The sequence below is a fragment of the Monodelphis domestica genome, chromosome 7 (genome assembly GCF_027887165.1).
Source record: "Monodelphis domestica isolate mMonDom1 chromosome 7, mMonDom1.pri, whole genome shotgun sequence".
Taxonomy (NCBI): domain Eukaryota; kingdom Metazoa; phylum Chordata; class Mammalia; order Didelphimorphia; family Didelphidae; genus Monodelphis; species Monodelphis domestica.
The window spans coordinates 148,290,839-148,408,034 of NC_077233.1; the positions used below are offsets into that span (position 1 = coordinate 148,290,839).

A 117,196-nucleotide genomic window follows, 5' to 3' on the forward strand; every position below is an offset into this window, starting at 1 on the left:
GACAGACTAAAACCATCTGTCATACTGAAATAAAATTTTTCTATTAATTAATCCATTATCTACTGTCATGTCAGGTCAATCTGATAGAAATAAAGAGGAAAAGTTGTGATTTTTTTCAAGTTGAATGTAATCCAGTGCTTAGCACAATGCTTGGCATATAGCACTTAATAAATGTTTATTGACTGACTAATTTCCTCCAAGAGCTGTATGGATTGGTAAAGGCTACTGCTAACTGCAAGTCTTTTTTCTCATCTTCATCCTAGGATAGGCTCTATATGGAGAATGCTAAGGAGTGGGAATAAACTGAAGCAGTTGCCTCCTTTAGTACCCTAATGAGAGCCTATCCTACCATTAAATTACTTACATAGGGTAGCACTGAGTTTAAGTGAAGAGAAGCAGCCATAGTGAAAACAAAGCCCATGAAAGGGATATGTATAACTAAATGTCCCACCATGCAAGCTCCTGCCATTACTGACCTTTGGTGGGGTTGGAAAATGAGTCAGATTTAGAGTATTCACATTGTTGCCAATCAAGTAGATCCACAACTAGAAATTCTAGTACCTGGGGCATATTATGTTAAGCAGGAGCCTGACCACTCTGGTGCACAGTTGAAATAGCCTGAAGACAGAGGTCATTGGAGTTGAGAAATAAGGAACTGGTAATGTACATTGTGTAAGAGAACAGAGGCTGGGGTGGAGAAGCCTGTAAATGAGATATTGAACTTATTGGGGAAAAGGGGATAATATGGAGGTGCACTGATGACAGCATCAAGGAGATAGACAGAATAGAGTGAACCTTAAAGAAAAAGAGGTGGTCATTGGTTGATGTTGACTGAAGAAAGGTCTGAGCGTAGCAATAGGGAACAAGGAATATGCCAGCTCCTTGTATTTCAGGGAGTATGTAAGAACAGTCAGTCTGGGAAAGTATATGAAAGGATAGGGTATTTTCAGGAGAAAGCTAGAAGGCTGAAGGAATAGGAGAGCAAGTAATTTAGGATGCATAAGAGATTGTTAACTACATAAGTTTCTGGAGCACATAGATTGAGCACAGCGGATTGGGAAGGCAGAGGATAGGAACTGAAAAAAGTTAGAGCTGAGTTGGCTAGGGATGAGAGTGAAAAGAGAGTCAGCAGAGGAAAAGAATTCTCACCTTTGGCAGAATCACTGGAATTTGAGGAGCAGGAATTAGGAAGTTTCTTCCCATAGTGCATGGAGAGTGCCAGCTTTAGGCTAAATTAGCTCCAGGGTTCTAATTAGAATGGTAAAAGAAATGTAAATACTTCTGCAGGTACTGACTTTAAAATGGCATTCCCCGAGTTGGTCATGGCAGCAAGGGAAAGGAAGGGAAAGAGTAGATGATTTGTTTGATGGGAAATATACTAACTATTACAATCTTTGACAAATATTCCCTGGGTATTTATGCATAACATTTTACTTAGTTCTGGGGAACCAAAAGGAGAGGTATGAAACACAGCCTCCACTCTCCAGAGCTTACTGTTGGGGCTAAGACAGGCAACACTAGCTAGCTCCACCTTCCTATATCTTACCTACCTTGTACATTGAATGTCTTTCTACTATCTTTGGGAAGACCCTGTGGAAAGGAAAACTGAATCAAGCTCTGGACTTTCTGCCACTGAGGTGGAGCAAACAGCAGTTGGAAAGTTACAGTGAAATTGATGAACATCAATGACAGTTGGGGGGAGGGACGACTTAGAGAGTAACAGTTGCTCTCGAAGGTCTCTCTCTTTCCTGGCCCTCAGACTGGAAGGAGTGCCCTCTCCCTGTCTCTGGATAGAAGCACCTCTATTCCTGGATTTTCCCAACTGTGTTCTCTACCTGGATTCCTGTGATTGTGTTATGGAACAAAAGGATATAAGGGGAGCAATTTGAACTGTAAGACTGGTCTTTAAGGGTGTCAGCCCGAAGAGACAGGTCCAACCAGCTCTAAATGTCAGAACTTTTTCTTCCTCTTGATGACTACAGCTAAAGACTTTGAACATAAGAAAACTAGCATAGATTAGCATAGACAGGAATAAAAGAAACCCTCCACCAGCCTGTGAGGCCTAGCCTCAGCTTAAAAGCTGAGAGAGACTCAAACCCAATCTGGGGAAAAGTATAGGGAACCCCTCTTCCCTCTACCCTGATATCTTCCGGATCCAAACTTGTTATTAAATTCATCTTGAGTTAAATAACCTGCAGTCAGATAAGAAGATTGTAATTTCAGGGGAATATAGAGGGAGCTGAACCTAAGGATAGCCATTCAACCATAAACAGTCCTTATCCGACCCCTGCTGGGTGACCTTGGTCAGAAGGAGGCCCCTGCTTACCTGCCCTGGGGTAGCTTAACATTAATCAATAGAGACAACATCCCCTCAGGCTATCATAGTTGGCCCATCTCTTGGGAACTCCATTTTTCAAAGACAGCCTCTCAGCAGAGATTATCTCTCTCCTTTTATCTCACCAGCATCCATATTCCCTCTATCCCTGCAACTCCTCTCTTCCCTATTACAAAACCTTCCTTATCCCCTGTCCCTCTTCAATCCTCTACAATCCCTTTAACTATTACAACCTTATACACAATTAAAAACTAAGCCAATTTCTTGAGGTGTTCTGATAGGGGAATGTTACAAATCTAAGAGTACAAGAAAAGGAATCTAGTTCTCCTTCTAAGCTTCTAAGATCGGGCCATCCCAGAACTGAAACCAATCCAGACATATGCTTAGTCTAGGATAGAGGGGCTCCTTTGTGGAGAAGGAATTAGTGAAGTATCCTAGGATTCTTGGACCAAAAGGCAGTTTAATTCTTAAATAAGACTAATAATCAAGTGCTAAATTATATAATATAGTCCCTAAACGGTATACCTGTGGTTATTTGAGGATCACTACAGCCTAGAATAGTTAAGGAAAGATTCACAGAAAAAGGTGGGACTTGATCTAGGAACATGATGGATGGATACAATCCATATAGGTAGAGGGGAGTGGGCAAAGGGAGTTTTGGGGTTTTTTTTTTTAAACCCTTGCCTTCCGTCTTAGAATCAATACTGTACATTGGTTCCAAGGCAGAATAGCAGTAAGGGCTAGGCAAGGGGGATTAAGTGACTTGTTCAGGGTTACACAGATAGGAAGTGTCTGAGGTCAAATTTGAACCTAGGACCTCCTATTGCTAGGCCTGGCACTCTATCCACTGAGCCACTTAGCTGCTCCAAAGGCAGTTGTAGTTAGGGATGCCAAGAATAAAGGTTTAGAAGCAGTCATCATTATGTTTGGTGGAAAATGACAGATTTTGACTTTATTCCAGCAGAGGGTCTATCTGTGGCCAAAGTATCTCCAACACTCTACAGGGGAGTATTGGCCAAACAAAGTAAGAAAATCTTTCCCCTCATAGCCCAGTTATTTACACACCTAGAACTCATCACTTTTCTAGGACTATCTGTGGTTCTGAGCCCCTATTCATAAGGTGAAGAATAAAGGACAATACCAAGAGTAATTCAAGATACATGAGTATATAAAAGAATCTTAAACCACTGACCTTACAAATATTTAATCCCCAATGTCCTCCATTATCTGCCGCCACTTCCATCTTCTGCACATATTTTTTTTAATCCTTACCTTATGTATTAGAGTCAATTTTGTGTATTGGTTCCAAGGCAAAAGAGAAGTAAAGGTTAGGCAATGGGGGTTAAATGATTTGCCCAAGGTCATATAGCTAGGAAGTGGCTAAATACAGATTTGAACCCAGCACCTCCTGTCTCTATGCCTGGCTGTCAATCCACTGAGCCATTTAGCTGACCCCTACAGGTAATTTTTTGAAATCTAAATTTGGTGAGTTCTAAACTCAGCCACACCATTGTTTTTATATATCTCCCCTTCCCCCAACTACTTTCATATCATGGAAATTGTTTTACATTATATCTTCAGAATTTCATTCTTGAGAACTTCCTGTTTTCCTTTGGCTGACTTTCTCTACAGAATTTTAAATCAGGTATATTTGTTGTGTTTAAAATTCCATAAGTAAAAGTAATTTTGATATTAAATGGATCAAACTAGGCAACTAGAAGAGAAAAAAGTTTTTAAAAAACACAGTTTTATTCCAATAGTTCATTAATGGTAGCTCATTCTAAATGTACTACCATAAAAGACAAGATGACTTTTGTTTGGATTTTTCCCATGAGATAGTCATCTTTTATCCATCATCAAAATGTACTTTACTGAAACAAAAGGTTTGCCTCTTCTTGGTCTTATACTATGCACTGATATAACCTTGACCAAGTTGCTTTGACCTTTCTGAACTTCAGTTATCTCTGCAAAAAGGGGGGAAAATGAGCTCTTATTTGCCTATAGGTGATGTTCCTTCTAGTTCTAAGGTCTATAATTCTGGGGGCAGCTGGGTAGCTCAGTGGATTGAGAGCCAGGCCTAGAGACGGGAGGTCCTAGGTTCAAATCTGGCCTCAGACACTTCCTAGCTGTGTGACCCTGGGCAAGTCACTTGACCCCCATTGCCTAGCCCTTACCACTCTTCTGCCTTGGAACCAATACACAGTATTGACTCCAAGACAGAAGGTAAGGGTTTATTAAAAAAAAAAATCTATAATTCTAAGAGTCTTTAAATAAAAGGTTGGAAATATAAATGGCCTAAGACTTTCAAATGTTCTGTTTTATTTGAGGAGTGTAAATCAAGTCAATAAGCATTTATTAAGTGCTTGCTATGCCTAGGCACAGTACTAAAATCTCTCAGCACTAAGAGTTTTAAGAAAGAACAAAAGAAATAACATCAATAACCAAAAATGGGAAATGGAAAAAAACCCAAACAACAACAAAACCAGGCCCTATTCTAAAGAGCTCACAGTCTAATAGATGTACCTTTATAGTCTAGTTTTTTCTTACCTTGATTCTTGGTCTCACCTTGTTTGGGAAGGAAAATATAAATAAACTTTTTAGAATTCTTTCACTGATCCCTCATAGTGAGAGCATTAAGAAGGCTCTGTTAGATTAAAATTAATATTTCCAAATTCTTATTTTCCATAAAGTTTATTAACAAGAAAGCAGATAAGCATAGATTTAAAGTCTCTTTCTTACTCTAAGTCTTACCACATGTAGCTCATCTTCAGGATTCTCCATCCGTCTCACTTGCCTGCTCAGGGAAGTTTAAAGTTCAGTGGGCTCCACGCACCCTTTTATTTACGTTCATGGACACAGCTCTGGCATGGAAAAAATGGGATGAACCAGGTAGGCAATCCAGGAGGGAGAAGGAATGAAATTCCCTCTACACAGCTCAAAGAAACAGGCTAGTAGGATCTTAGATTTATAGATCAGTGAATAAGAACCTGAGAGATTAATTAAACTTGCCTATTGTCACACAGGTAAAGTGGCAGAACTGGAATTTGAACATAAGGAGAAATGAAAGAAATTTTTAGAAATGATTTTGAACATTTATGAACCAACAAAATTGACCATTGAAATTAAATGGATGAATATTTATATGAACAATTAATAAATGAACTCCCCCAACCCTAAGTCAAAATGAATTTACAAATGTATTTTGTTAAATATTTAAATAACAATTATCTCTAATATTACATAAGCTATTTGCAAAAATAGAAGAGATCCTACCATAGTCATTCTATGATACTAGTTTTGTCATGATACCTATACCAGGGAGACCCAAAACAGAGAAAGAAATCTGTAAATGAATATCTCTAATGAATATTGATAAAAGAAATTTAAATAAAATAGAAAAAATATTCCAGCAGCACATTGAAAAGATTATATACTATTAACAGGTATTTCCAGGGATTGAAGGTTGGTTTATTAGGAAAACTATAAATATAACAAACCCTGTTAATAACAAAAACAATAAAAATCACATGAGCATTATCACTAGATATAGAAAAGGTTTTTTGAATAATAATGTAAAATACCTAGTTATGGGAGTTTTATCTTTATTTATTTATTTGTTTATTTTAAAGCACAGACATTTCTTTGATATAGTAAAGAAGAATAATTCTATCAAGGGTTTGAATTACATGAACTATAAACTAGAGCTGTTTCCATTAAGATCAGGGCTAAAACAAGGATCTCTTGCCACCATTATAATTTGATATCATGCTAGAAATTTTATACCAAAAAAAAATAAGAAAAAAGAAATTGAAGGAATAAGTATTGGCAAAGGGGAAATGAAATTTGTTTGCAGATTATATCTTGGTTTACTTAGAGAAGTATAGAAAGTCAACAAAAATTAATTGAAATAACATCAACAACAAGTTGCCATATATCAAATAAACCACACAATTCAGCATTCTTTCCATGTGTTGTCAAAAAGATCAAGCAGGAAAAGAGAGAAAAAATTCTAATAAAAATAACTTAAGAACCCAAAAAATTTTTGATGCCACTACAAATTTATAGAAATATAGATGTGAAAAAATGAAAAGATATTAATTGCTTGCTGTTGAGTTGGGCTAATAGAATAAAAATAGCAATACTACTTAAATTAATTTACTTATTCAGTGCTATACCAATCAAACTACCAAAATATTACTTTAGAACTAAAAAAACTAACAAAATCTATCTAGAGGAATAAAAAGTCAAGAATTTCGAGAGAACTAATGGAAGGGGATAGAGGAGAAAGTAAAGGGGTTAGGGACAGCCAGGTAGAGTAGATAGACAGCCAGGCCTAGATAAAGGAGGACTTGGGTTTAAATTTGACTTTAGACACTTCCTAGCTGTGTGACACTGAGCAAGTCACTTAACCCTGTTTGCCAAGCTCTTGCTGCCTTTCTGTCTTAGAATTGATACTGATAAGGGGGCAGCTTGGTAGCTCAGTGGATTGAGAGCCAAGCCTAGAGATAGGAGGTCCTAGGTTCAAATCCAGCCTCAGACACTTCCCAGCTGTGTGACCCTGGGCAAGTCACTTGACCCCCATTGCCTAGCCCTTACCACTCTTCAGCCTTGGAGCCAATACACAGTATTGACTCCAAGATGGAAGGTAAAGGTTTAAAAAAAATAATAATTGATACTGATAGAAGATAAGAGTTAAAAAAAAAGAGGGGGCTTAGCAGTACCAGATATAAAACTCCAATGAAACCAAAATCATCCAAATTGTTTGGTATTGATTAAAAAATAGAAAAGTTGGTGAGTGATATGTTTGGTGCAGAACAAATAGAAATAAATGAACTTAGTAGTATAATGTTCATTAAAACCCCAATCACTGGAATAAGGACTCACAACTCAACAAAAAGTGCTAAGAAAACTGGAAATAGTCTGGCAGAAATTGAGTTTGCACAAATATTTTATACTGTGTACCCCAATCAGCTCCAAATGAATAAATGACCTACCCATAAAAGATCATATCATAAAGAAATTAGAGGAGCAAAGAAGAAAATGTGTTTTGCAACTACAGTTAAGGGAAAAAAATCATAACCAGACAAGTGAAAGAGGATCCCAATAGGTAAAATGAGCAGTTCATATAAAAAGTCAATTTAATTAAAATTAAGACAGAAATAGTTAAATAGGAAAATAATCTACTTTGTGAGTTCTCTGATAAAAGGTTTGCTATATATGATACATGAGGACATGATTCAAAAATATAAAAATTATTTCTATTACTCCATAGGTAAATGCTCAAAGAATATGAAGAGATAATTCTCAGGGGAAAAAATATAAGCCATTAACAATCAGTCATTTGGAAAAGGTGCTCCAAAGAAGTCATAATGAAAGATAATAGAAATTAAATTCTGAAGTTATACCTCAAACCTTGGCATAAATGACCAAAAGAAAAATGATATTATTGGTAGGGTGCAACAATAAGTAAACAAATGCTTTGTTAGTGAAGTTGTAAATTCATCTAGGCTTTTTGTAAGGCAATTTAGAATTATGCCCATAAAATCATTAAAATATGTATACTCTTTGACCCTGCAATATGACTAAGCCTATACTTCAAAGAAATTAAAGCAAGAGGACAATTATATATACACAAAATATTTTTAATTTTTAAAATTATTTATTTATTTAGAATATTTTCTCATAGTTTCATGATTCACACATATACACACAGCTCCACTGGGTTACACATGTTCAAAACCTATTTCCATATTATTCATATTTGCAATAGAGTGATCATTTAGCACCAAAATCCCATTCATATCCTCATTGAACCATATGATCAATCATGTGTTTTTCTTCTATGTTTCTGCTCCCACAGTTCTTTCTCTGGATGTAGATAGTGTTCTTTCTTTCTTTCTTTCTTTCTTTCTTTCTTTCTTTCTTTCTTTCTTTCTTTCTTTCTTTCTTTCTTTCTTTCTTTTTTTCTTTCTTTCTTTCTTTCTTTCTTTTTTTACAGTTTAAATATTATTTTATTTGGTCATTTTCAAACATTATTCTTTGGAAACAAAGATCATTTTCTTTTCCTCCCCCCCCCACACCCCTCCCATAGCCGACGCGTGATTCCACTGGGTATCACATGTGTCCTTGATTCGAACCCATTTCCATGTTGTTGGTATTTATATTAGGGTGTTCATTTAGAGTCTCTCCTCAATCATGTCCCCTCAACCCCTGTAGTCAAACAGTTGCTTTTCTTCGGTGTTTTTACTCCCACAATTTGTCCTTTGCTTGTGGATAGTGTTTTTTCTCCTAGATCCCTGCAGAATGTTCAGGGACATTGTATTGACACTAATGGAGAAGTCCATTACATTCGATTATACCACAGTGTTTCAGTCTCTGTGTACAAATGTTTTCCTGGTTCTGCTCCTTTCGCTCTGCATCACTTCCTGGAAGTTGTTCCATTCTCCATGGAATTCCTCCACTTTATTATTCCTTTTAGCACAATAGTATTCCATCACCAACATATACCACAATTTGTTCAGCCATTCCCCAATTGAAGGGCATCCCCTCATTTTCCAACTTTTGGCCACCACAAAGAGCGCAGCTATGAATATTCTTGTTCATGTCTTTTTCCTTATTATCTCTTTGGGGTAGAAGCCCAGCAGTGCTATGGCTGGATCAAAGGGCAGACAGTCTTTTAGCACCCTTTGGGCATAATTCCAAATTGCCCTCCAGAATGGTTGGATCAATTCACAACTCCCCCAGCAATGAATTAATATCCCGACTTTGCCGCATCCCCTCCAGCATTCATTACTTTCCATAGCTGTCAAGTTAGCCAATCTGCTAGGTGTGAGGTGATACCTCAGAGTTGTTTTGATTTGTATCTCTCTGATTATAAGAGATGTAGAGCACTTTTTCATGTGCTTATTAAGAGTTTTTATTTCTTTGGCTGAGAACTGCCTTTTCATGTCCCTTGCCCATTTATCAATTGGAGAATGGCTTGATTTTTTGTACAATTGATTTAGCTCTTTATAAATTTTAGTAATTAGACCTTTGTCAGAGGTTTTTGTTATGAAAATTGTTTCCCAATTTGCTGCTTCTCTTCTCATTTTGGTTACATTGGTTTTGTTTGTACAAAAACTTTTTAATTTGATGTAATCAAAATTGTTTATTTTACATTTTGTGACTCTTTCTATGTCTTGCTTGGTTTTAAAGTCTTTCCCTTCCCACAGGTCTGACATGTATACTATTCTGTGTTCACCTAATTTACTTGTAGTTTCCTTCTTTATGTTCAAGTCATTCACCCATTCTGAGTTTATCTTGGTGTAGGGTGTGAGGTGTTGATCCAAACCTAATCTCTCCCACACTGTCTTCCAGTTTTCCCAGCAGTTTTTGTCAAATAGTGGGTTTTTGTCCCAGAAGCTGAGGTCTTTGGGTTTGTCATATACTGTCCTCCTGAGGTCACTTACCCCAAGACTATTCCACTGATCCTCCTTTCTGTCTCTTAGCCAGTACCAAATTGTTTTGATGACTACTGCTTTATAGTATACTTTGAGATCTGGGACTGCAAGGCCACCTTCCTTTGTATTTTTTTTTCATTATTTCCCTGGATATCCTTGATCCTTTGTTCTTCCAAATGAACTTTGTTATGGTTTTTTCTAATCCAGTAAAAAAAAAAGTTTGGAAGTTCAATGAGTATAGCACTAAATAGATAAATAAGTTTGGGTAGGATGGTCATTTTTATTATATTGGCTCATCCTACCCATGAGCAGTTAATGTTTTTCCAATTGCTCAAGTCTAGTTTTAGTTGTGTGGAGAGTGTTTTGTAGTTGTGTTCATATAGTTCCTGTGTTTGTCTTGGGAGATAGATTCCTAAGTATTTTATTTTGTCTAAGGTGATTTTGAATGGGATTTCTCTTTCTAATTCTTGCTGCTGAGCTGTGTTGGAAATGATAGTGTTCTTTCTTATAAGTTCCTCAGAATTGTCCTGGATTATTGCGTTGATGCTAGTAGAAAAATCTATTACATTCGATTGTGCCATGATGTATCAGTCTCTGTATACACAAAAATATTTAAAGCAGTTCTTTTGTTGTAGTAAAGAGCCAGAAACAAAAGTAATATCCAAAAATTGAGGGATGACTAAACAAATTATGTCGTCAATATAATGGGGTATTACTGTGCTATAAAAGGGATAATTTCAGAGAAATATGGGAAGACTTGAATAAATCAATGAGGAGTGGTCAGAAAAACAAAGGAACAATAAATAAATAGTATATAAATATAATAACAACATTGAAAAGGAAAATGACTTTGTAAGACTTAAAACCTGTGAGAGATGCAATGATAAACCATGAGTCCAAAAGACTGAAAGTGGGGCATGTCATTCACCTCCTGCCAGAGAAGTGATGAACTTAAAATTCAGAGAGAAACCTATATATTTAGGCACTGCCAGTGTCGGAATTCATTTTGTGGTACTGTGCATGTTTCTTATGAAGGTTTCTTTTTGTTATTGTTGTTCAGTGGGGAGGGATAGATTATAAAGTCATGTAAAATTAATTTTTAAATACATGTCTCATTAATGTTTTTTAAAAGACCTCTAATCATTAAAAAAAAAATACCTGTAATCCAAATGCCATGACTAATCACATTCCAGAAAACCAGTGATGAAACATGTTACCCATCTGCTGACAGTGATATAGTGAAATCCCTTTTAAAGATTGATATAATATTAATTTATGGTCATCAAGGAATTTACTTATGAAATTCCTAAAATGAGATACTCAAGTCAGAATGGAGTTTATGGTGGTTTAATTACAACAGGAGTAAGAAAGAAGGAGAGGGAGAGAAGGAAAGAGGGGGAAAAGGAAAAAGGTTAACTCAACCTTCTGGCAGAGCCAGAGGGAGTTTAGGCCCGAAGGCCAAGGTAGAGAAGAGAATCAGTCCTTGACTCACGTAACCGATCTGAAGGAAAGCTGTCTGTGGGCCTCCTCTCTGCTCAAGTTCCTAGCATCAACTCCCGCCTGGCTCTATCCCCAGGAAGTGCGTGAACTCCAGAGGCTGCTCTCTACCTCACTTCCTGTGCCTCACAAGTGCCAATAGTGGCTCAAGCTTGGCTTAGGACAGCCCAGGCGGGCAGTTAGTTATTTCTGATTTGTCATTGACTAGCACATGCCCGTGTAATGTGGGTGTGCACAATTTTGGGTGCTAGACCAAGCAAGATGGAGATTTAAAATTCACAATAGAGAAGTGATGAATCCAAGGTACATAGTGAGACATAAGTTTTTTGGCCTGACTAGTACGTGGAGTTATTTTGCTTGATTACATATTTTCTACAAAGGTTTTCTTTTGTTTTCAAATGAAGAATAGGATAGGAGGGTGGAGCTACTGATAGGTTGCCAAAATAAAAAGGTCATCGAAACATTTTTTTTTAATGGTACTGACAGGGGCAGTTGGTAGCTCAGTTGATAGAGAGCCAGGCCTGGAGACAGGAGATCCTGGGTTCAAATCTGTCCTCAGACTTTCTAGCGGTGTGACTCTGGACAAGATGCCTAGCTCTTACCACTCTTCGGCCTTTGAACTGATTCTAAGTCAGCAGGTAAGGATTTAAAAAAAAATAAAATAGCCCTGACCTCCAACTCTTTCCAGGGTCCCTTGTTAGACTTGGGGTGGCTTATTTATTCCACCTGCAGCCAGTCTGAAAGATCAGGATTCTTCCCCAAAGGGGCAGCCATGCTTCTGCCACCTGTTCCACAGGGGTAACCCTGTTTGGAGAAAATATTCTCCTACTCACTACTATAGTTCCTGAGCTCCCATCAGGGTAATCATTGTTTAAACAAGTTGGCCAAAATGACAACACTATTAATTATGAATATCTATTGATTATAATATTAAAACAGTAATAATCATAATAAAACATGTCCATCCATACACGTGGGTCACATTCTCCCACTAATGCTCATTTGCAGTGTCTGCAGATAAGAGTGGGCACAAACAGGTAGAAACCTAGCAGTGAGGCCTCTAAGAAGGGAAACTCTTGTACCTGGGGCAACTCACAACCTTGGACTGCCACTCACTCTCCACGTCTTGGACCTCTTTAGGGAACAGTCTGCACCACACATCCGCTAAGCATTACTTCTCTTCTGGGCATCTTCATTCTCCTTCTGGAGCTGTTTCACGGCTACTCTTGGGCCTCTAAAGGAGGGTGAAGGTTTTGTTTGGTTTTGTTTTTGCTTTTTTTAAAGCCAACATCAGGCTAGAATCTGGGATCTCCAGAGCTTTCCAGTTCTGCTTTCTCTCTTGGATGTTGAGGCAGCATTTGCACTCTGTCATGACGAGCATTTCCTTTGAGCCTAGAATCTGCAAGAACTAGTTGTGTTTGTTCTCTGGGACTGAATTCTTTCTCCCTTTTGAATCAAAGACATATAAAAGGCAACATGGGCAAAGTTTTGAAATGTTCCTGTCTCTCAAGTTGTAGAAGGTGCCCAAGAGCAAAGAAGAGAAGCCCAGTAAGCCTACTCACAGGACTCAGTCTTTCCTTCCTTTAGTTAATGCTTCCAAATAGCAGTGCTTTTCCTCCAATCAGACCTCCTTTCTAGAATCAGATGCACTCTGTCCATCTCTAGTCATCAGGTCTCAGAACAAAGCAGCGGCCATTATTGCCTTCTTTCCCTACTTCTATTTTTTCCACTCTCTCAATGCCTGCTTTTTGTTGTTTTAATCATTTGCTTTTATTGCCTTTCCCCTGGCTTCTACTTAGATTCAGAACCTCCTTCTGTAATAACCTAGCTCTAACTTAAGTTGAGAAATCCTAAATCCACAAATATAATCAAATAGTCCCAAGAAGTTGTTTTGGTTTTTTTTTTTTAAGTTTCCCAGAAATAAACTTCAGCCTTCTAAAAGAAACCCACTTGTATGTAAGTTAGCTTCTGGGAAATGAGACACTCTAGCCATCTTTACCATCAGTCAGTTCTTTTGCCTATTCTTGACTGCTTTCATTTAGGACCTCTCTGACTCTGTCTCTCAAGCACTTTTAACTAAAGGGTTACTTTTTTCTTAGATCCTCACAAAACTCTGTATGTTTCCCCTCAAGCTGCTTTTCCCTGTATTTCTTGAACAACTGTTCTTTTCTGACCCTTTCAGTAAATAAAATGTCCATATTAGAAAGGGATGGTATCTCACATTTAATATGAGTATGGCAACAAAAGATGACCAACTATCTTATAAAATGCTATTTCTTGTTGACTTTGAATACAAGATTAAAAACAAATTCTGCTGCCTCTTTTATTTGCCCTTCCAATGATAACCTGCTATTGAGCACCTTCTACATACCAAAGACTGAGAAAAAGAAGTCAGGGGCAGAGTCTAATGGGAAGGAGGTACTGCATATAATCAGAATATCAAGCAGAAGTTTGTAGGTTTAAAGCTGGAAATTTTCTTAGAGATCATTAAGTCTAGCCCTCAGTATACAGATGAGGAAAGAGAGACTGAGAAGGGTTGAATGACTTTCCATGGATCACATAGGTAATAAATGTCTGATGCAGGATTTGAACTTGGGTCTCCTTGACTCCAAGTCTACCACAATATCGAACAGATCAGCAATATCTACAAGTGAGTTGTAGGGGGTGGTGGGGTGGTGGTGGCTGGATTTGGAGTCAGAGAATATGGGTTCAAATTTTAGATCTACTTCATTCTACTTTTGACTAGGTCCTATTTCTTCCCTGGATCTCAGTTTCCTCATCTATAAAATGGGAGCATTGGACTACATGACTTCCAAGATTGCTTCTAGCTCTAAATCATATAATCCTATGAACATTAGTTAACAACAATATTAATAACAGCTGTCACTTGTATACTGCTATGAGATAGGAACAAGAAACAATTGGATTTCCTGGAATTCCCCATTTTGTTTTGGATATTTATTACTAAGAAGCTTAAGTAATTTCAGCATTCAAACAAAGAAACAAACCTAACCAAACCACATCCATTATTATACATGTGGACACTTGTTCCTTCCTACAAGAGTATATTTACACAGACACAGCTCACAAAAGGACATCCTAACCCAGTGGTGTCCCAGAAAAGCAGATTCTCAGAGCACTCAGAAACTTCTTTTTTTTTAATTAATTATTTTTGTTTAAAAATATTTTTCCATGTTTCCATGATTCATTTTTCCCCTCCCCTCTTCCCTTCCCCCTCCCAGAGCTGACAAACAACTCCACTAGGTTGTACAAATGTTATCATTTGGTACTTATTTCCACATTATTCATTTTTGTTATAGAGTGATTTTTTAAAGTCTAAACCCCCAATCACATACCCATATATATATATATATGTGATAAGTGAAGTCATATGTTTTGCTTTGGCATTTCTACTCCCATAGTTCTTTCTCTCAATGTGGATAACATTCTTTCCCATAAGTCCTTCAGGAGCGTCCTGGCTTATTGCATTGCTACAAGTAGCAAAGTCCATTATATTGTATTTTTCCACAATGTTTTACTTTCTGTGTACAATGTTCTTCTGGTTCTACTCATTTCACTCTGCATCTGTTCATTGAGGTCCTCCCAGTTCATATGGAAAGCCTCCAAATCACCAATCCTTACAGCACAATAGTATTCCATCACCATCATATACTATAATTTGTTCAGCCATTCCCCAATCGAGGGACACCCCCTCATTTTCCATTTTTTTTTGCTACCACAAAGAACACGCCTATGAATATTTTTGTATATGTTTTTTTCCCTTATGTCTTTGGTGTACAAACCCAGCTTTTGGTATGCATTCTTTTAAAGTCCTTTGTACATAATTCCAAATTGCTTTCCAGAATGGCAGGATTAATTCACAACTCCACCAGCAATGCATTAGTGTTGTTAAGATTAAAATTAGTTTTTAGTAATAAAAGTATTATATTTTATGAGGTTTATTAGAGATTAAGAAATAAAGAAAATACAAATATAGAAAGCACGTGCAACCTACATTTTGCCAGCTAGGTAGAGAGCCGCCTATCCCTAGAAGTGGAAGAACAAGCTCAAGTAGGCGGAGCGTCCCTTTAAATAATAATTTTTGATCTCGCACTCAGGAAGATTAGAGACAATTCTGGGAGCTAGTAAGGACTTCTGAGGATTGAAGTCTGGGGTTCAAATCTCCATTTTTACAGTGTCCCAATTTTACCACAACCCCTCTATTATTTTCCTTTACTGTCATATTGGCCAATCTGCAAGGTGTAAGGTAGTACCTCAGAGTTGTTTTGATTTGCATTTCTCTAATTATGAGATGGCATGTGCTTATTGATAGTTTTGATTTCTTTATCTGAAAATGCCTAGTCATGTCCCTTGATCATTTGTCAATTGGGGAATGGCTTGATTTTTTGTACAATTGACTTAGCTCCTTATAAATTTGAGAAATGAGACCTTTGTCAGAGGTTTTTGTTATAAAGATTTTCCCCCAATTTGTCGCTTCCCTTTTAATTTTGGTTGCATTGGTTTTGTTTGTACAAAACCTTTTTAATTTAATATAATAAAAATTATTCATTTTATATTTTGTAGTGTTTTCTATCTCCTGCTTGGTCTTAAATTACTTCCTTTCCCATAGATCTGACAGGTATATTATTCTATGTTCACCTAATTTGTTTATGATTTCCCTCTTTATATTTAAGTCATTTACCCACTCTGACTTAATATTGGCATAGGATGTAAGATGTTGATCTAAGCCTAACTTCTCCCATACTATTTTCCAATTCTCCTAGCAGTTTTTGTCAAATAGTGAGTTCTTGTCCCAAAAGCTGGGATCTTTAGATTTATCAAACACTACCTTGCTATTGTCATTTACCCCAAGTCTATTCCATTACTCAGAAGCTTCTACTGGGGAGGTCAATGGATTCTCATCTGGATCCTTTTGTACAAGCAATCCCAATTATATGTTGCTCAGATCTAACAAACTCTAATCCTCAGTTTAAAGTTTCTATCTCCTGGGTCAAGCCTCGGTCTCATGCTTGATGGGAGTTATCTTTGGCTGTTGTAGGGGTTTGTTCTCAGGCTGAATGGGATCTGTGGCTCCTTCTAGGTCGTGTTCTTTTATGTAATCTCCACTCTTTGTCCACTTCCCAACAAATCAGTAACTTGGTGATTTTCACAAATACCTTTCATGCACGTTCTTACTGAAGAACTGGATCAGCCATTCTAAATCTTAAAGCTTTCCCTCCAAATTTGTCACCAATTTGTCCTCTATAGCTTGCTTGAATATCATTGTTTTCATGCTTTCTCCCACTAGACTTGAGCTCTTTGAGGGGAGATACTTTTTTGTTTAAACCCTTACCTTCTGTGTTGGAATTGATACTAAATATTGATTTCAAGACAAAGGGTTAGACAATTGGGGTTAAGTAACTTGCCCAGGGTCCCATAGTTGGAAGTGTCAGAGGTCGGATCTGAACCCAGGACATCCCATCTGTAGGCCTGGCTCTATCTCCACTGAGCCACCTTGGTCCCCCAAGGACCTGCTTTTTGCTGTTTTTTGCTTTGTTTTTTTTTGTATCCCTAGTACCTAGTGTACTGCCTGGTACCTAGTATTACTTAATAAATCCTTGAAGAATAACTTTAATTAATACAACAATTCATAGTGGATTCATTGTGTAGGATTGATTTTAATTTAGTTCAGTAGTTTTAAAGTTAATTGCCTAGCTCAAGTAGCTTCCTGCCATGGTGATCAGAGTTCTTAGCCCTGTTAATAATTTTTTTTTTTGTTTTAGCCTGGGCCTATGATTTCATTGGTGCAGGGAAAGTCAAATGGGGAAATTACCTTTACCAATGAAGATCCACACCTGACACTTATAGTCTGTGGAGTTTCCTGAGTAACTTATCCAGAGTCATGCAGCCAGTATGTGTGGGAGTAAAGCCTCCAATCTTTGCTCTCTATCCACTATAACCCGCCTGAACCCTCTCCTCATCCAACCAAAATGCATGAAATTCTCTTTTGAAATCTTCTGACTTTTACGAGAAATACCTTCTTGAGATTTCCTGATCCTCTTCTCCCCAGGGAACCATCCACATGGCAGAGAACCAGAAAGTCCCTGTTAATATTTTTTCTGTAACTTCCTTAAATGAGAGACTGCATGTAATAGTAGTTAGGAAGCTCATCTTGAAGTCAGGAAAACCTGGGTTCAAGTCCTCCCTTTGACATCTTCTGTCTGTTTAAGCTGGTCAGCTGCTTTACCTTTGACTATAGCACAGAGAAGGGATCAGTCTGCATTGATAGTTTCCTCCTCCAGGTGTTCTGTATACTAATAAAATCACAAATTTATTCCCTATTCCAATCCTAACTTCTTCAGTATTTAAAAGGAACCTTGATACCACTCTGCAAGCCAAAACCTTTTCATGCTTTAGTAGATGATTTCATTCATTGGGTTATGCCTCTCTTTCCTCAGCCCTCACATCATCTAGTCTAATCTCTATCCAAATTTTCTAGCTAAGCTGTTCTGTGTGGGACAAACATAATGGTTCATTCCTTTAAGCCTTTCCAATTTGGCAGGACCAATAAGATGTGCCTCCTGCTGGTACCCTGCATTCTCTTGGCATCACCTTTGAGATCTCAGGGCTACTTCTTTGCCCTGATGAGGTCCAAGTTTCAATCCTTACAGTGAAGAGGGAACTCATCTAAATCTGTAGAGAAGCCTTGGGTTTTTAAAAATTGGTGTCTTTTGTTTTTACATTTCCCATTATATTCCTTTTCCCACCCCCTCCCACAGGCTAAGGACATCTAACAGGGATTGGACCTGTCATTTCTTGGGTATGAGGAACTCCTAGATAAGGAAATTCTCTCTACTAATTCAAGCTGGTCTCTCTCTGCAACTTCTCTCTTACAAAACTGCCTCGAGCACTGATAAATAAAGTGACTTACCCAGATTTATCCTGACAAAAGTGTTAGAGGAAGGAGTCTTTCAGGTTTTGAGGCTGACTATCTACTCTGCCATGGTGCTTCTCCCCTGATAATCTTGATTTTGTTTTTAAAAGAAAAAACATTCTGTAAAACTAACCAACCGATTGAAAAAGCCTGCAGTGTTCCATGCATGCAGTTCTATGCCCAGAGTCCCTCACCTCTTCACAGTGATATGAGAAGGTATCTTCTATCTCTTCTTTGGAGCCAACACTGGTCATATAACATTGGACAGGAAGCCTTATGAGTCTTTATACAGAGACTTGTTTTCCCAACACAGATAGTATTTTTATCATTGTTGCTGATAAACTCTGTTAGTTCTGTGATGGCAAAGGGCTGTTTCCATATTGGATCTTCCATCTTCCATCTCTGTAGCTTGGTACAGTCTGTCCCCCATTCCTGGAATGTTCTCCCTCTCCCCCTCCATCTCTTAGATTCTCTAATTCCTTTTAAATCTCAACTCCATTGCCCCCTCCTACAAAGGACCTTTCCCAATATTCCCATTTATTTTCTCTCTCCATCCTCCCCTCCCAATTACTCTGATTTCATATTTATTTGAGTACATGTTGGGGTTTTTTCCATTAGAATATGAACTTCTTTTTTTAATCAAAAATTTTTATTTAATTAATTTAGAATATTTTTCCATGGCTACATGATTCATGTTCTTCCCCCCACCCATAGCCAACAAGCAAGAATATAAACTTCTTGAGGACAGAGACTGTCTTTGTTTTCTGTGCCTAACCTAGAGATATTGTAGAACTGAAATTAGTTGGGTTATTGGCCAGTACATTTATTCAGTCTCATATAATCCTCTGGACAAGTAGCCGTTCCAAGGAAGTAGCATTAGATGTGAATGAATCCGCCATCCCTCTCTAGGAAAGCAGAGTCATTTCCAAAATTGGTTTTAGATGCTTTGAAGTTTAGAGTTGAGCTGAGATCACTTAAGTGAATAAAGGGAATTGTAACTGGTTATCAGTAGAAGGAATTTCTGTGTGTTCTTCATCTTGTGTTTGTTCAGTTCTTTGGGGCCCTGCAGCAGTTTTATGTTCAGGACACTCTGATTCTGAATCAAGATACGAACCTTTTCTAATACAAAGGACTCAAACACAAACTATTTACCTTGGATTGTCAGAAGGAAATTGGGGTTGTTTCTATCTCGTTCTGCTTTTAGTGATATTGACAGAATATTCTGTTTCTGGAAATTTTCAGTGCTCCCTGCCATGTAGTCAGCTATGTGGCCACCGATCCACTTGCAGACAAACTATATATTTTAGAGGCTCACTCTGAACACTGTAGGGTCAGGTAGGATGATTCTAGTGTGTGCCCACAACCGATAATGATCACAGAGGTCAGATACAATAGGAGACCTTGTTCAAGTGCCAGTTTACGCTCCAGGCCAGTGAGCTACATTATGTCAAGTCCCTTCCTCTCCAGCCCACAGACTTCAGAAATATACTTGACGAGGTAGATGCTGGGAGGTTGAGGCCTCTCAGCAAAGTAGATTCTGATTTGTTCTCAAAATATATGCTTGTATTTTCCCTCATGAAACTGATTTAACATTAAACTATTGCTGAACCCAGAGCGGCTGGAGTATGGCACCACATTCCTTTTCCCACGAATGTGTCCCTCTACTGTAGACTGAGGCATGTGCCTTCAACGAGGTTCACTTTTCGGGAGCTTGGCCTCTCGGGAGAAGGGAATGAGGTTTCCTTCTTCCATGCTCAGTAAATCAGTGATTAAGTGGCTGTACTCATAGTTTAAGTTGTAGTTCATGACTAGCATTTCCCCAAAAAGGACACTATAAGAGAACACTGATATTCAGTTGAGTACAATGATACCCCATGAACAGAGATAGGAAATGGAGTGACGTGAAAATGAAACAGGTAGAAGAATGGTTTGGCTGAATCAAAGTGCAAGAGAGGGTAGTCATGTCTAATAAAGCTAGAAAGCTATTAATGATATTTTAATATACTCTTCCAATTTAGTAACTAGCCTTTAGTGATATTAATCTAATGTTAGATGATCTTACAGGATCTCAGTGTGATGTTTTACAAGACTGGCATGATAGAAGGTATAGACAGACTTGAGGGGCACAGGTAGTGTTTTTATCACTGTTGCTGAATGAAGTTAGGGGCTTTGTTCTTTAAATTTAATTTTATTATTATTTTCAATGAACAAACATTTATATTCTCTCTCATGACAATCACAAGGAATCACACACAATTAAGCTGAACAAATTCCTTTGCTAGCCATGTACAAAAATGTCTTATTAAACATTGAGTCCATTACCTCTGTCAGGAGATGGGTAGAATCTTCTTCATTTTCAAACCACTAGAATTTGCCATTACATTGTTCAGATTTCTAAAGGTTTTCAAAGTTGTTTTTCTTTAAAATGTTATTATATGTTAGAGATTTTTTTCATATTTATTTTATTTTACCAATTACATGTAAAAACAAATGTCCACATAACATTTTCCAAAGAAATATGATCCAAATTGTAAAATATGGATTTCAATAGTGATCAATGTAAAGTCCTACATTTAGGTCCAAAAAATAATCTCCATAGTACAAAATGGAGTGATCTCTAGAGAGCTATATTTCTGAAAAAGATCTTCATGTTTCAATGGATGACTACAATTTCAGGATGAGTCACTAGTAGGATGTAGCAGCTAATAAAGCTAATGTGTTGTTAGGCTGAAGTAAAGGAACAAATAGTGCTTTTCTATTCTGTCCTGGGAGGGCTACATGTGAAATACTATGTTCCATTCCTGGCAGTACATTTTAGGAGGCCATTGATGAGTTGGAACAGGTCAATGGAAAGATGACCAGAATGGTAAAGGAACTTAAGATTATACCATATTGACATATGATAGAGATTTTTGAACTATATGCTTTTGAGAAGCAGTTTTCAGGGGGGAAGGACTGATCAAGAGTGGAAGATGTGAGGAAGAAGAAGAGAAAGAACCAGACCAAAAAATAGTGAAGAACAGCATAAAGAAGAAAGAGAAGAGAGACAGAGAGAGAGAGAGAGAGAGAGAGAGAGAGAGAGAGAGAGAGAGAGAGAGAGAGAGAGAGAGAGAGAGAGAGAGAGAGAGAGGCCCTACCAAGAAAAAGAAAGTCAGGCAAGAGAAATAGAAGAGCTGAGCATCAAACATTCAGAAAGGGGTCGAAGAGAGGGAGCATGTAGTTCAAGGTCTGAAGCACAGTGTGGAGGAAGGCTGATGGGGGCAGGGGAAGACCCAGAGAGGACTTCTTGCTCTGAAGGATCCGGGGTCAAAGCCCTGGCAAGAGAAGGGAGGAGAGAAGAAGTGGCTAAGACACTGAACAACTTCACACAGCACAATAACAGGGATTGATGTCAGTGAGAATCAGGTATCTGGCCAGGCAGGTGGCTGAGGGTGGTGCCAAACCTACATAATGAGAAAAGAGAGGAAAGAGAGTTGCCCGATAAGGGGCCAAGAATAAATGGATGGAAAAACTGCAAGGGTACTGTAGGGCAAAACTCAACAAATTACTCATGGGTCAATGAACTGGGATGAAAAAAAAATGGTTCTAGGATTATAGGAGGGCCAAACTGTTAGAGACATGCAGACACCTCTTGATGATTGGTGACAAAGTTTAATAACTTGGGGTACATGCTTTATAGGGGAAATGACATATGCTAAGAGATTAGGTAAGCCTTTGGCAGGGAACAATAGTAATGATTTATAAGATAGAGACAATGGATGTAGATTTACCTAGATGGCTCTGAACAGAGTTTTCTATGGGTGGTAATTTAACAAGTCAATTCAACATTGTCAATGTATGACCCAGCTTTGTATAGAATACTGTATGTTCCTCTCACAGAACTCCTATGTCAGTAATTTTCTTGGAAGAACATACAATGTTTGCTTTTCTCATACTAGGGAGCAGGCTACATGTCTGGCAATTCCTAAACTATGGTTTCCCAGAGACCTTGCAAACTGGGGTACACTGGACATTCCACAGCCTTGCTAGAATGGAAACCCCTAATCTTATGCTGTTCCCACAGGGTCCAACTGGCCAGAGGACAGTAATGAAGAATGATAATTTTAAAAAATTTTATTGGGAGGAGAGGGAGGAGGACGGGACAGCAGCTTGAACAAGTTTTCAACATATTGTAATTCAATAGAAATAAGAATATCCTCGATTTTAAGTTTTGATATCAACAGTTTATTGAGTGTCAAGTTGTTTTAGCTCATAGGTTTACAAGGCTTACAAAGTTCCTTACAACTTTGTGAGGTAGGTATTATCCTCCTCTTATAGATAAGGAAACTGAGGCTCAAAGCTAACTTGCTTAGATCAATGGATCTAAGTTGTTAAGTTCAGTTAAGTGTCAAGAGCTACCTATCCCTATAACCAGGTCCTTCTGGATCTTCTGTCCAAGGATTTCTTCCAAAATGAAAAATCATTTTATCTGTTGATATCTTTTTACAAAATCTAAAGTATTACACTTCAATGCTCAGAAAAATGAGAACGGCATCAATTTGATTACTACTGACAATGCTTAAAAAAAATAAAATTCAACAGTTTAACTATGGGATCAGACCAAAGAATGCACACAGTCATGCTAGCAATTAAAGAAATGCAAAATAAAAATGTTTTATATTTTCATACATATTACACCAACAGTAATAAATAGATTAAACTTCATAAAGTTCCTACTGCTAGCTTCAGAGGTTGTGTGTATGTTCCAATGAATGGGAGAGAGTCTTTAAGGGAAGGTTCTAAAACTAAAATTCCCATTGAAAGAGACACAGCTCTGAACCATAAAATTATGCAATTTTCTTTCTAGGATTGTCAAGAGAAGGAGGAGAAAATACCATTACTCATTTTTGGTGACAAGACATTGATACTATGTATAAACAGATAAACTTTGTGACAGTGGTCACACATGCTTAAAAGTTCAGTGTTGTTTTTCAGGGAAATGTGACATGGGTGTGGCTAATCCATAAAATGAAGAGTTCAAGTCAGATGAGCAACTCAACACTTCCTCTTGGAATGTCAGTTTTAAAAACCCATCTCTGATATTTATTATATTATATTTATGGTGTGATTAAGATAAAGTGGAGATAAAGATTAATGTAGTCACAATAGAAATTGCCCAGGATTTTTCTCCTTGACCAGCAGTGAGTTAGCCCTCAGCTGATCTCCAGGAATTTTCACTGGCTCTCCCTTGAGCCTCTAATACTTGTCCTCCTCATCTCTACTTCCTGACTTCCTTTACCTCCCGACTGAGATGCCACCTTGTATGAGAAGTCTTATCTGATTGACTTTTATGCTAGTGCCTTCCTCTTTATTGTCTCCAGTTAAAGATGTGCCTTTCTATGAAACTTCAGTGCTTTATGAAGTGCCTGGCACATAGTATATACTTAATAAATGCTTATCAACTGACTGACATGGTCAGGCTGTCATTAATAAGGTATCCTTTTCTAGTCTTAAAGGAGGAAGAAATCAGTTGGAGCTATAAAAAAGAGCTGGCACACTCCTAGCAGCTGTACTGGGAACCAAAGGAAGTAAGAAGGACCACCACAACCACCATGATCAACATCTCTCTCATTGGAGAATGTGCCATCCTTGAGACACTCATCTCTGGGATACAGGATAGTCGATGCATAGAATAGATGCTAAATTTGCTTAAACTGCTTGGACTTCTGAGAACAGAATTAAAGAAATCTCTTCTTCCTCCTCCTGGGGAGCATGTCTGTTCCCTGAATCTGTTTCTTAAGAGTTTATTTGTTTTGTTTCCCTTCTGTTTTAAAAACTGGTTTTCTAAGATAAATGTGGTTAATCATTGAATTACTGATCTGAGTGTCCCTGTTAAAAGAAAAGGGCAATATTGAAATTCCCATGATAGAAAAAAAAATCAATAGAGATAGAATGCCTAAGAGAAAAGCTGTTCTTTTTTTGAATTGCAATATATATTGATCAGAGCTATTTTTCTCTGGCTGGAGGCTCAGAACTATAGCCAATATAATCATTCCTTTAAAAACAAAAACAAAAACAAAACCCTTACCTTCTATCTTAGAAACTGATACTAAGTATCAGTTCTGTCTCTAGGCCTGTCTGAGATAACTAGCTGCTCCAGATACAGATTTTTATCATGTATTTTCTAATTTCCCTTTCTCATGGACATATTTTATGCTTCTTTTCTTCCTTCTCCCTCCTCTTCTTCTTCTTTCTCCTCCTCCTTCTCCACTTCCTCTTTTTCTTTGCCTCTGGATCTTGACAAAGCTTAGTGAATCAATACTTTCGTGACTCTGGCCACAGGGAAAAAAAAAAGTATAAGATCTGAGATGATAGGGAAAAATAGCTTCTGTAGATGGGCTCTTTTTATTGTGCTTATTCATTTGACTCTAAGTGATTGATTGCCAGGCTGTGATTTCCCTTCCTTGTATCTATTGCATCACATAAGGAAGAATCTCTTACAAGGGCAGAGACCATCCACATTCTTATTCTTTTTGTTTGTTTTTTGTTTTTGCAGCCCTTTTTTTATAGACATCAGTCATCGGTAACAATTTCCCATCTGAAGCAACACTGGAAAAATCCGAAGCTCAGGCTTGCCTGCTCATTCCTCTTTGCCTCTATCTACCTGACAAATACAGGTGGCTGTTGGAATGCAGACCTGGGCAGTGTTCTTTTTCCCATCAGCTGCTTCCTTTCCTTTAAGTCACCTGACTTCTACAGCACTTTTATCTGATAAAATGCCCTTTTGGCCTCAGCCACCCTCATACGCCTTATAAGTGCTCAAGTCATCGCACCCTGGCACTGATCAATAAGGCCCGAATGGCAAGGAAGATGCTTGCTTGAGTCAGAACCAAGAATCCTTTAACAGGAATAAGAGCTGTCACTCCTGAAACTCTTGACAAGACGACTTTATATGACAAAGATTATAAAAAAAAAACAGTTATGAGGGAACTAGTATTGCTTGTTAATAATTTTGGGTTTTATATTACTTTAATTTCTCAATCTATTCTTCCATTTCTCTCTCCCAGGGAGCCATCTTTATAACAAAGAAGAAAAAGAGAAAAAATAGTTCCACAAACTAAGCAACAGATTGACTATGTCCAGTCATGTCAGGGTTCCATACCTGTAGTTCCCCAACTCTGCAAAGGGAAAGAAGAGGCAAAGGTACTTTCTCAAGTCTCTTTTCTGGAACCAAACTTGGTTATTATAATTTCACAGCATTCAATGTGTTTTGTTGTTCCTTCCATTTACATTATTGTAGCTGTGTAAACTGTTTTCCTGATTCTGCTCTCTTCACTTTACATCAGTTCTTATAAATCTTCCTGTCCTTCTCTGTATTCTTAATACTCTTTTTTTTCCCCCAGTGCTGGAATATTCCATTACATCCAGATAGCCTAATTCTGCAATTGCAAAGGGATTTCTTTTAGGCAAAACAGGTTGATCTGAGTTAGATGTGCCAGCTGGATGGGTCTGTCAGCCTACTGTCGTTACTTAAAAGGAGAGGAAGGAGGGGAAATAAGAGGGAGAACACAGCAGTGCCGAAGGTACCTCTAAAGGTTAAATAAATTTTCTAATTTGTCTCCTTTATATTTTTAGTCCTAATTGGATCAACCTGTTACTTCATGCCTAGCTGGCAGAGATTCATATAATTATTGCTCTGACTTTGAGGCCACTCTGAACTGAAAAAGCAAACAGTATTAGCAACATGTTGTAAGAAATCCAACTCACATTTATATAATACTTTAAGGTTGACAAAAGCACCTTCTCCAAAGCATCCACTTGCCCTTCCTTAGTTGTAATACTTCACACTGACATAGTGCTTTATGCCCTGTGGCACAGGTGGTACAAAAGTCATTCTTCCCATTTCTTTATACCCTGGAGTGTGATCTGTTTTTGCAAGTGTCCCAAAAACATTTAAATAAAAAGTAGATTGTCTAAGAAAAATAGAAAGTATTATAGCTAGGATACTAATGATAATCATTATAGCTAACATTTATATAGGGGCAGGTAGGTGTTACAGTGAATAAGTGCCAAGACCTGGAGTCAGGAAGACCTGAGTTCAAATCTACCCTCAGACACTTATTAGCTGTGTGACCCTAGGAAAAGCATTTGACCCTGTTTGCTTCAGTTTCCTCATCTGTAAAATGAATTGGAGAAGGAAAGGGCAAACTACAACAGTATCAGTGCCAAGAAAACCCCATATGGGGTCATGAAGACTGAATGGGGATGAAATGGAGACATGACTGAACAACAGCAACCAAAGCATTTAGATATATAGCTAAGTGTTGCAAGACATTTTACACATTGGATCCTTACAACGACCTTATGATATGGATGCTATTATTGTCCCATTGTTACACATGAGAAAACTGAGGCAGAGAGGTGAAATGATTTGCCGATTCTCACACAGCTAGTTATACCTGAATCAGGATTCAATCTCAGGTCTTTTTGCCTCCCTGTCCCCCTCTCCTGTACTACCTTGCTGCCAGGATTGCAACCTAGGTCCTTCCTGACTCAAGGCCCAGCAGCATCCTTTTTAGTAGATAGTCTCATGGGCCATGCATGGGCCAAAGTTGAAGCCAGCCACTCAGGGCATGGTTGTTGCTGACAGTACAGGGGTTCCATAAATTCCTCGTAGGCCAGGTTTGTCTCTAGCCTTCCCAGGTACCCCTCACAATGCCTCCCCCAATCTCCCTGAAGCGACACTAGAAGGCTCATTGCCAGCATCCCCTAGCCTCGTCCAGCTTCCTCTGGCCTCCATCAAATGAAACCAAACACTGAGAGCACTGCTCTTCTCTGGGGTTATTATCAAACCACTACTGACTGCTGGGTCCGATTCATGCCCCTCTGCACCTGCCAACAGTTTAAGCTACCCAAAACATGAGAGTCTCCTAGAAACAGGTAAAGTGGGAATAAGGGAAAGTGAGGCCCTAGAGAATGGAAGGAGCCAAGAGGGGAAAACAAATATGGATGGGGGCACAAGGGGTGCCAAGGTCCAAACTACTCAGGTAAGAAATGAAGAAGTCATAGGCTTTACAGGTGGGAGGGATTTCATAGATCATCTAGGCCAGTGGGCTGGCACCCTGCCAGCCTCCACTCACCCAAGTGTGGCTCTAACCAAGTTAAAATTTAATTGGGAAATATTTAACAAAATAAATAAAAATGCAATGAATAGCAAGATATTTTAAAACTAAGTCAATATGCAGACTGCAAGGATTCTTGTGTACATATTAGTGAGCCTAAGTTTCTGTTTGAATTTGATACCACCAATCTAGCCCTTCCCCTTCCTTTTACAGATAGAGAAACTGAGGTCTTAAGAGGCAAAGCAACTTACTCAAGGCTGCTCATGAGGGAATTCTCTCCATCCCTGGCTCAGTTTGGGGATGCTAGTTTAGAAAAATGGGGAAAATTTGTAGAAAAGATTACTCTTTAAGGAACTATCAATCTTACAGCTGGACTAAATCCTAAAGTATTTTAAAGTTTTTAAAGTAACACTTCCAGTCTCTCCTCAGCAATTATTACTTTTGTACCTGCCATTTGCAATAACCGTAAAAGAACTGGGTTCATTATTCTGATCCCTTTTGTGGCCTCTGTCAAAGATATTAGAGGCAGGGTGCTGCAGTAGACAGAGAGAGATGGCTTTAAGAGCTGGGTGTCAGGCCCTACTTCAGACACTTGCAGGCTGTACTGGTCATGGGTGTGTCGTTTTTAACTCTCAGGGATCTCGTGCCACTCTTTAAGGATTTTACCTGCAGAGGAGATGTTGATTTGAATCAGCAGAAGGAGTTTCTTCAATGGGAGTTCCCAACCATTGAAATAACAGATTCATTTTAAAATAGCATCAGCTTGGGGTCTTTGGTTTAGGCTGACCCACGTCCATTCTGCTGTTTTCCTCAGCATTTCTTCTTACTCCCACCACTCCCTACAAATACAACAGAGTTTCACAGATTTTTTTCTCATGCCAACCTTATAATTTGGCTATTTCTCCTAATTTCTTACAATAGACAGATTAGGGAAATAGTAGTCATGTGAGTAGAAGAAAAAATAGGTGAATTAAAAAAAAAAACATTTTTAGGTCCACACAGCAAAAGGTTCAGATTTTTTTCTCTTAAATTTCTCTTTTGGGGGCAGCTGGGTAGCTCAGTGGAGTGAGAGCTAGGCCTAGAGATGGGAGGTCCTAGGTTCAAATCTGGCCTCAGACACTTCCCAGCTGTGTGACCCTGGGCAAGTCACTTAACCCCCATTGCCTAGCCCTTACCACTCTTCTGCCTTGGAGCCAATACACAGTATTGACTCCAAGATGGAAGGTAAGGGTTTAAAAAAAAAATTTCTCTTTTACAAAGAGTATAGGCTGACCCTTATTTCTGCATCTTCACCTAATAAAATGAAAACCTCTCTTTTTTTTCAGTAAATGCTTGCCTCCAGGATATGTTATTATATTCCACCTATGTACAATGAATCCTTTTTATTTTCTAAGAAAAGCTCCATCCTAGTAGAACGAGGATGAACGGGGTAGAATTCATTTCAGCAAAAGACTAATGAAATATGGTCTCTTCTTGTAAGGAATTTAAAACTCTACTAGAGTACATTAGGCACACACAAATGTATACAAAGCCAAATGGAGTGCTATGATGTCAATACAAGCAAAAAAAAAACAAAACCAAAAAACAAAACTATGGGAATCTAGAAGAAGGAGAGATTAAGATCATAGAATGAGGAGCTAGACAAGATTTTACTGATAATTTGGTCTATTATTACTTCTAGCTGGAAGGATTCAGGGAGGAGGTGGCATTTGAGCTGAGCCTTGAAGGTTGGTTAAGATTTCAACAGGCAGATGTGGAAAAGAAGGATATCTGAGGTGGAAGGAATAGGGTGAAATACATCCCATAAGTGGAAAGAACAGATTTAAGCTCAATCTAAAAAACTTTCTAGGAAACAATAGAACTGTCTGATTTTGGAATGGGCACTTCGATTTAATTTTTGATGGCATTAGATTCATAACGTCCTAAGGTCGATTTGGGATTGTCGGGCCCAAGACTATGCATTCCAAACTCCTCATGTGAAGAGAGGTCCAGGGAACAAGAGAGACAAAATAAAAATATGATTCTACTTTGATTTTTTTCTGGATGAATATCTGGTTTAGATCCCTTGTCGAGATTCAAATATTGGTCATGTAAGTGTCTTTGGGGCTAGTCTTAGAAATTAAAAAAAAAAAGCATAAACATGATTATCTAACATGATACAAAATGCTATTTTTCTAGTGGTTAAAAACCTGTCTGGGCCTGAGAATAAACACACCACAGCAGCAGGCTACCCTACTCTAAAACCAACACAGTGTCATTGTTCTTCATCCTTAGATGACGCAATGTACAAATACACCCTAAAAAAGGTCATGGCTACTTAAATGTTTAAAACCCCTGAGCAGAAGGAGAATTCTCACAATTGCAAATGAGGAGCCAGGCTCAGGTATCTTTGAATCACGTCTTCTCCAGATTTTGTTTTTTTGTAAAAGATTTTTCCAAGAGCTGCACAATAAGACGATTGACATTAAGGAGAGGAAAAAGACCCCCCACCCCCACCAATCCTTGAGATTATCTATGCCAGTGCTTGTGGAAGACTTATCACAGGTGAGATCTTTTTTTGTTTTAAGTTCTGATCTGTAATCCATGGAACTAACTCACAGGGTCAGTTGGGATAATTAGGAGAAATGTTAGCATCCAGAAGGGACATTAAATGTCATCTTCTAGAGCAATCTCCGGGTTTTACAGAGGAGGAATTCTGTAGTTCTTTTCAGAGGCAGTAATATCTATTTGGACAACAGGAACATTCCTCCTCAACACCACACAGCTCAGGAAGACCAAAGAGCATTGATCCCTGAATTTCCTTAAGTGGCTTCACTTAAGGAAATTCAGGGATCAATGCTCTGTAAAATGACAATTCTTCTCAAGTAAAATGAATAATTTCCTCTTCATTTATCTGTTTAGGGAACCTAAACTTTCTCATATTTGTGTTGAAGGCTGATAAGCTGCCTTTAAGAGACCTGCTCTTCCCACCCCTTGCCCAGCCTTTTGCAGAGGCCTTTATGTGTCACATAGTCAGCAGAAAGTACCTCTTTCCAGGGTGCTTTCCATAGGCTTCTGGGGACTCATTCCTCTAAATATGCTTTTAAACTGTAGTTTTCTGCTTTCTACTAAAACTTGAGACAAGTGTTATTGGTAGGTTGCAAGCTCCTAGGGATAAACTGGAATTAGGTACCTTAAACAGGAATAAATCCCTGCTTGCTTAGGCTACTTTCAGCCCTGGATCCGTCTCTGGAAAGGAGGCTGCCTGAATCCTCCAGACTTTATTGGCGTTACAGCTACCAGGCCATAGTGTAGGGTTTTTGGAAAGAAAAGGGAGGAATCTGCAAGTATTCTTCCCTCTTGGCTTCCTCGTTGGTGGCATGATTTCTAAGGGATGGTGTGCAACGTGTGAGCAGGAGCGATGCTGTCATTCTAGGTGAAGAACAGGCACAAACTGTATCCTGACCTGGAAGCTACTTCACTGTGCTCCACTGGTCAAGAACCCTGGCAAATGGGTAGAGATCTAATTAAGGTATTAGAGAGGGTTAAGAGGAGAGTAGCCCTGAGTGTCCAGGGGAGGATCAGGAGGCTGGAGGTTGGGCAGGAAGGGATAGGAAGGAAATGTGTGTATGAACCATTGTCTCTTGTGGACAGGCCAAAAGCAATGGTCCTTGATGGCCACCTTCCCAGAAGCCCCTTCCTAGGCAAGATCCAGGGCACAATCTCCCCACTCAGTTGGAGAAGACTGGGTAAACCCAGAGGATCACATAGTAAATGACCTTCCTAACCTAGTTTCAGAGGTGGGGTTTGAACCCAGGATTCTACTAACTCCATTTCCAGCACCATTTTGAGTAAGCCACATAGCTCTTAGAGAGGAGCCGGTGGTCCTTTAGCCAGTATAGAGTTGTTGACTTAGACAAAAGAGATCTTAAACATCTGGTCCAATCACCTCATTTTTCAGAGAAGGAAACGGAGGCCTGGGAAGCTGGAGAGACTTGGCCAAGAGGACACGGGGAGCAAGTAGCAGAGCTGGGATTCACACCCAAGCGTTCTGACTTCCTTTCCACTATATTACATTCTATCAAAAGCCTTTTTTCTGTTTTTTCTTTTCTATCTAGAAGTAAAAGAGACCACTCATTCTTTTCTAGGTATTTGATGAGACCAGCTCGACAAGTTACTTGTGGGTCATGGGGCGCTATAAGAGGAATGAGGTTGGGATCGGGAGGGTCCCAGACAGACTTACAGACAGGCTCAGAGGCCTCTTGCTGATGGGTGACGTTTGTTGATTTCAGGTGGATACTTATAGAGAAGGTGACGTAGGCTAAGGGATTAGGTAAGCTTTTTACCAGGACAGTGGTTAGTAGCGATTTACAATCTTAGTAGAATGACTTCGTTTACTTCACGGAAGCTTATACAGAATTCTCTATAGAACAATAAATCACAGGAAAATACATAACCATCTAGCCAAGCTTCTCACAGAATTCCTGTCTTGGAAGAACTACAAAGTACCGCAGGGAAGGGTGGAAGGGAGCGGTTTGGGGGGCCCTGTGTGAGGAGTGACTCTGGCCAGATCATGGTTCTCACTACTGGGGGCTACAGGTATGGATTATCCTCATAATAAGTTCCTAGGAATGTGGCTTGAAATTATATAGAGGAAGGATCATTAGTTAGGAATGAAAGAGATTCCCTCTGGCTTCAGGAAAGGACAAAAAAGCAAGCAGGAAAGTCTCCTTCAGTGTCAGACTCTTAGAGAAGTAGCACATAGGCTGAATTCCCATCTGAAGAGGAGGTTTTGAGACTCTGGTAGGTTCAAAGCTTTCAACTTTGAAAAACGTAAGAATTCTGATCCGCGAAATGACGCGCATGACTTCATTGGTCCGATGAGGCAGTTTGCTATCCCCCTTCTGACAGAGAAGTGATGGACTCAGTGTGCAGAAAGAGACATATTTTTTGGACATGGCCAAGGAGGGAATTTACCTAGCTTGACTAAGCCTGTGCTCCAAGGAGTCTCTTTTTCCTTTTCTCCATGGGGTAGAAGGTGAGGGAAGGTGGGAGGTAGAGAAAATAGTTTTCTGTTAATTCTTGAAAATTTAATTTTTAAAAAGTTCAAAGCCCATTCTTGAACCTGCCAACTAGGATCAACAGCTTCTCTCTTTATAGAATTAGCCAGAGGTCTAAAAGTTCCCGTAGCAGTGCTCTAGAGAGGAGTCACTTAGTGTTCATTGAATGAATAACGTTAACTCATTTGTTTCTCACAACTGCCCTGAGGTTCGTGCTATTATTAACCCAATTCTACAGATGAGGAAACTGGCCCACAGAAAGGTGCCTGGTGGGGGGCCGCCCAGCTGGTAAATGTTTAAAACGGCATCAAACGCCAATCTTCAGAAGGGATTTTATTGGCTACCATGGCACTGGGGGCCCAGAGTGCCCTGTGCATTTATTTGGCTGAGCCCTGGTGGTAAAAAGAAGGGTCGTAGTCACGTCTCTTCCCCTGTCTCTTTCGGGCTGAAGTTGGTATCTGGGAGACGACATCGCTCGTCATTGACTCCTATTTCCACGTGCCTTTCCTGTTGCAGAATGAGAGCCATGAGGCTGGCAGCATCTCTCCTGTGCCTGGCGTGTCTGCTGCACGGGGCTCGGTGCCTGAGAATCGCCGCTTTCAACATCAGGAGTTTTGGGGAGAACAAGATGTCCAACGATACCATCTCTGACTATATTGTGAGGGTGAGTCACGGGGAGCCCAAGGGAGCCTGTGATCTCCATCGAAAGGAAGACTTGAGGAGGGGTCGGGGTGCGCTAGAGCCAGCTCGGAGCCAATTGCGAATTTTTCACTGGGAACATTGATACCTCGGAAAGAGTCAAACTCCACAAATCAAGGGTTGATTTATTATTTTATTGATTGTCTAGATGTAAGAAAAGTGATGGAGGGGGCAGCTGGGTGGCTCAGTGGATGGAGAGCCAGGCCTAGAGAGGGGAGGTCCCAGGTCCAAATTTGGCTTCACACACTTCCCGGCTATGTGAGCCTGGGCAAGTCACTTAACTCCCATTGCCTAGCCCTTACCATGTGTCTGCCTTGGAACCAATAGGCAGTATTGATTCTATAACAGAAGGTAAAAGGCTTTTTTTTTAAGTGATGGCGATAGTGTCAATAATGCCTCTTAAACTTGAAAATGTGTCTTATAGACCCTTTTCTCTTGGGAACAGGTTGTTAAACATTTACCAGCACACCCCTGTAGTGTACTTTGAAAGTAATTGTGAGACAAGGCAGCTAAGAAGCCCAATGGATAGCCAGGCCTGGAGTCAGGAGGACCTGGGTCCAAACGTCAGACACTGCCTAACTCTGTGACCCTGGGCAAGTCACTTAACCCCAACTGCCCCAAGTGATACTTAGCATCGATTCAAAGACAGAAGGAAAGGGTTAAAAAAAGAAAAAGAAAGTAATCCTGACACTTCCAACCAAGATGGCTGTCTAAAAGAGGGGGTAAAGGAAGGGAGAAGTATTGGCAGACCATCCAGGTTTCTTAGATGTACTCCAGAAAAATCCTGATGTTTGCATCAGATCAAACAATTAGAAAGAAATCCAGGGAGAAACTACAGTGACTTATTCTGTCCAAAAGCTTTGCCAGAAGCCAGGCAAATGAAGGGGTACTATCCAAGTCCAGGAGGGGAGCTTCCCAGGGCCACCAGAGCGGTCTAAGACGGCGTCCACCAGGTCTCCGGAGGACCTCTGAGGAAGAACATTCGCCATCTCCCGACAGACTGGGGATGAGCACAGGGCAGAAAGAGGCCTCCATTCCTAGACGCGACCACAGTGTTTACTTTGCTTGACTACGCTTATCTGTTACAAAGAGTTCTCCCCGTCCCTTCTTCCCCATTATCTGAGAGGGAGTTTTTCAGGGAGGAGGGTCAGTCGTCATAGTGATGCCACAAAAAAGAAGGTCATGGAAACATGTTTAGGATTGCAAAGAAGAGAGAGACAGGCACAACGAGCCCCGTTGGAAGATCTGCCTGGCTGGTTTGCTACACCCAATAGGGAGCAATGGGAGGATGCTATTAGAAGAGCACGGACACGAGGCCCCGCAGAGTGGAGATACGGCTTGCTTTAGCCACACGGTTTCCCTGTCTGAGCCTCTGCTCCAGAGTCCTACATAGAGATGTACGCTGACTCTCCCCACTGAGCTGGGAGGAGGCTGGCTATGCCCTGGGTTTTTGAAGGAGTACTTTCTAAGCACTTTTCTCACTAGGACATTTCAACAAATGTCTTTGCTTGGAGCTAATTGTTTCTTCTGCCTGATGGCTTTTAAATGGAAGTGCACTGGGGGAAAAAATAAAATAAAGATTGCAAAGAGAGCAGAAGGAAGGTTAGAAGGAAGCACAAACAAGTTTTAAAAAGTAATATGTAGGACTGGTTTTATATTTTTTAAAAAGCAAGTGGCATGAAATAGAAATTCTCTGTTCAGAATAGCGATCATTCCGGCAGATGGAAGTCTAAGGATCGGAGTACAGATAGAGAAGCAGCCTGACTGAGGGTTTCACGCTGGGTGTGCAGTGTTCACTACTGAGAGGACCTTAGAGAGCGCTGCGCCCAGCCTTACAAAGTCAGGATCTGCTTCGGTCTTGTCATCGCGGGGAGTCTGGGAAGGCGGGGGGAGAACACGAGGACACGGACGGAGGGGAAAAGGTCGGGACAGTGAGACTTTGGGAGGCCGCTGGCGCGCACCAGCTTCTCCTTACTCCGTTATGAACCTTTCCCCACTTGCAGATCCTGAATCAGTACGATATTGCCCTTGTCCAGGAGGTGAGAGATAAATATCTGGTGGCTGTGGGGAAACTCCTGGATAAGCTCAATAGGTAGGTCATTGGGCTAGGCTGTCATTCACAGAAAGGAGAGAGGCGGAAAAGGAGAGCTCCCGGGGAGAGGCCCTGGGTTTGAGAACATGTAAACCTTCAGGATCAACCCAGGGTTAGAATAAGCTCTTTCGTTACTAGGCCCAGAGAGAGCAGCAGATAAACATCCTGGAGGGAAGGAGGTATAGTTGAGTGAGACGGGCATCATTGGCCCCATTTTCTTTTAGGCCCCTCCAGTTACGGGAATAACGTTTTTAATTTTTCATTTCTTTTCAGAGAAACATCCAATTCCTATCATTTTGTGGCCAGCGAGCCTCTAGGGAGGAACTCTTATAAAGAACGCTACCTCTTTGTATTCAGGTAATGCCTCCAAAATTGCAGAGGGAGCGAACAAAGGTGGCTTTCTCTTGGAAGGAAAAATAAAGACTTTTGAGATCTTTAATCATCACTTAATCACTTTTACTCCTTGGAAGGGCACTAGATATCAGCTGTGTCGAGTGGAATTCTACCTCTAAGCAGAGGAACTGAAGGAAAGGGACCCCGCGACCCTCTCCCCACACCCCATCCAAGGTTCTATTGATCTGTCAGGATCTAAGTAGGATTCATCATCACTGTCAGGCAACAGGAGCTGGGAGAAGCTGATGGACCAGTTTCACATGAAGACAGAAACCAGAACAATCAAGAATCAGATCGAGGAGCTGCCAGAGTCAGAAATAGATGCTACACAGTTAAAGTGTCTCACATCGTCAGCAGGGCCAGACTCAGAATCCAGAGAGCAGGAGGTGCAGGGTTACTGAGAGCTGAACCTAAAAGCCAAAGCCAGGAGGAGAAGGCAAGCAGGGTAAGCTGCAGACGAGATTCAGGCCCAACCTTCCAAAGCCACGATCAAACCAGTACAAGTTTGCCGGCTTCTGGCTCTTCCTATGAGCATCTCTGACCGATACTCTTAGTTCCGTGGGAGGGACACTAGAAAACAGGAATTAGAACTCAAAGCTTATATCCTATTTTTTAAGTCAAAAGTAAGAGATCGAGCAAAAACTGAGGGATTCAGCTATTGACTCATTTTCTCCTTTCCTTCCTTTTACTCAACATCCTCCTCTCTCTGTGGCAGCTAAGGAAGAGAAGCTCCCCAAAGCTCAGTCTCTAACCGAATTCTCCCCCCGCAGACCTGACAAGGTGTCTGTCCTAGACAGCTATTACTACGACGATGGCTGTACGCCCTGTGGAAATGACACCTTCAGCCGGGAGCCTGTCGTGGTCAAATTCTCCTCCCCAACTACAGGCAAGCAGCGTTCAAGGGGAAAAGACTTCTCTGGCATCCCCAAAGCTTCCAGGCTATTCCTGGGTTTCTCCGTTCCCCCCCTTTACCTCTTACTTGCATGCTGGGCTGGAAAAGGGCCACGGGTGACGGGCTGGTGGGGAAAGGGAGGTGGAAGGCCCGGAAACCCTCAGGGCTGGACACCAGAACTGACCGCACATGTTGCTGCTGCTGCTGCTTCCTCAGTGGTGAAGGAGTTTGTCATCGTCCCTCTGCACGCAGCCCCGAAAGATGCTGTCAGCGAGATCGACGCTCTCTACGACGTCTACTTAGATGTCCGCCTAAGATGGAACATGGAGGTATAAGCCAAAGGGCGGTTGTGGCGAGCAGGCCTCGCGAACCATCCCTTTCCCTAGGCCAGGCGGGGAGGTGGGGGCTGCTTTGCCCTTGAGTTAGGGAATTGGAAAGGTGAATAAGGGGTGGTGTTTCCTCTCATTGTTTGGACCATCCCATTTGACAGGATTTGAACCTAGATCGCTATCCACCATGCCCCCTAGTGCACTCAGCAACTCTGTACACTAAGTCTGCATGGGCGGAGGGAGTTTTGTCCTGTCTCTCTCCCTCTCCCACTTCACGGCTCATTTTTGATTCTGTCTTATCTTGAACCCCGGATGCCTGCATCTCTACCCTCTGAGGTGGGACATCAGTGGCTCTAGATAAATGAATTCACAGCTGTTCACACTAGCTGAGCCTGTGTTTGAGGTAGACCAGCCCCTCAGCTCAGAGCCTCATGTAGGGAAAGAAGGGATCTGAACCACTGATCCCCAACTCCCGGGCGAAGCAACCTCACCTACACAGCTGGAGCAGGGCTCCATTTGCCCAACCTTAATGGCTTTTCTAAAACTTAAAAAAAAAAAAAAGCCTAACGCCTAAAGGCATCAAAACTAGGTTTGATCACTGACTGCACCAGAGAAAGTGTTTCTTTGGGACATGAGGAAAGAAGCTCCCCATAGATCGTCCCTTCCATCCCCTGCTTTGCCCAACCAAGGAAAGGCTCCAAGTCCAGGCTGACAGCTCTAAAAAGCATGGGATTTCCTGCTTGGTCCCCCGCATGGAAGCTACTCAAGCAGAGCAGAGAGGCCTATAAGCCCATCGTATCACTGCCTCCATGTGGCATCTGTGTCTGTGTGGATGGGACATAGCGGCTCCCTCCTCTTAGCTTCCTCAGTGGCCCTAAGGATGTCCTGGACATACCAGTGTCCACTCATAGAAGTCTGATTGCCTCCCTGGAATAGCAGAAAGAAAAGAAGAAGTTCAGGTCTCACCCTCAGGGTTCTCCATGGAGAAACAGAGCCCTCCTGGCTGTGGGCTAACCCTGAGACTGTGCTTACCAGGACATCATGTTCATGGGAGACTTCAATGCCGATTGCTCCTATGTCACCCCGTCCCAATGGCCGTCTATCCGTCTGCGCACCAGCTCTACCTTCCAGTGGCTAATCCCTGACACTGCAGACACCACTGTGACGCCTACTGACTGTGCGTATGACAGGTAGGGGAAGCCCCTGGGCTGCTCACGGGGTCGAGATCCCCTCGGATGCTACAGGGCAGGTGGGCATCCAGTTATCCGGTTGTTTCATTCCAATACAGGAATGTACGGGTAACAAGCACGGGCCAAAAAAGGCTCATGATAAAGAAACGCATCTGCTTCCAGACAAAGAACTGCCGGAATCTGATTCCAGACCAAAGCAACCTTTTCTTTCTTTCTTAATTTTCTTTTTCTTTGAGTTTCCTTCCACAAAAGGATGAGTGTGGAAAAATGTTTTACATGATTGCACATGTAAAATCTGTATAGGATAACTCACCATCTCAGAGGGGAAGGAAGGCTGGAGAATTGGAACTTCAACATTCTTTTTTACATGTCAGAAACTTTTGTTTGCTTGCTTGTTTGTTTGTTTTTATCCTTGCCTTCCATCTTGGAATCAATACTGTGTATATTGGTTCCAAGGCTGAAGAGTGGTAAGGGCTAGGCAATGGGGGTTAAGGGACTTGCCCAGGGTCACACAGCTGGGAAGTGTCTGAGGCCAGCTTTGAACCTAGGACCTCTCCTCTCTAGGCCTGACTCTTAATCCACTGAGCTACCCAGCTGCCTCTGGAAACTTGTTTTTACATGTAATTGGGGACAAAATAAAATTAAAATAATAATATGAGGAAACTGAGGCCAACTGAGAGGTTAAGTGACTCACCCGGGCACAGCTAGTAAACAAAGTTAAAAAACCAAAAGCAAGCACTGGCTGAGTGACAGATTCTACATGCCTGCCACTCACCTAGGTTTTAGCCCCGATTTTACCACAAACATACTGTGTAATCCTCAGCAAATGAGTTTCCATCTCGTGGCCCATTTCCCTCATTTGTCAAATGGACCAGTTGGATTACATGATCTCTGAGGTCCTGACCAGCTCAGATGTGATAAGCTCCAAGTTCCCAGACTACAGTTGGCATTACAGTGTCACAAATCTGGAAATAAAGGCAGGCTGCATTATCTGGGAGAGAGAGCACTAGTTGCAGATTGACAAATCATGGACTGGGAGACATGGATAAGCCACAGCCATTGTACTTTAACTTCCTGCTTCTCAAATAAATCCCACATTTTCAGAACATGCACAATAAAGTCTACAAAAAGCATATGGCACATAAGAAGGGGTATGATGGGGGATAAAAGACATGCAAGTACATTTTTCAGATGGAGCCAAATGATGACTGAGCCTCTCCTAGTCAATATAAAATCTTAAGTGTTGAACAAGGCAATCTCTGAGGTCTCTTCTGGTTCTAACATTTATGACGGAGGCTCTAAAAACAAACAAAAAGCCTGATTAATCAGAATGAGTCGCCTCTCCATTTTTCACTCTTGGGTCACGCCATTTGACCACTGCCCTCTGAGGCAGTTGAACAGCTTCCTTTCCTTCCTCAGATCTAGTATTGTAAATACAGAAAGCTTTATTTACCACTACACCAAACGTCAGGAGGTCAGGGTGTGACAGGCCTGGCTTCCTCTTAAGAATTTCTTTACAGAAGGTTTTCTGAGGGAAAATGTCTTTGATTGAATTCTCCTTTCTTCCCTGACAAGCTACCGTCATCCCAAGAATTGAATCTCAAAATGGTGCCAAACTCAAACCAACCCTAGCCAGAGGGGTGAAGGAAAAGCAGAACCAAGGACAGCTGCCAGGTTCCTGGTCCCCCCTCTAGAGAAGCAGGAGCAATTCATGGATTCTGCTATAAAGACACTGACCTCACTGGGCAGGGTTAACACTTTGCCTCTGGTTGACTTTCCAGGCACCACACTTTATCCCTTATTTTCAGTACATCGAGGGTTCCGGTAGCCTAAAAGTTGTTTCCTTAGCCTCCACTTCAAGTGGCACTATCTGTCATACACACTATTTTGATACTAACTCCCATTGGAGTCCCTTCCAACATCTTCCCCTGAAGTTATGGCCTTGGTCCCAAGGCCAGCACTCCAGCCTTGCAGACCCATTCATTTCCTCTCTGGACTGGGGCGTGGAATGTGGCATGGTTGGCAATGGCGGCTCCAGGTAAGTGTGTTGATCCTGAAATTCCCAGGGAAGTTTGACCCTCGTACGTTGGCATTGTTACAGGATTGTGGTCTCTGGAAGAAAGCTGCAAAGTGCCATCGTACCTGGATCAGCCACCATCTTTGATTTCCAGGCAGCATATAATTTGAGTAGTGGAATTGTAAGTTTTTCTCATTTGCTTTTATCCCGTCTTGAAGTTTAAATGAGAATGAGCCTGTCCTGTGATGTTAAGTGTTCATTTTTAGTAAGTTTGAACACGGTTTTGCATTATCTGGTTTGAGATAAAATATTTCCCTATTTTATGGGTCCATACAAAAGCCCTTCCTCAAAGACTGGCAGTAATGAAAAGTGAAACAGGCCTCTCAGCTGATGATTAACCAGCACTATGGCCAGGTCCAACTCCTGCTTTTGCAGCTTCTTCCTTCCATGCTGGAACTGGAGACATTCTCTAGTGCTTATGGAGTTCACATCCCAGCTTCTTAGGCTCAATTTAGCATCATGTTCTTAAAGGACCTAGTAGCTAAGTGGAGATAGAGGCTTTCCTTTCATCACTGTTCCTTCTTCTCCAGCCCCTCAGCCCCAAAATAGGCAGGTGTACCCTATGGTCAGGCCCTTTTTTTCTACAATCTCTTCCAAGAAAACCTGATCTGTTCTTCTCCCCCCAGTCACCTAGGCTTGAAATAAGCAAGTTGGTATGGGAGACTGGATGTGGAATCAGAAGCTTAGGCTGAAGTAGCAGCTCCATTACTCATATACCCTTGGGCTAATTAATGTGTCAAATGGGAAGGTTGTACTTGGTGATCTACAAGGTCCCTTGTAGGTCTAGAATCCTTGGATTGTCATCTTTGTAATCCTTTTATAATCAATTTCCTATCAATACTTCTAAATGTTCTCCATATGTTCCTTTCTTTAATTTTCCTATTGTCACCATCCCAATCACAGCCACCACCTTCTCACACACAAATTAATCATCTCTTCTCTTCCTGCCAAAGAATTCTTTCACATGATGCCATTGTAATTTTCCCCAAATAAGGCTTTAATGTTACTTTGCTCTCAACTTCAATAGCAACCCCCTGCCTTCTGGTCCTGGAATTTCATTGTCTCCCACATTCTATACCACTGGCCCCGTGTATACTTTCTACTCAGGGCCCCAAACTACACTTTTCCACTTTTGATTCTGTTGAATCATACCTGGAATATTCTTCCTTCTGTGCAGACAAGTATTCCAGCTCATCTGGTCCTTATCACATTCATATTATATGAATAATATATCCTTAGTTATCTTTCTCCAGGCTTAAGCCTCACTTCCCCAAGTTTCTTGAGGATGACTCATCGCTAACATCTCCCTCCTGCTCCTCCCCTGAGCACATAGCTTTGAAAAGTGGTGCTCCACATTTATGCTATGTTCCTACCAGTGTTGCATGGGCCTAATTACTAGCTGGGTTTTCCTTTGTTTAGGCTCTAGCCATCAGTGATCATTATCCTGTGGAGGTGACTCTGAAATAAGCCTGATTCTCCAGGATGGCCACATCCATCTGACTTCCTGACTTCATCTACTTCCCGAACTTCCTCTCTACTAAGGCCCACCTGTAACAAAGATCACGGCCAGTCACCAGAACCGAAAAGGGTGGCTGATGCCTTACTTTTTGCCTTTGTTCCCTTCAGGTGGGCTCCTCAATGTCAACTTGTAAATTATTATAACATTTAGATGTGGACAAGCTGGTCAGGGGATTTGCTTAACTGAAGACATAAGGCAGCAGTATCCTCCCTGATCTAATCAAAAAACAATCGCTACTACTTTCAATGGGCCTGAAAGAAACAACTAAGTTGATTAGGTTTTAAAACTGAAAACACCAATTTCTGAACTGTTACAGAATCAAAACACAAGTAATTAAGAGGAATTTAGGAAAGCCTCTGAAGACATCAGAGGAATAATGCTATATGGTCACATCAACATCAAAGAGCCTGGTCCTGGGCACGTCCTTCTAAGTGGATGACTCCCCTTATTAGAATGTAAGCTCTGTAAGGGCAGAGACTGTCTTTGCATGCGTCCTTAGCAGAGTGCTTGACATATGATAAGTGCTTAAGTATTTTTTCATTCACTTGTTATTTATAACTCATTAGCACATATTGAAGTGGTGTAGACCACATACCCAGTGGATTCTTGTTGATGTTCCAAGTGTTCACCATCATGTACCCACTCTATTTTCATCTCTATAAATGACTGTCATGGTCCTCATCTTATTACATTTTGATCATCTGTCAGCTCACATGCACTTGTGTATAAATCTCAATGTAATATAGTTTAAATGATTATTCAATCATATAATAAAACTGTTCGCTCAGAAAATAGCCCTTTAATTGCTACCTTTTTGCAGCTTTTAACAAGGGAGTTTTCTAGTCTCTCTTCCCTTCTTTTTCCTTGTTTGGATGAAGCTCATGTAGGGTTAGTTTTAACAGCACAGGATCATTAGGGTTCTGTCCTAGCCTCGTGTAGGTGAAGACGTGGCGCACATGACCTGGCGGCATGGAGGGAGCGGCTTATTCCTCCTCTCCACAGCGCCCAAGGACATTTTTGAATGCTCCACCTCTCATTCTAGCCACCCAATGGGAGCACTTCCTCCCTCTACTGTCTGGGATATCACAGGGGCTCACAGGCAGCTTGAAGGTGCCATTTGGTAACGCAATCTTGAAAAGGTTCACCAATACTGTCCTAGCACCATTAGAGGATGGGTTTGGGGAAGGACTTCCTTCTGAGGGCACATATTTTCTCCCTTCAACTCTCAATGTTTTGTCTTAAAGCCTTCCATCTCTCTGTGGGGTTGTAGGCCAGACTCTTTTGGGGTATGAGCTGCCTCTTCTATCCCACAGCCAATTCAAATGAACTTGTTCTTCATTGTACCTCTGGCTGTGATCAGGCAAGGCTGACTCTGCTGAAGAGAGGTGTTAATGGAGGGATTAAACCAATGAAGAAGCAACAGGACTAAGCCTTGTCAGATCCTGAGAAAACTGGTTTCTCACTGTGGCCAGCTTCGTGAAGACTCTAGAGCTGTGTATATTTGTCACCTATAACAGTGCTAGCTTTTTGTTTCCCAGAGACAGACCCAGGAGGTCTCACAAACTCACTTGATGATGTACTGGAGTAAGGTAAGATAAAAGGAGTCTTTCAGATTGGCAAAACTGTATCTCCACAGTTCCGTTTGTATCTCTACGTGCACACAAATGGGGCACACGTAAACATGTGCACATATATCACAAGTCTGTTAATATCTGTGCAATTTGTCTCATCATATTCCATAACTATAGACTACACATCCTTAATCCTAGAAAGATACCTTGCTAGTGAGAACTGCATAGGAATACCCCAGGGTAAATTCCATTCTCATTTCTGGGAAAATTCAAAGCATTTTCTTTCTTTTTTTGGAGGGGAGGGAGAGAACATTTCCCCCATTCCGAGAGGCTCACCATATTGGTACCAGACACCCAATTGGTTTTAGCCTCCAATAAAGAAGAACCTCTGAACTTGAGTGATTTATCGACCTCAGCCTTCCCAGCAGCAAGGACTACAGGTGTGTTCCATCACATCCTGCATAATATTATTTTTTCCTGCTGTCAGATCACAAATACCGCATTACTATTGTTGTAATATCCTTATGTAAAAATACACTTATTGGTAAAGTTGCATACCAAACAAGTGTTAGCAAATGCATGTATTAAAGGTAATTTAGGGTAAAGCAAAAGAATATCATTTCAGTCTTATCTTTCTGGAAGAACAAGAACAGATATTTTAAAAAAGACTTTAATTTCCTTGAGTATATCCCCTTTGTGTAAGCCAGTACTTCACAGTTCAAATTTGTTTTTGTGTAAAGGAGAGACTTCTTGTTACTTGTTTTACTACAGAAGGTCAGAGGGTCTTTGAATTATACATATTTCCTTTCTTCACCCCATCTACAATAAGAGCACATCTTCTGATGCTCCATCAATTCAAAATTACTTCCGGCTCTTAAGGGACTTAATAGAATTTGCCAGAAAGAGATGTCTGTCCTTTGAATACACCTGTAGTCAGTCAGTATTTTTCAAGAACTTTGGTGAGAAGTTCATTCAAACGGCCCACCATTGGCCTAGGGTCATCATTCAGTCCTGCTGCTATCATAGCATTCTCATATATCTGCAAAGCAAAGGGAAAGAGAAGAACATATGTTAATGTATAGGAGAAAAAAGAGCTAAAACAACACTATTCTGAGCTGGAAATCCACAGGGCTCTGGTTTAGATGTCAACAAAAGAGGGCTGGGCTTTTCTGAATCAGTAGGGCCACAAAGGAATGTCTTGATTCTAATGTATGACACTAAATACAAAGACACTAAGATTTTCTTCTTGACTGATAAAATCTAAAAATGGAATTTATAGGGAAAATGCAAATATTTCAACAGAAGCCATAACTCCTTGAACAGAATCAGCTTTCCTCTTAGGTATTTTCTACAATGAGCTAGAAAAGATCCAGAACCACCATAAAAAGAGGAGTAAAATGGGGTTTCCTTCTTGAAGGCAGGAGCCCTGGGGGCGAGAGTTCTTCCCCAGAAAGGCATTCTCATTCTCACCTGATCAATTAGCAGCTGGGCCAGGTCAGGCTGAGTCTCCCTCAACTGATTCAGCTTCTTGATCAGAGGATGCCTGCAATGTAGGTAACTATGATCAGAATGTTTCCAAGGCCAGCTATTAATGTGATAGTACTTGGATTATATTCTAGAACCCTGTTGGTGAACCTATGGCACACATTGCAGAAGGGGCTGCTCCCCTCCCTCTCTCTACCGTGCCTGAGGATGTTTCTCACCTGTCCCACTTCTGTGTCCAGCAGCCCAAAGGGAGTACTTCCTCTATCCCCTGTCTGGAGTAAGGGGGCAGCTCACTGCTGTGGAAGAGTTGTAGTTTGGGCACTTGGTCTCTAAAAGTTTCACCATCACTGCTCTAGAACATACTGCCTGACACTGGTGACTCTTACCAACTAGTTGCTGGGGATGGAAATGATGGGAATAATGGAGAGGGTGGGGCAGGAGCAGCTGTGACAGAGGAAAGTTGAGCATAATCTTGATATGCACTTCAGACTTTGAGAGAACAGATTTCAAAAGGTCACAGAATCATAGACTTCAAGCTAAAAGGCACCCTAGTTATCATCATAGACCAAAGGAAGTCCAAGCTCATCTAATATAACTCCTCTCTTTTTTTACAGATGTGTAGGCCCAATTGGTGCCAAGGGCAGGATGAATGGAGTGAGTTTTAAGGTGAGGTCTTCTGACAACTAATCCAAAGAGAAGACTCTCTATCTCACTGCCTCCTTGTGTGATAGGAGAGAGGACAGCCAAGCATAGTAATATTTACCTTAGATTTAGGAGAGCAGATCTGATAGGGAAAATCAATTCAGAAGGGATGGGAAATTCTCAAAGATGAAAATCAGAAGACATATAGGTAAACAATTCTGAAGAGGACCAATAATGGGAGTCATCTGAGAGTCAATGTGAATGTAAAGAGATTTCACCAACCAATTTAGACTTTTAAAAAAGTTTTAGAGTAAGGATATTAACACTGTATATAAGAATAGTGTCGGGCAGGTTTGTAACACTTGAAGCCCTACATTTCTAAGAGTATATTTCTTGCTCAGTTGTTTCAGGCAAGCCCAAGACTTTGTAACTTTTAAAGGGCCCAAGATTTTTTTTCAATAACAAACCAGCTTCTTATTCCTGCAGTTACAGATGTAATTTCCTTTTTGTTGTCAAACATAAGGTACCAAATATGATGCAATAAAATGTTTTGAAAAACAAAACAAAACAAAACAAAAAGAATAGTGTCAGGAAAATTAAGACTCAGAATGAAAAACTGAAATAACCAAAATGTTTGAGATTTATTTTAGCTGTATTAGGATGAAAGGAGTCAAATATTGCCTGATGTTCAAAGTGAATGAGATGACTGATGAAAGGAGATTTTAGCCACTATTTGATAGGATACATAAATAGAAAGTTTTAATTGGAACATTTCCTTTAAACTATTAAGGAATATATGAAAATATGCTTCCACAGTTCTCTTTTTAAAGAAGTTGTCATCTTAAGCACTGCCATAACTAATGAGCTATTATCTATGGTCAATGCATCTATTTATCTAACTGCAATATAGTATTAAAAACTATTATCAAAATTATCATCTATAATTTCCTTAATTTTGCTAACAAGCACAGCAAATAATTTATCATTATACTTTTAAGGGGACTTTTCAAGAAGGGTCATTAAGTTGTCCCTTTATAATTAGGAAGGGCTGCACCCAAAATCAATTCATATGACCCAAGAGAAAGATTTAACTTGGTATAGAACTAACTCCCAATGTCTCACAAAGCCTACTGTCTACTTTCTATCTTAATTTCTGCTTATGTTTAGAAATAACAACAAAAAAACTATCCAAGAGCAACATTTCAAGAAAGTTATTGCAAATATATTAATTTGGTGATTTCTCCTAAAGTTGCTATGAACAATTTGAGATCCATCTTACCAATTATGAAAAAAATACTTAAAATCATCAAGGAGAATTATGAAGAAAATAACTGTATTACCCATAGGTTATAAAGTTCTAATAGACAGCTATAAAATTTCATTGAGAATACCTTCAATTTCTTCCAAGGATTTCCACAGGTTCTTTGTATAATAATTAGTTTCTATTTCTTCTAATGTATTCTGATACTAGGGGAAAGAAATTTTGCTTTGCATCCTTGCATAAGATACTTTTATGACAAGAACCTAATGTTCTATCTCGTCACTGTGACAGATTGATATTTCTTCTTATTATAAACATTAATTTCTATTACAAAATCTATTCCACTTCCAACTCCTTGATTATTCAGAGAATGTAATTTTCAAAAAAATTTTCTATACTACTCCCCATCCTCTGTCCCAGGGTCTGGAGTAGTGTTAGCTATATATGCACACCAAGAAATATTTCTTATGCCTGGAGGATTACAAAAGTCATGTTTTAAAATTCTGTAATCTGGCCAGTAGGCCAAGAAAGAGGCAATGGGTCAAACACAAGACTAATGTCACCATTGCTGCTGTGGTATACCCTGGCCTGGGCCACTCTGTTGGATCCACACCCCTAATTTCTTCTCCCAATGACCTCAGATCCTGATTACTCCAGACACAGTGCTTTATCCTTCCTCTTCCATCTTCTTAACAAATGCATGAGACTTTCTTGCAACACAATGGTACAAAAGGAGTTGAGTTCTTAACTAAGAATTAGCCTGGGTAGATAGTTTACTCATTAATTTATTACAGGGAAAACTGACTAATGAATCCCTAGGCAGAGTTGGCTGTACCTGGTATTGATCTCAAGGGTAGGCTGTAGAATCTGGGCACGTTCCTCATTGGTTTTGGCCAACTGTTGCATGCGCAGGAAATGCCTGGCAGCTCCCATCTCTAGCACAGTGATCATGGCAGGATGAGTGTCCAGACGAAGAGTCACCTAAAGACCAAGTGTGATGAGAAAGCATAGAAAGGCACACCAGAGTTTCAATGAGGTGAATGTTCAACTCCCAATTAGATGACAAGACAAGGTTAAGCTTTAAACCATTCTTCTGAGAATATAGTTTTACAAAACTCAGTTGGCAGTACTTTTCTAGTTAAGGTTTCCCTCTCAACTCATTGTGTGGGCAACACTTGAGGACCTGAGCAGTTATCCTTATGAGAAGGCACGGGTTTAGAAAGTTTCATGTGTTCGATGAGGCAGAAATTGTTGCAAAATCCTGACTGGGAATTATTACCCCTCCCCCTTATCCACAGTTCAGCCACTCTTCTAATTTTCCCAAGTTCAAAATTAGCCTTTCTAAACTGTCTTTTGGCAAATGCTCGTATCTCCCATTCCTCAACACATAAAGCCAAGTCATTTCTTCACCTTTTCTACAGTTCCTCAGTCTCAGTCTAGGTAGCTATTACCTTGCATTAGTGACTGCATCAGTCTCTTATTTGATTTCTTTGTCTTAAATTCTCCTTTCTCACCATCCCATGCTTAACATCTGCTGGAATAATCTTATGCAACTGCTAAAATAAACAAGCCCCATTTTCATGATATTCTTTCCCTGCTCAAGAATGCTTAATGTACTACTATGGCCACCATTACATAAAATCTAAAATCAGTCTGGTATTCAAGGTGCTTCAACAAACTCTGATGGTCTTACTCTTTGCCTAATCTATAAATATCACTTGTCCTTAGTTGCCTTAGGAGACATAGCTTGAGACAAGCTAATTTAATTGTCTTTTCCTATAAGACTGATGTTTTCATTTGCATGCCTTTAATTCTATCCTTCCCTCTGCCAAGAATGCCCCTATACTTATTGAGCAATCCATGTTCCTTATCATTCTATAAAACCTGGCTCAGAGGTTAGACTTCATTTGGACTGTATTTGTTTTAGTACATGAACTAAGAGGAAAGCCTGCTTTACCTTTTCCTGAATAGTAACAGGGCATAGTGCCGTGAATACACATACACACATTCACTTAGTCTGTGTTTGAGGACTATTCAGCACATTTTTTTAAATCTCCAGCATGAAACACCAAGGACCGCCTCACCTTGACATTAGTGACCCGAGTACCCAGTGCATTTCTCATCCAGGCTGTTAGATCTTCTGCCTCCTTCTCTGAAAGATGTTCAGTAGCTAGAATAGAAAGAAGACTAGGAACTAAATTCTCTCCTTAATTGAAATTTCCTACCAATCCCTAGAGGTTTGGGGTATAGCCACATATTCCTTCCCAGTGGAAGTCAAAATAACAAATTTTGCTGCAAAACACAATGGACCTGAGACTTGAACTGATTATAACCATAAGAGAGCAAACACACTGGCTAATGAAAAATTTCTTCATGTAAAATTCAGACAAACATAAAAGATATATTTTCTTATCACCTAGGATCTCAAAAAGGGTCCATGCCATAAGCCAAAGTATTATAGTTATAGTGGTAGTCACTCGGTGACCAAGAATGACTATTGTCTTTGTGCATTATCATCTATTGATGTACCCTCATGTGGCTTTGGAGTCCAAAGGCTGAGGCGCAGAGTTTGTGGCACTTGGGGCATGGGACGCCAGTTGTTACAGGAGATGCGGTTGTGGCCTGGTGTCGGCGTTCACGCGCAGTGGCAAGATGTCGACGTCGCTCATCTTCAAAGGTGGTGGCGGCATGGTGAATGTGGGTTCGCCAGCTGCTTCTGACAGAGGCAGCAAGTTCTAGTTGCTTTGGTGTAATGCCAGCCCACTTCAAGTTGGACTTTAGCTGATCCTTGAATCTTTTCTTTGGTTGACCTTGTTTCCTGAGTCCAGTTGACAGTTCACCATAGAATACCTGTCTTGGTATTCGCTGTGGGTCCATGCGGATGACGTGTCCAGACCATCGTAGCTGGGTTTTGAGGACCATGACTTCAATGCTGGTGGAGTTGGCTCTGTCAAGGACTTCCTGGTTGGTGATTCGGTCCTGCCATCAGATCCTCATGATTAACCGGAGAGAGTGTTGGTGGAATTGCTCCAACTGCTTCATGTGCTTCCGGTACAGTGTCCATGTCTCACAACCGTACAGGAGGGAGCTGAGAACCACTGCGTTATACACTTTGAGCTTCGTCGCAGTGCTTACACCGCTGTGTTGGAGGACTTTGGAGCGCAGCCGCCCGAGTGCCTGGCTGGCCTTTTGGATCCTGGAATTAATCTCGTGGTCTAGGGACCCGTCGTTGGCGACGGTGCTGCCCAGGTACTTGAAAGTGTTGATGTTAGAAAGCTGCATGCCGTCGATTGTAATGCATGGCTGGTTCGTTGGCCTCCCTGGTGCAGGTTGGAACAGCACCTCTGTTTTGCTGAGGCTGATAGTCAGGCCAAACAGTTTTGTTGTGGTGGAGAACCTGTCCACAATGGTTTGGAGATGATTTTCTTGGTGGGCCATGAGAGCACAGTCATCTGCGAAGAAGGCTTCCAGGATGAGTCTCTCTGTTGTCTTTGTTTTTGCAGTCAGGCGGTGAAGGTCAAATAGTGAGCCATCTAGTCGGTATTTGATGTAGACGCCCAGGTCTGGATCCATCACAGCATGTCGTAATACTTGGGTGAAAAATAGGTTGAATAGTACTGGAGCGAGGACGCAGCCTTGTTTCACGCCATTGGAGATGTTGAAGCAATTGGAAGTCTCTCAATCAGATAGGACTTCCCCTGTCATGTCGACATGAAAGAGCTGGATCAGTTTGACAAATTTTGCTGGGCAACCGAGCTTGCTGAGGATCACCCACAATGCGTCCCTGTTCACTGTGTCGAATGCCTTTGTTAGGTCTATGAAGACAATGTAGAGACTCAGGTTCTGCTCAAGGCATTTTTCCTGCATTTGCCTCACCGTGAAGACCATGTTGATGGTGCTGCGATCTGGTTGGAAGCCACATTGTGATTCAGGCAGGTTCTGCTCTGAAACAGATGACAGGAGTCTGTTGAGTATAACACGGGCGAGGATCTTTCCAGCAGTGGAGAGTAGTGAGATGCCTCTGTAGTTGTCACAGGCTGCTCGTGAGCCTTTGTTCTTGTATAGGACTACGATGGAGGCATCTCTGAGTTCTGGGGGCATGTCTTCCTCTTCCCATATGCTGGTCAGCACTATGTGGAATGCCTGGAGCACCTTTCCATTTAAGGCCTTGTACACCTCGGTTGGGATCCTGTCTTTACCGGGTGCCTTGCCTGCACTCATATGTTGAATGGCTTTTTGGACTTCTTCTATTGAAGGAGGGACATCAAGTTGTTCAATGGTGCGGTTTTGGGGGATCTGGTCAAGGGCGCTTTGGTAGACTGAAGAGGGTCGGTTGAGAAGCTGACTGAAGTGTTCTTTCCACCTGTTGCTGATGTCAACAGACCAGGAAGTTTGATCAATTTCAAGGAGCCAATCTAGTATTATCTGAAAAATCTCCAGGTTCCCAATGATTAATAATTTGCCATTAACTACTGTGAAAATTATAAAAGAAAAATATGATAAATTCACTAAGGTGGAGGACAGGAAGGAAACCTAAGTAAGTAATTGCATAATGTAGCCAGTCTGAGGCCCTCTTTATCTCCACAATGGTTTGTTGTAACAACTAACCTTCACCCCTACCCCATTTAAACTAGCAATAAGTAATTAGGGAACACAGGTTGCCATGGCACAATGTACCACAATGTTACTACTTACAAGTGGGAGAACTGGGACCTGGAAAAATCTAAGAAGCCCACCTTGAGAACCTTCCTCAAATTTCTCCTCTTTGTAGTGATCAACAACGATATCAGTTTCCACAGAAATCAGCTTCTTCTTGTCAAACTCTCGAAGATGCAGTAAGGTCAATTCATCAAACTGTTCATAGCAAAAGAGCACCTGTAAAGAGGCAGATAACATTTACATAGATCCAAAGTTACTCGAAGCCACTCATTGGAGTAGAATGACAATGAGTGTAGTCAGAATAAAAAATGCTTATTTCATTCTTATTAAAAATTATAAAAAATTCTTCTTTCATTGTATTTCCCAAATTTTTAAATGTCTTAATCTCACCTAACTCTACACACTAGGTATCTGGGAGAAAATGCAAGGGGACACAGACAGGTAACCAGATAACTGAGGTAGCTGAAGAGTAACCAAAAGCAATGGGAAGAACAAAGACAATGAATAACTAACATTGGACTATGAAGAAGCAGCATGATACAGTGGAAAAGTACTGGAGTACTGAACCTGGAATAAAAAAAGGTTCAAATCCCACCTGTCATTTATTAGTTGTTAAGGCTCTGGATTAGTCACATAATCATTTTAAACTTCATTTTCCTCATCTGTAAAATGAGAGTTACACTCAATTGCCTCTAAAGTACCTCACAGCTCCAATCTCAAATCCATGGTAGTAACAACTATAGTAAATGAATGATTTTGCTTCACTTTCTAGACCACATATATAGGATATATGCTGGCAATTTTAAATAGGGCTAATTGCAGACTTCTCTTCATTGTTATTCAATTAAGCCCACATGGATTTGAAAGCTCACCTACCTCCATGTTCTTCTGCTTCATGGCCTCATAGTATGGTGAGTGTTCAGCCAGGTGTCGGTTGGGGGCACACAGGTAGTAGATGTTCCTTGTACCAGCTTGCATCCGACTGGAATATTCCACAAGGTTGGTCAACTGGCCAGCAGGCAAAGCTGACGATTCATAACGCAAGAGCTTTGCAATATCCTCCTGGCAATGGGCACACACAATGGGTATATTTCAGTGATCAGCTCCAAGATAAACTGGCCTTAATTTCTCAGGGGACAAGGGAGTGGTCCTCACAAGCTACTAGTTAAAGATATTTTTGCTCTAGTCTGCTGTGTCCTATACAGCATATATCTAAACATGGCACTTTCCAACCTCTCACCCTGACCTCCAGCCTTAAAATATTTCTCCACAGTGTAAAGAGTATTTCCTGGTAGGCAGGAAATCTGGGTTTTACCTTAGCCTCAATCACTGAATTCTGAGTAAATTATTTAACTGTATGGTCTGTTTCCCCATATAAGAGAGGGTATTAAACAAAATACTGCTAGGATTGTTCCTGCTCAAAGACTAAGACAAATATCTACTGAAATTTGAGAATACAAAAGAAAGGGTAGTTTTAGCCATGTAATATTCTGGTTTAGGCCTGAGCTTTCTTATTAATGGGAATAATAGGATGGCAGGGCAACTAGTTGCTAGGATATTTCTATGACATCCTTGAGTCTATCCTTTCTGATAAGTTGGGAGTCTTTTCATTAACGTTATGTAGGACATGGAGGGGAAGTCAGATTTATAAATATTGAGGTAAATTTAAAAGGAAAAATCATTGCCTTGCAATATAGCCTGGAGCACTTGATTCCTACCACTGATTCTTTTGGATTCCTTCCCATGCCTATTCTGCCTCAATGCTGCCTCATGATTTAAGGTAGCCTCTAAAGTAGGACCCAAAACAAAGTTCTCACCTTGACTTCCTGATCAGCAATAGTGACAATCCCCTCCCTCATAAACAATCCATAATCTTCAAAGAACTTGGCATACTTCTCAGGGTCTCTTTTACTCTGGTCAATAAAAAATTTTATCAGCTTCTGTTGTAAAACATCTCTCAGTTTTCTGTAAAATGAAATTTTTAAAAAATCATTATAACAGAGTATTAATTTTGGACATTTCCCTATTGAAGGGCCCAACTCCTTGAGAGCAGAGGTTGGATCATTTCTCATTCTGTATCTTCAACCTCTAGCACACTCTTCTGAAAACAAGAGTAAACATTTAATAATGACCAATTTCTAAGATTAAATTATGAAAATAACTAATAATCAGAAAAATGCAAATAAACACAAATCCTGAGATGATTTACCTGATATCTATCAACTAGTAAACATGCTAAAAAAATGGAAAAGTCATTGTTGGCAATGCTATGATTTTTACTGGAAGAATCTGCTGTACCAAAGCAATATGGATTAATAAATTTAACAACAAAAAAGAAAAAAATGAACTGATGAAGCACAAGATCTCCCCCATAACTGAGCTCTCTGTAACAACATCAGTCTTTTCCACATTTTTCCCCTTTATTATTTTACTGTTAGTACAAGCTGCTGGAATCAGAAGACTAAAAGGCACAGACTTCTACCCTGATGCCCCACAGCAGTTTTCAAGGCCGTCAATGTATAAGAAGTTTTCCATTTTTAACATCTCATTGCCTTCATAAGGAAATCATACTGAACCAAAAATGGCACCATTAACCAAATACATCACATCTTCTTGAGCCTTCATAGACCCCTGGCGTTTCAGACCTAAGATCTTTCCTGGTGGAGGAGTTAATGAAGTGAAAAAATTCAGTATTCAGTATTAATCCTCAGTTGAGGGTGGAAGAATTTATCTGACATTTTTCTTCAAAGGACCAGACCAACTTGATAAGAGTTACAGAATTTTGGATGAAAAGGTGACACTGGTAGATATGAATCTTGTGATTTACTTGAGAATGTGACATCTAAACTCATGTATTTCTGGAGCTCTTATTTTCTCAACTGGCATCTTGAAACTTGATAACAAGACAAAAACACTGGCTTGATGTTCTCATTTTTAAATGCAATGCTTCATCCTCTAGTACACGTGCTTACCGGATGAGTGCACTTTCTTGAAGAAGCTCCCGGCTGAGATTCAGGGGAATATCCTCACTGTCCACAACACCTTATTTTTAAAAAACAACAACAAAGTCAACTCTCTGAAATCTGCTTGTGACCCACAAGTCCTCTGTTCACATACTTCACCCACCAAATTATTCCTCCTGCTGACCACACAGTCCCTCTGTAAGTAGCAAAATTTGTCACTTTAACTGTCCTTTTAAATAATATCATCCTCCCTATTTTCCCAGATAATAATAAAAGTGAGCTCAGCTAGAAGTAGTAGGGAAGTGAAAGATAAGAAAAGATTCTGCAAGACAGTCTTTCGGAGTGTTCTCACATTTTGTGTTTTTATGAGATTAAAACCTAAAACCAAGAACAAAAAAGGTTTGGCATACTAGGGAAGGTAGAGATCTTTTTGAAGCTAGAGTCTGTAGTCACTTATCCAGATTGATTTTACTTTTAAAATGATCTCAGGGGGCAGCTGGGTGGCTCAGTGGATTGAGAGTCAGGACTAGAGATGGGAGGCTCTAGGTTCAAATCTGGCCTCAGATACTTCCCAGCTGTGTGACCCTGGGCAAGTCACTTAACCCCCATTGCCTAGCCCTTACCACTCTTCTGCCCTGGAACCAATACAGAGTATTGACTCTAAGATGGAAGGTAAGAGTTTAAAAAAAAAATGGTCTCAGATACAGACTGAAGAATTATTTTTTTTTAAAGAAATTTTCTGAGAGTAATTCTAACATAGACCTTTGAAAGCATTAGGTATCATTCACATATATGAGCAAGTTTCCCCATTTCTGAGGAAGCTAGCAAGCTGTCACACCTCGCAGGAAGCGCAGCCACTTGGGCAGGATGTCAGAAGATTTGGTCTGGATCAGAACTTTTCGACTATAGAGTGCAACACTGGAGCCCAGTTCTCGGCTGACATCAAACATGGAAGGCTTCTATAGAATAGGGACAGAGAATATTAAAAGCTAGCGGGAATATTGCATCAATGTAAATAGAAAAGACCTACGAAACAGTTAAAGATGAATCTTGTGAAATTATTTAAAAATAGTTTGCTGCCCCCCCCAAAGGAACAACACGAGAAGGTGCTTCATCAGTGGGAAAGGGGGTGGGGATGGGGTGGCAGGTATGAATCATCAAACAGAAACTTTTTCCAATATAATGAACAATTTTGTTAATTGCTTAAAATAAAACCTAAGTGTTCAAGGTCAGGCCTGAACAAAACTATGAAGGAAGGTATTTTTTCCTCCCGCTTCCTCTTTTCTCCCTTCCTGCCAAGGCCTTATCCCACCCAATACACTATCTCTTTCAGTTGGCTATGAAATATCCCCTGCGAAATGTGAACTAGAATTAATTAGGAACTCCTCAGAGGTTTTCATTTTAAGTGAACCTCACAATGAAAGTATTTGGTGATATTTAGCTGATGGAGCTGATATTTTTGGAATGAGAGCTGCCTAGTCATTTTATACTCCATGCAGACCTAACTTCTCTCTCTTTATTATTTATCTACTCTGCTATCAGGAGATCAAAATCTTCAAAAGAGAGCCTACATAGTGGCCCTTAGAAGAAAGAGTAACAAGTAACTCATAGATGGAAGTTGCTATTGTCCACATGGTGTACCTATGAGTCACATTATTAGCTTCAAATAGGTTTAGCCTTGGAGCCATGTATGGTTAGGCCTTCCTCAATCTCTCCTCAAACATCATTTCAAAAGTATCAAAATGCCTCTGACCCATCTGTGGGAGTTTATATGTATTCAATCTGTATTCACAATCCATCCACAAACATAATTATTTCTTTGAGATGTAACTTTTAAGCTTTGTGGATATGGAATTATCTGTTATAATTTTTATTTCATTTTTTTCCCCTTATGAACTCATGTTTCATTTTAAATTTAATTTAAAAATTTTTTCCATGGTTACATAATTCACGTTGTCTCCCTCCTCTCTTCCCTCCCCATTCTCGGTGTTGACAAGCAATTCCACTGGGTTAAATATATATTATCACTCAAAACCTATTTCCATATTATTCATTTTTGTAATAGAGTAATTTTTTAAAACAAAATGTTATAATTTAATGAAAGAGATACGGTTCTGCCATTGCTAGGAAAACTTTTAACTTCTTTTGTCCTTGTTAGTCTAACTAGTCACAGATAGGTAACTCCTCTATGAAAAGTAACCATGGTAAATTTATTCCTTAGGTAAAGGAATGCACTATGTATTGCTTTCCATTCTGTAGGCTCATCACATTCCCTAAGACCAGAAATCAGAATATAAGTATCTCACTGTTTCTGGCACATAGAAGATACTTCGTATGTTAAGTGGTGCATCAGTCTTGTAGTGGAGAGTATAGCGGGGTTTATCATAAGCTTGGGCAACATAGCGATAGAATTCCTCGTGTTGCCATTCACTAATGTCTTTAGAGTCCATCATCCAAAGTGCCTGCAAAAAGAAATAAATTGGGAAAGCAATCCATTTAAAATACTTCTTTTCATCAAGTAAATGAAGATAAGCATGTCTAACTTAATTTTTCAGTGAACCAACATCTATAATGTTAGTTCTAGTCAAGAAAATGGTACTTGGGCCTGGATAGCTTATAGTATCAGGCTTTGCAAATCAGAGGAAAATGGATTCTTTCTCCAAGGCCCTATAGAAGTGGCAGAATAGAATGGAAAAAACTCAGAAGCAACTATCCTCATCCTCTGGCCTAACTATGCACTACTTTTGTAAGTAATACAAAAATATTTCTGAAAGATACAGGAATGGAAAGAAAAGGAAGAAGAAAATACCTGGCCTTGGAAGCAAGGATCTTGCCTTAGAACCCTTTGTCAGGCTAATGAAGGCAATAAGAGAAAGCCAACAATGTTAAAAATCCAGCAAAAACGTGGCCAGAGGGACAGGTTCACAATAAACCACCATTTAAGAAATATTTAGGAAAACTTTCTTTACTTCAATAAAAATGAAGGACCCCAAGCAGTCATTGATGTGCCAATGTTAACTTGTAGGAAGATCTGTTGGATAAAATCCCAGGGATCTGTCTTTCTCCCTATGCCAACTTTTTTTTTTTTTAAACCAAGACAAATTGAAGGCATATAATCAATCAGTGTAGTACCATGGAAAGAACTCTGTAGTCCCAAGGCCTAGCTTGAAATCCTGCCTCATGCATACTACCTGTGTGAGTTTGTGTAAAACACTTAATGTCTCAGGCATGGGTTTCATCATTTCCAAAATGAGGCAGTGGGATTGTGTGACCTCTAAAGTTCCTTCCAGGCCCAGATCTATGATCCCATGAAGGGCCTTCTGCCACCACTGAGTATGCAAAGAAGAGGGTGCTTATCAAATCTACAGACAAAGTTAGTAGGGATGGCTAACTGATGGCACAGATCTTAAAAGGTAAGAACCTAGAATAGTGGGCCAAACCTAAAAAATCAATGCACTTAGCACCATGCATGGCACATATTAAGCACTAAATAAATATCTGTTGATGAACTGGGGGGAGGATAGGGGGGAAACTTCTTTGCAGATTAAGGTTGGACTAGTCATTGGACTCAGTCTTTGACGTTAGCAATTTTCATTGTTCCTTTCTTCTGGCATTTTGTTCCCAAGACCACATAGAGAATATTCTTTCTGGATCCTTGACTAAGTCTTACCTGTAAAGTATTGATGCGTTTTCCATTTAGGTAAAGCGGAAAGCTAACAAAGTTGCTGTATTTTTTCACTACCTCTGAAAAAAATATTAATAATTAAAACAGAGAGTACAAAAACAGGTTTTGGACCCTGCAGAATGAATTAGCCAGTTAAAGGGAAAGAGATTCATCACCAGAATGTGGTCCACAGACACTCGGGGATTGTAATCTCAAACTGTGGGGGAAATGAAACCATGGATGCTATGAAGGATTCAATTAAGTGGATTTAGATGGCATGTAGCTGACTGTGTTATCTGAGTTGGGCAAGATGAGAAAGAAACAAGGCTGGACAGGGAAGATTTCAAATGGAATATTTTAAAACACTAAGAGGTACTAAAGACAGAAAGTTATAAAGGGAATAGGATCAAGTAAAATTCCTTTACTTTTAAGCAGTCTTTCTCTTTTTTACACAGTCTAAGTGAAAACTTTGACCAAATAACAACCTTACAACTAGCCAGACAACTGTACTTGACACACAAGGGAGTATAGTAGAAAGGGTGATGATGGACTTGTTTAGAAGACCTGTTTGAATCCTTGCTCCACCATCTTATTACTAGCCTTGCAATCATGGACACTGAATCTACCTACTTCCCATTGCTATGAAGAGGAAAATGCTTTTAAAAATTGCAAAATATTACTATAAACTTTTACTATTATGATTATTATAATACCAACCCACTCATATGATTTTCCTCTTTATATAGACATGTACTGTTAATGATCCCTACCTATATCTTTCCCCCATATGCTACCCTTCAAAAGGGTAGCTGTGACTTTCATCACCAATTCCACTTGGGAGCTACCACTAGTCCTCCCCCACACAAGTAAATATGTGCCTGTGGAACTACAGAAGACAGTGGAGATCATGGGAAAGGAAGCTGTCTGTTGCTCACAGACCAGGTCTAGGTGACAGAGACAAAGATTTGTCAGTGAGCAAAGGGTCCTTCCTTCTCTGCTTACCCTGTACTCGGTCTTCATTGGCAAACTCTTTGCAATCTGATTTGAGGTGGATGATTATTTTGGTTCCAGTTCTAACACCAGAAGCTTCTGCAAGTTCAAATACTCCAGAGCTAAGAGGAAAAGAGGGAGAAAATGAATGTTATATCAGTAACGGTCAATCTTATAAGAGATTACCTTAGGACATTTTCAAAGGCTCCTCAATGGGCCACTCAGAGTAAGGAATAAGGATAGCTATACGCTTGACTGGACTGTCTCTCCTATATTGACAATGGCAATCCAAATGACAGCTCCTACTCCATGAACACCACAGTGCACCAGTGAGCACGCTGTCCTGGAAAGAGCACTCATCTCGCCTGGTGCTTAGTCCTGGCTCTACTTCCTAACAGCTAGAGGTGTGTATGTGAAGCCCAGCGTTGCCCTTCTCCTAGCCTTGGTTTCCTCTTCTGTAAAATGAGAACAACAATGCTGGCATTTATAGAAATGGTCACGATTACTATTTATTGGCAGCTGGTAGCACGGGGACAGTGTTGGGCCTAGAGTCAGAAAGACCTGAAGTCAAATCCAGCCTCAGCCATTTAGTAGTTGTGAAACCCTGAACAAGTCACTTCTTTCCTCATCTGTAAAATAGGAATAATATTAGTACTTCTCTCTTAATGTTGCTATGAGGATCAAATGAGATATTATTTGTAAAGCACTCAGCACAGTGTCTGGTACATAGAAAGTATTTAATGTTCATTCCTTCCTCCTTCTCCTCATGATCATTGAGTGATTTAGAGCTCCCACAACTGCTGCTGTAATCTAGAGAAGACTAGTTATAGCTTGTTTTTAACAAGCACAAACTAACTGCTTTCCTGAGGCTTACTCAGGGGTGAGCTGGTAAATGTTTAAGAACTGGCTATCCAGGGAGTAGCTAGGTGGTTCAGTGGATTGAGAGCCAGGCCCACAGATGGGAGGTACTGGGTTCAAATCTGATTTCAGGTACTTCCTAGCTCAGTGACCCTGGGCAAGATACTTAACCTCCACTGCCTAACCCTTACTGCTCTTCTATCTTAGAACAAATACACAGTATTGACTCTAAGAAGGAAGGTACAGGTTAAAAAAAATGTTATCTAGAAAAAAGAAATATATTCAACATACTTTTAACTTTAATTCCATATTATTAATATTTTTTCTATCACCTTCTTAAGTCTAGACCAGTGGTGTCACACTCTAATAGATATGAGGCTACTAAACATTAGGTAAGAATTACCCTGGACAGCAAGTATAATGACCTGGAAAAGCACATATTAACATTATCTATATTCAAATGTATTTTTGTTTATTTTCTTATATACTTCCCAATTGCATTTTAATCTAGCTCAAGCTGCAACTCTTTCACTCACACCTCTTGTCTATACAATCAATAGAACAATAAATCAAGCTCTGATCTGTAGCATTTACCAATTTCAAAGGTATAAATGCTAGCACTAAAAATTTAACATTTGGCTTCCTTGGTATAAGTCTTAGGCACATTCCTAGCCCTATCTAGTGTTTTTCATGCTCTTTCTTCCAGGCTTCATATCTCTAGTAAACAAGAGAAAACCAAAGGGAAAAATATTCTACAAAAACATAAGAATAATACAGAGAACCAGAAAAGGGAAACTTGATAGCATATTGCCTAAGTATTAATTTGACTTTATTTTCATAAGATGAACATTGGAAATTTGCATCAATAGTTTTCAGAATTATAAAAAACTGAAAATATTTATTTAGTATTTCCTTTAAACTGCAGAGTTGCTGGTATTAGTGTCAGATATGATATAAGGAAATAAAGCTATGACAATATGCATTAGAAAATCAAAAGTAATGTGAAATTTTTTAAAGCTGCAGAAGGTTAATTACTGAAACCAAGCCATCTATAGTAGGTTATCCTTAAAATCAAAAGGCATGTTTTGAAAATATCTAAACTACATGTGAAAAACTCCACCTACCTATGACTGATTTGAGGGTCAGGAAAGAGCAACAAAAACCACTCCTTTATTAGAGCACATCTTTGGGATCATATGAAGAAAATAACAAAACTGTCTATACTCTTGATCACAAAATCCACTACACATATACATTTTGGGAATAAAATGGCTGAAAAAAAGGCTCTGTATATGACAAAAAATTTACAGCAGTACTTTTTGTAGTAGCTAAGAACTGAAAACAAAGTAGATGTCCATATACTTCAGAATTGCTAAAGTAATTGTTGGGACACGAATGTGATTATACAGTTATTAGAAATAATGAATACAGAGAAGCATGGGGAGACTTAAGTGAAACAATGCAATCAAGGTAAAACAATAGAAAAAATATAAATTTCTTTACTAAGGCCAATATCACAAGGAGAAGACGATGTGGAAAGCTAATGAAAATGCTGCAGACTTGTTCTCCACAAAACTTTAAGAAAATATAAAGACAGTTATAATCTATGACAAGAGTGAAAGAAGGAAACCAGGGAGTCTAATAGAATGCTAATAGAAATGGAAATCAGCTTGGGAAGAATAAAATGAATATTTTTGGGAAGAAGGAAATTGGAGCTGAGGTTTAAGCTGTAATGGTTTAACTTCTCTTTTTACTATCAAGAAACCTTGCGAAGCAAAGACTAATCTAAGATGTTAGTGAAAAACTAAAGACTATAATGAGAAAAAAAGTGACTAAAAAAGAAAGAAAACCCTATTTAAAAATTTAAAATAAGCAATGTATAATGCTGGTACATAAAAAAATAATTTTGCAAAGCAACTTAAAACAAAAGAAATGGAAAAGGAAACCACACAAGAATCTCAAGAGACATCTTCGACCTAAATAAATGACATACAAAGAGATTAGGCAAGATTTTATATTTGTTGATGTTAAAAAAAAATCAAGAAATCAACTTAAAATTAAAAGATGCTTGAGATCTGCAGGAGCAGTTAGGTGGCTTAGTGGACAGAGTACCAGGCCTGGAGTCAGGAGAATCTGGGTTCAAATGTAGCTTTCAGACACTTTCTAACTGTGTGCTTCTGGATAAGTCAACCCCAACCGCCTAGCTCTTACTGCTCTTCTGCCTTGGAACTGATACTTTTATCAATTTTAAGACAGAATTAAGGGTTTTATTTAAAAGCGGGCAGGGAGGAGCGAGGGAGGAAAGATTAAATAATGAAGAACTGCACATAATATAGAGCAATTGGTAATTGAGGGTCAAAAAGAGAATTATCCAAATTATTCAAAAACTCATAGGACTTGAGCAACAGATCTGGAAATGACAACATAAAAATCTCAGGATAACTGACATCCCAGAAATTGTATGTAATACAACCAAGGGAGCTCCCCTTCTCCTCATCTCATATCATACAGTCAACTCTCTTCCTTCACTCTCAGATGAAAATATGGACTTACCCCTTAACAAGTCTAACTCCTCTACTTACTCAAATCCCATTCCATTCTATCTCTTCCCACAGACTGTTCCCTCTTATCTCTAATTTGTCACTTAATTTTAATCTGTCCTTGTCTCTATGGCTCTATCCCTTCTGCCACCAAACATATCCATGTACATCCTGCTATCTCCTATATATCTCTTCTGCCCTTTATGGCTAAGTTTCCAGAAAAGGCAATCTACAATAGGTGGCTTCACTTTCTCTCATCTCTCTTCTTTTAAAAAAATTAATTTATTTAATTGATTAAATTAGAATATTTTTCCATAGTTGCATAATTCATGTCCTTTCCTTCCCTTCCTCCCTCCCCACTCCCACAGTCAATGAGCAATTCTACTGAGTTTTACATGTATCATTGATCAAGACCTATTTCCATATTATTATTTGCAATAGAGTGATCATTTAGAGCAGTGGTTCTCAACCTTTCTAATGCCGTGACCCCGCAATACAGTTCCTCATGTTGCAGTGACCCCAAACCAAAAAATTATTTTGGTGGCTACTTCAAAACTGTAATTTTGCTACAGTTATGATTAGGAATGTAAATACCTGATATGCACTATGTATTCTCATTGCTACAAATTGACAGGTTGAGAACCACTGATTTAGAGTCTAAATCCCCAATCATATCCCCATAGAACCATGTGATCAAGCAAATCTCATCTCTCCTAACTCCCTGCAATTACTCTTCCAATCTTATCCCGAAAGATAACAACTTTGTAACTCACCTTCTCTGATTACCTCCCACACCCATATATACTCTTTTTTTTTAATTTTTAAAGTTTATTTATAATTAATTTAGAATATTTTCCCATGGTTACATGATTCATGTTCTTCCTCTCCCCTCATATCCCACTCCCCCTCTCATAACCAATGGGTTTTATTCCACATATACTCTTCAACTTCTTTTTATGTTATATCACATATACACCCCATTCAATTGTAAACTCCTAGAGGGCACACTGCCTTAGGCCTTATTTTGCATTCTTATCAATTAGTACAGTAGCTGCCTCTCAGTAGATGTTTAATAAATGTTTACTGGTGTAAAGATTAAAATTAGGGAATATGGGGAGACTGAGGCAGGTTGAAATTAGTTTCTCTCTGCAAGGAGTATTATATTTTTTAGAGGTTTATTAAAGGTTAAAGATTAAAGAATATACAAGTAAGAAACATGTGCCTAGGCCAGAGGCCTAGACAAAATAACCTCACATCACGGAAGAGACGCCTCTGCTCCAAAACGGAAGTCCAAAAAGAGAGCTAAAAGCTTTTGCAATCAGGTTAAATACCTTCTCAATCTCGGCCCAGGTGAAATTACAAAGCATTCTGGGGAAGTGGAGCAAGGAATTGTGGGGATTGAAGTCCAGAGTTCAAGTCCAATTTTACACTGGCTAAATGATTTAGCCAGACAATATCACACAGAGAGTAAATAACAGGGTGAGATTTGAATACAGGATTTCCTGATTCTAAGTCAATCACTCTACTTCATACTGTCACTACAGTACATATTTATAATTTATTATAGAACTATAACATACTAACAATAGAATGCCATAACTTGTTCAGCTATTCTCCAGATGTTTTCTAATCTTTTTCTTATTACAAATAAAATAGCTGTGAATTTTCTTTTTATACATGCATTCTTTCCCCCTCTTTCAGTGACTTTGAGATAAGATTCCTAGCAAAGAAATAATAACGGTGATAGTGTTGAAGAGAATTCTGTACTCTGTATTTTATACACAGGCCTTTCAGACCAATTTTTATTCATTTATATTATTCTAAGAAAGAAATGTTTAAATTTTAAAATATACTTATACTTTAGGATACCTAACTTCATTTTGATATCCCAAAGTAAATTTCAGTAGAGCAAGCAATTCAGTTAACAATTTGCTTCATCAAACAGAATAAGTCACTTACTTTCAGCTTAATAGTGAAGTATTTTTTAGCTGGTCAAAAAATAATTTAAGAAATACTTCTTTTTTTTAAAGTTTATTTATTTAGTTAATTTAGAATATTTTTCCACGGTTACAAAGAAATACTTCTATAAACTTAAAAAATCAAAGAGGTTTCTTCCTTCTCTTAGGTGGATCATTAACCCTATCCCCCTTTAGAGCAGGGCAGAAAAATGTCTCCTTCCAGATTGATAAATCAAGAGCTCCCAGACTTAGTCAGATGACAGCTCTAATTAGTTTAGGGAGAAGTCCTCCACAAAGAGGAGGGTAGGACATCCTTTTGGAATTGAAAGTTAAAAGACTGATAAGAATGTCTCTCTGAGATTAGTCCAAAGGCCTCAGACTAGGTTAATTTTTAAATTCTTTCTTAAAATTTCTAAATAAAGAAGAGAGACTTAATCTGCTTTCACAAAAGGTATGATCAGTTCTGGGAATTTTATTGCATTTTGCTATTTTGCTCCCCATACAATTGATTCATTGTCTTCAACATGTCAGAATGCTCTGACAACACTAGATTTAAGTTGTTATTTGATAGAATTGATAATGAGTCACTGGAGTTTAGTGGGTCCCAGGGGAGCAACATGGTTGGATCTATGCTTTGAGAAAATCACTTTGGCAGCAGGAAGATGGATTAGGGTGGGAGAGATTTAAGGTAAACAGACCCACCAACAGGCTATTGCAATAATCTAGGCATGAGCTAATAGTGAAAGCTTGGATCAAGTGGTGACAGTGTCAGATGAGATTAGTAGGCCTATTAAAAGGATGTTACAAAGGTTAAAATCAACAGGCTTTGGCAACAAATTTAGTATGTAGGGTGAGAGATACTGAAAGTTAGAATTATACCTCAGTTTCCAGCCTGGGAGACTGAAGTTATAACACATTAAGTTTAAAAGCGAGGTAGGTTTAAGAGGAAAGATAATGAGTTAAATTTTGGACATGTTCAATTTAAGATGTCTATTGGACATTTGTTTCTGATGTCTGAAAGGCAATTGCCTCAAGACTAAGTTTAAAAGAGGTTGGGGCAGGATAAGTAGATTTGAGGATTACCAGCAAAGAAATGGTAATTAAATCTATGTGAGTCCCATTATTGTTTTCAGTTATCCCTGGTCAATCTGATGTGCTAGAGGTCCATCTAGGAAGATCACTGACAGATCTCTTCTGCTTCCATTTTTACTTTTCTTTTTTTGGGGGGTGGGGTGGGAGTGGGGGGAGACAGAGTCTGGTGGAAAGGAATACAGAGAACAAGCATATATAGATATGTTATATATATATATATATATATATATGGGTCAATGGGTGTTTGCTTATACTAAAGGTTTTAGCCATCCATGGGAGGTCTTGGAATACAGGCCTTACAGTATTTCAAGAAAACAACAATTGCATCAGTCTGGCATTCTCTCTATGTATATAGCTTGAAAGCCTCTAACTATGTCAATGAGCAAAACTTCCATTACCTGACAACCAACCCTCTGGTAAGCTGAATAAAAGGTTCAATTTGTTATCTTAGATTTTTAATTTGATCACTTCAGAAATATTTAGAAGTACCTACTAATATGAAAGGAATTGACAGAAATCTCTTAACTGTTAAAAAGAAAAAGTGTTATAGAATTCTCTCAATCTCACATAGCTGATAATTCACTATTTACCACAGCAAGAATCATTGGTTTTTCAGTAATTGATATATCGATGTCACCTAAAAAAGCAGATTCTTTCCATCCCCAGGGCTTTTGAGTAATTTCAATTCTTTTCAAATGAAATTATTTTTCAACTTGGATTTTAGTTACAAACAGTAGACACCTAACTACATTGGAGAAAAAAAATCTTGAATCCTCTCTTTGAAATGCTCAGTATCTAGGTTTATTAGTTGGCCAATGCATTCCAAGCCAGATGCCAGTCCTCAGGGCCTAGCCCTTGTTTAGATACTCACCCATCTGACAGCCACTGGTAAGCTGAGCTCCCAGGCTCTGCTGACTGTGAATAAACTTCTACCTTATCAGCTACCATGAAAGCAGAGTAAAAGCCCACTCCAAACTGCCCAATGATCTTGCTGCTTGCCTCTCCCTGGTTCTGCAGGGCATCCAGAAATGCCTATGGTGAAAGAGCAGAGAATGGTCAGTTTACCATACTGGGATACCAAATATTTTTTCTACAGGGAGATAACTAGCAGATGTATTCATTGTTCAACCTTCCCAAAAGATGTTCAAATGAAGAGTCCCAAAGGGGCATGCCTGAATCACTGATACTACTCTCCATATTGTTTTTCATTGGGTTAAGGAAGTCTTCATGAATAATTCTCCAATAAGCCCTGGGCAGTGAACAAAGCTTTCCTGGGACCTTCAGTATATGAGCTGCAGTATCATCTGATACCCTTCCCTAAAGGATAAAGAGACAGGATTGGGGAAATGCATCTCTACTCTCCAGGACAGAGTAGAACCAGGGAGAATTCCTGACTTCTTGAATGACATAGAAGTATTTAAACCTAAATGATGACAAAAAGGAAGCCATGAGACAAGAAGGAAGTTTTAACCTGTGTCAACAGGCTAAAAGATAGAATAATCTAACAATCAATTAATAAGTATGCTCTGGTTATATGTCGGGCCCTATGCTAGATCTGGGAAAACAAAAGGTAAAAATGGAACCATTCCTGCTCTGAAGTAGTTCACAATTAAACTGTGAGAGATGTGTACATTAAACAGATATGTAAACAAACAAACAAAAAACACAAGGTAAATTAGATGAATTGATGGGAGAGGGCATGGGAAGCATCAGGAGGAGAGGAAATATAAAGAAGGATGGATAAAGGCCTACAGACCATTTAGAGCTGTGTAATGCATGCTGTGTTCTTCCCGTGAATGGGAGGAGCCAAATTATCTCTGAAGGAAGCAATATCTTAAGTTGAAAGGAATGATTTAGATCTACAGATGACATGAAGTGAAATTATCCCATAATGGCTAAAGCGAAAAAAGAGAAGTGATAGCTTAAAACTCCCTGTTGAAAAGTGTCTACTATCAGTTAACCTGATGTATAAATCAGAAGTCTACTGTCTTCCTGGGACTTATATAGGAGAGCCTACCCCCCCCCCCCAAAAAAATCAAATCTGATGACCATTAACATACTTCTAGTGATTAATGTGGTAATAAATGATACCACTAGAAGAAACCTAGAAAACATTTTTTAATTTATTTTTTTCGAATTACACATTAAAAAATAACTTTTAACATTCATTTTTAAAAATTGAGTTCCAGATTCTCTCCTTCCTTCCTACTCTTCCCACCTCAATGAGAAAGCAATCAATTTGATATAGGTTTACACATGTACAATCATGCATAACATTTCCACATTAGTCATGTTGTAAAAGAAAATATAGCATCCCTCCACCCCCCCCCAGAAAAATAATAAAAGTATTCAATCTGCATTCAGACACCATAACATTTTTTAATTATATGTTCAGCAGAATTATCTTGGACCACTGTATTGCTGAGAATGCCAAAGTCATTCAGAGTTGATTACCATTCAAATTTGTTATTACTGTGTATAATGACCTCACTTTGCTCCCTTAACTTTTCATCAGTTCATGTAAATCTTCTCCTTCACTATAAAAGCTCTTTTATATCTCTTAGTTGAGATAGTTGTCTATTTTACCTTTCCCTCCCAATACACTCTCTTTTCTCATCCCTTAATTTTTTCATTTCATCCCATCAAAATCAAATCATGCCTAGGCCATGTATACTCCTACTTCTGGGTATACATACTCCTTCTAGCAGCCCTAATAATAATAAAGTTCTTAGGAGTTATAAAGAATTCTGTTCCCATATAGCAATGTAAATGGTTTAACATTATTAAATTGCTCTAATTTCATTTTCCTGTTTATCTTTTTATACTTCTCTTGAGTTTTATATTTTAAAGTCACACCTTTTATTCAGCTCTAATCTTTCCATTAGGGATGCTTGAAAGTCCTCTATTTCAATGAATATATCAATTTTTCCCCCCAAAGGATTATACTCAGTTTTGCTGAGGTGATTCTTGGTTCTAATCCTAGTTCCATTGTCCTCTAGAAAAATCATATTCTAAGCTTTCTGATCTTTTAATGTATAAATATAAACTTCTAAATCTGGTGTTATCCTGATTATGGTTCCATGATATCTGGATTGTTTCTTTCTGGCTGCTTGCAAAACTTCTCTTTGATCTGGGAGCTCTGGAATTTGGCTAAACTATTCCTATAAGTTTTCACTTTGGGATTTCCTTCAGGAGATGATCAGTAGATTTTTTTAATTTCTATCTTACCTTCTAGTACCATGTTGGTGAACCTATGGTACACATGCTAGAGGGGGGCTGTTCCCCTCCCCTTCTCCACCATGCTTGGGACAATTCTCATGTGTGGCCTCTTTGCCCAGCAGCTCAGTGGGAGTGCTTCCTCCCTCCCCATGTCTAGGGCAAGGGGGAGGTGAAGGGAGCTGGGCAACATACATGCAGCATAAGGGTTGCAATTTGGGCACTTGGTCTCTAAAACGTTTGCCAGCACTGTTCTAGGATAACAGAGCTATTTTTTTTTTAATCATGGCTTTTAGGTAGTCTAATCATTCTTATCTCTCCTGAATATAATATCCATGTCAGCTATTTTTCCAATAAGATATTTTATATTTTCTTCTAATTTTTTTTATTTTGTTGGATTATTTCATGGTATCTCTTAGTCATTAGCTTCCACTTACCTGATTCTAATTTTTAAAGAATTTTTTTTTCAGTAAGCTTTTGTAATTCCTTTCCATCTGACTACTTCTATTTTTTAATGAATTTTTGTCTTCAGTGAAATTTTGTACATTTTTTCTCATGTGGCCAAATCTGCTTTTTAAGAATTTCTTTTCTTCAGTGAAATTTTGATTCTTTTACAATTTGGCTTATTGTTTCTCAGGTGTTATTTTCTTCAGTATTTTTTTTTGTGCCTCCTTTACCAACTTGTTGATTTTTTTGTTTTCTTATATCACTCTCATTTCTTGCCCTAATATTTCCTTTACCTCTCCTATTTGATTTAAAAATAAATAAATAAAACCCTTACCTTCCATCTTAGAATCAATAGTCCACGTTGATTCTAAGGCAGAAGAGCAAGAGCAAGAAGGTCTAGGCAATGGAGATTAAGTGACTTTTCCAGGGTCACAGAGTTAGGAAGTGTCTGAAGCCAGATTTAAACCCAGTTCTTCCCATCATTAGGCCTGGCTCTCAATCCACTGAACTACCCAGCTACCCCCTTCTTATTTGACTTTAAAAATACTTTTTGAGCTCTTCTAGGAAATCTTTTGGGATCTGAGACTAATTCATATTTTTCTTTGAAGCTCTAATTTGGATTTTGTGGTCTTCTTCTGAGTTTATGTTTTGATTTTCTCTGTTATCATATCTTTCTACAGTCAGATTTTGTTGTTGTTTGCTCATTTTTTCATCCTATTTTTTTTATTATTTTAAGGTTATACTAAAAGCTGAGTCCTATTCCTAGAATGAAGGTAGAACTGTTGCAGACTAGAGGGTTTATATGTTGCTGTTTTCAGAGCTTATTCTAAGGAGACTAAGTTTTCAGTTCTTTCAAGATGTATGATCTAAGGGGTGGTCTCTGACCTATGCTCTGGTCTATGAGCAACTACAAGCACCCTTTTTTCACCATGATCCCTACTTCCTTATAGCCACATGCTCTAGTATGCTAGTGCTCCTCCTCACTCTGGGATTGCAATCTGGAATTGAATATGGGCAATGCAAAGAGTCCTGTACCCATGCCAACAAAGGGTCTCCTCCTTCTGACCAAGTTGTCTAACCCTCTTACCATCTGTGGGCTGAGAATTCTAGAATATTCTATTGCTAATTCAGTCTCACACACACCCCACCCATAAGTCCCGCTGTTAGCTTACTGGAATACAACCTGTGATGGACTGTGCTCCATTCTCACCCCTATGAGACAGACTTTTCCTGAAGATGTCACAGACAAGAAAATTGTTTCACCTAATCCTTTGGTTGGTTCTGCCACTCCAAAATTCATTTTGAGATTTTACTTTTAAATTGTTTAAAGAAAAATTTGGAAGAACTCAGGAAAGTCCCTGCCTTTACTACTCCATCTTGGCTCTGTCCCAACAAAACAAAAGCCTTAGAAAGCACTTTTAAAGATTACAAAGACCTAGGTAAAAATTGGAAGTTTTATGGGACAAGAAAAGTTAACAACTAACTAAAAATGTCCAAGAACAAGATTTCGATTTCTACGTCATTACACAAATACAGGAATGATGAGTTTTGGGCAAGGAATGGAAAGCCTCCTTTTGTTAAAAAAAATGTGCATAGCATTTTGTAATCTTTCCCTTTGCAACCTGTCCTTATAGGGCTTTACCTGGAAAAGGGAGGTAGAGGAAAGAGGGAGATAAGAGTCTGACACCATAGAAGTCCTAGACATATGGAGAAAGAAGAGCAAAAGATAGGATCGATAATTCATCAGAGACTATATTTAACAAGAGCAAGAATAAAACCCCACAGACTTGAGATGGATAAAAATGCAAATGTTCAAAGTACAAATAATGCACACGGAAACTAAGAGATATTAAAGCAAAGATGTGTGGGTTAAATAAAAACAACTTTTTGTGAAAATATCTGGAGATTTTAGTAAACTACTGGCTTAATGTAACTCAACTGATATAACAGTGAAAAAGCTAATACCATCCTAAACTGCATTAAGGAAGGCATAGTGTCTGAAATGAAAGAGGTAATATTTTTGCTAAATCCAGTTGGTGGTATCACATTTCAGAAAAGACAATACCCTAGAGTAAAACCACGAAAGTATGATGAAGACAGTGAAAGGGCTAGAGAACATGACATATGTGATTTGGTTGAAGAAACTAGGGATACTTAGCCTAGAGAAGATTTAGGAAAGAGCTGATATCTGTCTTCAAGTATTTGGCAGGCTATCATTAAGGAATTAGTTAGAATTGTTCTGTTTGACCCCAGAAAACAGAACTAAGAAAAATAGGCAAAGGTTACAATGTTTATTCTAAGGAAAAACTTTAATAGCCAAGCTATGTAGAAGTGAAACAGTCTGCTCAAGAAGGCTCCTCTTCACTGCTGGTTTTCAAGCACATATAGATGTTTCTGGATGGCTTCTGAGATCCAATCTATCTCTTAAGAGCCTATGCAATTTGTAGAGTAGGTAGAGGGCATTTACCTCAGAAATATGAAGCCTGCCATCAACATGCTCCGTTTCTCCTTTTATATTATTACCCTCATTTGCTGTTTAATGTCCCTCTTTCTTTCTTCAGACTTACCCATTGCCCTTCTTATCTCTGGCTTTTCCATTTGCATTCTACTCTCTTCAGTTTACTTATTTCTCTTGATGGCTTTACCATCCTCTGAGAAACCCAGGCACTTTGATTTTATCTTTGGTTTGTTACTCTGTCTTCCCTACATATCCAACAACTGTCAAACTCAACCTATACAATACTTGCATCCATTTTCTCCTTTCCACATTCATTCTGCCACTATCTTATTTGGCCACCTTGTACTCCTAAACTAGATAATAGTCTATTAATTTGTTTTCCTATGTCCACCAGCTTCTCCTTTCGCCAATTTATCCTTCACACTGATGTCTGTATAATTATCCTTAAGTATAATTCAGATAATATAATATATATAATATGTAATAAAATAATATCCTCCTTAAAACCCTTCAGCAGGTCCATTACCCACAGAATATTAAAGTATAAACATGAAATCCCGCCATTCAAAGTCCTTCACAATCTAGCACCACTACCTTTCTAGCCTTATTTCATAATAATTGATATATCCTATTTTCCAGTCAATCTGATTATTCTTTGCCCTCCAATCCTGATCTCTCCCATTCTGCCTAAGGAGGCTGTCATTCCTACAATGAGATTTCTACCTCCTTCCCAAAGTCATTTTTGTTTACTGAAATCTCTGTTGCTTAAAAGCTCAATTATGGTACTAGATCCTCTGTAAAGTCTGAAAATCATCTCTGTTTAAATTTTCATAGTATTCTATCTGGACTAGTCATTTATTTACTTGCTGTATGTCAATCCTCATTTCACACCAATCCCAAATAGTAAATTCTCTGAAGATGGAAATATTTTATTTCATCACTGTAACTCTGTTGTCCAAAACAGTGTCTATCATATTACAAACACTTAACATACTTGTGTGAATCTTAAAACTATTCAAGACTGTACTTTAGAAGATTGGTTAAGCTATTCCCCATTTTTAACAATGGAGGTACCTGATCAGGAATGTATTGAGAACTTTTAAAATTACTCCACCCTACTCAGACAGTGCCTTAGGGGAAGATAAAGTTGAAAAACTCTTGATTAAACAATGAAAAGTCCCCAACTCATACTTATAGTGAAGCTAAAACCTTAAGCTAGGTCTATTTTTAGATCTAATACAAAAAGGGTGCTAAGTACCTATAAAGGTTAAATTAATCACTACAAGGCCAAGCAACTTACAAAAGGAAAGCTTAACAAAAGAGGTGTGAAGTACTCAGAGAATTTAATCTAACCAGAGAAGGTGAGAACAAAAGAAGATGAGAACTAAGAATGGGCAGTCCTGGGAAAAAGCGCCCACTGTGATTGGTAGATGTGAAAATTTAGGGGAGGTGACATAAGAGAAAATTTCTTTAAAAGGAGAAGGCGGTTCAGGTAATGGAGTTTGGGGATTGGAAGTTTTGAGTTGGAGTTGGAGTTCGGAGTTGAAGTAAGGACTGGAGCTTACTTGGAGACAATCTTGTGGTGAGTAATAAAGACTGACTCGCTCTCCCTTAGGCTCAGGACTAGGCCATTTTGGCCTAGGCTCCTTTCTACTGCTTGGCTATTCTCTCTTTCTCTCTCTATTCTTCCCTTAATTCCTTCATTTATATTAATTAAAATCTCCATAAATCCCCAGCTGACTTGGGTATTTTTCATATTGGGGAATTTCCCATGGCGACCACTCATTTATATTTTAAATCAAAATACTAAAATTATCATTACAGTTTGGCCAAAACCTTTACAATAGTTTGACACTTACAGTTTTTAACATTCACAGTTTTGGCAACCTCATTTTGGTGGTTACACTTGTTGCACTGAATCCCTGAAGTTCTAAATCTATGCCCAAAAAGAATGATTAAAAAAATCATGTGTGTTAACATGTCCCCTCCCAATTTATTTGTAAAAAAAAGCCTCTTTCAGTCTATGGCTTTTTTTTTTAGGATATCTCTTTGATGCTCTATTCTTCAGAGGAAATATCTCAAATCTATAATGACTTTATTATTATACTCTAATAATTTATAATCATATAATGCCTTCAACAACAATAAGAAAAACTGAAGCTCAGTGAGATTTAATGGCATAGTTGTCAAATTTATAGGCATCTCTCCTAGCATATTTCTACAGTTAAGTTTTAAAGTCAAAACTAGTTCTAGAAGAAAAGCAATCACAATAATTGGTCTGCCTCTGAGAAAGCCATAATGGTAGCAAATAGATCGATCATCTGCTATCATCATTAAAGAAACACCCAGGAAACAAATATTCTGGCCCAAATATATATACTAGGTGATAGAAAGTGGGAGCCTTTAAAATAGTAGTCTTAAGAAAACTATTTATGTGAATATTCTCAATGAATATATTGCTTTACTAGCAACTTGCCTAAAGGAGACTATAGTTTGTGCTTATTTTAGAGGCAATTGCTCTAAACAGAAAGGGCCCTTAGGTGCTAAACCTGAGAGCCAAAAACCTATACAAAAATAAAGAATAAATGATAAGGAACTTACTTACCTTTGAGCCTGATCTGGCAATAGTTCCCAAATTGGAAACCAATTCATCTTGTGTCATGCCAATGCCAGTGTCCTGAAAGAGAAAGCCAAGTAATATTAATTACTAAAAGACAATTTGCTAGGTCTTCTCATGTTAATTGGAGAACTATTTAACTTTATGAATGTCCTACATGTAATGAACAAAAGATGAAATGACTGAGGAAACAAAGTTTAATCTTCTAAACATATTGATTTATTAAACAATGCATGCCAATTGCCTCACAAATCAGGACCAAGCTTCTTCTTCAGTTTAGAGCTGGACCTTGAATATAGGGGGAAACAAATTTTTACAAAGTAAAAACAATTAATCAAATAAGAAAATTAACTAAAAGGAAACAATAGTTTTTTTAAAAATATTGATTTCAAATTTCATAGAACTAATGATGAACAGAATATTTCCAGTCTTTCTTTTTTTTTTTAAACCCTTACCTTCTGTCTTAGAATCAATACTATATATTGGTTCCAAGACAGACTAGCAGTAAGGGTTAGACAACTAGGGTTTATGTGACTTGCATAGATTACATAGCCAAAGGGTCTTGTAAAAAATTTCATCTTTTTAGTTTATTTTAGCAGCAGCTTTAGCAAACTCTTTTTATTTAATCAATAATGGGGGGAAATATAAGAAATGTCTTTTATTATATTATATATGTAATATAAATGTTATATCAGTTATCAGTCATTTTAGATTGTTCATTTTCCATTTTGAAAATGGGATTTCTTTTATTGATTCTTTGTTAATCGATTACTTTAAATTTGCTATAGTTAGCTCTTCTGATGGAAAAGTTCACTGATCTTTGCATCACATCACTCTATAAAGTCTGAGAAGAGATAGATGGTTTTGTCCCAAAGGCAAGAGTATGGTTTTTCAGGTTAGTCCTAGTCTTAAAATACACTACTTTTCCGGTTTTCCAAGGAATAAACAGGTCTAGAAGCCACAGAAACTGCCAGCAAGCCTAGACATTTTGGGTGTACCCCTTTATAATGAAAATGCATCCCTTAGAAATTATGCCAGAACATTTGGTGTAGTCTTGTGGGGGGTGGAGAGGAAAAAAGGAAATAGCATGTTTTAGTTTTTATGATTTGAACAGATATATAGCATTTATACCTTCCAAATGGTAATTTAATATTTATAAATGGCTTAAAGGGCAGACATGCTTCTAAATTGTTGATAAATTATAAAAGCATTACAATTTTCTAAAATAATTGTTCAACTAATCCTATTATCACCATCTAAAATTTGTTCCTTGAGATAAAGCATTTTTGAGGATGTTTTGGTTACTGTTCTATAATAAAAGGAGATAAGAGCTATATAATAATTTAGGAACTTAGTAGGAATGTGCATCTGAGTATATCATCAAATCGCAATGGAATCCTGGGATTGAGCATAAGAACAATAGATAATTTATAGTTTGTATTACAAAAGAAAGGTTTCTTTTCACTATATTCAACATACACAAGGAGATATTACTTCCCTGATAGAATGAAAACATACTCTATAGCTTTGTTGGCAAAGCCACGGCACACATGCAGAGCTGGCACTCAGGGAGCTGCTCTATACCCCCTATTCCCAGCACCCAAGGGCATTTTTTGCATACCCTATCCCTCTGTCAGCTGCCCAAAGAGAGCACTTCCTCCCTCAGCTCTCTCTGGTAATCTGGGGGAGCTCACAGACAGCTTGAATTTGCCCTCTGGGCACTTGAACTGTGAAAAGGTTTCACAACCCTGCTCTATAGTGAGATACTTTAAAATTATGTTTTTAGGCTTACGTATACTTCATAAATGCAATTTTTTTTAATAATGCCTAATATTTTTTTATAGCAAAGAAGAGTGGTTTGGCAAAAAGAACACTAGAAAAGAGCTAGAAGATCTGGTTAAGAAATACAACAAGCAAATCCTCAAAAAATTCTAAATCTGTTTCCTGAAACAGGGATAATCAGACATACTACCTACCTTAAAGGACTGCTGGTAAATTAACAGTTTATGTGATATGACACTATATATACATTGAAATTACCATTATTACACAAAAACTTTAATTTATAAAACAGGTGAAGCTGGATGGTGTATCTAAAGTTCCTCCTGCTCCCTTCATTTTATAAAAGATTTCTTTATAAGTTCTTTTAAATAGTAGTTTCTACAGGACATCTGTAGTATAAGGAAGCTATGTACTCATAGAATCCACTTGAAATCTTAATTTTCAATGTGAGAACCAGAATACAAAAGGCCCACAGAAAAATTTATTCAGAGTAAAGAAACAGCACCATATAGTAGAAAGAATGAAGAAATAGAATTCAAAAGACTTAAGTTCCAATCTCAGCTAGTAACATTAATTTGCTATGTGACTATGAAAAACCCACTTAGCTTTTCTGGGCCTCAGACTCATTTGTAAAATGAAAAATTTGAACTAGATGATTTCTAATTTTCCTTGTAGGCATAAAAGTCTTTGATTTTTTAAAAAGTAAAAATACAACTAGAAGTGCCAACTATTAAGTCATATTTAACTTAAAAACAGCAACAGGTTGTAGGGCAAACATTTATTTGGATGAATAGTCACAACCAGAAATTACCATTATAATAAAAGTCTCTTCCCTGACTTTAGTGCCTCAATGTCACTATGTCCTTCCATGTTGAATATCCTAAGAAAATATATGAAAGTATAACTATATAAAGTATACACTAAACACACACACACATATTTATTTATTTTAAATTCTTAATTCTATATAAGAAAAGGAGAGGCATAACCCAATTAGAAGTAGCATTGCTAACAAATGTGAGATTTAAAATAGTGAAGCCCATAAACTGTAGTGAGTTAAAAGGGTGGAAGATATAAATTGTGATAGATATAAGGGAGGGTGAGTAAATTTGACCATAGAAAATATGTTTCACTACAGTGTCTTGGTTTTTAAATCAAATATATATAAGGTGGTCACCAGGGAAATATTCCCAATTATTCAAATACCCAAGTCAACTGGGTTTTATAGAGATTTTAATTAAATACAAATGTGGAATTAAAGAAAAGAGAGAAAGAGAGAAAAAGGAAATAAGTATGAAGGGCCTTAAGCCAACATGGCCTAGACCTGAGTCTTAAGAGAGAGAGATCATTCAGTCAGTCTTTTAACACTCACCACAAGGTCTGTCTAAGCAAGGATTCTAGTGACACCAGGCCAGCATCATCTCAGCTGCTTTCACTAGCTCCCTCCTCCATCTGAATGTTTCAGAATCAGTCCTTCCTCAATCTGAATTTTTCAGAATGAGTACTCCTCAATCTGAATGTTTCAGAATGACCTCTTCAATCTGAATGTTTCAGAATGACCCCAGCTCTTCTTTGAGCTCTTATTTTTAAGGGCAAAATCTCCTATGTCACCTCCCCTAAGTTCTTCCATCTACCAATCACTGTAAATATTTTCCAAAAGACAGCCCATTTTGAATTCACAGCTGAGTAGATTAATCTCTTTAGTAAGTCAGAAAAAAAATGCTGCTGTGTCAACTAATTTCATTAAGAGAAAACCTCTGAGTAAGTTTTCACCTTTTAGGTCTAAGTAGTTTACAAGTTGCCCCACCTTTATAGGCACCTAGCATCCCATTGTATCAATTTCAAAAACAGCCATGGCTCAAAGAACTCCTTTCCTTTATAAGTATGGTTTTCAAGTACTTTCATTGTTTAGGCAGTCTTAAGTAGGGGTGGAGTAGGGATACTCCCATAGCAAGGAGTTTTCACATTCAAGTAGAGTTCTCACTATCTGGTAGGGAATTATTTCAAGTAGGGAATTGGAGGATTCCTCAATGTGGAGTAAAATTTTTAACATTCATAAGTCTGTGAAATTTTAAGGTTTACACAAAACAATCTGAATAGTGTTCTGGTCACCAAATGTCTGAGCAAATGTACTTTTAAGTCTTCAAGAGAATTTTATTCACTATAGTCTATCTAAAAAGACCTGAGTACAATTCAAAGTTTATGTGCATGAAAAAGGAATACTGAGAATGAAAACAGAAACAATTGTCTCTTTCCATAACACTATATGGACCTGCAGACATCCTCACTTTTAACTTCAGAATCTGGACCAACAGCTCCCTTACTCCTGAATAAAGAACAAGTTAAATCAAGTATTTGTTACCATGCATTTAATAATTTGGGAATAGGAAGCTAAAAATCCTTGGAAATCAATACAAACTTTAAAATCTTTCTTCATAATTGTATTCTCCTTTAAATGTAATCAATCCTATATGCCTGCATATTAGAGGACCTACTGCACTTCCCATCTGAAGCTACCAGATGGCACTGTTCCTTACTATCAGGTTTTTTTTCTTTCCATGAGAAAGACACCTAATGAGCAAAGCCCAAAAGGACAAACCTCAACAAAGAGTCAGGCATTTTCTTCTTCACAGGTGGGCCCCCTGCAGATAAGGAAGAAGCACACCTGGCCAAGAAAATATGGATGCATAATAAAAAATTCAGAAGGCAAAAAATATGAACCATCTAATATTTTCCAACTTTTCTAGGCCCTAAAATTGTATTTCTTTAAGAAAAGAGACCAGGCCCTGGTTTTTCTGAACAGTTTTTTAGTGCTTTTACTACAGAATCTTTTGTAATGCTTGGTTATGTAAATAAAGTTTATGGGCATATATGAATAATAATTAGGAATAACAAATGATTTAGTATTTATTACCAGTTTATATTTGTAAAGTATTTAAAGGAAACCAAAGTTAATAGATGTGAACCAAAAATGGTGTGTAAACAGGGAAGGACTAGTTGAGATAAAAGTATAAATTTATAAAGAACTCAATAAGCACAGCTGTATAATTTCTTTGGCATTCAGCAATATATGGGTAATAGCAGAGAAGGATGGGAATATTCCGAGAGACTCAAGGATAAAGACCATTACTGAATTAAACTGGTAGATTATGGGGTCAAGATTGGAAAGTGAGGAAAGCAGACCAGAGCAAGAATGAAGACCTGAGAAAACATAGAGAGGTAGAAAGAGTAAAGGCTGCAGGGAGGATGAAAATGGAGAAATTGTGGCATTCCATCACATACCTAAAGAGTTTCATCATTTTAGTCGTGTCTAACTCTTTTGACCACATTTGGAGTTTTCCTGGAAGAACACTGGAATGGTGTGTTATTTCCTTCTCTACTCATCTTACAGAAGAAGAAACTGAGGCAAATCAAGTTAAGTGACTTGCCCAGAGTCATAAAGATAATGTCTGAGGCCAGATTTGAACTCAGGAAGATGTGTCTTCCTGACTTGAGGCCTTGCATTCTTTCAATTGCACCACTTAGCTTCTCCTCCCTAAGAAGACAAAGTTAGAAATGAACCGTGCCAGGGAAAGGAAGTATCAGTTTTAGTATATGTGCTGCCAAAACAAGCACAAAAGGAGCTATCAAAGAAGGTCATCAGTTCTACAAGTATCTCTGAAGAGAAGATCTCAGGTTGGTTCTTTCTCTTATTACCTGTCTATTCACAGACACTAATATTAAATGGTTGTTATTCAAATGTTTTTAGTAAACTGAATCCTGTCTTAAACACAAGGGCAACAGTAAACTCTAGAGATATAAATGTAAAGTTAGAGAGCCTACCCCCTATCTAAATGTTATTACTTTTCCTAACTGGAGGACTGAGAGTGATTATTACTGAACTCATAATTTTCTGTCTAAATAAATTCCCTAAGGGGGAACACAATATGGTCTTTAGAGGCCATTCTATTACCCTCTAAACTTAAAATAGTTAATGATTGTAGCAGGGTGTTATAAATAAAGACTGGAGTTACTGGAGTAAGAACTCACTATTAAACAAAAAGTGCTAAAAAACTGGCAAGCAGTCTGACAGAAATTAGGTATAAATCAACATCCTATACCATATATCAAGATTAGCTCCAAAGAGATGCATGGGTTACACAGAGAGGGTGACATCATAGACAAATTACAGGAATAAGAATGAAATTACCCTTCAGATAGAAGGTTATGGAAATAATTCATGACCAAAAAAAGGGGTACAGGAGACCACAAAAAAATAAATGGACAATTTTGGTTACATAAAATTAAAAAGTTTTTGCACAAACAAACCTATGCAGTCAAATTATAAGGGAAATCAGTAACATGGGGAGAAAAAATCTTTGCAATGAGTTTGTACAATAAGGATCTCATCAAGATATGTATGGAACGGATTCAATAAAATATATAAATTTCTATATTTTATATATATACACACATATATAAAATATAGAAATTCTTCTAAAAATCAGAAATATTCCCTAATTGATAGTCAAAAGATATGAAAAGAAAGTTTTCAAAGAAAAAAATTCAAGCTATCAGAAGTCATTAAAAAAAAATGCTCCTAATCACTAACTATAGAAGTGAAAATTAAAGCAACCAGGAAATTCTACCAGGAACTTATAAGTTTGGCAGTGAGAAAGAGAAATTAAACGTTTTGTTTATTTTAACTTAATCAAGAACTTGGAGGCCCTTGCCTTTCATACTTACTTAGTCATTAACACTTAGTCCTAAAAGACCACAAGCACTGTCCCCACCCCACCCCCACCCCCAGGCAGTGCTAGGCAACTTGGGAAACTATGATTGGTTTCTGAAACGTGATAGACCAGCCCACAGTGAAAGAACTAGAAACCAGAGAGAAAGGAAGTGATGTGAAAAAAAACTGCTTATAAAAGCCAGCAGAAGGCATTTTGATTCATTCTGCCACCTTGATGGCTCTTGCTGAGGGAGGACTTCTGTGTTGGTGTCTGCATTGGATTTCTGCTGCCTTGGTGCCTCTTGCTGAAAGAGGGATTCCTCTTGAATGGCACTTCTGCATTGGAGGATTTCTGCATTTGAGATTCTGCATTGGTGGCTTGAGGGGTTCAGCTTCAGTGACTCACTTGGGTGGAGGAGACCCTGGTCGGAGACACTGGCCTTTCGGCTCTTCTGTCTTTAGTGGGACACTCTCTTCGGTGAGGCACTTGGATCCAGACTTAGTTAATTTAGCTAGGCAATATCTTCTACCTCCTTCCTATATTTCCCCCTTTACTATCTCTATCTCGCTGTAATAAAGCTACTAAAGCTACTAAACAACCTTTTGACTTGAGTTAATTCTTATAAAGGGCAACCACAACAACCTTTTATAACTCTTAATTTGACCAAAACCAATCTTAACTCTTATAGCAAAGATGACAAGAAAAAAGAAAATGACAACATAGAAAGGATCATAAAAAAAAAAAAAACAGGCAAATTAATGCAAAGTCAGAGGAGCTATGAATTGGTCCAGGCATTCTGGGAACCACACCCCAAAAGTTACTAAAAACACTTTGACTTGGCAATACCACTATTATTAGGTCTATATCCAAAGAGATCAAAGAAAGAGGAAAAAGACTTATGTACAAATATCGTGTGGGAGGGAAAAGAACTAGAAACTAAAGGAGTACCTATCAATTGGGAATGGCTGAATAATTACGATATGTCAATGGTACTAATGGGCCAATTTCAAGATACGAACCATGATTCCAAAAGATGGATGATGAGACATACTACCTACCTCCTTACAGGAATAGTTAGTACAGAATGCTATTAGAAACAGAATGAAGATATATATAGACACACACACACACACACACACACACACACACACACACACACACACACACACATTTATGACCAATCTGACAATTTGTTTTGCTTGACCATGTATATTCATTGCAAGAGTTTTCTTTTCTTTTCAATGTTTGGGGTAGTGGGGTGAGTAGAGAAAAATGTTATTTTGGTTCATGAAAAAATTAACAATTTAAAAAAAGACATCAGAACTCTAATCAATGCAATGATCAAACACTGACTCCAGAGTACTAGTGGTAAAACATGTTATCAGTCATAGCCAATGTGTCAGTTCATTTTGCTTAATTATACTCGTTTGAAATGAGAAAGCATTTTATTTGGGATGGAGAGGGAAGGTCATTAGGAAGTAACAGTTAAGAAGTTAAAGACAAAATCATCAATATGTCTAGTTAAAATGGAAACATGAAAATTTCCAGTCAGCCCAAGTCCCCCAAAAAAAACACTGCAGCAAAGATATAAAGGGGAACCAGAGAAAAAATTATCAATAAAATCAAAGGGAACTAACCATTAAGATTCTTCATTCAGTCCAGAACTGCACAAGAAGATAGCCCAAAGCCTTATAAAGCTCTAAGCAGTGTTGCAATGGAACAGGGGTGTGAAGCCAGACTAATCAAAAGCTTTGGAAAATTAGCCATGCTTCTAGCCCAGCACCTTCAGAGTTCATCCTGAGAAGCATGTCCCGTGGAGATGAAGTCTCGCAACTGTTCCTGCAGGAGCTGCAGCCACAGCTACTAACAACCCAAAAAAGAAAGTTCTTGCCACTGAGCCCATAGCACTGTCAAATGGTTTATTAACATAAGAAATTGATATGATTTTATCAGTGTGGCTAACAGTAAAGAAGAAGCACTAACATCTGTCTTGTCACTACACCCTAAGGATCACAGGATTTTTCTATCTGAAGTGCAACCGACACCTGCAAGTTGCAAACCTGAATATTAACCCCCTCATTAGGAGAGAATCCATTTAGAAGCAAGGACTTTTATTTTATTTGTATCCCCAGTGCTTTTCACAAAGTAAGCATTTACTATATGCTTCATTCACACATTCATTCACTGAGTCACTGGTAAAGAGACGACAGCCTGCAGGATCTCCAACACAACCTATCAGAAAGTGTATTCATGCCTTGTGCCCTCCCAAAACCATAACTTAGCACTCTTTGGGGAGCCTCAGATATTTACTTGGCCAGGAAGACACTGCACGGGGCCTGAGTAATGACATCAAGGGGCTTTCCAAGAGGTTTCAGACCACTATAGGACTCCACATCAGGTTGGGAGTCTGTCACAACTACAGAAGGGGATGGAATTTCTGATTAAGATTGCCCAAGAAGACAGAGATAGGACTAAGGCTGAGATCTTGTATCTGCCTTGAACCAATAAAACAAAGAAACAAACAGAAGAAGCCAGAGACTACAGCACAGGACAAGGCCTGGTTCTAGCCACTTTATCTAGACTTGTGGCACAGTAACCAGACTAGAGAGGAAAGGTTCTGGAAAGGATTGACACTTGCACAAAATTTCAATCCAGAACTGTGTCAGAGAGAAGAATAGAGGAAAACTCTGTAATAGAAATAAGAAAGTTAAATTAACTTAAGCTGAGAAACTTCGTTTTAGGCCTCCATTCTGTGACTAATATTTGTCAGATTAGTTGTTTTTCTTCAAGAAGCTAAACTCTTAGTGGTAGTTTTAAAGTGACACAAGGCAGACATATAGGTCTGGTTGTTAGCCAGAACCAAAAAAATCTACTAAATGTCCAGATAACAGCCTGCTCCTTGGTCATAACTAGGACAGACTCCTTGCTCTCTGAATTTGGAAAAATGAATATCTATGTTCACTCAAGAAGCAGTAGTGATTGACAGACCTCGCCATCTCAGAGAGAGATGTGCATAGCCTCTGGCTGGACAGAGGAAATCTTGTCTTGAGGACTGGTAAGAGACACTTACTGTGTCTCTTTAGGATCTTTAGGAATCCAACTGGTGGTTTGTTCTTTTAGACAGGGGTTGATACTTATATTGTTAAGTAATCTACATAAAGTTTGATTGCATTCACTGACAACAGTATCTTACTAGTGTACCATCTGCCCTAACTAGCATATATAACAGCAAGTCAGTTACAAGGGCAACATGTGTTAATCTACTTTTTAGTTTCTCCAAAAACATTAAGAAATATTTATCTGGTCTAAAGACCCTTTCTGGGCTTATCTCCTTAGGTGGGTTAGATCAAGGAAATGAGAAGAAATAAGCATTTATATAGCATATTATGTGCCAGGCATTGTACTAAGTACTCTCATTTGACCCTCTCAACAATCTTGGGAGGTAGGTGCTATTATTATCTCCATTTTACAGAGGAGGAAACTGAGGCAAACAGATTAAATGACTCGAGCAGTATAATATAGCTAATAAGTGTCTGAGGCCAGATCTGAACTCTGGTTTTCTTAAGTCCAGGCTATTTTCTACCTCCTATGCAACAGCTAGCTGCCTGGAAGCACAAGGAAAAAAGGTCTTTCTTAAGGAAACAGAATAAGAATGGAAATCAAACTATGTGTAAACATAATTATAGTTTCTCTGGGTAGGACTCTGGTCTTCCCTGTCTCCTGAAGTGAGTAAGCTAGTGATGGGTGTGAAGATTAAATTAACTCTCCCTTACCCATTTTTTGATTTAATCATTTAATCACCAGAAGCGTATATACCCCACTTACACTTGAGTGGGGGAGGTCTGTGTCCCACGTGTGTGACAGTAGGAGCCAAATCAGAATCGACTGACTGCCCCCTGGGAAGTCCTAAGCAAAACTTAGCTGTAATTGGTACATGTAAAATGGAAGGAAGTCACAGGAAGTGACGAAAAGGAATGGTCTTTAAAAATGTCAAGAACTTCCTGTGAGGGGATCTTTCATCTTCGATTTGACCTTGAAGGAGCTCTGACTGAGGACCTTGGACTGCTTCTATTTCCTCCGAACTACCATGTGAGGTAAGTGAAAAAAGGCAGACTCCTTTTCTGGATTTTCTGAAGGGTCTAGACTCAGGAGAGGCCTACCCTCTTCAGAGAGGCTCCCAGCATCCCCAGGTCCTAGGCGCAAAACTGAGGCCCCTCAGGCTGAGGACTAATTAGCCCTGCCTGGGCTGAGCCAGGGGTTGGAGCAAAATACTTAGTGTGTAGGTTAGATATTCTACCTCTTGGATTTTCTTACTTTCACTCTTTCTACATTTTATAAATAAATTGCTAAAAAAAAAAAGCATTTTGGAATTGATTAAAATTCCTGGCGACCCTACTCTTAAATAATCTAGTCCAACCTTTTATATTAACCCCTTACATTTCTTCTCCCTTACATGGGGAACCTTTTAGAGATAGAGTGCTGGAGCCTGTCCCCACCCTCAGATTGAGTGCTGTGCCTTCCCCCCCAATATCAGGCCATCCCCCCACCCCACCCCCCACCCCCCACACACACAGGGGAGGGATAAAGCATTCCCAATGAGCTGCTGGGCAGAAGCATAGGTGAAGTGAGGAATATACTCAGTGAGTGCAGACAGAGGAAGGGAGCAGCTCTACCCAAGTCCCTCTGCCTTTCTAGTAATGAATTCTGGGGCAGGGGAGAGGGAGGGAGGAAGGGTGGATGGGTGCTCAGAGAGTGCTCTGTATGCCATCTCTGGCACCTGTGCCATAGGTTTACCATCACTAAATTAAGTGATCACTCACCTAGAAGTAGTGCCCCCTTCTCAATTCAGAAAGGATTTATTGATCAAAGGAAAGAGGTCTTTCTGATTACTCAGCAGAAAAGAAGAATAGACTAATAAATAAAGAAGTGATTATTATCCTGGAATGTCAAACCCCAAACTATATTTTACCCTATTCCTACCTTTAATTCAAGATTCTTAAAAATGTTACCTCAGATCATCATGGGAGAGATCACAATTGAAGGCATTGGAAGGAACAGACTATGCTGGTTTGGCCAACTCTATGCTAGAAATGCTAGGATATCATAAAGATATTAAATAAAATTGTTTCTGGCAAACTTGTGCCTAAAAAACAAGTATACTTTTCTTCCAGAGAAATAATATAACCTACCCAGAAGAGAGAAACTTCCCTAATAAGTATAAGAACAGTCTCAGAAAAAAAGAATGCATTTGCCACACCAACAATCTTAGGGGAAAAAAGAACAATTTGATCACTGTAGATTAAAAAAACACCACAAAACTCCAAATTGAAAACTGGGAATGTCATAGAATAGATCTAGAGTTTCCAAGTTAAAGAAAAAAAATACTATGAACAAAGAGGGGAAAAGGAGATGCAGTCAGGAGTGCAGAAGACTATGTTCTAGTTACTAAAAAGCAGAGGACTACTTTGAAAACAAGAGTCTGCCCCATATCAAAAGACTTATAATCAAAAATAGTATATCTGAAAAACTGAATGTAATTCTATAGGGGAAAAAATAAGTGGATTTTTAAGTAATTCAAATAATTTTCAGATAATTCAAGTAAAACCAATGAAATGCAAATAATAAAAGCAATGGAAAGCTTGAAAGGTAAATACACTTAGCAGCAGAAGGAATAGATGTGTCAATTGATGCAAATTTTTTTTTATTTTGAAATAAAAATTTTCATCCTACTATCACTCTTTTCTTTGCCTTATGAAAAAAAAAGAGAGCACTGTGTTGAAGCAGCCTGATCCTTTGAAATATTCTTGAGTTGGTCCTTCTGGTGTTAAGCAACTAAGAGGCTAAATGATGATTATTAAATAAGAACATATGTATTTTTAAAAAAAGCTTACATATCTAAATTAGAAAGAATACAAATGTCTCTTCAGAAATCAACAGTTATGGTTATAAAGAAAGACAACAGAGCTTGGGATAGCTTTTTTCTGTTCTTTAAAAAGAAAGAAAAATGAAGGGGAAAAGGAATACATTAGGCAAGAAACATACAAGTGTTATGTAGTGGGAGTGGGGGCATTTACTATTTCTCATCATTGAGACTAATCAGAATAAAAGTATGAAAACATAGAGAAGGAGGTGGGGGAAATGGGATTCTCTTAGCTGAAAACGGAAAAGGATAATGAAAATATGGTTTGGTGTACAAATATATTACACAGGAGGTGAAAAGATAGGGAAGAAAACTGGGAAATGGGAAAGAAGTGAAACAAACCAGTCTAATAGGCAGGTCATAAAGCACCCCACCCCACCATCTTATGAAAAAGAGAAATAATGAGTGAAAGAGGAAAAATCAGTGATCTGGGTCTTGATATTAATTATTGTCCTTCACAGTTATTAGTCATTTTTATAATTTATTTTTGACTCATTGTTCAAAATGCCATTAAGCCTCTAAGTCTGTACTTTTTGCTTATGCACCAGAGTCATTATTTTTACTGTGTTATGGTCTCTAAAACATATGTTCGATACTTTTGCTTTTTACATACATTTATAATCTCTGTGGCAGAGTTGATTTTTTCAAAGATGTCACACAGTGCTAAGAAACATGTATATATTTTAATGCTCCCATTCATTAGACACACAATAAATCTTTTAGTTCTAAATTCTCCAACAGTTTTTCAGTTCTATAGTTTTCCTTTTATTTTTCTTTTGGTTAAATTGTCCAGCTCAAAGAGAGGAACATTAAAAGCTGCTTCTACTATAGTGTTATTATATAATTCAATTTCCTTTATAAATGGATAATGCTAAGGCATTTAGTACATTAGTACATTATATTGTTATTGGTTCACTATATAAGGTTTCTCTAAGGATAACAAAATTTCTTTATGTCTATTGATATATTGTGAATTTTTACTTTTCATTCATTTGATAATATAAATGCAATTCCTATTTTTCTGGAATTGTCTAAAGCATGGGTAAATTTTTTTTTCAGCTTCTGTTTTGATTCTCTGTGGGTCTTTGCTTTTTTTAGAAGTGTTTCTAGTAAGCAACAGATTATTAGCTTTTATTTTTGTATCCATTCCACTACAACCTTTTATTTTATTGGATTGCTTAATCCATTTACATCTGAAGTGATCAAGGTTAGCTTTATGTTTTCCTCAAACTGTTTATTTGGTGTTTTTTGGTCTTACCCCCCCCCTTCCTTGTCATTCTCTGCAATTATTTTTGCTTAAATTATTTTAATGCAATTCCTCTACCACAGTGTAGTAGCATAGTACTACTTTCTCCACCTTGACTATCCATTTTCTAGTTAGGAGATTTTAATTAAATTACTTTTTCCTTTACTTATATTTCTTCTTTTTTGTCTTTTGTCTTTTCCTTCTCAATTAATTAAAAATCTCTTTCTATCCTTCCCTCAAATTTCTTATACTTATTTGGATTTGTTTTTTTCTGTGCCTTTTTCTAAGAAGTCTTTCTTTGCTTTTTCTTTTCATTAATTTTCTTCACTACTATGTTGTTTACAAAAAAAGCACACAAGATACGAGATAGGAATACACTTTTATCAAGCATGTTTCAGGCAAATTAAAAAGCAAAGAAATAGCAATCATGACCAAGACAAGGCAACATCAAACACACACACACACACAGAGCTAAACTACATTTTATTTAAAGGCACCATAGATAATGAAATAATATCCGAACTTTTGAAATTTTTGTAAATGAAAAGTTAAGGGTTCTTAACCTGAAGTTCACAGACACAGAGGGGGGAATCCATGGATAGATTCAGGAGGCCTATAAACTTGGATGGGAAAAAGTTACTTCATTTCAATATAATAATCGGTTTCCTTTATAATCCTATTTATTTTATATATTTAAAAATATTATTGAAAAGGGGCTCATCAGGCAGCCAAGGGGACCATGATGTAAATAGTGAAGAACAGTAAAGAATTAAGTACTGGATAGAAAATCTAATCAAATTACAGGTAGAAAAAAAAGCTAAACTCTAATAGTTGTGATTTTCAATGACTATGATTTTCCATTTCAGAACTAAATAAATCTTTAAAATAAATAAATAAAAATATAAAAGTCAAAGATCTGAATAGAATTTAAGAAAAATTAGATATTGATTTCTGGGGTCAGATTGAGAATATAAAATAGCGTCTTTACAAAAACTGACCCCATGCATTAGGATATTAAAACCTCATAAAAGAAATGATGAAGAGCATAAATAGTAAACACATCATTTATTGAACACGATACAATAAAAATTATAATCTATTCTTGAAGAAAAGATACAAACTTACATAGAAATTATATAATTATAAAGAACAAGGATCAAATAGATTATAGAAATGATAGATAAATATTAAAGAAAATTTCAATAAAGGGACAACAAAACAACAAACAACAACTTCCGGGATGCAGCCAAATTAATCACTGGGAGAAAATTTACATTGTAAATAATTTCATTAAGAAAAGATAGAAGGAGCAGAACCAGGAAATCATTATACACAGAGACTGATACACTGTGGTACAATCGAAGGTAGTGGACTTCTCCATTGGTATCAATGCAATGTCCCTGAACAATCTGCAGGGATCTAAAAAATACTATCCACAAGCAGAGGATAAACTATGGGAGTAAAAACAACGAGGAAAAGCAACTGCCTGACTATAGGGGTGGAGGGGATATGACTGAGGAGAGACTCTAAATGAACACTCTAATGCAAATACCAACAACATGGAAATGAGTTAGAAACAGGAATACATGTGATAACCAGTGGAATCGTGTGTCGGCTACAGGAGAGGGAAGGGGGATGGGAGGGGAAGAAAATGATCTTTGTTTCCAGTGAATAATGTTTGGAAATGACCAAATAAAATAATGTTAAAAAGAAAAGATAGAAAGGAAAAATTTTTTAAAGAAAATATAATAAGCAAAGATAAAAACAAAAAATCTAAATTGATAAAAAATTTCTTTGGGAAAAAAGAAATTTTAGATAATAACTTGGTTCACAAAAGGGGGGGAGGGGATGAATCAATATAACAATTATAAATACTACTATACCACTAAAAAAATCATTTGGTCCTTGAGAGTTACTATGGTTGAAAAACCTTGTGACCAACATGGTAAAGAAACTCTCAGAACTTAGGCTGGTGTTCAAAGGATCTGGACTCTTACTAGACCCATATTCCCTTCCAAAACCTATTCTTCATTAGTATCAGGACCTCCAATGCCTCTATCCCTCAGTACTCTTGCCCTAAATCTACTTTCTTCCCTTCCTAATTTCAATCCTATCACTGTTCCAACTTACACTATCCTTTAATGCCAAAACCCTTGCTCTTTTGTTCTTTATCAACATTCATTCCTAGTCAAACTCCAACTCTGAATTCACTGTCACTATCTTCTATTCTTATTTACATTTGGCTGAACTGAGACACAGGAAATCATACCAGAAAAACAACTTTGAAAAACTTGAGAGCTCTGATCAACGCAATGACAAACCATGACTCCTTAGAACCAAAGATGAAACAAATGTGACAGAGAAAATGCAGAACAAGACCAATATAGGAATTTGTTTTTCTAGGTAATGCATATTTATTATAAGGGTTTTCCTTTTTAAAAAAATGTTTAATAAGGGAAGTGAGAAATAAATGCTTGTAAAAAAAATTTTAAGGGGGAAAGAGAAAAGAGTAAAAAGAATACATTAAATTATAAAGAAGGAAAGAAGTAGTGTAACTAGCTATTTCTCATAAATGAGGTAGATAAGTATACAAACATGGAGGAAGGGGTGGGGAAAGCCGGCATCAAATTTAACTCCATTCTTATCTGAAAAGGAAAAAGGAGGATCAAACACACACAAAGAGTTTGGTATAGAAACACATCAAACTCAACTGGGAAACAATCAGGGATGAGGGTGTTATTGAAAGGAAGGATTATCAGAAGTGAGCAAAACAGTCTTCCTGATCTTGAAAGGAGCATTAAAACAGGGTCAAGGAGGGAGAATAGAGTCAAGAACTAGAATCTAAGAGGGTTCCCATCAATTGGGGAATGGCTGACCAAATTGTGATAAATTAATGTAAAAGAATATTACTGTACTATAACAAAAGACAAAAGATTATTTCAGATTTCTGGGTAGTATTAAAGCAAAAAAAAAAAGTGAAGTGAGCAGAATCATGAGAAAAATTTATGCAAGAAAAACTACTGTAAGAAAAAAAATAGCTTTGAAGAGCTTAAAAATTCTGATCAATGAAATAACCAATGATATTCTCTATGACGTAGCACATTACACATATCTTCTGACAGAGAGATGATGGACTTGGGATGTAGAAAGAGACATACATGTTTGAAAATGGATTCATTTTGTTTGACTATGCATTCTTTTTTCTTTCTATTTTTTAAAGTAGAGAGAGGAATCATTAAAAATACTGATGTTCCCGAAAAAGGGTCATTAAAAAAAAACAAACAAACAAACAAACAGAAACAGGGCAGTTTTGAATGGAATATGTACAACATTAAATGTACTTTAAAAAAAATCAAATGGTGTGAAATGGACAGTCACAGTTTCTTTCATATAGTCCCCTTTTGTATTCTGTTGTGTAATGATCTTATGCTGGAAATGATCTTTTTTGGTATTTAAGTTAAAAATTGAAATTTTTTTTCCAAGTCAACTTGACAAATACAAGGTGGATGCAGCATGGATATATAGCAGTTTGTAGAAGTGTGCCAGCTTGTATCAACTCTGAGAGCTGATTATTACATTTTCAGTAAGAGCATTTACACCTTAGAAGTCAACAAATGCTACATACTCTGCAGAACTTGATTTATTGCCCTGTGGATTGAACAGACTTGAGAAAGTGATGGAGAAAATGTTAATAATACAAATTAAATTTAAAGGTACATGGAGAGCCAATTGTTAAACATTTAGTAGCATACCATTGGCAGTTTTTTTAAACTCACAGCTCTCTATGATTCCACTGTGTGAGTTGGCAATCAAAAATGCTAATAGAACCTTGAGCTGTATTGTGAGGCATTAAGCTCAGTACTATATGATTTCATTATATTCTACCATGTCCAAACCACATCAGGAAAATTCTAGTTCAGTTCTGGGAGGACACTGAGAAGCTGGAGAGATTCAGAGGAAGGCAACCAAGATAATTCAAGAACATAAAGTTTAAGGAGGAGAAAACTTAGAGAAAGCATGAATGCTGTATTTAAGTATTTGAAAAGCTGTCATATGAAAGAGGGACTCAACTCGCTCTACTACATTCCGAAGCAGAAATCTAGGAACAACATATAAAAGTTGCATAGAGACAAATTTAGGCTTGATGTCAAGAAAACCATCCTGACGATTGCAGATATACAAAAGAGGAACTGGTATTAGGTATTCCTGGATTAAGCAAAAGGTAATCACTTTGTAACAATATCCTTATTCAAGTACATTAATTAGCTAGATTTGCCACTAAAGATCTAACTGGTACCATGGCTTTAACAAAATCAAAATGGAATGGAATTTAGAAAACTAGATAAAATACCAAGAGCAAAAAATTGTTAGTAAATCAAACCTCAAACTATATTATGAGTAATTATCAAAATTATTTAGTACTATTTAGGCATGTAGAATCAAACATTCAATCAAACAATAACCCAGTATTTGATAAAACCCTAGAACATAAATCACTTGGGTAAAAACTGCTTATTTGATAAGAACCAGAACAGACACCTTTCATATCTCTGTTGATAGTTCTTAACCAATGACAAAAGATAAAATAGTAATCAAAATTATTATGAAATTACAAAATTTTGTTCATGAACAAAATCAATGCAAGTAGAATAAGAAGGGAAACTGTTCAATGGAAAAAATAAATCACTGTATCAAATATATGTAAATGCCTAATATCTAAGATATATAAAGAATAGATACAAATAAGATCAAAAGCCATTCTCTAATTAAAAAAGTAGTCAAAGGATATAAACAAATAGTTCCCAAAAGAATCATAAATTATTAACAATCATATAAAAGCCTGCTTCAGGTAATAAAAAGAAAAATCAAAAAAACTCTGAGATTTCACCTCATTGCTAGCAAATTAGCAAATATGATAAAAGTTCAAAATAATTCTTGCTGGAAGAACTATGAAAAGCCAGGCACACTGTTCAGGGAGCTGTGAATTGGTCCAACCATTCTAAGCACCAATTTGGAATTACTCTAAGAGAATTACTAAACTGTCGATACCTTTTAACCATTGTCAATTATATGACCCAAAGAGATCAAAGACCTATATGCACCCAAACACATATTGTAACAGTTTTTGTATTAGCAAAGAATCAAAACCAAAATAAATGTCATTTGATTCAGAGACAGCTGAAAAAAACTGTAGTACATGAATGTAATGGAATATGAATATGCCAGAAAAAAAATGAATATGAAAATTTCAGTAAAGTACAGGAAAACTTACACGAACTGATGTAAGTAATCAGAACCAACACAATATAAATGACTATAAAAATGAGTTTCAGAGAGGCAGTGCCTACTATGCGCAAGAATTGTGCTAAGCATTTTGCTATCACTGATGAAATCTGCATAAATCATATGTTAAATGTAAAAAAAAAAGAGAAATACTTCAAATATGTTTTATAGATCCTCTCTGAAGATCTATGAGAGAATGTGAAGAAGAATCACACAGAATGAAAAGGCAGAGATGATTTAGATCTATATAGAAGAATAGAATGCTCACACTGATAAGCAATCAAATTTTAAAAGTATGCAAGGCCAAAAAAAGTTCTACTTTTGTCACTAACTAGCTGTGTCATCTTAAATAATTCAATTAACTTTCTGAATGTTTCCTTATCTGAAAATAAGAAAGCTGAATTTGACTCAATTTAGTTCAGGTACTTAAGTACCTACTATGTCCAAGTTAACCATGCTTGAACTCTAAAGTTTTGAATTCTAAGGTCCTATATTCCCAGAGACTTATTATCTTAGAACAAAAAATGCAAGATGTCTACTCTCTGAAATTAATAAGTAAACTATCTCCACTGGTTATAATGTACCATGTGTTACTCCATGACCTTTTTATAGATAATACCATTAAAAGCACTAAAAGAGAAGGGAAGATGATTTCTCTAATTCTATAGGACTTAGTATTTAAAAGGAAATACCTGGATTGTAATGGTGCCTTTTTCACTGTCTGTCTGCAAGTGAATCTCCATTTCTGGCAAAGTCTGGCCTTCTGACATCAACTTATGGCGCAATTTTTCCAAGGCATCACTACTATTGGAGATCAATTCTCGTATAAATACCTATTGAAAGAGAGATGATGGAAGTAAACTGTAGTAAAAACCATAATACTGTATAATTAGAATTTTGAACCCCAGAACTCTCCTAACTTTTCATGTTCCTTCTCACATTATGTACTAACATAGAGAGGATATAAGTTTTGGGTAGCTCTGCCTTCACTCTTCCCACCCCCCCACCCCCCATTGCATCTAGGAAAACAGGCTTTATGCCAGGCAGGAGAATCTACACACCTGGGTTTACTTTTTGTTAGATAATTAGGTTTGAACTTCTATTTCTTTTAGTTTATTTTCTTTCTATTTCAAATGATTATTAATAAACTTAATAAAATATAATACTTGGAGTTATTGGATATTAATTTTAATCTTACAATAGTTAGCTACAATTAAAACCATTCCAGAATTGGGAATGACAATCATAGCATGCTTGGTTCTTTGGACTTAAGGGTTTTCCTGATCTTTTAACTAGAAAGAGGTTTCTCAAAGCAGTTCCATGAAACCTTTTCAAGAGGGATAAAAAGGGAATATTTTCTGAATTAATAAATTTTCAAGTTATAGAACCATCATATAAATTTCTAAAGTCGAAGTCAAGGTAAATGCTAACATAATTCTTTAAAAATTATTCCATATCTCTACTATAGCATATATGAAAAAGATCCTCTGCTTCTTTTTCAAATACTGATTATCAGATTATATTTCTATAAAACTGAGATCAATTATATTCTACAAAAGTATGGAGGACCTTACTATAAAATCCATTGTCAGGGGCAATGAAAACAAGATAATTACAGACTTCACCTTACAAATATCTACCATACAAAATTACATGCAATAATTGAGAGTATGTGGTTTAACCTCAAGCTGAAGTACCTAAAATGGTGTTTACACAATAGTATTTCTTCCCTTTCCTTCCTTCTTTCTATCAATCTATTATATATCTATGTATCTATCTATGTCTTATCCTCCTATTTTACTCTTCTCTGTAACCTTCAATGCTCAATTGTGTATATCTCTGTATAGCAGTAACTGGTTATACACACATATATTTATAACTTTTCTATTCTTTCTTTCTCAAGTGTTCTATCTCTCCTGTGAAATTTCTGAACTCAGAGAACTTGCTCCTTGGAAATATAGCACAAAGTAGGTACTCCACAAAGATGGCTGATTTTAAGCAATCATCTCACATATTTCCAAAACTTGGGGTACTTAGGTAAGCATAATGAACACCAAGAACAGATCTACAATGGAATTTTAGATACACTTTAGATTTAAATTAACACTCCTTATCAACCCCAGTCAGGGGATTTATTGATTTAAATTGTCAACAAAATAAAATTGATTTCCAGAGTCAACCTCGGCAAAGGAACAGCTGAGTGTATTTATCTGAGAAACTAGAAATAGATTTCTGTTTAAAGGATTCTCTAGTACTTTAGAACAGGGCCTGCCCAGAGTTCAGTATTTTCTCATAGCTAACATATATCTGGCATTCCTCAAATTATATAAAAATACAGTTTTGCCAACAGAAACAATGTCAGCACTGGGAGTGATTAACAGGTACCATACCTCCTTCTCTGAGTACAAGGACCGAGCAACAATGTCCAAAAGCTTCTTTGTCTCAGCCTGGAACTCGTGTTTTGAGACAGAACCTAGTAATTAATGACATACACAACCACTAAGCTCTAATTTCTGTTTTCCTGAAAGGACATATAAAAATGATTGGAGAGGGAGTAACTTTTAATGATTCTTGTTATTCTTTTTTTAAAAAGTGAATGGTTTGAAGGAAGTCAACATATTAAAGGAATACACAAATAAATCTATTTCCTACCTTCACCAATGGACTCAAACTTTCTAGAGCTCCTTTTCATAATAGGGTCAAAAAGAAACTTAAGTCTATAGCTAGGTCTCAAATTGTGCAAATAATTCATTCCCCTGAAGTGGATGCTTTATTTGAATTCACATTGCATATTTCCACTGGGTATCATGGAACCCAATAAAATATTTCATATATTGAAAACTTCAAATGTGAATTCAGATACATTTTTTAAATGATTGTATCACCAAACACATGCTTTAAAAAATTTGGCAATTACTTTAAGAGTGTGGAATTGGTCTTAGATATTCCTTTCATGGGCTACATACATAACAGCACAATTACCTGGCAACCACTAGGGTAAATTTTTTACATTTGATTATCTGCCCGTAGACCATATCTAAGAAATTGCATCTATCTTCATCCCTTTCTATCTCACACCCTCTGTTTTAACGTTGACGCTGAAAATCAGAAATGGAAAGACTTCAACAATAGCCATGAAGAAAATCTTTTATAAAGTTTTTAATCCCTAGAGAATGAAAGCTATAATTTAAGAAATAAATCCTTGGAGAAGCTCAGACAGTAACTTCCAAGTTTACATCTTACCTCTGAAGACCATTAGTAAAATCATCATTTAAGGGGATGGTACCACATCCCCTAGTTTTATAGGCAGCCACCAGAGGGTGTGAGACACATTAGGATGAAAGCCAGAAGTCCTTGCTGTACAGAGATGACACATTATTTTGGTGGGAAAGTGAGAATACCCATGAATAATATAGGTTTGCTATATTCAAAGTAAATAGATAGATCTATCACCTAAATGCCTCCAACATCTCAACTATTTCCTACTGCTGAGCCCAATAGCAACATCCAAACCAATTCCTGTTCAGTACCCTGTACAGTCTCTGTGCTGCTGATGATAGTACGCAGTGGCTCCTCCTTTTTATCTTCAGCTGCTTGTGTACTATATTTCTGTCCACCACATATGTTAGTAACAACCATGTTCCGCACAGGGCTCACAATCTCAATATTTCTCCACAGACATGGAGAGAGTCTTCCTGGAAAAAAAAAATTCAAATTGATTGGGAAATAATAATAGTATTTACATAGCACATTAGAGTTTTCAAAGTGCTTTAACTGTTAATTCCTCTTATCTCCACAACAACCCTTTGAAGTAGGTGATATTTTTATCCCCATTTTACAGATGAGGAACCTAACCATAAAGAGGTAGTAATTTCCCACAGTTCACATAACTAAGAAAATGTCTGAAGTAGAATTCAAACTCGGGTCTTCCTGACTTCAAGTTCTGAGTTGCATCCAAAGCTTCATCTATTGCCCAACTAAGAAATATGAACAGGTTACTATATTCTAAGTATGTCCTCTGACAAAAAAGGGTTTGTATTTTTCTAAAGCTGCCAATTTTTCAAAAGTACCAATAATCCTACAAGGAATAAATATAGTAATTCAAAGTATTCCTATGTTTTATTCAAGTATATTATTCTGGTTAACCTCCCTTTTACATTTCAAAAACTTCAATGCAGTCCAGGATCTTGAGGAAATTTCACAAAACACAATTCATTTATACCTTGGGTCTCTAGACTTGGAACCTCTGTCCATGAACTGCTACACTGATTTTTCTTATCTGTTCAACAATCTTTTCAATTCAATATGCATTTATGAAATAACAAATAAAAGGGCTAGGTGCTAGGGCTATAAAGATTAAAAAAAAAAACCCAGAACCTTTTTTCAGAAAGAAATTTTCATTCTGCTGGAAGGGAAAGAACATATACACAGATAAGTAAATACAGAATAAGTGCAAGAGAAAGAAAAAACTAATAGCAATGCGAAAGAAGAGAGGTTCAGAAAAAATCTCCCAGTATGACGTGGCATATAAACTTTGCTTTGAAGGAAACTAGGGATATTCTTTGTGGAAGAGAAAAGGAGGAATACATGTGAGGTATAATAGATGACCCATGCAAAGGCATGAAGGAGGGAGACTGAATATCCTGTACAAGAAAGAGGTAAAAAGTAGAAAAGGTGTCTTCACTGAAAGAATATGCAAAGGACAGTGATATGAAATAAGCCTGGAAAGGCAAGTGGAAGCTCTAAATGTCCTTTATTAAATAATTCCTATGTAGTGAGCAATGTGTATCTCAATAAAAGTTAGATTATTAATGAGTGAAGGAAGGTACAGAGAAAGGAATGAAAGGACACAGAAAGAGAGAGACAAGGTAGTGACTCTGCCTTCCTGGAACTAACCATTTAGCAGAGAAAAGACAGGTATATAAATACAATAAAAATTAAAACATGTGCATAAGATACCAAGAAGACCAATTCCTTTGGCTGGCAGCCCAAGTATTATTCTTTAAGTTTTTGTTCATTTTTTAAAATTAAAATGATCCCCCCTGCAAATGTTCAAATATTAACTTTTTTTCCTCTCCACCCACCCACCCCACTACAAAACCCTTATAACAAATAAATATGCTAAGCAAAATAAATCCACGTTGACCAAATGTGTCTAATTCTGCATATTAATATATCACTTCACTGGCAAGAGGCAGGTCAATCATCAGTCTTCTAAAACTAACACTGATCATTGCATTGATCATATTATAGTATAAATTACTCTCCTGGTTCTACTTACTTCACTTGGCATCAATATGTACACATTTCTCTGAAATTGTCTCTTTATTTCTTAAAATATAAAATCTAAGGCAGCTAAGAAGCTCAGTGGATGGAGTGCCAGACCTGGAGACAGGAGGTCCTGGATTCAAATATAGCCTCAGATACTTTCTAGCTGTGCATCCCAATCCAGGGCAAATCACTTACCCCAATTGCCTAGCCCTTAACTCTTCTGCCTTGGAACTGATACTTAGTCTAGATTCTAAGACAAAAGGTATGGTTAAAAGAAAAATAACAATGGTATTCCATTACATTCATATGCTATAATTTGTTCATCCATTCCCCAAATGATGGGTATCCTCTTAATATCCAGTTCTTTGTCACCACCTAAAGGACTGCTATATTTTTTGCACATAATAGAATCTTTTTTTAATCTCTTAGGGATATTCCCGAGTCAAAGATATACTGAACATTAACCTTTAAAGAGCCATTCTAGCCATTTGGTTTGAATCAAAACTTTATGATATGTTTCATTCTTACTTAGAAAGTTAAAATGGCAAAGTCAATCAATGCTAAATTTCAGTGGATTCAATTAGGACAAAAAAAAAGTTGAGCAAGACATCCACTGGAAGAACACTATAGCAAAAGAGCAATCAATAACCTGATATTGTAGTAGCTAGGTTATATTTCTGAGCGGGAATTATAAAGGCTAAAGGATGGTCAAGAAAGCATTTATTAACAAGCATTTATTAAGTATCCACTATATAAAGACATTGTGCTAAGTAGACCCTGGGGATATAAAGATATAAAACAAAAGTCTCTCAGTTTCAAGAAATTCATATTCGGTTTGGAATAAAGGAATTGTAACACTTATGTGTTTTAAAACCCAATAGTTTCAAATATACCCACATAAAGAAATGTCAATTTTTTAGGCAATTATACATAGATTATTTCAAAATCCTCCTAATTTCCCCATCTTCCACCCTTCCTTCCCAAATATATATTTTATGTGAGTGACAAATGAGTGTGCCAACATAAATTTAATTATCAGTCTCTGTATTGCTAAGAAACCAAAGTAGTTGGTTTCTTATTGTCTCTCAGACCAAATCTAAATATCTCATTCTGGCACTGAAAGCCTTTTATCAATTGGTCCCACCTTTATTCTTCCATATCAGTCCTGTTGGTCTGCTCACTGTTCTTCACAAAGTCTTACTTATCCTCACTTGTTCACATACTGTCTGACCCTGAAGACTGAAAAGTTCATTCTGACTATGACTTCTTCTCCCTAAGGATGTATGGGGTGTTCAGGTAAGACTAGTACCTCTGGCAGGAGGGCCTGCTAAGCCCTTTTCAGGGCTGCTTTCCTTCTTTGGTGTCTACCTGGCACCCAGCTCTTACCATGGCTCCAAGAAGCTGTAGCAGCCTTAGCAGCCACACCCCAGCAAACTGTCCTGGCAGGTTTAACCAGATCGAAGACAACCAATTCCATCAGTGAGGTAGGAAGTGAGGTAGGAAGGTGTCTACCCTAGGTATGTGGAGACATCCCCTGTGGAAGGGGCACATGAGAACAACTTGTACTAGTGGTCATGAAGGTACCGTGGTTTCCTGACTTCAAGTTCTGCGTTTAGACCTTAGAGCTTGGTTAGATATTGAAAACACCATCTTGCCTTTTGTGGAAGAGAGTAAGTCTGACAACTTTGTGTAACTCTGCCTCATTTAAATCCAATTCTCGTACAAGTCAAGATATCACCCTATGTCATTGATCCTTTCCAAAAATGAACACACACACGCGCGCGCGCACACACACACACACACACACACACACACACACACACACACACACCCCTTCCCATACCGGCAAAGTGCTATACACAAAATCGGTATTTGCCAATGCCTGTTGACTTTCTAGCCCAAACAAGGTTTAAACAGCAAAAAGGGGGAAAGGCTGCCAGTTATTCATTCTATTTATAAGTAATTCATGCTTCATTTCCATTGAAGAACATTTAGTTAATAATGTTTCTTCAAAGTCTTATTCTTTCCAGCTTTGTCCATCTAATTTTTCTTCTTTCAAAAAAACACAAACTCTTTCAGGGACCTTTAAATACCCTCCTGACTTTCATTTTCCTTAACTAAGGTTAGTCCCTTGTCTTCCTTTCAGCCTCTCTTCCTCCATCAAATAAAATCAGAAGGGTGGAGGGAAAAACACAAGTTCCATAGCAAATAGAAAAATCCAATGAATGAGATGTCAAAGTTTTGGGCTTCCCTTTTCATCAAAACAAAATTCAAAGCAGAATCCAGAATTGGGAAAAGGACAATAGTGGTTTCCAAAACAGATTTCAATATATCCCAGTACAATTCCAAGGTTACAATAATTAGAAACCTCCTAGTTATCAACTACATTTCTGGTAAATAAAGATATCTAGAATTATTTAAGTCTCAAATAGATAATGCAACACTATTTAAACCAGATACTAAATATGTTATCTACACTGCTTCTTCCTTTGCCTTTCTCCTCCAATACCTCAAAGGAAAAACCACAAACCTCAATGACAGATTATAATGCTCTAGTGTTAAATTATTAGGTGGTTTAGGTCACACAAAATAGGAAGCATTAAGAGACAGAATATGCCACAAAAACAAAAAAGGCCCAGGGAAAAAGGACAATGCTAAAGATTTCTCTCCAACCTAAATCCTACCTATCCTACAAAGCTCGACTCAAAACTTTTCTTCCTTTGTGAAATCTACCTATCCTGGCTTCACATCTCTTTTAATTTACCAGATACACCTAAAAACTTAACTCTTATATTGCTATATTTAACTTTTTGCATATTTATGAACTCTTATCTTCCCAACCAGATTAGAAATTCTTGAAACTGCTCTTCAATCACCAATGATTTAACTGCCAAAATCCTTCCTTCCTTCTGTAATACTGTGGAGATATTTCTAGTTGTAATAAATGAGATACTCTGGCTTGACTAGAGATACTAGGGGAAACTTCAGGGTGCCTAGTTATAATAGGGAGATACTACTACTAGGGGAATACTTGAGGGTGTCTATCAATTCCCTAGATGGTTAATTGATTAATATTTTTCCTACCCTCCTCCTCCCTCAATACCACCCTTCACCACCCTCTTCTCAAGCTTTTAGCTTCGCCCCTCCCCCCCTCCTTCCTTGAGTGGACTATGAGATTTATGAGGAAAATACTCTTTTCTCTTCCTTTCTCAAATAAGATGCTATTTCTTTCATTTCTGCATCACTTAATCTGTCTCTGCCTTTATCTTACTTTATTGCAATGGCTATCACTCACAGATACACTGTCTTGCACAAATTTTACATCATTTCTCTTCTTTTTTCTTTTTCAACTGTAGCCACATTCTCACTATTTCTTCTATCTCCAGGTGTCACACTATATATCTTAAAACCCTGGCTTCATAATTCTTTCCTAACCATATCTGAGTACTTGGGTTTAGCTCCAGAGTTAATTGCATGCTGCATCTCTTGCAAATCATTAGCTTGCTTTGAGGACTTTAATTTGCAATGTGAACAAGTGGACTTCTTGTACCTAGTTTGTAAATTTTGTGTATTCTTGCTGTTACTGACTTCATATTTCTTTTTTTTTAAAGCAATTTTTAATCAAGTGACCTTTCTTGTGGCAAAAGAAACATTCCCTAGTCTCTATCTGCACTGGTTTTTTATCTGTAACTAGGTTTCTAGTTACTAGATGTTGTATAATTCTTAACTGTGTTTAGTCTCTTGATTTCTTCAATCTCCTTTTCCTTCAAATTTTTCTCAGTCATTTCTAACTTTTCTTTTTGGTCCTGGCCTTGTTTACTTTGTTCTGAATTACTATCATGTAACTAAGTTACAGTCTCAGGAAGTTCTATCAGGCTGACCAAATCATACTTAGGGAAATAATGCTTGAAGAAATCTTTTAAATTAGGTGTACAACCCCTTAGAAATTGCCTATGGACATGGCTTGAAGATTCTTCACTATTTGTTTCTAAACCTAAGATTGATTCAGCCATAGTTGGTCAATGTATGTGGCAGGATGTTCCCCTTGGTTCTGCAAGATCTTATCAAACCTAGTCCATGCATTTGGTTTTGAATAGCCTGGTTTATGGCCTGAAGCAAGTACTAGATAGGACATGCTAGTAGGATTAGCAAAGTCCATTATCTTCCCATTGCTCCTTAGTTGGCAAGCTAGTTAAGCTACTATCAGTCTTCAGGAATTGCCTTTGCTCATGTGGGCTAAATAATTCAGATAGTAAGAACTCTACATCCTCAAAATCAGGATCAAGGATCCTAAAAGCATGTTTCAGCTCCTTTTGGGATTTGAAAGTATTTTCTAGAAATTTTGGGAAATGTCTTTTTATGGATTCAAGTTCCTGTGAGGTGAATTGCCTGTGAACCTTGGATTGAAGCAGGTTCACCAGCAGACACAGGGAAGATAGGATCACAGGAAATTAAATGGACAATACATAAATTTATGCACAAGCTTTTGCAATTAAAATTAGAAGAGAAACAGTTAACTGAAGAAAAAAATCTTTGCATTAATTTTCTCAGATAAAGGTTTTATATCCAATCTATATGAAGTACTGATTCAAATATATAAAAAACAAGAGCCATTTCCCAAAAGAAAAATGGCCAGAGGCTATGAACAGGTAAATCTCAAAGAAAAAACCCAAACTATCAAAAAGTCCTATAAAAAATTACTCCTAATCAGGTACATTAAATTATTTGTCTTATCAAAGAAATAGTAAATGGCAGATATGGGATTCATTTCAAGGTCTTCTGACTCCAAATTCAATCCTCCTTTCGTGGTAACTTACTACTTTAGTTATTATTGGTTTAGATTTATGCACCACTTTAATTCTAATAAAAAACCATCCCTTTGCTTTTCATTTTTTAATCTCTGAAGTTCAAAGGTCCTAGATGACAAATGCTTGATATTTAAGAAAACTTGTATATGTAATATGATGAATTTTTATTTTTAATGAACACTTTCTGTAGCAACATGTGAATTACTACATACTGGAATATATAATAATCACAATTTCTACAAATAAAGTTATGATAATTGCGTTTATATTTCTGGAATTCAGTGTTTGGAAGACATGCTGAAATTCACCTTTGTCACTAACTCATTCTTATCTTCATTCGACTCTTATTCAAAACCAATAGTTACATAAACTTCATAAAGACCCCCCAAAACCCCCAACAATTTGAGGTTCCACATTTCCTTTATCAAAGATTTGCAAAGACAATGAAAAAGGAGAAGGCCAACTGTTGGTTGGACTTCAGGAAAACAAGCACACTGATGTACTATTGGTGTTGTGATTATTTCTAGTCTTTCTGGAAAGCAATTTGAAACTATGATCAAAAATCATTAAACTGTGCCTACCCTTTGACCCAATGACACCACTACTAGGTTTCTATACAAAAGAGACTAATAATAGGATTTAAATGTATAAAAATATCTATTAACAGCTCTTTTTGTAGTGTCAAAGAACCAGAAATTAAGAGGATGTCCTTCAACTGGGAAACAGATGAACAAATTACAGTATACAAATGTTCTAAAATACAACACCATAAGAAATGATCAAAGGAACAAATTCAGAGAAATATGGTAATATCTACATCAAGTGATGCAGAATGAAGTGAGCAGAACCAATGAGAACCATGTATATGATAAGAGCATGGAAAAAAATAACTTGAAAGATTTTAAAATACAGTGATCAAATTCCCTTTCCAGAGGACAATAAGAAGTTGTTCATGCTCCTGATACTCAAAGAATGTTCAGACATTTTCAGAGAATCACTGTCAAAGTTTATTTTGGCTATGCATACAAGATTTTGTTGTTGAATCAAAGAAAATAAAGGAAGGGAGAGAGGTAGGCAGAGAAAATGGCTTTTAGGGTTGCCAAAAGAAAAAAGTCACTGAAATATTTTAAGTACAAGTGTCAGAAAGAAGCCATAGGCAAATAAATAGGCCAGGCTTTAGTTATATGTTGACTTTATTATATTCTTAAAAAGGAAAAGGAAGATGTAGATAGAGATTTGTAGTTTCATACATAATTTTTCTTCTGTTCTATGTACAGAATATGAACATTTTATTTCATGTTTAAATTCAGAATTTAAAGTTTTTCTTCATCTATGGATTATGATGGGGGAGATCTGAAAACAGACTTCATCAAAAGTATGCTTAATACCTAATGTGCTCAAAGTATGACTTCATAATGAATTAAAGAATGTCAAAATCTTCCATACTCAATATCAAATCACATAAAACAAGAGACTGCCGCAAGACACAATTCATATTAAAAATTATTTTAAGTAAAAGTTGTAAAAAAATAAAGTAAAAGTTGTAAACTTATTGTATATTTTAAGAAACTTATTTTAATTTGTTAGTTAATTCATATAACTGTAGAATTACCCAAACTTTCACAATTGCTACCAATGGTGCCACCTATGCACCCTTACTTCCAACATTGGAAAAGCTGATGATTTAACTCTCCTCCAATCTCTCATACCCAATTAATATCATTTCTCCCTGCCCACCTCACTACCATCCTTATGGAGGCAATTAAAATCTATTGCATTAGCCTCCACTTCCCTTGGCCAAGATTCTTCATGGCAGACTAATTTTATGCATGATGTAGTTAGTTTTAACTCTGCCCATAACTTTTATTACCCACTAGGTAATTTTCAAATTCCTTAACTTGGCATTCAAAGTTTTCCTGCCTTATTTCCCACCACTCACCACAACGTGATCTAACCTCTACACAAACTAAAATGTTCATATTCATCCTTAACTTCAGACCCGAGTTCTCTTCACCTTGTCTTCTTTTCCAGCCACTTTAATTATTCCAACTCAAAGTCACTTTTCACAAGGGTCTCCGATCCCCACAAGCTTTTCATAATACTTTACACTTGCACCTTTCAAATACTCGTGTCCTATCATAGGTCCTCCCTTCTTCAGACTTTTAAGTATCACTAAGGCAGGGGCCGAGTCTTAAATTTTTTTTTTACTTCCTCCAGCTTCTACCACATAGACCGTGTTTAACAAACTTCCGTTATTTGAAATATACAACTTTTTTTTGAAGCTCCCACTAAATAATAATAGGGCCGAATCCCAAGACCGGAAACAACACGCCTTAGTCTTAAAGGGAAAGTTAAAGAAAAATGTTTGTGGTCTCCAATTAACACCTTCCAAGACCAGTCCCACTTCTGAAATTCCACGTGGGCAAAGTCTCCGGCCCGGTCGCCCGAGTCCTCAGGGGTCAGCCGTGGATCCTCCCCAGTCCCACTCCCCTCCCCCACCCCAGCCCACCGCAGCGGTCCGCGCTTCACTAATTCCTCCCGGGAGGCCCGAGGAAGCGGCTGGGGGCGAGAGTCGCCACCCCTGCCGGCTCCTTACCTACGGCGACAGCCCGCAGCCCCGGCTCCCTTGACCCGAGCAGAGGCCGTAGGTGTCGGCCCCCGAGCAGCAGCAGTGCCCGGAGCTCCCGCGCCATGTCCGACTCCCGAGAAACGACTTCCCCACAGTGAACTGTTGTAGGGGTCGAAGAATGAATAGAACAGGGATCGCGAGTGAGTTAAAGACAAGCCTGGAAATCAGAACGAGGCAGCAACCGGGGACTTCACAAGGCGCGTGGCGTGGACCGTTTACGTCACCTGGAGCGACAAGGCTGTTCAGACCATTTGCCTGCAGGGCGGCCGCCCTCTGGATCCTCAGCTTCTCCAGTGACCGTCGGAAACTTTCCTAGCGACTGAATCGCATCTTCTGCATCTCGTCCTGGGGCACGATCAGTCGAAAAGAATGAGATGTGGGTGCACCTGCTCCCACTCCGGCCAGGCTTAGGCGAAGACGTACCCACCATAGTGTGAGCCCAGAAGGGGACCTCGGTGACCTTCTGTCCCGTGGTCAAGGGCTACGGTCCGCCTGCACGCTCCCACCCCGCACCTCTGTGGGGTTGTGGTATGACCTATGACCTGTGACGCGCCAAAAAGAACTGGAAGAAGGAGAAACAGACTTGTCACCCTGATGTTGTGGATATTGAGTGTCAACGGAACTTGTGCAAATCGTGGCTCATTGTCCTGTTTTCCCATCTGTAAAAAGAAGGGTTTAGATCAGCTGCTGCAGTTGCAAATGATGAAGACCACCAGGACTGACACATAAAGTTTGCAAAGTTCTGAAGATTCGTTATCTCACTTGAAGTTCTCTTTAAGGACCTTCCCATCTCTCCTGCTCAGACTGGCATTTACTGAATCCAAGTTAGAAGAAAGGTGGTCTATATCCTAAAGAGATTATTTAAAAAGGGGGTAGGGGGAGGACCTACTTGTGCAAGTATTTATAGCTGCTCTTTTTATAGTAGCAAAGAATTGAAAATTGAGGGGATGCCCATAAATTGGGGAATGAGGAAATAAATTGTGGTATATGATGTTGATGGAATACTATTGTGCTATAAGAAATGATGAGCAGCATGATTTCGGAAAAAACTGAAAAAACCTACATGAATTAATACAAAGCAAAATAAGCAAAACTGGGAGAGCATTGTACATAGTAACAACAATACCCAAAGCTGATCAGCTGTGAAAGACTTAGTTACTCTCAGCAATACACTGATCAAAGACTTAAGTCAAATAATGCTCTCCACCTCCAGAGAAAAAACTGAGGCAGATCAAAACATGCTCTTTTCCACATTGGTTTACTATTTATTATATTTTTATTTTATGGTATATGCATATTCTCTTAAAACAGTGACCTATATGGAAGTATGTTTTACATGATATGCCAAATTTAAAAAAGAGAGAGTGAGAAGTCTTTTAATCAAGCCCCTATTTGTCAAGGCCAAGAACCCTTTTACAACATCGGACCTTTGTTTCAAAGCCTATAGGATGGTGGAAACCTACCACCTCCTGAGGAAAGTCCACTCTGCTTTTGGATATCTCTATTGAAGAATTTTCTCCTTAAAAATGCCTCAAATATGCCTCTCTGCAACTTCCCCCAATGTCACATCCCAGCAGGAGAGAATCTCATGATGCAGTCAGTCCAGATTTTTGCTGTGGCCCTGCTGGCCCTAGGAGCATGGGCTGCTCAGAATTCAATAGAAGTCTGCGCGCTGCCCAGCCTTCCACCAGGTCTTGTCAACTATAACTGATTGTAAAAGGGCATGTGAGGATACAAATTACCCCCAAGATCTGAAATGCTACAAAAAGCACTACAGCTGGCTATTTATGAACCCCCACAGAAAAGAAGCCTGATATGTGTCCCCTAGCAACCTCTTCTTCCTCATCTGGGGACTATCTGCTTTGTGATGTTACATAAAAGACTGACTAGGACTGTGATGGGGAGGTTAAATATTGTGTTAGCTCTTATGGTCAAATATGTACCATGCCTATCAAAGCTAAACCTGGTTGAAGTCCTGTTGTGATTAATGGTGCCCCAAGAAAAAGCAGACTATCACTTGTGAGGAAGATCAAAATTGCAAGGGAAATGAAAAGTGTTGTTTTTCTGGCTATGATCTAAGGTGTATGGAACCTATCCCAGAGGAGCAAAAAGAAGTAACCAGAAGCTTTCACAGAGAGAAAAATCCCATGCCAGCCCTCTAAGAACTGAAACAAGACAACAAAAAACAGCTCAGTTGACCTACTCTCAGAAGTCTATTTTTTCCTGGGGCTCCAACCCCTAAAGTTTAATAAAGGCATTGACTCTGAAAAAAAAAGTTCTTTCCCTTGGGGTCAAACAGAACTAATCCATCTTCCATATGAGAGCTCCTTAGATACTTGAAAACAATGATCATATTTTCCTTAAGCCAGGCAGATGTTACCTAGTGCTTTCAATCACATCTCACTCAGTTCATTCCCCATCTTGAGAGCCTTCACCGTTCTAGTCTCCCTCCTTCAGATATTCTAGTGAATGAATGTCTTTCCTAAAATGTGAGGCTTAGAGCTGAACACAATACTCCATGTGTAATCTCAGTAGCACAATCAAACAGCAATCATTTAATATCTACTGAGTGCTTACATTGCACAGGGTATTAAGCTATAGAGAGACAAAAATGAAATAGTCCCTATCTCTAAAGAGCTTACATTTGATCTGAAGGAGATAACACATACATATATAATGTAAATGTTAAAAACTGTGAATGCCAAACACTTTAAAGGTTTTGGCCAAACTGTAAGGATAATTTTTAGTGTTTTGACTTAAAATCTAAAATAAGTGGTGGCCATGGGAAATTCCCAAATATGAAAACACCCAAGTCAGCTGGGATTTATGGAGATTTTAATTAATATAAATGAAGGAATTAAGGAAGGAGAGAGAGAGAGAGAATAGCCAAGCAGTAGAAAAGGGCCTGAGCCTAAGGGAGAGAGAGTCAGTCTTTACAAGATCGTCTCCAAGGAAGCTCCAGTCCTCACTTCCACTCCGAACTACAACTTCTAACTCCAACTCAAATACCCTCTCACTCCAATCTCCTTTCCCCCCTTCCTTTTAAAGAAATTTTCTCTTATTATGTCACCTCCCCTAAATTTAGAAGCTTTTTTCCCAGGACTGCCCATTCTTAGTTCTCACCTTCTTTTGTTCTCACCTTCTCTGGTTAGATTCAATCCTCTGAGTACTTCACACCTCTTTTGTTAAGCTTTCCTTTTGTAAGTTGCTTGACCTTTTAGTGATTAATTTAACCTTTATAGGTACTTAGCACCCTTTTGTATTAGATCTAAAAATAGACCTAGCTTAAAGTTCTAGCTTTACTATAAGGTGTGAGTTAGGGACTTTCAATTGTTCAATCAGAAGTTTTCAACTTTATCTTCCCCTAAGGCACTGTCTGAGTAGGGTGGAGTAATTTTAAAAGTTCTCAATACAGTCCTGATCAAGTACCTCCGTTGTTAAAAATGGGGAATAGTTTAATCAAATCTTCTAAAGTACAGTCTGAGAAATTTTTAAGATTCACGATAAATACATCCAAAATAAATACAAGGTAGAATAGAAGGCACTAATAGTTGAGAGATCAGAAAAAAGTTTAATGTGCTTGAACTAAGCTTTGAAAGAAATTAGGACTTATAAGAGTCAGAGGCAAAGAGGAAATATAGTGCTTTCTAGGTGTAGGGACCAATCTGTGCAAAGACACTGACTACTAAGATTGGAAATACAGTGATTTATGACAAAATCTGTTTTTACCTTTATGTTTCTGGGGCTTAAGCATGATGCCTGAGAGAAAATACCTAGTAAATGCCTGGTGACTCAATGATTGACTTTCATAGTTATGACTAAGAGGTAAATTCTTTACCAAAGGGATAGAGCAATCACAAAAGAACAAATAGATTATTTTAATTTTATCACATTGAAAAGCTTTCGCAGAAACAAAATTAATGCAAAATAGATAAAAAGGGAAGTGGTCATTTGGGAGGGGAACACTTCAAGTCAATTACCTCTAAGATCAAAAACACAAAATCAACCCACATAAAAAGACCAAAAGCCATTTCCCAATGAATAAATAGACAAGGGAAATGAATGGTTGTAAAAAGAACTATTGTAAATTATTAACTGTATGAAAGACAATTTCCAAATCACTAATAATGAGAAAGCAAAACAAAATAATTCTGAGGTTTCATCTCATATTCATCAAATTGAAATAGATGACAAAATTTGGGAATAATCAACATTGGATTAAAGAGGATTAAAGACAAGTATGATAATACATGATTGGTGGACCTGTGAATTGGTCTAATCATTCTGGAAAGGAATTTGAAAACATGCAAAGAAAATAACTATTCATACCTTTGACCTAGAGATTCTACTGCTATGCAACACAGCAAGTTCAAGAGAACTTGTAGTATAGTTCAAATTAATAGATTCAAAAGGTAAACCAACAAAAAGCTTGGGAAGCCGAATTTAAACATCCTTTGACTACTTCCATGGGCATAAAATCTTTCACATAGATTCAATGGAATCTGTACATTTACAAACATTTATTAAGTCCTCACAAATAATCACATTAAAATGACCCCTTAAGCTGCCCAGATTCAAAATGTTAAGTCTTATAAGACTTTGATATGGTGTTTCACAAGTTTAGTAGTGTCAGATTCAAAAGAATGATTTACTGCACTTTAATTAGATTGACTTGAGAGTTTCTGATCATTGAAAATGCATTTCTGACTACCAACTCTCCCCCATTCCCTATATATACATATGTACACAGAGTCAAAGGTTTAGAGGATTTTTAACAACTCTTTTGGACTTTTGCTCTTTTGTAAAAAGAGAAAAGATAGTGCATTTTGAACTCTACCTTATGAATTAGGCATATGCAAACTAGCAAACAAAAAAACCACACTCGTGTCAATGCTGACATATACATCAGACAAATTTAATGCCTGAAAATTTCATTTGCTAATTTCTTCTACTTATGTTAGACTTTAAAACTTTCTCTGCTCATTGCCTTATCTTCCTAGGAAATGAGGAAAAGGTCTTATTTCTAAATTCATCTCCTGACTTACTTTCCAACCCAGAGACTACTGCATTTTGCATTTTTCTAGATTACTAATGTATCTGATTGCTATAACTCAGTTATTCTCAAGGTTAATTTTTGCAATTGTCCCTCCAGCAGTTTCTACCTGCTTGGAACAAGTTAATAGACTACAGTAACAGCTTATTTTTCCCAATGTATTTTTGTTTCTTTCATTAAATATTTCTAAATTACATGTAAACTTTTAAGAACATTTTTTAAAAATCTGAATTGCAAATTCTCTTCCCCTCTTCTCTTCCTCCTCACTGAGAAGGCAATTTGATAAAAATTATATGTGTGAAGTCATGCAAAATATTTCCATATTAGTCATGTTGCAAAAGAAAACACAGAATTTAAAATAAAAAAATAATAATTAGAATAAAGTTAATGTATGCCTTAATCTGCATTCAGACTCCATCAGTTCTTTCTCTGGAAGTGAATAGCATTTTTCAGCTTAAATCCTTCAGAATTGTCTCTGATCATTGTATTGCTTGGAAGAGGTAAGTCATTCATAGTTGATTATCATTTAGTATTGTGGTTGTTTTGTACAATGTTCTTCTGTTTTTGCTCACTTCATTTAGCTTCATAAATCTTCCCAGATTTTTCTAAAATGATCTTGATGTTATTTCTTATAGAATAAGAGTATCCCACTATCATCATATATCACAATTTATCCAGCCATTTCCCAATTGATGGGTATCTGCTCAATATTCAATTCTTTGCCTCCACCAAAAGAGCTACTATAAATATTTTGCACATATAATTCCTTTTCCTTTGATCTCTTTGGGATTCAGACCTAGTAATGGCATTGCTGGGGCAAAGGGTATGCACAGTTTTATAATCCTTTAAGCCTACTTCCAAATTGCTCTCCAAAATGGTTGGATCAGTTCACAACTCCACCAATCAGTGCCCAATTTCTCCTCTAATATTTGTAATTTTCTTTTCCTGTATTAATTTATGAAGGATAGTTGCATTTATTTGTATTTCCTATGTATTTACTTTCTTTCCTCTACAACCTGTCATTGTCAGTAGGAATTTCCTCCTGGTCCAATGAAATAACTCATGAGAGCTTAAGCCCCCTACCTCAGAAAAATATTTTTTTTAGTATTCCAATCCAGAATTAGGGTAATGCCTTTCTTTACATTATCCTGGTTCCCTTTTATGCCATGTATTTTCAGGGGTATGCTGGAGCCAGATTATACTGGCTTCAGAGAACGGGTTGTTACCTTTTCAGTGTGAGTATTTATACCAGGGAGATCAACAAATACTACAAATCAGGGCTTGATTTATTATTTTGTTGATTATTTAGAGTTAAGAAAATAAAGGAGAAAATGTTAATTATATGGATTAAAATATAAAATGCATTATTTGTACTTTTTTATAATTCTATTTTTATATCTTAGCAGATTAAAAAGAAGCAAAATGTTAAACATTTACCCACTTATTTCTGCATATTCCCCACCATCCTCAGTCCCCTACAGACTTTTAAATTTAATTGCTATACTCTACTCTTAGAATCCATTTGTTTTAACCTAATGGATAAGTTCAAATTAAGAGGTATAATAATGCCAATAATCATAAGCTACAGTAATGGAATGACGTAAGGATCATTGCATGTATATATGGAAATAGGCATCATTTTGAAGATCCTTTCACTAGAAGGGCCAACTACCATAGACTTTGAAGTAGCAACTCAATCAAGGACACATCATCATGGATTTCAGAGTTCTGATTACCAGGAACTCTGGAAATCTCTTTAAAAACAATTTGAAAAGCATTGGTGGTAATTTAATCTGATACCCACAAAATGAGTGACACAATGCCTTCTGGGACAAGGAGAATTTTAAAAGCCTGTAGAAGATTCTATGGAAATATAAGGGCATTGAAGAACCTGGAGTTAGGAAGTATAAACTTAAATTCATTCTTTGACACATGCTAACTATATGACCTTGGGTAAGTCGATTGATCACTGCCTGCCACAGTTTCCTCATCTTTAAATGGGGATAATGATATACCTAGCTTCTAAGATTGTGGTGAAGATAAAATTAAGTAATACTTGCAAAAGGGCTTTGTAAACATTAAATACTACATAAATGCTAGCTATTAATATTATCTACTATGGGGTGTTCTTGCACAAGCCACCACAAGGGGAAGCAGAGGTCTAGAAGGAAAGTTAAGAGAGGCCAGATATAGTAGACTTGAGAAGGGCCTATAGAAGCCAGGAGAAATACTAATAACCTATGCAGAAACATGCCTATTGTATAGATAATTAATAATCCAATAATATAATTGCTATCCTACAAATTTCACATAATAGAAAGAGCATCAGGTTTTGATTAGAATGACTTGGACTGAATCACATTACTCTATTACTAGCAATGGGATCTTGGGCAAGTCACGTAAACTCTCTGGGCCTTTCTCATCTGTAAAGGGAAGACAGAAGATTGAAAGAATTTATTTTTAAGTCTCCTTCTAGCCTTAAATCTATAATTCATGCTGGCTGCTGATTGTGAATCTTAAAAATTCTCAGACCCTACTTCAGAAGATTTGGTTAAGACCATTCCCCATTTTAAACAATGAAGGTACTTGATCAGGAATGTGAGAACTCTACTTCACCCATACTTAAGCATGTCTTAGGCGAAGATAAAGTTGTAAACTCCTTGCTGAACAATGAAAAATACTTAACCCATACTTATAGTAAGGCAAAAGCTCTTAAGCTGTGCCTATTTTTAGATCTAATACAAAAGGGTGCTAAGTACCTATAAAGGTCAGGCAACTTGTGAATTTACAAGTGGCAAAGAGGTGAGAACTTACTCAAAAGTTTAGCCTTCTCGGGTGTGAATTAAGAATGGTCTGTACTTTGGAAAACATCTACTGTGACTGGTAGATATGAGAACTTAGGGGAGGTGACATAGGAGAAAAATTCTCTTTAAAGGAGATAAGAAGCTAAGAGCAAGGACTCTCTCTCAGAGAACTCTCTCTGGAGATGGAGCTGGCCAAAGCTGAACTGGTGGGTCTCTAAACACTAGAGTCTTGCTTGGACAATCTTGTGGTGAGTTGATAAAAGACTGACTGATCTCTCTCTTAAGGCTTAAGCCTTAAGGCTGGCCTAAGCTGGTCTAGCCCTTTTCCTACTATTCCCTCTTACTCTGTTTCTCTCCCTTTTCTTTAATTCCTTCATTTGTATTAATTAAAATCTCCATAAAACCCAGCTGATTTGGGTATATTTCATATTTGGGAATTTTTCCCTGGCGACCACTATATTTTTTATTTGAAACCACATTTACATGGTCACAATTTAAGGCAACCACTCTTTTAAATGTTACATTATAAACTCAGCTTCCTTATGTTGACTATTCTGTTAGTAATATATTTAAGAAAATAATAAGTAATTCAATCTTTAATTTTGTTGTTAACAAAAATAAAATTTTCTGACCTATAGTTTGGAGACTCCTCTCCATTTTTTTAAATTCAAGAAGATATTTGCTCAAGACCAGTAAGCATCTTTCCTGATTCCCATAATCTTTCTTCAATTATTGATAATTACATCTAACACTTTTGAGACCCTTATGATGTAATTGTCCTGAATTTAATGACTTGTGTTCATTGTGAAGTGGCAGAAGCTCTCTTAGACCTATTTCTAAGGAATAGGCATGGCCAAGGCAACTCATTTCTCCAGAAATGTAGGATCCCTATGTCCTTTTTCTCTCTGAAGGATCTTCAGGATGCTTGTTCCAGCGTTCAACTGGGCTGGTTCTCTAAAGACCATGATGTCTCAGGGAGACAAATGGCTCAGCTGAGATCATTCCTGGTGGGGTGGGATGTCTGATGCTAGGCTAGATTGAACAGTTCACCCAGTGGCTATGTTGAGTCCTCACCAGGCTAGGTTGCTGCTGAGCTCCATCCAACAAGTGGCACTGCCACTGAAAATGGCTATTGGATGAGGTAAGTTAGGATCATCTTTTCTTTTATCACTGACTTGCTGGATGGTTACTGCACTCTTCAACTAGAGGGTTATAGTGTTCTTTTCAGCTGAAATACTTTTTCAGCTGGGCAATGACCCTTAGTTTAGGATCGGCAGAAGCCTTTTCTCTTATATTCCCACTGAACAATGAAATTATTGGACACCTATGGGCAGAAGTTTTGCCTCTCCTATGCAAAGATCCTTCCTTCTCTGAAGCCTTTTTCTTATGGACAGTAAAGGACTTCCTGTCCATAAAGTACTATGAGTTATGAATTATATCTTTATCACATGTGTGCATCCCTACCACAGCATTTCTTCTGTACGTCCTTTTTCCTCCATTTACAAGGCCTGTTGGTTGTAGTGTTGGCCCTCATTACCTCATGCCTTAATTATTTAAATCCTTGAATCATCTCTCCCTATTTCAATGCATCCTTCATTTAGCTGCCAAAGTTATCTTCCTAAAGTGCAAGTATGGCCATATTACTCTGTTCAGTAAACTCTGTGGCTTCCAATTATTTCTAGAATGAAATATAAATTTTTTCTTTTTTGGCTTCTAAAGCCTTTCACAATCTGGATAGACTTCCAGGCCTTGGAATCCAGAAGGCTCATCTTCCTGAATTTGAATCTGAACTCAGATATTTACTAGCTGTATGACTCTGGGCAAGTCATTTAACCCTCTTTGCTTTGGTTTCCTCATCTATAAAATAAGCTGGTGAAAGAAATGGCAAACTACTCCAGGATATCTGCCAAGGAAACCCCAAATGGGGTCCCAAAGAGTTGGCCATGACTAAAAAATGACTGAAATGAAAACTGGAGACTGGAACAACCTCCAGGAAGTGACGCAGAGTGAAAGGAGCAGAACCAGGAAAACATTGTACACAGAGACTGATACACTATGGTACAATTGAACGTAATGGACTTCTCCATTAGTGTCAATACAATGTCCCTGAACACTCTGAAGGGATCTAGGAGAAAAACCACTATCCACAAGCAAAGGACAAATTGTGGGAGTAAAAACACCGAGGAAAAGCAACTGCTTGACTACAGGGGTTGAGGAGACATGACTGAGGAGGGACTCTAAATGAACACCCTAATGCAAATACCAACAACATGGAAATGTTTTCGAATCAAGGACACATGTGATACCCAGTGGAATCGTGCATCAGCTATGGGAGGGGGGTGGGGGAGGAAAAGAAAATGGTCTTTGTTTCCAAGGAATAATGTTTGAAAATGACCAAATAAAATAATGTTTAAAAGGAAAAATAAAAAATAAAAAAATAAAAAATGACTGAATAACAACAGTGACACCACCACACTCTACAATCCAGTGACACTGGCCTTCTTGCTGTAATTCATATAAGACACTATTATATTATTATATTCTAGGAGAAGAATAAACTAAGGATAAATCAATGTAGAAATCTCTAAAGAAGAAGACAGGCAGCTTCAAGATTCATTCCTTTTCACTGGCTATCTCTCATCTCTAAATCTCTTCCTCTCTGCCTCTTGATCTCTTTCAAAATTCAACTTTAATTCTATCTTTTGCAGGAGGCCTTTCCTGGTACCCCACTCCCCCATAGCTAGTGCCTTTCCTTTGAGATTAAGTTACATTTACACTGCATATATATTTTATCAATAATTTTTTGCATATTGTCTCCCCAATTAGAATTTTATTATCTTGGTGTCAGGGATCATTTTTTGTCTTTGTGGTATATCTTGATAATTGCTTGTTGATTGACTGACTGAGTACAGTGTGGGAACTTCTAGGCAGAGTCAGTGACAAAGATGATAGCTTCAGGAGTTGTAATTGACAATAACTTCACAACTGACAGTTGATGACAATTGGTGACAGTCACTAAAGTGTTTTTTTTTAATAAATGGGGTTCTTTTAAATCTAGGGTGCCAACTGTCTTTAAAAAAAAGATAAAAAGAGGGAAGTTTTTACCCCACAGGGAAGCTTGGACTTTCAGTATGGAGAGGGGTAAAGAGAGGAGACCCCCCTTTCCACAAAGTGGGGTTCATGGGAGACAGCAGATGCAATGGATTGACTCAGAGAGAGGAGAGGGGGTTTGAAGATTTTCCCCCATCTGCCTTCCCTCCTTAGCTAAAGCTGCTCTCCCCAATTCACTCTTATCCCTCTTGTTGCCCCTCCACTACTCAAGACCAAAAGGTCTCCCCTTGATCCGTTCACTCATACTCAGCTTGGGGAACAGATAACTTTTTTTTTTTTAACCCTTACAATACTGTGTATTGGCTCCAAGGCAGAAGAGTGGTAAGGGCTAGGCAATGGGGGTTAAGTGACTTGCCCAAGGTCACACAGCTAGGAAGTGGCTGAGGCCAGATTTGAACCTAGGACCTCCAGTCTCTAGGACTGGCTCTTAATCCACTGAGCTACCCAGCTGCCCCCTGAACAAATAACTTTTAACCCAATCAGGTAATACAAAAGGAATCACAAGCAGGAAAGAATGGGAAAAGTAAAGTGGGTAAAGGGGGTCCCTGTCTCTATCTAAACCCTTTCCCCTCCCTCCTTGAGTTTGGGGGGAACTCAGGCTTTGGCAGCCTGAGCCCCCT

The 117,196-nt window shown here is 38.1% G+C and overlaps 2 protein-coding genes across 2 annotated transcripts; one reads left to right on the forward strand and one right to left on the reverse strand.

Moving 5' to 3' along the window:
* Positions 1-32,682: 32,682 nt before the first annotated feature.
* Positions 32,683-42,328, forward strand: DNASE1 (deoxyribonuclease 1). Its single transcript, XM_001363677.4, has 8 exons — positions 32,683-33,009; positions 35,048-35,136; positions 35,410-35,493; positions 36,300-36,415; positions 36,638-36,750; positions 37,786-37,940; positions 40,042-40,138; positions 41,437-42,328. The coding sequence occupies exons 1-8, from the start codon at positions 32,863-32,865 to the stop codon at positions 41,482-41,484; spliced, it is 849 nt and encodes a 282-aa protein (XP_001363714.3). The 5' UTR covers positions 32,683-32,862; the 3' UTR covers positions 41,485-42,328.
* Positions 42,329-43,761: 1,433 nt separating this feature from the next.
* Positions 43,762-107,877, reverse strand: TRAP1 (TNF receptor associated protein 1). The gene is made up of 18 exons (XM_001370096.5): positions 105,576-107,877; positions 96,431-96,595; positions 95,291-95,373; positions 93,593-93,733; positions 73,946-74,017; positions 66,091-66,251; positions 58,784-58,893; positions 57,788-57,861; positions 56,424-56,579; positions 54,956-55,076; positions 54,127-54,196; positions 52,972-53,119; positions 52,031-52,216; positions 51,232-51,370; positions 48,580-48,665; positions 47,331-47,476; positions 44,578-44,650; positions 43,762-44,146 (listed from the first exon to the last, which is right to left on the reverse strand). Exons 1-18 carry the CDS (start codon positions 105,670-105,672, stop codon positions 44,045-44,047), a joined length of 2,130 nt encoding a protein of 709 aa, XP_001370133.1. The 5' UTR covers positions 105,673-107,877; the 3' UTR covers positions 43,762-44,044.
* Between the last annotated feature and the right edge of the window lie 9,319 nt (positions 107,878-117,196).

Coding starts and splice junctions, on each gene's coding strand:
- TRAP1 (XM_001370096.5), bottom strand. CDS start 105,672: ATGGCGCGGGAGCTCCGGGCACTGCTGCTGCTCGGGGGCCGACACCTA. Junction 74,018..93,592: donor AAGGCACCATTACAATCCAG/GTATTTCCTTTT, acceptor TTTCTCTTTCAG/GACACTGGCATTGGCATGAC. Junction 55,077..56,423: donor TCTTCTATGTGCCAGAAACA/GTGAGATACTTA, acceptor CCTATTCTATAG/AAGCCTTCCATGTTTGATGT.
- DNASE1 (XM_001363677.4), top strand. CDS start 32,863: ATGAGAGCCATGAGGCTGGCAGCATCTCTCCTGTGCCTGGCGTGTCTG. Junction 36,751..37,785: donor GCCTAAGATGGAACATGGAG/GTATAAGCCAAA, acceptor TGTGCTTACCAG/GACATCATGTTCATGGGAGA. Junction 40,139..41,436: donor ATAATTTGAGTAGTGGAATT/GTAAGTTTTTCT, acceptor TCCTTTGTTTAG/GCTCTAGCCATCAGTGATCA.